Below are 144,179 nucleotides of genomic sequence, written 5' to 3'. Positions count from 1 at the left end.
GGATGAGTAAAATGTATTTATTTCTGTTTATTCATTTCTTTGGTGAACTTCAAATTTATGTTAAATAAAACATACAAATTATGGTTGCATTAACCATATGAATGATTCATTGAAGACTAATTCATGGAAGTGAATCACAAGTAAACGATTGTGGTCTGTCATTGAATCCGAGCAGTGAAATGTGATTGGTTGGAAGTTTCTGTTTCAGATGACTAATGTAGATCTACTGCCTCATGTTTTGAATTCTTGCATGTCCAATGTGTATTTAGCACCAAATCATGGGGCTATTCTTGGGCCCCTCTGAAAGCCAGCAGAAAGCGCTAGCAGCGGCCCGCTGCTGAGACTGGCAGTTTTTTTGTATTTTCATGGAAAATTCCACATCTCCCTACGAGCTGCGTTTCATAAGCAGAAATACGTTTCAGGGCAGATCCTCAGAAAAATTAATTAATGGACCTTTGCAGTGAGCGAAAGGCCAGCACAAGGCAATTATAGTGTCTTTGTGAAGTGTCAGGATTTTGGAATTATAAAATCACACTGGATTGGTAGCAGTAATTATGCTGGAAAGAAGAGCTCACCTTTACTGATATTTAACAATTTACAGCTTAATTTGTAGACCTCAGCTTTCCTTCCTACCCTAAAGCCTTTAATGATTTTGTAGGGGTTTAGTATGCCTCAATCGATTCTGTCTTTGGATCATTTGTGTTCAAACTATGAATCTAATGGCATACTTGCTGTTGCAGCCATTTACATACTAGCATCCAATCTGTCTCTCGAGTGAGTTATTCATTACAAGACTTGCCTCTCTCTTTAAATTAATATGACTACATTAATAGTCCACGAGAGAGTCCACAGAAAATCGGCCAAAAACCACAATAAAGCTAAGTTTTTAACAGAAAAACTATGGAAACGAGGGTCTTCCGTAATGAAAAAAGCCACCTGTCTTATGTTGTGTGTTTGAGCCCAGTAATGGACAGATGATTTAGACAGAGCCTGTTTTGGGTGGGGATGTTCAGACAACAGTCTGTTTGTGTTTGATGTGAGCTTCATTACATGAACTGTGTGGTGGGCTTATCTCCTGTTTTCATAGATTACGACCAAAGGAGGTTTTACAGACTTTAGTCTTCACAGAAAATCTTGTTAAATACAGCAGTCGTTACTCCAAAGTTGAACTGGTGAAAAAGGAGTTAAATACATACTAAACTGTAGTGTTATTGTAGTTCTGTGAGACAAAACTTTTTATTTAATTTTTTAAGATGTCATAGATTCATTCATTGTATGTATTATATGTTTGTATTCTGGCTTAGAATGTGTTTTATAACCTTACTTCTTTTTTTTTTTTCTTTTTTTTTTTACCATACAATAGAGCTGTGCATTTTTTTGTTTGTTCGTTCTGTCTCAGAATCTGTTATTTGTCAAATCTTGTCATTTTTACAGTCCTATACTGAAATGATTTATTACGTTGGTTAGTTAGTATTCTGGCTCAGAATCTGTCAGTTGATAAATCTTGTAATTTATTCAGTCTATATAGAGCTGTGCAGTTATATATTTGTTTTGTTTTTGTTTGTTGATAATGTGGTTTGTTTATTTTGGAAATTTTAAATTCTGTCTCGAAATCTATAATTTAAGTTGTCAAAGAGCTATGTATTTATTTATTTGTTTGTTTGCCAATATTGAATTGGCTTTGTTGGCAATCAAGGTAGATCAACACAAGACTTTTATACAAGGTCAGTTACAGAGGCACAGTTGTTTCTGACCTCAAAGTGTTTTCTATTGATTGATTGATCCTCCACTTCCAAAAAGAAACCCTGATGTACCTGAAGTAACCTTAAATTAGACTTCACAGGATTACAAACTGATTTTCAGGAGAAAAAGAGCTGTTTCACTATACTGTATATCCCACTCAGAAAAGAAAAGGAAAACACAAGTCTATTTTTCCTGTCTTGTTTATTGTGTTGAACATTAAGTGCTTACCATAATGTACTGTTCCATAAGTAAAGAATAAGATATAACAATTAGTATATTAGTGCCAAGTCTCATACACAACAATGTGATTTGTGATGTTGATGTGTTTCTGTGGCACCTCAGGGAAGTGCAGAAAAACATGCAATTAGCATCGGTCTCAGCACAGGAGGGGCTGTGCTACATGGAAATGCAGAGAGTGGCATATCTTGAACAGGGACTGAAATCTGTCATAGGAAGATGTTTGTCAGCATAGGAGTCTCTCTGGAGACCTCAGACCCAGGTGTGACACCTAACAGGGACATTTCAATGTGAACAATTCCATCACCGTGCTTTTAACATTATTGCTTATTAAGCCTGCAAAGGATGCTAAAAAATAAGCATTTAAAGTTAAAATGATATTGGAATTTGATGTTTAGTTTCTAAACACGTGTTCTTTCTCTCATTGTTCATTGCAAAAAACCATGTTTCTTGTATTTTTTGAAAATGTCTTTACCTGGATTTCTTACAATATACGTGAGTGTTTTCTAGAGTTTCCCTGCTGACTGTAAACCAACGAGGCTGGGAAAAATCCCCAGTGAATGACCTGTTTTTACATCAACGCTGACCTCGGCTCAGTTAAGCTCTGAACTCTGTTTGAAAGGTTAATGTAGAAATTCGGAGTGAATTAACTTAAAATTACTTGCAATAATCTTAAGATCCTATGCTGGTTTTGTTGTGGTTGTAAATTAATTTCAACAGGGAGCTTTGGAGTGCTTAAAGGGACAGGGCCAAAAAATAACAGAAAACCCAAGATGAAAATGAATGAGTAGAAGAGTGTGCTGCGTAATGCTTCTGGCAAAGCCAGTCCATGTCTTAAATGAAGAGAAAAAGAAATTAGGCTTAACTGAAAACATATGGTATTGCGCTGGGGAAGAGGTCTGCTTAAGAGGATCGTGGCAGGGTAATAAAGAGAGACAGGAAAAGGGCACGCGTGGCGGTTTGGGTGCAGGATGGGGATTTTTTTTCTTTCAAGACAGTGATACAGGCTGAGCTCCTTTAAAGGGCCAGCAGTGCAAAGCGAACCGTCTTAATCACGGTGCTCATCATTGAACATTCAACCACACACATGCGACTGGGCCTTAAAGTGGCATAAGCCTCAAAACCCACACAATGCCATATTTCCTATTAAAATTTTATGGCTCTAATTATTACCATTAAACTAGGCACCCTTGTTGCACCCTATGTAATTTTGTAATTATAATTAGGATTTCTTGATCTTGTCTTGTTCCTTGTTCTCCCTGATATGACTGCTGAATTGAAATGCGTGTCTAAGTTTAATAATGACGCCCCTCTGGATAAAGATTCATATGGCACCAATTATTCTCTTTTTCTCAACAGATACATTTTATGTGGCTTCTCCGTGATGTTGTCAGCTTTTCTTTGCTGAGTATAGAATTTATTCATCTTAATTTTTCACGATGCTTAGACTAATTGAAAACAGTAACCCCCATTTATATTTATATTATCCAGCCTTTTGGTTTAAAATGCTTTCAAGACCAATACTGTTATATGTATTAATTAATATGTATTTTTAATTGTATATTAATTATGTATGACATATATATTAGCAAATAAAATAATTGTGTTAATAATAATACATTAATATGAAAATAATTGAAATTTCAATTCAAATGAACATTTAAAATTATTATACTTTTAGTAGATTTTATATTTAATATTTAATAGTAATTTTATATGCTAATACAGGCATTTTATTTGTTGGTCATTGTTGGTTTGAGTTCTATTAAATGCATTTATATTTACACAAGCAAGGGCATAATTATATGGTAATGTAAAACATCATTGAGTGTTTTTGAAGCACATTTTGTGGTTGATTTGTAAGGATAATTTTGCTGCACCGTGTGATCTTGTAGAAACTGTTATGATACAACTTGTTGGACTTTTTTGTGTTGTTGTTTTTTTGTTTTTTTTGTGAGTCATGCTATGTTTTTAGGTGGAGTGTGTCATTTCTGTGGCACTAGTAGCAAAATTGCGGAAAAAAAACGTACTGTTTTCAGACAGGTTTACTGAACACTCTTCCCTGTTTGCAATTGGTTGAGCCTAATTGGATGAGGTTAATCATTCTAAGCTGAATTAGTTAATTGTACCGCTTTATCAGACAGTCTAAACCTGGAAAACTGAACATTTAGTGGAAGCCGCTCTCCTTACAGTTTTTAATGTATTCATTGATGCAGTTGTAGAGACTGTAGTGTCACCTCCTTTTTAGTGTGAATCTCCTCTACATTAAATGTGAGCCCTTATAAGACCCAGAGGGGCTCAGCAGTCTATTTTTCAATGATGTTGTCAGACATGTTACTGGTTCCCCAGGAGAGCGGCAGAGTAATCAGCCTTTTCATCTCCGGAGGAGAAGAGCCAGGTTCAGTGTGATGCTGTCACTTCCACCGACCCAGCCAAGACTCACTTGTGTGTGCACTCCTTAGGAAAACCGCTGGCTCTAGAAACTAACATTTAAATAACACCAAGTCTTGGTGTGATGTTTGTTTTCTGGGATGCTCCATTTTGACATGTGGAACGATTAAAAAGCAGCATATTGCAGATCTGCAGCACATTAACGGATTTGTTTGTTTTTGTATTCTGAATCATGAGGGTTTTAGACTGAATATTCCACATTTTATGTTGATAAATGAGTATAGCTTCATAGTGATTGCCTTTTGTCAGAAGAAAAACACAATTGGAGATTGAAAACTACATTTTTTCAGTTTTGCAGGCTTTTAAGGGAAAACACCTGAAACGTATCACATTTGTTTCTTTTTATTGTTATTAGAAGCAGTTTGGAAGTAAATTGCATAACGGGAACATGGCACCTGAGTTTATAAATGCAAGTGGCTTCAGGCTTAATACCTAGCCAAATGCCAGTTTAGCTGAAGATCAGAACCAAGACTTGCTTTATTAAAGAGCAAATTGCTTTTATGGCTTTAATTCACTTTTTCTTTTCAAAAGGTAGATTCACAATCCCTTTTCTTTGTGTAGGTGTTGGAACAATTGTTCTGTTCGGCGCACCTCCCTAAAATAGCAGACGTACCGGGCTTGTAAGAAAATTAGCGAATTTAATTTCCTTGAGTAATGGAAATGTCATGCACCATTTAATAAAAGTCCATGAAAAAGGCAACATTCTATGCAGCACAGATAGCTGAGCCCCATGGATTTGAAAGTTACACTATTGCTTCATTTGATGTTTTCTCACAGTTTTGTTGTTTTTTCTCGATTTGATTTTGAATTAATCTGAACAGCGTCGATGTAAATATGAAAATGAAAGTTGTTTGGTGTCCCTCCGAAACTCACAGTGCAGCAACTTGAGCCCACAGATAACTGCCTCCTTTTAAAGCGTGAATTATTTTACCTTTATGAGTTTGTCTCATCTTCAAGGTCAGAAATGTAATTTTTGCTCTTTCAAAGGGTTATAACCTTAAAAGGGAGCCTACAACCTAGGTGATTAATGAGAGACTCCTGCATTTGATGTTTCAACGCTGACATTTTAAACTTTAAATATTTTATATGCACACCTTGAAAAAAAAAAAATGAAGATACGCATTCATGTGGAATAAACGGTATTGCGGAGAAGAAAGGCCTAGCCGGGTATCATTTTAATAGAACAGTTAGAGTGCAATGGTTTTTCTTGGTGATTTTTATTTGAGGTTTTTATGTGTGCGCAAGCTGATTTAAAGGCACACTAAATCATCGGGGATGGGGAGTAGTGGATTATGCATTTAATCAAGTAGCAGGCCTTGGAACAGTGGCTGGCCGAGCCACCAGGGCATCAGCTTTAGGCCCCAGAATGCGTTGCCTGCCCTTTGAGTCTGGTTTAGAAAAAATAATAAAAAATCCAAAGCCATTTTCACCTTCGTCTCAGGTGAAATAAACTCTGGCCGAGATGTGAGAGAGGGAGGGAGAGTATCCTCCAAAGCACCGGATTACTTGTGCTTCAAATTTACTGTAGGATTTTCCACTTTTTCATGATGCGCACCAGTCTATTAGTTAGCAAAGAATGGAATTGGGCCGATCTACTTGTTATTAAAATTTCTCGCCCTACCGCATTTGTTTTGAAAAAAGCTTTTAGGCGTCTGGAAGGATGAGCAAGCCTGTGCCCATCATCGCATCTAATACGCTTTTTATATGTGGCATAATAAAAGCCCAGAGAATGAAAACCTGCTACCTGGTATAAGAATACCGCAGTTAGCCATAAAAGCATAGCAATCTGCCTTTCACACAACCGCTGCCTTAATCTCACATAGGCAGTCCCAACCATCATTTAAATGTCCCAATGAAGACCATTTCACGGGACTGTATCGCAGGGTCAGAGCCAGATTTGCAGCTCTGTGACATGTCCAAAAGTTGCATCCAGACGTGCTCGCATTCGACGACAATCTTCCGAAAGTTGAGAAGACCGCGTGCAGGGCACGGGGGGTGACGGTGCGCAATAGCACCTTGTTTGTTGCGGGCCGGTTAACGGGTATTTCCTGTTCATAAAACATTCCCATTATTGCTGGTCCATTGAAAATTAATATGTGCTTAATGCTTGATGACTTGCATTTTCCTGCAGGACAACAAAGCTTTTAGCTCACTGGTTAATTTATACATGACAGTGCTTAGCCTGACACTGCTGTAAAAATGCATGAGGCCTTCATTACAGCCAGTCTGTGGCCGCAAATTAGCGGGAAGTGAGATAGAAGCTACGGAAAGTTCTGGAATGTTCTGCGGTGAAGTATTGTGCTTCTAAGCATTTCTGTTTGTTTAGATTGATTAGCTATGGAAATCCGTTTCTGCCTCACAATACAGCATAAAAGAAAGTTTAAGTTAAAGTAAGATTTTTAAAATGTTTTTGAAAGAAGTCTCTTATGCTCACCAAGGCTGCATTTATTCATTCAAAAACACAGTAAAACTAGTAATATTGTGAAATATTGTTAAAATTTAACCCTCTGGGGACTGAGGGGGTTTTGGGGCCCTGAAGAACTTATAAACAACCTTGAGAAAATAAAACAACAACTGTTTTCTAATTCCTGATTTGGTGTTCAGCAAACATTCCCTATTATTATCAATGTTGAAATAGAGTGATGTATAGAAAGTTTAAAAGAACAGCATTTACTTTAAATATACTTTTTTTAACATTATATAAAAGTCTTTCTCTGTTATCTCTGAATATTTAGTTATATCATTCATTTGTGAGCCTTAAAAGTTGAGTAACTTTTTCTTACTCTATATAGAGGTCTTAGAAAGGCAGAGAAACATTTAATAGGATTTACAAACAAACATTGCATATCAGGGTTGGGGTTGTCTTCTCCTATTTGCTCCTGGGGGGGATTAAAGCCATCAATCACATTGACTGACGGCTCTCAAATCACATGTTTGCAGCAAAGAGACTGATTTTTGTCAGCCCTTGTCAGGGAGAGAATGGCGTTATCGGAAGCACCTTGTTTGTAGATGCGCAAAACTGCTAAACCCGCAATTCATGTGAGATCTGTTTACAATCTGCTCTGGCCGCTAACTGCTAACCAGTGTGCAGCGAAGCATTATGGGCCGCTTCAAGGAGAGGAGCGAATGATTACATCCTCAAATAACTGCCTTGTGTGTTCCAACCTCTTTAGAGGAGAAAGAACATAGTGAGCTGAAAGATGTTATCTTTATAGCGCACACACACCGTCATGCAAAAGCCATTTTAGCAAGAAGCCTTGTTTTAGGGTTAATCTTGCTGTATTTAGTTAACATCACTGAGGTATTCATTCTGATTCATATACTCAGTCTTGTGTCGTTAAGTAATTTGTCAGTGGCAGTTCGATGTCTTAAGCTTGACAGCTCTGCCGCTGCTGCTCCATTGATAAAGTGTCTTTTTCAAGACCATTATTTCCAATCTTCCAATTACATGCTAGTTAGTTTTATAGACTGAGGCTGGCTTAAAAAACAAGGCTAAAACAGCTGCAAATTGATCATTCTGAACTAATTTGTTACTTTTTCCTCTCAACGTAGAATCCTTGAGGGTGTTTGCATTGAATGCTCACATATTATCAGTTGGATTACCATATTAACCCTTTCCTTGACTATTGAGGTGCGCTGTTTCCTTTGCAGTTTTTGTTTTGTGGAATAATAGGGTTCTGTTGCTTTAAAAGTGGACTGCCTGTTTTATTTAGCTGGCTTTGTGGGAAGGCCACATCTTTTATCTTAAGTCAATCACTGTGGATGGTATATTGCTTCATACATTAAAGCTATAGGATGATGCAAACAACAGATTATATTGCACTGTCCATTAAATGTTTTTAATATTGAAGCTGCATTAGAGATTGTATTTTTACAGTAATAAATACATCACTTATTGAAGCCTTTTCCCAGTAGGCCAAACTGCATTAGTACACCGACCATTAGGATACAGGAAACACGCATGCATCTGATGTATATCGTGTTTGATATAAGAAACAAGCATTTTGTGTTCTATTCAGGCCGAAACAGAGCGGAGACAGGGAGAGGATTGTTTATCCGGAAGCTCTTGCCGCTCAATGCTGGCCGCTCTGATCTATACGACCCCTTTGTAAATAAATCTTGACAAAGTGCAAGCACGAATTTTATCTGAAATGTGGTATTTAGGAGATTCAGAGTGAATGATGATATGTGACAATCAGTCACAGCAATTAGTGTAACTGTTAAGAGCCCTTTTTGTTTTCTCTCACCCATACAGAATGTCACAAATAAATCCTCGCTTGCATTTGCATATTAATTGGATCGGAGACGTCAAGCATCTTTCATTAAGCAAAATGATCTGCATATTTGGAGACATAAAATAGTTTATTTCGACGTGGGAAAAGAAGTCATTGAAAATTGACCGCACATATGATGTAAACTTTGTTGATGGAGCCTGACAGCTTAACCCCTTAGGTGCCAGTCGTAACTGTGGTGATGGCCTATTGTTATTGAGACAAAGCTGTAATTGCAGTGTGCAGAATTAGGCATTGTAGGAGCCTAAATGAGACATCGCTCGGACAAGTTTCATATTGTGTGCATGTTTAAATATGACTTTTTGATGCTGTTGTTTAAACAGGGTTCAGTCGATGTTTTTAGTGTGAGGGGAGTGTGAATAATAATAGATCAAGCCAATCAGGCGCGGGTTTTTTTAGGTTATCGCAATGTAAGTCGTTCGGTCGATTAAACAAGTTAATGCACAAATTCAGTGCTGAAAGAAAAAAAGGCATTATTTCGAGTGATTAACTTATGGTCTTCGGCTCACAATGGAACGCAAATTATCTGTTTCTTTGTATCGCAGTTTGTTTAACCCTAGCGCCAATATTCTCTCCTTTTAAATGCGTCAGATGAAAAGCAAATATAATGGAGGACTAATTTGAGATGGCAAGCGAAATGGACCTGGAGGGAAAAGACTGTTGAGTGTGTCAGACATCGCAATGCTTTTGTTTTCCGCTGCTGCCTTCCTTTCTAAAGGGAAAATCGACACTGGTTTTGGTTCGATATGATTAAGGAAGAGAGAGGACGGTAATGGAAGGGCTGTGTATCGCGGGGTCTACATGGTTAGGGGCTAGACTTGTGAATAATTTGATTAGGTTGCAGGGGAATATATCTGAAGGATTATGTAAATAGCCTTGCCCCCATGCTGAATTCTTTTGAACTCCTCAGAAGTCGCATCTGCCGGGGTCGGCTGGCAGACAGGACGGCCGTCTTCGCGTTGGCTGATTCCTCTGTGTTTCAGCGAAGTGTTTAAAGGTCATATTGAGAACAAACATCGTGGGCCCTGATACAGCTTAAAGGGCCTCGGTCTTAAACGACTCGAATTTATCTTTTGTCGATTAAAAATGAATGATGATTACGAATGCGTAAACATTCTCCCTCTTTAATGCATTTATTGTCCTAGAATAATTAGTCTTTGTCATCATCTTAGCGCATTTCCAGCTTTAGTACGCTCTTTAGTGCAACGCATGTATATTTGGAAGCATTTTCCACTCTTGTTTCACCTCTTTGATTATGAGATTTTTCCCTTGGCCTTATTTGGTGCATTTCTGGGTGGGGATGTGTTTGTATGGAGCTCTATGGCAACCAAAGTCAAGGTGACCAAGACCATGTTGAACACATTAGATTAGCAGAACACAGAAGCAGAGACAATGCAGCTTGCACAAAATGCAATTTATCTGGTGCCTGATTGTGGGCCTTTCAGAAAGCAGCCCCGCTCTCCTGCCTGCCGGTGGATTTATTGCAGAGTAAGTCGTACGGTTCCTCTCCCCGTCTGCTGTTGTGCCTGTGGCTGTGTGCTGCTTGGTTTGCTGAATGACTAGCTGGAAGAACATTTTGGCCAGTTAAGGATTAAAGAGAATATGTGTTGATGATTCCAGGACAGGAATATCTGTGAACAGAGAAATTTAGTTCCTACACGTCAGGAGCGCCTGGGATGTATCTTCATCCACTTTTTTTTTTTTTTTTGTCCTTATTAAGAAACTTCCTTGAACTGAAATGCACATTTTTTGCTCTTGTGTTAGGCTGTTTATATTGTTGCTAGAGCAGTTACTATGCAGAGCAACTGGCCATGTTTATCTTGAGAGGTGAAAAAAATGCTGTGTCAAGACTGGTTTGTGACTTAATTTATATGAACAGTGATGCTCTTTTGAATAAGGAATGGAGTAGTTTAACAAGATAAAAAATGTTGAATACATGTTATAAATTTTGCAGGTGTTTTAAAGCGGTGAAAAATAACCACAAACACAGAAAGCGTTTTTATGAGAACTGTATCCTTCTTAAGATTTTATGTATTTGATTCCTGAGAGGCAGATGCATTTGATTTGTCTGGTTTATGATGATCAGAAAACATTTTTCATATGACGGTGAATTTTACAGAAACATGTCTAAACTCACATTTAATAGTTGAATTTACTGCCATTATTTATTTTGTAAATTGTTTTAATGAGAATCGTAATATAGTATATAATAGTAAATATATATGTATACTGTACAATATTTGCATACACATATTTTATGTGTGTGTGTGTGTGTGTGTGTATACATACACAAAATGTGTATGTAAATATTATCTATTATGTAATAATAGTGTAATTACCGTTTTTTGTTGTGAAAGTGGATTTTCTTTCTTTCTTTCTTTCTTTCTTTCTTTCTTTCTTTCTTTCTTTCTTTCTTTCTTTCTTTCTTTCTTTCTTTCCTTTTCTTTTCTTTCTTTCTTTCTTTCTTTCTTTCTTTCTTTCTTTCTTCTGGTTCAGTTAATTTGTCTGGTTTATGATGATCAGTAAGCATTTTTCATATGAAGGCGATTCTTACAGAAATGTCCAGATTACAGAAAATTAAGCCCATTTTTACACGTGTGCACACACACACACGTGCACACACACACACACACACACACACACACACACACACATTGATTTTTCAACAAAATTTACTTTCTTATTTCTTTCTTCTGATTCAGAGGTAAGATGTTACCTGGAGGATTTGTGAGGTTTGCTCATCTAGTTGTTTGTTACAGGCAGCAGCATCAGGCCCCACATGATCAATTTCCAAAACAGATAAATGCCACTAATTTTGGCAGCTGGTTTGAAGTGCGGCTCCTCCCAGGCAGCACGTTAAATATCAGTGATAATTTATGCTCCCCTCTGTGCTGTGGCCGGGGCTGCACTTTGTGTTAGAGCACATAGCTGTTAAGAAGGGAAGTGTTAAAGAATGCTTCATAGAAACTGTGCTGGGGCTTGCCAATGTTAAAAGTAATCGCTTTGGCAGACGCTATATTTGAAACCTTCAAACGCGTCTAACTTTACATAAAGTAGAAAACCTGAGAACTGTTAAGCTCAGTGTTCTCTGTGTTGCCAAGCACACCGTCTGTCCCTGTCTTTCAATTGGTGCGATCAGGGGTGTAATGCACGAGTGTCCTGTACGTGAGTATGTCCCACTCACTGCCGCATGAATTCTGGGACTATTTTACGCTCTCTCTGTATTCGGGTCTAGCGTTAAGGTCTGTCTGTACCGGCCGTGGCCTTGCACCGGCTGTGGAATGCACGGCACTAGTCATTGCTCTGTCAGGAAGAGGGGAGCATACTGAAAAGAGTTTAAAAAACGCATTCTGCTTATGGATATCTCAGTTGTTGAGCTTGAGCAAAGCAGTAGCAGGCTGAGGTCTCTGCTGAAGCGGTCGCAGTGGCTGTGAGTGATTTAAAGGGGACAGCTGGATAACAGCATTTTTATTCTATTTTTATTCTATTTTTATTCTATTTTTAACCTGCCTTTTCTATTAGGAGAGCTCTTTGTGCAGTTGCTGTTTGGCTTATTAGTGTGTGCTGGGTGTGAAGTTCAAATAGGAGGGGGAAATATGAGCGGACTGTTTTGTTAAAAACTGGAAAAAAATGGAAAAAGCAGGAAATTGCGACCAGGAGACAAGGCTACATTTATCTGCTTCCTTTTCAAAATCTCAAGGAAAAATGGAAAGGAAAACAGAATTTCTCAATAAGGGTCAGGGAGCGTTTCTTATGATTGGAAAAGAATGGAACTAACCTCTGGAGGAAAGAAAGAACTGAGAGAGAGGTTAGTAATGGGTGCTGTAGGTTTAATTTAGGCCTCAGTATTCAGTGTTCTCAATGAACTGTAAAAACTGTTCAACTTTAAAATCTAAGTTTAATTTCTAGTTCAAACTGAGTTTTTTTGGAGTATTCCAACCAGCTTTCATAGCAACCAATGGTGTGGAGTTGGTGGTGGGGCTATCTGTTTGGTTGACCAATGACAGTCAGAGAAAGGGAAAATAACTATTCTTTTTTTGTTGTTCATTTTTGTTTTTACATTTTGTCACACTACGGGCACATATTACATACGTTAATTTTAAAATGTAAATACAAATCATGTATATAGCATGACTGTTTTCAACATTGATAATAATATGAAATTATGTGAGCACTAAATCATGTGACACTGAAGATTAGAGTAATGACTGCTGAAAATTCTGCTTTGCCATTACAGGAATAAACAAAATATATATATATATATATATATATATATATATATATATATATATATATATATATATATATATATATATAAACAGTTATTTAAACTGTAATAATACTTTAAATATTACTGTTATTTAGTGCATTTTTGATCAAATAAATGCACCTGTGGTGAGCATCTTTCAAAACTTTATGGTAGTTTATATATGTTGGCCTAGCTGAAAGATCCCTCCATAGTCAGCACCACATGTGAGTATTTAATAACAAGTAATCCTCATCAGAAGTCACCTGGATAGTTGTTCATGCTTTGCCATCGTATGTGTGTGTCTGAGGCAAGATATAGAGGTATTATTACCCCTGAGAGGTGAAAGGTCAAGCATTAAGCAAACTGCCTGCTTAGAGCTGTGCACTAGAGATCTCACTCCTCTGGCCCTGAAAATACTCCAGTGACTTGTCTAAATAATCAGGCAGTCCTCTAGCATAGATAACAGCACTGATAAATAAACACCAGAGGCTGAAGCTAAACACAGACAGCGCTATAAGAGCGTGCGGCCATGCAGTTCTTCAAAGCGTGGGGATTTGTAGCGTGTCAAGTACTCGGACCCATCTAAGGGGTTAATTTGTTTCTCTGCTTAGTGCTGCGTGGGACTACCTTTGGTCCAGAGTGCTTTTCTCCTATTATGTTTTTTGACCTTCTAAAAAGGAACAGTCGGTTTCGACCTCATTCATGAAAAAAGGGGGGAAAACAATGGACTGGGTGGGTTAAGGAAGTCACATCATATCAAAATGAGATTAGAAACTAAAGAAAGGACATTAAAATTCCACCCTTGATAAATAAAACCACTGTAAACCTCTTGACATTTAAATAAATTCAGGGGGGGGGGCATTTGTTGTTTGCACGATTTTTCAAGTGGCAAAAAAAAAACTTCTATAAGAAGTATTAAAACATCCTTAAAATGATAGTTACTTGAAAAGCAAAATTACACAAGATCTTTAATATGCATGTGTTTATGCCTAAATCTAACAAAATTTAGTGAGGTTTATGCTTAAAAAAATAATAATATAATATAATAAATACTTACTGATTATGAAAATTATTTGTATATTATTTGTAAAATATTTGCTACCCAAATTGTTTTGTCCCATATTGTTTATTAGACTCTGTGCATACTGGTTTCAATATCAACATTTTAACGCTATGTACTACTTTGTTGTTGCAGGAAAATATACCGGGATCTGTAGGGGGCAGAGAGAAAGAAAGACAGAGACGAAGAGAGCACATTATCACACATAGTCAAAAGATCTCCAAATGCTTCGGGTCCCATATTAGGTAATGAATCTCCAGCAGAAAGCAAGTTAATGAGAAATATATTGACACACTGGTGTTACTGTGGACTTGTAGCCAGAACAGAGTAACATCTGCTTAGGGCTGTTACACTGTGTGCTAGAAGTCTGGATATGAGATGGACTGAAAACAGAAGTTTGAGAGAGAAATGTTTTAGCTTCACCCATATGAAATAAAACCCACAAATTAGATTTTTAATATCTCAGTGGTTTCTATTAGACAGATATTTGTATCCTGCAGTAATCTCCTGTCATATCTCCTCCAAAATCTTAACAATGTCACAAACTGTGCTCAGATATCAAAGTCTGCGATCAAAAGCCAGAGCTATGAACTCAAGTATTTCTCATCAGATACCTTTGAGAGGATTATCTTAACTAATATTACTGTATTCCAATTGTCTCATTTGTTTCCATTTTAGGAGAATTTATATCTCTATAGCTAAGAAAGAGCAATCTTTGTGCGCTACACTTTTCCTTTGGAAAGAAGAAGCAGGTTGTAATTTACTGTATTGCATTTTTGGTGGCCAAAAAGACAAACAAACTTAGAGCCCAAAATCATTTGTCCAGTGTGTTTGCCAAGGTGTTTGGTATTTTGTTGGCCCTCAGACAAGAACTCTCATGGTCATACTTGTGGAGAGATAGCTGTCTGTTTTGTAATGCACCTTACTTGAATTTTGTTCTATTTTTGTCAAGATTTTCTCTTCTAAATGGAGGAAAGGGAGGCAGGGGGGCGTCATGTGCGTCACGGCCTCTGTTTTAGGAAAAGTGACACTCTGCCTATAAAGACACTTCAGTGCGCTGAGATAAGGAATTTAGGGGCTTTATCTGAAATGCCACGGTTTAATTTAAAGGGGTGAGGCACTTAGGATCTGGCACCGGCCTTTCAGTCTAGTGATAAATTTGCAAGAAAGTGGAAAAGATTGGAGCCCGGAGAGCAGATTAGTGGGATACAAATATAGAAGTGACATTGTAGTGGGTATTAGTCAGGTGCTTGTCTGAGCGAGTGGCCGGCCTCTGATAGGCTGGAGTGTATGGCTGCTGAACGATTGATTGGTGCGCCAGATTGATTGGGCCAGTGAAGCATTGGTCGTTTGTGTTTCCCTTAACTACTGCCTGCCGCCTCTCCGTTTCCTCCTTCTCCCTTTTTTCTTCCCTGATTCCCTGTCCTTCTCTCGCTCCGCAGCAGTTGGTGTGTGTTCATCTTGGCTGTTCTCCATAGCCTGTTTGATGTGGTTTCCAGAAGTCCTGATCTGTAGTCCCTGGCCACTCTTTTTGTCATCGCTAGACCTGCTGTCTCTTTAGCCTCCATTGACTCCTTTTAACCTCCTCCTGTCTCCCTCGCATTTAAACAGCTGTTTGCCTCCCCACCCTCTCGCTGGAGATAATAACGCTCCTGTTTTCCAAAGAAGTCGCCTCTCAGTGTTCCATTCTGGCGGATTGTGTTGATTTCAGTCGTTGTGCATGTGAGGAACACTTCAGTGGAGAAACCATGCAGACTCAGCCTCAGACGGTGCACGGTCCGTCTTATGCATATTGCACACACAAGACAAGACTATATCTGAAAATCGCTAGTTCAAATCTGATTGGCTGACTTTATGCGACTTCCAGGTGTGTTTACAAAGTACCAGATTGACAGTGAGCACTTCTTAGGGAGAGCTAATCTCTGGATTTGCTGATGTTTGCCAGATTAGTGGCATCAGAACTTTATAAAATGATCAGACTTTTCTTTTGAGGCACTAAATAGTACGTTAACTAGGTGTGTGAGACACTACTGCTATTATTTAATCTTTATTTGTTCAAAAACACAGTAAAATATTGTGAAATATTACTTCAATTTTAATAACTGTTTTCTATTTAAATATACTTTAAAATGTAATTTATCTATCTATACTGTATATATATATATATATATATATATATATATATATATATATATATATATTAGGGCTGTCAGTCGATAAAATATTTTAATCTAATTAATTACACAATGTGTTGATTAATTAACCTAATTAATCACAAATTACATTTGGCTGTGAAAATACCCCCAAAAGATTATTTAATGCTATTTTTATGTTAAATTAGAAAGTATCAAGTAGACATTACAAACTGTAGCTTTAGAAAGAAATATTATATTTGATTCAACATAAAATGTATTAAAACGTTTATTAAACATAAACGTTTAGGCTAACATAAATATGGAACATAAAATAAGATAATTTGAGAAACGTCTTTTTTTTTTTTCATTGTCATTGGAAGTCATTGGTAACCAAAACAGCTTTGTTACCAACAGTCTTCAAAATTTTGATCCACAAAAGAAAGTAGCCCAAGTCATTCATGTTTGAGTAAATGATGGCAACATTTTTTTGGGTGAACTATTCCTTTAAAGTTTTTATTTATTTATTTTTTATGAAATAATACTAAAACTAAAAAATGCCAGCAGTTGGCGGTTATTGTCTTTATGAGTTATTCATACATTCGAACGGCTGATTCATTCAGGAATGAAGTAAACGGCTCTCTCTCTTTATGAATGGGGCTTTAAATAATTGATTCACATGATTCGTTCAAAATGCGGATTCATTCAGAATCTAAACACCGCTGTGTTGCTCGGAGACGCACAACAGTTCTGCTGTGGCTTTATAGGTAATATTTTTGTTGGCAAAACTGAGCAACAACAGACAATATTGTGTTTAAAATATAACAATATTAACTTCTTATTTACTGTACTGTTGTATAAAATCACATTTGTGATATTGCTCTCGCTGCTCGTGTGATATCGCTTATCATGTGATATAAATATGAGACAAAAACTTATACAGGAGCATTTTTGCCCCAATATCTTATAGATAGCCCTGCATCATATTTGTCAATAGCCACTGTATGAAATGTAAGATGATATATATATATATATATATATATATATATATATATATATATATATGTATATATAAATTCTATTTATTTATAAATATTTATTGTCAATGATCCCGCCCCCATGTAAAACCACTTTCTATGTCATGGTTGGAATAAGATTTAGTGAGGACCACTATAAATCTGGCTATGAGAGACAAAAGTCCCATTGATGTGAGCTAAGTGGCGGCCATCTTGAAAATGCCCCTGTGCAGCTATTTTCTATATAGGCATCATACAAATGGTCTTCTCTCCCTTAAACTGTCTCTCTAAGTTTCGTTAAGCATTTGAGACTTTTTGTTGATGTTTTAGTGCTTAACCTTACCACGGTCAACTAAACTGATGGCTTTTTTGCTACCAGATTGATTTTTGTTGTCAGTAGATATGGCTGAGCGCTGAAAATATGCGTAAGCTCAGCCAAATCTCTTACCAACGCCAACCGCTGCTGATTCTCAAAGTGCCACCAAGGGTTGTGTTACTTGTGGGCATTTTATCAAGCCTCTTCAGACATGCAACTCAGCACTACATTCCACTCTGAAGAGCATGCCATATTTTCCATCCAGAGAGAGAGAAAGAGAGGGTACAGAGCAAAACAAATGGCCTTAGACAGGCAGTGTTGATTCAAAGGGACGTTCGGAGAAGAGTCACTGCCCCTACATGGGCACCTTTCCTGCATATACCAGCACGTATAAGGTAAACCGATAGCCGATTGAAATATCTCCCACTTACATAAAAGAGACAAAAGTGCAGTCGGGACAGACATGGATTTTCTCACAAAGCTGACGAGGTCCCGATTTGGAAATAAATAGTCTATGCCAGGCACATTCGCGGGTGTTGAGTAGAGCGTGGGTCACCCTTCCTAACGCCTGTGTGTTTGTGAAGCAGAAGTCATTGTAAACAACAGGGGGTCCTGGTTCTTTATGGCTGTTCACACATATACTGTTTGGAGTTCTAAATACGCTTCTGTTCACATGCAGTTCAGTTTTGAAAAAGAGTGACAACTGCATTCTAGATCTCACACACTCCCTGAAATAGGAGCTTGGGATTGGAATTGTAAAGAATTGAACAATTCTGTTTTCTTAACGGTTCCAATAATGATTTTTTAAATATTTCAAGGAATAAATATAAAATAAATAAATAAATAAAAATAGAGTCTCTAATGATGAGATAATTTCAGTAATGAATAGGTGTGTTTACACTGACTTTAATGACATGTGACAGTATTTTTCCACTAATCCACTAATTGGCCATAACTATATAACATTTCTAAAAACATATTTAATTCTTTAATTCTTTCCAGCAGCAATTCATCAGGCTGAATTTGAGGAATTGCGTCATGCTTGGGGCAAGTTTGTTAAATAAGGTTGCGTCAGTTGTGATGATCTTTATATAAGATATCTTTAATATTTACTTTAGTTATAGTTTAGTTTACTTAGAAAAGGAGCTTGACTTTGTTATTCTTTCTGCTGTATGTACAATTTTTGGGTCACACCTGTTAGTAAACACAGTTGTCGATCCCAAACGCTTACCATGTGAACAAAGATAATACCAAAGATACACCGGGATATGAACATGTGGTTTATAGGTGTACATCTAAGCTGATTTGTGGTTCTTAGCTGGTTTGAACTGGTTTAGCTGATGTCACAACCTGGTCAAGATGGTACTGTATGTCCTTAAAACTACTCCAAAACCAGCAAACTAGATCCACTTAATAAAACTGGGATATCTGCAGACCAGCTTTGTTTGGTTTCAGATGGTTTTTCTTCAGCAGGAGTGATCTGAACTGGTTGAAGCAGTGATGGGGAATGGGAAGTGATATGTAGGGTCCCATTCTTGCCCAGAGGGGAGGACCCAAGAGTAGGCTCTCGCTTTCAGGGCCAAGCTAACATGTACAGGGAGCAGACACTGCTGTCACATTTCCCTCACCTCTTCCTGTCAGCCAGTGGCTACATGCGGTCAGGCTGCAGTGTATCGGATGCTGTTGGTGTCGCACACAAACAGACATGGACACACAAATCTGTATCTATGCGCTGAAGTGCAGAATGCATATGTATCCTTTCTTTCTCTTACATTCACTTTCAGACAAACACTCTCAGACAACAGCACTGGGAGTATATGTATATAGTATTATAGTATATGTATATTCTCAGCCCAGGAACTCTTTTTAATTTTTGTTTTAAATAAAGACTAACAGTTGAATAAGTTTACATGAGTGTGAAGATTTTAAGGTAGTATTTCAGCACCCACATTTTTGGCCCCGATAGCACTGGCAGCAACATTATTGGATAGAGACACCTCTGGATCCAGTCAGTCCTCATAAGTCATATGGACCCATTCCAATAGGTCTTACTCACTGCCAGCTCACATTAACTAATGCAGCTTTTGAAAATATTTGCTTCGTTTATCACAAAGTGTGGCAAGATGAGATTAAATTCACCCTAAAAGGTCCAATTTAGATTCCTTGTCTTTCCTGCTGTGTGTGTGTGCAGAGATGCAAACAACTAAACAGCTTGAAAAAGTATCTTAGAATTAGACTTTATTTTTAACTCTGGCAAGCAGGGTGGCATTTAACCCTGATCACTTTATAGGGCAACTCTGCTTATTGGATGCTAGGATTTTAGCAAATTTATTTAAACGCATAAGGCCTTATAAACAAATAACAGCAGCTGATGAATCTGATTAACTAGATTCATGTGATATAATCATGGAGCCATTGTTGTTATGCATGTAGAGAGAATTTATTTACATCCTTAAAACACATTAAGTAGCATAATTTATACATAAAAAAAATTGGTGAGCTACTATAGTATTTTTAATTGATATTAGAATGCTTTCTTTTTTTTTTCTTTTTTTTGAAATAGACATGTAAAGAAAATCAAGGACTTGAGGTGCTATTGGCTCTTGTCACAGCGAGCTGAACGCCGTCACAGTTTAGCTCCCCTTGAACTGGGCTAATACTTGTCTATTCCGATTAGGATTAGAATGTGTCGCACTGACTCAGGCAGAGCCAGGAAAGGTTTATAATCTAATAAATCTAGATAAAAAACACCGAGATTGGTTTACAGAGGAGAAGGATTTAGTGCTGACCATCTCGGAGTGACACAGGGATTAGCCAGGCTTTCTGTGCTGCTCTCTACAGGCAGAGGGCGGCCACAGGAAACACGAGGAGGCACAGCGAGATGACCAGGGCTTTATATTGCAGAATAGACAGTGAGTTTAACTGGTAGTGACAAGGTCAGGGTAAGGCTTGTACAAAAAGGCTTTGTTCCATAGGCAGATTAGAAGGCTCTTCTCCAGTTTTTATACTTTTGGATCTTGTAGGACATGTTGTGTGTTAATCCGGGCAGGATAGCGCTGCCAGCGTGAGGTGGAGAGAGGCCTTTGGGAAACAATTTGACTGAATAAATTTGTGAATTGTCAAATATTTAACATGCGTAGAGGCAGATTTTGTCGAAGTCTTCGGGATGAACTTTTTTTGATATTCTTGTTGAGTGATCCATGTATTTCCTTCCTCTGACTGTTTTATGTGAACGCTTCCATATTTGTGTCTGTTGGCTGTGTGTAGCCGTGGAAACAGGCCAGGCCTGGGCACGTTACAGGACTCCTATTTAACTTGGGTTTGACTATATTGTTTGTTTTGATCATTTATTAAATGAAATGGTACTTCAACTCAAATAATATGGTGTCCTGTTTCATATAATACGGTACTGTAAGTAATAGTACTCTTCATTTATATTTGTAAAGGTAAATGCTGCTTCATTTATTGTAATTGCGACTATATATATATATATATATATATATATATATATATATATATATAATTAAATGGGATACATTATTTAATATTTAATATAATAAAAAATACATACAAAGTACATGCAAAGTAATGAGGTCATGTGTCTTAGCTTTTAGCATTGTCTTTTAGACTTTTAGACTATTTTTCATAATTGTGATAAATGAGAGTGTGATAAATTAGACATTTTTGACTTTTTATCATGGAATGTTATCTTACATGTTTTCTTTACTCTGAAGCAAAAGTGGGCTTCCATGCATTGACCATATATAAAAATGAATTTGAGACATTGCAATATGGTTAATAAACATTGCAGTGAAAGTCCCACTTTATACAGTAGTTAAAAGAGCCAATTTTCTTTTAGATTGAAGCATTAGCTATTAACATTGTACGATTTGAGCTAAAGAAGCACAGTTAATGATGTTATTGTTAACTTTATATGATGCTATTATACTCTGAGAGATTTACCTTTTCCATAATGAAGTAAATAGGTTCTGTACTCACAGTACATGACTAGAAAACCCAGGGACACTGACAAGTTGTCCACCAAGTGAGACTTTGATACTTCTCCCTTTATCTCTGCGACCTTTCTATTATCTGACATTCATTTATGAGTTACAAATTCATGTGTGAATAGGATATTTCTGCAGCATTATTGGTAAATGAACACATTTTTTTATATATATATATAGTTGCATCTAATAGTTGTCAGTATGAAGTCAGAGTACTGCTGAATCAGCCAATGAAACAGACAAAAATATATATATATATATAAAAAAGTTGCTCAGTCCATCTTTAAACCAGCTTTTCTGGTGCTGGTGTTTGTCATGACCTGACATTCTCATATTTGTGTTTATTAACAATTCAAAGAGTCGCTCACTATCTTAAGCAGAAGACTTTCAAAGGCAAAAGAGCACAGCCCCACCAAAACGCTTTCCTCTTTCCTTGGGAGACAGTTAGCAATATCATCTGGCAATTAAGAAGAAAACGAGAGAGAAATGGAAAAGCCAATTACCTCTCAGAGTTAGCTAAAGGCCATTTAAACAGTGTGCCCATGACATAATAATGTTTATTGTAAATATTATAGTCAGAGCCGGAGTGAGCCTGGCGTGAGAGGGAGGGAAAAATGGCACCAGTCTGAGACAGAGAATAATTTATTAAGATCTGAGATGTGCCAATTATGTGGAAAGGACCAAAAAGAAAAAAAAAAAATCAAACTCTCCAGGAACCGCATACATGATTGCAATCTTGATTAAATCCCCCTGGATCTAATGAGTTGATTTTCTGCTGTTAATATTGCATTGGCTGATGATGGATTCGTTAAGATAATGGAACGGAGCTAAAATATAAATGACTCCCTGTCAAGGAGCAGATTTTTGTCATTTTGCGGCTGACACCTCCACTGTGGGGATTTGCTAAGGCTCTTTTTTGAGCCCAGATTGGCCAGATCTGGAATACTAATTTTCTCCTGCCAAGACTCATGATGCCAAAGCACACCCCCTCCCACACGCTTCGTAAATATCCCCTTTTTCATCTGAATAAAGGCAGCTGGGATGAAACATTACATGTGCATGTCTGTTTCATACCAGCTAATAAAGACCATTTACAACCCGAGATGTTTTCAACGTAAACATTTTCATTCTTTCCCCCACCTTTTGTTGTTTTTCAAACCGTAATGATCCACAAAAGAAATGTGTTAGAGGATGAAAGCCAGCTGATGAACTGGTTGTATTGACTTCTGGAGATGAATAAATGTTGTGGCCCGACTCGGGTGCGTATCTGGCCCGCTGGATCCGCCTCACTTCATATTAAATGGCCTGTCACTTAGGCCAACAAGATCCATGAAATGTGCTCTGTGTAGCATATTGATCTCTCGCTTTACTCGAGTCACACGAGCAGGTTATATAGATGTGTAGATGAAAGTTAATGCAAAAAGCATTTCTCCAGCCAAAACTGGGAATTAGTGGAGATTATGTGCTGGCATTGATAGCGGTGAAGCAGCGATCATGAATCAGATTGAAGGTGGGTAGTTATGGTAACATGGCTAATCAAATGTACCAGGGAGGTTCTCGGTGGAAATGAAAAAAGTTCCGTAACGGGGTTATGTATGAACTCTCAAGGCGTAAGCATAACAAATTGTTCTCGGTGAGATTAAAGATCGTTTTAAAGTCAACATGAAATGCGGTTTGCTACCCATTTTCCCACTTACGCATTTTTGAATGTAACAGGGTATTTTATCCTTTGGGAATTAATTTCAGTGCTCCATATTAGAATGGAAGTGTTTGGAGGAAGTGGTTTAGTTCGTCAGCCCCTGCTGGTATGTGCGTGAACTACACCATTCTGACTGGCCTGTGATTTCCGATTAAATTTATTAATAAATTCGTGCTGTGATAGAAATGATAAATCGCGATTAATCGCATTGAAAATAAACGTTTTTGTTTACATAATATATATGTGTGCACTTTGTATATTTATTATGTATATATAAATACACACACATACAGTATATATTTTGAAAATATGTACATGTATTTACATGTATATCGTCGTGACCCATACTCGAAATTGGTGCTGCGTTTAACCCATCCAAGTGCACACACACAGCAGTGAGTAGTGAACAAATGCACACACACACACACACACACACACCGTGAACACACACCCGGAGCAGTGGGCAGCCATGCTGCGGCGCACGGGGAGCAGTTGGGCACTGCTCAAGGGCACCTCAGTCGTGGTATTGAGGGTGGAGAGAGCGCTGGACATTCACTCCCCCCACCTACAATCCCTGCCGGCCGGGGACTCGAACCCGCAACCTTTCGATTACGAGTCCAATTCTCTAACCATTAGGCCACGACTTCCCCATATATATATTCCCCATATATTATATTCATATAATTTATATTATATATAAATTAGTGCTGTCAAAATTAGCGCGTTAACGCAGGCAATTAATTTTTTCAGTTTAACACGTTAAAATTATTTAACGCCGTTAACGCAGTGGCCACCCCACTCATAACTGCTGTTTCTGTCTGTTTTTTCTTGACAAGAAGTGCATTTATTCAGATGACCGATAGGACGATGTCGAATGATTTGCAGATCCTGAGCACCACTGACAAACATCTAATCTTGTGAAATGTGTGGTAAGTAGTGCCGCTCTTTAGTAGATTAGGCTGCGTGTGATCACGAATCTCAAAAGTGAAAGTAAAAAGCAAATGTGCATTCTTAAGTGATTTCGATGTCCCGCATATTAATAACGGCTCCCTGAAAACACTGAAATATATTTTTCTTGTATATCTTGTATATATCGTATTTATACCCTTTACGGTTGCTGTAAAAACGGTTACTAAAATTTTATTTTATTTTAGTTCAGTTTTTATTAGTCATTTTTATTGGTTTTGGTTGTTTTTAATTATGTTAATATACAGTAAATATAAAGTTTTTACTCAAAGTTTTTTTTTTTATTTGAACTTCAATTTGAAAAAAGTTCCTCAGAAACAAGCTGAAATAAAATGTTTGTTTTTTATATATTTTATTTCAGTTCAGTTACAAAAATCTTTTTTTATGGTTTTAGCTTTACTTTTAGTTAACAACAATAACTCAGATTAAAACCATATATTCTCTCATTATAGTACATTTTTCATTAGGGTTCCTTTTTTTCTTTAAAATTGTGTAATAAATAGTGAACAGTAAAGTTCCAAGAGCCAGTATGTAGAAGTAGATAGGGTCAGTTTTGATTTCATGTCGGCCACGAGATGAGCTCACTTCCAAAACGTCTTTGCTTTTTCTCCCGATCGTCTTAATCGCAATTGTGGTCGGTTTTCATGCTCTCGCTGACCTCGGCTCCCCCTCCCGACCCCCTTCTCTTTTTTGTCATATTACCGGGGAAACAGTGTGATAGAAGCTCACCCCCGGGCCTTTCTTCCATGTGTCACTTTTTTTGTCTCGTTACATGGTTTTGCTAAAAAGTTCTTTAATCAATCAAGTACGAGGCAGAAAATAGGCTTTGTCACGGCCGGGCCCGGGGTCGTGTGATGCTCGCTTTGCGCAGTGACAGCTCCTCAAAAGGGCCAGAAAGGAATATTTTGAGAGGAAAATAGTGGTTTCCATGGAGCCGGCACTTGTTGCACATCGCTCACCATTCTTTGCTCCCACGTGAGCGCCAGATTTCAAAGAGATGGACGACAAAAATTAGGGCAGGAGGGCAGGGTGGGGTGCAGAGGTAGCTGCCCCTCGGCCCAGTGTCCTTCTCTCCAGCAGGCAGCGGAGAATAGTGCCGAGAAGTGACAGCAAAAAGGGGGGCCTTCTCGCCTCTGTCAGCTCCGCATAAGCAGCGCTATTAAGTAAATGTTCGATTTTTCATTGTGCCACAGCCGTTGAATAGCGACTCAGAGGGGAGTACGTAAAGAATGAAAAGGTCTGAGCCAGGGAGGAAAGGCTGCTCGCTTTAATGGCTCCCAAAGTATGTCATCTGAATCATGTAATTAGTGATTAGCTTTTATTTGGGCCGAGTCTGCGTCCACAAGAAAGGGTTCCCGAGTTTCTAATTTTATAAGTTACAAACACAGCCAGGAAATGGAAACAATGGTTCGGCCATAAATCCTAACTAAGAGGACAGAGGATTGTTATCTCAAGCTGTTTTGTATGCTACTTTGAATGTGTATGTTCCTGTTTTTAATTATTAAACCTACAGGTCCTCTGTGGATTCTCTGGGAGCAGCTAACTTCGCTTTCAGGATAGGAAGCTGTCATGTAAGAGTTTTGTCATGCACACGGACTCTGGGGGCTTAAAGAAAATCAAGTTCTGTGGAAGAAATCTTTAATGGATGTTTTCTTCAAGGTGTGAGAAGCACATTAACAGAACTTGCTCTCCTGGTTCGTGTGCATAGAAGTATATTTCATGCCTGATTTGATCTGAGCGCGATCTTATGGTGAGACCGATTTCACCTTTCAATGCTTTTCTGTTTGTGAAATGACTTAATAAGGTCAAGTTTTTATATGTGTGTGCGTGTGTGTGTCAGGGTTACTTTAAACAATTTGCAATAATTTCCATAGCATCATCACCAGTCACAATAACAAACAAGGTTACTGCTTCCCTTCAACGCTTTTTGTCATGTACATGACCGTTTTGGTGTTTCCTGCACTGAGAGAAGTGCGGCGCTCATCACTTTCTGTTGGTTTAACAGGTGTCGTGGCTTCCGTGCGGGTTTGTTAAAAAGCACACCGCGCTCTTGATTGAGTTACTTAACTAATAAGACTAACCCACGGTGGGAAACTGTGACGGCGAGCGAAAGGTAGCATCTAAATGTCATGTTTTCATGTCAGCTGTCCGCTGCATAATTTTCCTGCCGAACGAAGCCCAGTCGTATGTGTCAATAATTGGCGAGCTAGTTTGTCTTTGAGATCCTCTGCAATCTGCTGTCAGTCTTCAGTAAAGGTTAAGGGGGTGCTGGGATATCTTCCTTGATGGCGTTTTATCATGCAAAGCATGCCCTGTTTCCTGATGAATATATTAAAATTATTACTGTGCAAACAGACTTTCTAATTACTGACCTGCTTGCCATTGTACTCTGCGTTCTTTCTTCGTGTTTTTTTCCCCTCTCTCTCCCTCGTTCGCTCTCGCTCTTTCTTCATGCCTTGTTTATTTATCTGCACCAGTGAATACAGAATAGTCAGAGCAATGTCATTTCCATCCACATGAAAATGATTTTGAAAATGCCAATCTTGCCTATTATACAGTGTAATTACAAGTCTGTTTTTTTATCGTATCTTTAACCAATGGGGAGACCCTTGTGAGGGTAAATATCTCATCTATGCTCTTTTCCAAAACCTTGCGAGCTGCCTACGGAGGCAGCATTGTGAGGCGTTGCAAAGGTGACTTAATTATGCTGCCTTGTTTTAAGGCAGTATTATTTGCAGAGAAGGCAATCCTAGAATGCATTGTGACAAGCTCAATGCAAAAATGGCGGACAAATGTTTATAAATGAACTATTTAGATATTTAATTAAATGCTAAAACAGCCCCCCCCCCCCCAAAAAAAATCAATATAATTAAAATGGATTGTTTTATCCCAGTTGTGTTTTTATGCTTTATTAGCTTAGCAACATGCTGCTAAGCGTCAAACTCAATATGAGTGTTATTTGTTTGCTTTGTAGAGTTGTGTTCTAAATTAGTCCCTTACAATGTTCCATGATGGTTAAGATGCTCCCTTAGCTGTCTATAGTCAGTAGGCTGTGAAGCAACTCAGTAGATGTGTGTAGAGGCAAACAAGGTAAATTTGATATATATAACTTTGTTTTTCTCACATTAAAGTTACATGATATCTGAGGTCTGTTCCAAAACCTAGTGAGATGCATCGCTGTCTACTGCCTTGTTAGGGAGCATCTTAGTAATAATAGAATCCCTTAAAATATCTCATTTAGAACAGCCAACATTACCAGCAACTCAACAGAGAGGCAAGAGAGACTCAACTGAAGTTTGAAGTTGGCGTTTTGCTAAGCTAACAGTGCAATACCATAGATATGTACAGATGCCCTATTCAACCGCTCCAGATTCGTTGGCGCGTCTCCAATCTTGCAATGGTCAACTTGACGTCATTCACAATAATAATCAATGAATATTCAAAGATATACAAGCGTAAAACTGGCTTTTGTAGATCCACACAGTCAACGCCCTCAAAGTTTCGCAGACCGTTCCAAAAATTGCGGATGGCTTACGTATCACAGCCCATAGAAACAGTCGCTTATGAGGCATCTATGTATATATTGCCTCACTGCCTACTACATAGGCAGCTGCTTTCTAAGGGAGCATCTTAATTGTCATGGAACCTGATAAGTAAAATTATTTGACATGACCAACATTATCAGCAACTCTACACACTGCACAAATGGCACTTCACAAGAGAAACTCAAGTTGGATGTTAGCATGTTGCTAAGCTAACAGTGTTAAAATAAGCTTTTTTTTACAGATGCGAGTGCTTTTATAAAGGAACTTACCCAGAATGATATAAGACACAGAATTAGGCAGAATGAAGAGATCAAGCATGCATTATATCACGCGTTACATAACTGCGCCCGGATGGGGTATAGGTGTGTCTCTTATATTTGCAAGAATGAGGAATACCACACTTTCTCATGTGTAAAAGAGAAAAAACTTGGCAAATGCTCTCAGGAGAACATCACAAATCTCAAACATGCACTTGATTAGCCTCTCTATTATGTTTGTGTTCTCATCGCATTGGTGAAGAATGTGAAATATGGGGAGGTTGGAAAACAGTCACATTCCTCCCAGTTTCAGGCCAGCTTTTGTTCCGTTTCCTTCTCAGCAGGTTTCTCGAGATCCAAAGGCATAAAATGCAACGTTTTCTTTGCGGTCTTTATAACGTACACCCTGTCATGGCGTGCGTATGACGTGAGCTGGCATGTGTGCTGCGCCAAACGTGTTATTAAAGTCACCTATTTACCGGCACATTCCGCCCGCGCCACTTCATGCAAAAGGGCAAGCCTGTTGTTTACTCTGTGCCGGAGATGTTGCACAGGGGTTTGATCTGGGGAGTTGATAGGAGCGGCAATTTAAAGAGAGGACACTGCAGCTCCCAACAAAAACAATTAAAGGAAAATGAAAGGCAGTCCCTACGGGTTAAAAATAGAAAATTAGCAACATGGATGCTGCAATGCACGGCTCCCCCTCATCCCAAACTTACGGGGCCTGCATTGTTATGTACGATCAGATCTGCCAGTTCCTCCTCTAAGCTCCTTGTCACATTTTGACTTAATGAAGTGCAACTTAGAAGGGAATTGGGTTCATCATGCTAGTCGCACGATGCTCCCTTGTTGTAGCAAACAGGGGCGGCGTGGGACCAGAGCGCTACAGCGCAAGTCGTTATCATTCCGGTCAGTCTGTTTAACACAAAATTAAACAAAGAACTAATTAGTGCCTCATGAATTAATAACTGCACTGTTGCCGAGTAGAAGTTAGGTTGCTGAGGGGAGATATAAAATAAGTAGGAAGATCAGGTTAGAATTATTATTACTTTTTCGGTTGCTCGTGCTCTCAAGGTTAGGAAACTTTGCCGGTTGCGACAGTCTCTCATTTGGGTGTTTGTTTTCCAAATGAAACGTGTGTGTGTGTGTGTGTGTGTATTAACTTTTCTTCATATGACTGGTTAAATTTAAAGACCCCACTTCATCGCTTGTCGAGGGCAGTTTTCTTGCTTTTGACATATGAATTAGAGAGTGTAGGCGGGGTAGCTCATCCTACTTTTTTGTTAGCCAACTGGATTTAGTTACATCACTTAGTAATAAACCACAGATTAGTTGGTCACAAGGGGAGGGGCTTTCTTATTAGAGAGCATCTAATTGGACAAAAATCTGTGCAGTGCAGGATGAGTCATCAATATTTTTTTTTTCTGTTAGAGAAAGACTGTTTAATGTGTAACAGTATGTCATTTTGTAGGTGTACACAAGCATGTACTGTATATGTACTAAAACATGTGGACTAAAAGCCACAAAACAGCTTTATCTCTGTATTGAAAATCTCAATATAATAAATTGATGATGATTCAAATGAAAAAAGATTACAGGTTATAAGACTAGGCTAGTTAAAAATTATTTTTCAGTGTTAAAATGCTTTATTCTACCTTAAAAAGGTCTCCTGAAAAAAAAGTAAACCCCCTATCAACACATAGCTTTCATTGTTTGAGCATCCCTAACAGCTGACATAGCAACTCTGACATAGCAATCACGTGTGTTTAAGTCGGAGCTATCAGTACTGTATGTTTGACCAATAGCAGGCAGGGTAAGTGCTTTGGAAACCTGTTTGAAACATTAATTAATTAAAGCAATTTTTGCAGTTCCAGTTGGTGTCGCTAGTAGCACGAATATGAGACAGTTTTCCTTTAAACAAACATTAAAGTGATACAGTTATGTTACAGAGTGACTAAGAATTACTCTGCTGTGTGCTCATCTCATAGCGTTAAACAATGCTTATCTCGCTCTCTCATCCACGCTCAGTTAGGCTCTGCTGTTCAAACCACATATATCACCAGACATCTCATCATGAATGTTTGCTTACAGAGAAATCAGAAGAAAGTGGTCACAGTTGACTTGGCTTTACTGCCCACTGTAATATGAGTGTTGTGCTGGCCTTGGTTAATGCACGCTGGCCAAGGTCATAGTGGCTAATAAAATCCTCCCTCAATCAGATTTTAGGATTACTGATTCTAAGTAAATTATCATCGGCAAGCCACGATAGAATATTTGCGAAAAACTGGCGAACTGATGGCACACCTGCTCTCCTGGGCTCGGATGAGTAATGTCAGGGGGGTTTGTGGTGGGTTTCTGTCACCTGTCAGTCCCCACCAACTGCGAAACCATACAGTAGTATTCTCTGTGTATGCAATGGGTCACAACGGGGGTCATTTGAGAGCCTTTTGTTCAGTCAGCACTGAGTTTCTGCACAGAATGCTAAGGGGGAAGACATATCGTCACATTTAGACACTCAACCAGTATACACTCAGTGTGGATATGGGGGTATTAATGGAGTGATTTATGTAATGCCTGATAAATAGAGGTTTGGATTTTACTTACTCTTAAGTGTTTTTTTCCCTCTTTGTCTTACAGATGAAGTAAGCCTGTGAGTGGAGTGACTTGTTCTGTCAGAGGAAGAGAAAGGTAGGAGAAGCATGCACATTGACTGATGGTTCATGTTCAGTTCATGTTCAGAATATATATACGTTTTATTCATATTTTTATAGAAATAGCAATGTGCAATGATTACATTTGTACAGTTATGTATGCTAATCTTTTTGTGCCTTCTGTGTTACATAAAAGCAGAAATGTTGAAAAATAACAAAAAAACACAATAAAAGTATTTGACGACCATAAGGTTATGCACTACTGTTCGCAAGTTTGGGGTTGGATTTTAAAAAAAAAGTGTTTGTAAGAAATGTCGATCACACTTTATTTTAAGGTCTAATTCTCACCATTATTAAACCATTAACTACGACTTTGTATTTGACTGTGATGTATTTGATGGCAAAGCTGAATTTTCAGCAGCCATTACCCCAGTTCTCATTATAAGAAACATTTCTTATTTTATCAATGTAGAAAACAGTTGTGCTGCTTCAAACAAACAAACAAAAAATACAAATAAATAAATAAAATTAAAATTAAATAAGATGAATGAATGAATGAATGAATGAATAAATAAATAGTTTAGTAGAACATTGTTTTATTTGAACAGATAAATAAATATAAATATTTATTATCACCTTTGATCAATTTAGGGCATCCTGGCTGAATAGAAGAATTAATTTCTAAATAAATAATGTACTCTTTTAAACAGTATATAAACTCACCATTTAAATGATCCAGTTGCAGAGGTTTTATGAGAAAAATAAATAAAATGTGAATCATACTGACAATTTTTATGGAACTTTCATCATATTTATATTGTGCTTTGCATGCTTTCTGAAACATGAAAGTTTGTCATTCATATCCACAGGCAGTACATTCTTCAGCACTTCTCCTTTCACAAAATAAAGACATACAGTGAGTGATTACATGTTGGCAAAATTAATTTCCCTTTTAAGTTCCCTTTTTAAGTAAATTTTTAGGTTTCAAGGCAATGCTGTAATATATTGCTAACTTTCACTGTTGCTCCGAGGTTGCAGTGTTTGTTAAAAGTGCATGCAGCTTAGCACACGGTTTTCCATTATCATCATGTTTAGCACTTGACAGCTGCCATCTCGATAAGCATAAGATGCCACAAATGATTAATACAGCTCATGGAAGTTTACGGACAAAGTTAAGTGCGTAAAGATTTGCTCTCTGGGATGAATGACACTCTTTTCCATGGCTTTGCCCGTGGCTCCTGAGTCAGCAGCGATCTCAGCGGAAAGGAGTGATGTTGTGCGTTGTCTCGTGTCAGTCTCGGGGTCATCCTCATGTCCAGGGGGTGCTGGCCTGACCATGATACGCAGCTCAGAGAAACCAACACCCCTTTGTCCTGCCAGTGTCTTTCAGCGCAGGGCGAAATACACACTTGCAGCATCAATCACGGGTAAACTATGTCTAAACAATGTCTCGGCAGCCACCGGCAGTCATGCATGGCTGGGCAGGGAATGGAGAGAGAACAACACAGATCATGCTCTTTGTGTCAGGCGATATGTGGATGAGATGTTCTCCGATTTGAACATCTTTGTTCTTTAGAGCCTTTTAAATCTTTTTTTTTTCTTGTAAGATAACAGCGTTTGGTTTTACTATCAGGTAGAGGTGAGCGCTAAGAGTCATGAGAAAGGTATACGTCACAATTTTTATTATTAAATTTTTTCATTAAACATTTAATTCTTTAATAAATGTATTTTTTTTTATTATTATTTTAAATATGTTAGTTGTTTCGCTCCTGTAGTTATAACCAACAAAGCAATCGTTGAATTTCATGAAATATTTTTAAACAGCACAATTTCTACCGATTGACACATTACTGCTATTGCATTGCTTATACCATCATAACCAGGCCTGCTTTCAAGTCAAAGCAATGTTTTTCTGCGTCTCGGTCTAATAAGCCAGATGCTTTAGGAGTCCCTCTTCGCATTCAGACATAGGACAGTGTGCCAAGCTAGGCAGCCCCAGCATCATGACCCAATTCTCTCCTCATTGCAACCTGAATGGCTGGAGTATAGTTAGCTTAATTGGGTTTTGATATATTTAATTCGGCTAATCAGCCAAACTGGCTCCAACATGGGGCCTTGCATGCCTTTTCCCTTCCCGAAAAGCTCCCAGAGACCAGGCGGGTGCAGCGCAGAAGCCTCCCAGAATGGATTCCCTCTCAAACAGTGGGAAGAAAATTAAACTGCCAAATTTGTTTTTGTTGGTTCAGGCCTTCTGGGGGGAGTTGGAAGGCTTTTAATTGCGCTTGCTGTGAAGAATTGGATGAGCTGTTTTTAAGACAACAAAAAGCAGGCTCCCTCTCGCTAGACCGCCGAACTGGGCTGTTTTCAGAGTTCGCTTGGGTCAAATGTAGTGCAAAGACAGATTGCGGAGACTATTCTCTCTTATTTAAGTAATTACAGACATTGATATATTAAACCCTCTTTTATAGGGCTGAAGAGAGCATGTATCTGCTGAGTTAACAAGTTACATTGTCAGCTTACTTTCCTCGTTTTCCTTTGGTATATCAGTCCAAACTGTGATAACAAAAAAGCCATCACCTCTTTTGTATGCCATCGCCTATTTACTTTTTCTCTTTTTCCCTTCGATTTTTTTGGCCTTTGAATTTTTATCCAGTGTGTCAAAACAAGAAGAGGCTACATGGAAACGGCAGCCCTGTGTAAATATTTATGATGTAACATCTCCATGTGAATAGACTTTCTTTCTGGCCCATCCATCAAACCCGCCATCTTCTCAAATCGCCCCCTCAACCCCCCAACGCCCGGCCGCCACTCAGGCCGCAGGAAGCCAAGACAGGAGCATCGCGTTCCCCTCGCGCTCAAAGTAATTGTTTTTCTTTTGAACCGGGGCCTCCAGGCCGTCACATCTTTTGAGACCGTGGTCTCTTGCCTTTCATAAGCCCTGAAACTTCAAAGCCTATAGGGCTTTTTGTCTCAGTGGTACGTCCACTCGCCCTTAAAATGGTGCGACAGGGAAATGTGATGTAGGTCAAATTACAGCAGTTGCGCTTATAAAAAGTGAAATTTCTTAGCATGTCGACAGAAGGCCTTGGTTACCTCTCATCCTAGATGGCATGAGAGGTAAAGTTAACACATGCCAAATGCAAAATGGAATTTGATGATTAAATATCACAAGTAACTGGCAACTTTTTTAATACATGGCTTTAATTTGAAAAATAAGACTGACCCTCACTGATGTGAAGTTTTTTTCTTTCCTGATACGAAAAGTCAATAAAAACATTCTAAATAGTTATTATTATTATGTATAATATTATACATACATGAATATTGAACATGAATATTTTTTTTATTATATTAAATCAATAAATTTATAACCACCATTTTTCTCGCATTGTCCACCACTTTTTGCAATGAATTTTGGGTTTCTCTGCAAAGGAAACATGCAAAACTGCCTTATAGATTTAGATGAATATGTGGTATTATGAGCCAGCAAAATTAAAGGGATAGTCCCCAAAAAAACATTTACTCACCCTTATGTTGTCCCAAACCTGTATGTCTTCTGTATTGTAAATTAGCAAATGATGACAGTATTTTCATTTTCGGGTGAACTGTCTTTTTAAATTACCTACCTTTCGAAACAGATTTCATGCCTAGAGCGCATTTGCGATGCTTTACAATTTTGCCTATGGCAGCTCACTAGATTTTGGAATGGAGCAATCTCCTTTGGAAAACTTTGTGGAAATTTGTCTCTTTACAAATCCTTATGTCAATTATGGTATTGCAAAAAAGCGTAACGAATGATGAACAGAACAGACGTTTGCGAAGATGTAATTATCACCGTCTCTCCCTGACAGACTGTGCTGAGGACTGAAAAGGTAATATGGATTATCACAATAGTTGTACAGCTCAATACTGCTATCTAACTTTATCCATTTATCTGCAATGATGGGAATCCTTTGTGTTGTGCAGCGGTGTAGCATCTATCTAAATAATAAAGGCCATTGTCTCCCTCTTGAAGAGAAGGGATTGTCTTTTTAATTTCAGCGCCGTTTTATTATTGTTAATATTCAAGCTGTGACTGCTCTGTGCAGATGAAATTGAAATATTAAACCCAAAACATAAGTTGAAAGCCAGAGTAAGCTTAAGGAAGTGGAATATATAGCCAGTTTTTGTAATTACTTTTAACCAACTGGCCTCAAGGTGATTTCTAGTGGGCGTATGAAGTGAGTTTGCCCTCAAGTTCACACAGATGAATGTATTTTTACCAGTATATCTATTCTTTTATCATTTAAACCTAACAAGCTTCTTTTTGTGACAGGCTTAGCTTTATTAGTGGGCTTGTTCTATGTTTTTAAAATAATGTGAATATTGTGTTGAGAGCTCCTCTTTAATCTTTATCTGTCTTGTGTGTGTCTGCATTTGTGTGACACAAGGACAGTGGGCGCTTTGAAGAGCTCATATAGAATAGACAACACTCATTTTCACCTCTTTCTCACATATTTGGAGTACCTCTTCTCTCCTGGCAGATCTATTCAAGCTTTCAATACCGTTTTCTCCTTCTCCGTCCCTGCTCCTTTCTCAGCGAGCAGGAGGGTTTTACTTTACCCCTTTGTCATCCTAATTGATTGCATTAACCTTTTGAGTATTGAATTTCCCCTGCATCACACAGAGCACAATGTGGAATATTATCATAATCTCTCCTAGTAATGGACACAGGGCAATCAACGATGCTTTAGGAAAAGTACATCTTTGAAAGATGGAACGATGTATTATTTCCAATCAAACGGATACCCTGGACTGGTAGGCTTTGAGAAACTTTGACGCTCTTGTGAAGGGTTATGTCTTTTTATGTGCCCGACAGTTGACACTTTGAACCGTGCAGTCTTTAAAACGCAAGACTGCTCGACTCAACAAAACCATTTTTCCTTAAGATCCCTCTTATCTTGATGATAATGATATATGTCAGCCCGTATGAGGAAAATTGGATTTTACATTATAGTAGAGTATAGTTGGACATTATATTCCAATTACATCATCAAGATGGCTTTTTATTAAATGAAGTGTGTTAAATAAAGGATTTTATATAAATGCTTACACATACCCTTTTGGCTCACTCAATTACAATTACATATATTTCTATCTATCTATCTATCTATCTATCTATCTATCTATCTATCTATCTATCTATCTATCTATCTATCTATCTATCTATCTATCTGTCTATCTGTCTATCTGTCTGTCTGTCTGTCTGTCTGTCTGTCTGTCTATATATATACTGTATATATATATATATATATATATATATATACAGTATATATATATATATATATATATATGCATGCTTTTGGCATGTAATCATTGGTGAGTTATTATGATTAAGAGCTTCCTGTGTTGAAAAAGAGACAGTGGATGTCTATTGATATGATAATTTGTGTTTGGATTGGTGTGGGTGTACGGTCCATCCACCCGCTCACCTGAAAAGACCCCTGTTGTGTTTTTCTCTTACTGCTAGTTTGAAGTCTTAGGGGTCAGGAGATGCTGGCTTTAAAGGCAAGATTAGCCCTCGGTTTATTTTGCGTTTGCTGGGCCACATCGTTTAATCCCTTTACCATCTTTACATTGGCCTGTGAGCGTTTAGAGGGATGTTGAAGTTCATTTTCCTGTAGATTGTCTCAACAAGGCACATATATCGTAACAGTAACATCACACCCAAAGGAATATTTGTAAGGGGTTTTTTCAGTCAGAAATTTTTTTTTTGTCATCATTTACTTGTCCTTATGTAATCTTAAACCTGTACTTTTTTCACTGTTCACAACACTCTTTTTCATTTAATGAAAGTGGATTGTGACCAAGTTCTGTCAAGCTCCAAAAATGTCAAGAAAAGCTCAATAAATGTATCATAAAAGTGGTCCAAATGACTCATGTATTATTTTCCAAGTCCTCTAATGTAATACTGTAGCTTTATGTAAGAAACAGACTGAGATGTAATTTGCTTTTTACTAAAATTTCTCTTCTGCCAAAGCTCTCAATTGTCATTTTTGTCATTTCAATATACAGATATTCAATTTTGGCATATTGTGATCAGTTATGAAAGACATGTTTAGCATTATTGACTTTAAACCTAATGTGCCATGACATGACATATTTGAATATATAAGTGGATTATTAAAAATTCAAATAAAGAGATTCTTAAATGTTTGTATTTTTTCACACAAAGTTTCAGAAGAATGTTTTATGGTGCTTTTATGTCATTTTTGACCTTGACAAATGCTGGTCATCATTGACATTATATATGAAATGAAAATATAAATCATGATAAAGAGCAGCGTGAACATTCTGCTAAACTTCTCTTTTTGTGGTGTAAAACATCATACACGTTTGAAACGACATGATGGTGAGTAAATGATGACATGTAATATCTGCTTCCAGAAAAAAATTATATTTAAATATGATATGATAAATATGATATGATAAAGCTTCTGTATAAAGACTGTAAAGATCCCTGAACAAAACAGTCCGCACGGGCGCATATGACGAGGAACGGTATCTGTTCACTGTAAGCCAGGCTAATGCTTTTGATTAAAATGGATAAAAGTCAATGCTTTGTCATGCCCCCTCATTAGAAGAATAGTGACATAAAAACATCCTTTCAACAAAAACACAGCTTCTATTCGTGATAGGGCATGGTTTGTTGAATTTCAGCATCCCAACAAAAGGCCACGTCTGTGTGTGGAGCTGCTGTACTCATAGCCACCTGGCTTCTCTCTCTCTCTCTTTTGTATTTCAGGATTTATTCAACAAAACCCGAAAATTGGAGCGCTGCAAAAAGCTAAACTGACTTTTCAGGTTTTAATGGGAGAGTAAACAGCGGTACAAAGCATAAAATTAATTGATTGTTTAGCAACAAGGAGTCTGTGTTATCACGTTTCCCTGGTAACATGAAATTATTGTCTGGTTGCTTAGATGAATTGAAGCAAAACAGCCTTTAATTCATACCAACTCTATTATATATTTTTTCAGGCAGGAGAGAAAAAAATCAATTGAAAGGGACCCTTATGAGCAGCCAGAGCAGACTTATGATCAATAATTATTGTAAACAGGGATACAGTGTCTTGATTTGATGGCTTGGGGATTGACGTTCAAACACACCAAATGCTCATATTTATAGAAAAAATGCTCAGATGATGAACAGCAGTGCCAATATCTCAATTTTAGGCGGTGCTTAGGCCGCGGGGGCCATTTCACGTTAGTTACATGCAACATAAACTCCAAAACAAAATGGAGGTTTTGGGTGAACGATTGGTCAAGGTCAATTAATAAGACAAAAACATCCCGCTTTGACTCATCTCACTCCTGGGTCCACCGTCGCTGATGTCCGTTTAATGAACATCATACAGTAGTTTCACACAAATGTTCAATATATTGCCATTTCACCGAGCAAGGTCAACCAGTCGATGAGTGTTATTTTTATACCCTGACAGTGAAAAATCCAGTCTGGGTGTCAATCGCTCATTCAATAGATCTGCTTCCTTTTCTGTAAGTAAGCAAACCGTAACATACTGCTCATACTATTCATTGTGTTCCCTGTGGGTTGGTCTGTCAGATCGCACACAAACCATCACAATTTTGCTGGTTTTTGAAAGAGGAACAAAAAAAAAGAAACATTGAGAAGTTTTGAAGGGTCTGGGAGTGAGTACATTAGAGGAACCTATTCATTACTCCAGCCTGTGCCGGCTGACAGGCCGCTTCTACATTAATATCAATTATGGTCTGATAAATTGCGCAAAACGGTCGGCACCGCATCGGTTTTCGTATATTTTAACCACGCTGTCAAACCTACTAGTGTTGTATGTTCCTAGCCCATACTCAGATTTGCAGTTTGAGCTGAGAGCTGCCATTTTCAACATTTATTTGAGCAACTGACACACAGTGTCATATTTCCTGGCTTTGCCCAAACCAGCTGTCAGCTATCGCAGGCTTAAACTCTTCACTTGTGTCTCAGGTTCTCTTGGGTCAAGACTAACAGTATGTTAGGCGAGTATACGTATACACACATTTCTCACACTTGGTAAATTCAGGCGTATTTCACATGCAGGCGGTTGTTTGATTAGCTCCACCCAAACATTTATGACCTTATAACTTTGTTTAAACAAGACGGTCTGTTCATCTCTCTTCCTGTCTTTTTTAACCCCCCCCCATTGCTCTTTTTCTCTGTTATCCTCTCTCTGGGTAGTATTCAAAGACAGATATAGCAACAATCCTTATTGATCTAATCTGTTTACTGCATGCTATTTTCGACAGTTCCATCGAAAACTCCCTCCCTCCGCAAGCCCCACCGCCACCCGCCGCTCTACCCCCGTTTGCCTGACCTACATGGCGGTCACAAGGCCTGCTTCCCTGGCCCGGCATTTTATGGAAAATCAGCGGGTGAGATAAAGCTGTGAGGTTTTAAGTGTTATCCTCTCTATCCTCTCAAGATGGCTGGTGTTGAAAGAGGCACCACTGTCACAAGTCAGGCCAATTTTGGGCCGTCCGTGACAGCTTTACTTCCACCATTGCCCTCCATTATAGTTTGATTGGATTTGCTTGGTTTCTGTTAAGGATTTTTGCCTTCATGTCACTGTATGTCATGTTAAAGAGATAGTCCACACCAAAATGACAGTTCTGTCATTATTTGCTCCAAACTAGTGTGAGGTTTTTTTCCTCTGCAACACAAAAGGAGATGTTTGTAGTAAAGCCCTAATTGCCTTTTTTCCCCCATACAATTACAATGAACTGCATGGGAGCATTCAGGATTTATTTATTAAAAATCATGAAAATGTCATAAATATAGTCCATATGACTAATACACTAAATCCAAAATCTGTTTTTATTGATAATCCACCTTTACAAAAACTTGATATGCACATTGAGTCAACGAATCAGTCTAACGTGAATGAATCATTCAAACCAAACTGAGTGAAGTGATTCATTTTAAGGATTTATATCAAAAGAGAGATTCTTTCAGACATTGTTACTTTTCTCATGAACATGCCAAGGAGAACTAGAGTAAAGTTTGAGGTTGGTACGATATTCTTGGTAAGAAGTCTCTTAGGCTCACCAAGTCTGCATTTATTTAATCAAAAATAGTTTACAGCAGTTAAAATTTATATAACTGATCCTTCCTAAATCATTCTAATATGTTGATTTAGCATTGAACACAGTTGTGCTGCTTAATATTTTTATTGAAAACATGTTTTTAAGAATTCGTTGATGAATACAAATTCCAAAGGAACAGCATTTATTTGAAAAAGAAATCTTTTGTAACAACACGCAAGCACACACACACACAAATATACATGTGTACATATGTATATAGTTTGACAAATTGCATATTCCTCATTCACCCATTAATTTTATTAAAAAGAGCAGCCAGGGTTTTCTTTTTTTGTTTTTTGAGTGAACTGTACCTTTAAAACTGTCCAGTACTGCATGACGGTAGTGCTTTCCATCTAGTGTAGGTGGGCCAGTACTGGATGATCCCAGTGTAAAGCCAGTGGCTAAAATCCAGGCTAGAGCAGAGCAGCCAGTGCCGAGGGCTTGCTTTCGTGCGGTGACCGAGTCCCCTTCACACTGTCGTCTGCCTGTAAATTTTCTGCTGCTCTTGCTGTTCAGCCAATTACACCAAAAGAGCGTTAGTGATTTTTTTCCCCCCACCTCTTGTCAGGATTTATATATTTATTTATTTTACAGATGAATGCAAAGCATCTCTGAAGGTTAAAAAAATGCTGAATTTCACTGTGCCTATAATATAAACTTTTTTCAACTCCTTAGCTCACAGTAGGACTGATCAATAGATGTCAGCTATGCTTGCTAGTTTCAACAAGCATTTGTGTTACATAAATCATCTCTACCATGCTTTTATTTTCAAATTTAGATTTGTCCAACTTGTTGTGTTTCTTTAAAGCAGCAAATAAGTAATTTTATTACAAGCTAACCTGTGGTGTACAAATTAAATAAAACTGTCAAATAAAACACTAACATGCTGACAAAGTGTACAAAAGAAGATGAATAAGTTTAGCAGAACATTTGTGCCTGTTCATACAGCTTCTTTCAAACTTTGGAGGCTAGAGATTAATGCATGTTTGTGGTCAGAATAAAAGGCTTGGATTGCTTGTTTTTGACTTAAAAAATATGAACATTATATGAACATGATGATCAGCTTAGTTCTTCTCTTTCTGTCTCAGTCACACAGTTGCTCACAAGGGGCCTCTCATCTAGTGTTTAACTTCTTAAAAAGCCTTTTCTTTATGTGAACTGCTATGTTGTCACTGTTACTTAAATAGAGCTTTAAAGGCTCATTTCCTCCTGAACACTTCTATTTGTAGATTGTTCTTACTAATGCTTCAATGAAGTCAATAATGAACAGCCTTTTTAGTGGACTGCACTTTAACCTCCGATAGATAGATAGATAGATAGATAGATAGATAGATAGATAGATAGATAGATAGATAGATAGATAGATAGATAGATAGATAGATAGATAGATAGATAGATAGATAGATAGATAGATAGATAGATAGATAGATAGATAGATGCAGAAGTTCTTTTTTTAATTTACAGAATTGTAAATACATATTTTAGTAACTGCAAATTAAAAAATATTTCAAAATCTTTTTATTTATTATTTACTATATATATGTGTGTGTGTGTGTGTAGTCCATTTATTTATGTATTTTATTTATTTATTCAATTTTCTTGCCCTTTATACATTATATGTTTTGAAGGATCCATTTGAAATATATGTTTCCTTAAGCTGTGCCGTTAACAACATATATTTAGTATATATTAGAATTATATTTGGACCAGATTATTTTTTTACTATGTTCCTGGTCTTATTGTGAAAAATTCATTAGTGCATTTTTTGTAATCCTTAATAAAAAAAATTATCCACCTCTCAAACGACTTAACTTATTCTCTAAAGTTTTCAAAAGTATACAGAGGAACGGAAAGAGTTTAATTTGGAAAGGTAAACAAGAAAATTACCCAGTGGGTTTTGTGGTTGGCGTCCTTAAAGATTTATGCTACATTTTAAAAAATTTTTTTTCCTTATCTCCATATTAGAAAAAGCAAGAGTTGTAAACTTAGCTCGGTGTTGCATTTTTAATAATTGCATAGGAAGTAGCCAGGCAAACAACGGAGAAGAATAGAGAATAAACAGCGAGAAAACTGCAGCGTAGAGAAACACGCTAGCTGCTTTGGTAACTAGCCGCGGGCGGCGCTCGGGGTGTTAGCACAGGTTTGCAGTAAGACGTTCCGAGGCTAACGCGGGTCTGGACTGGGTGCTGAGAGCTCCACACCATCTGCATTTTGCTGTTAACGTGCCTTCACATCCGTGGGAGGATTAGTGGAAAATCCCCAGGTTTTTTCAACCAGTTGACAAATATCAGATTTGTCTTTAAAAATTAGCTCCATCCATATCTCCCACCATATGACACACAAAAAAGATTAGCTTTAATACCCAGCCAGCTTGAGTGTGGAAAAAAGCAGATTAAAGTTTCAGTTTAGTAATATTTACAGAGCCTCTTCTATCGGATCCCGGCTCGGCATCGGGCAGAGTCTTCCAGAAGCCGCACTCCCCCACACCCACACTCGCTCTCTCAGACGCGAGATGTTTGTCTAGCAACAATTAATGCCAATATTTATCCAATTCATCATCGCCCAATCCAGTGCCTGAAGGTTGTCTTTTTAGGATATGGCTTTTAAACAAACACAGGGAGCAGTTAAAGAGCGTTAAGTGAATAAAGGCAGCAGGTGTCCTTTCAGATGGAGCTTTGTAGTCCTTCTAGGCTGCTGTGCTGTTGTTTTAGCCGCCCATTGGCATAGAGTAGGGGGTGGCTGGGAAACGGGCCTAGTAGGTGACCCGAGACCCCTCTACTGTCCCATTGTGAGCACTTTTGTGGAAAGGTAGCAGCAGCGTTTGATGTCACTTTAAAAGAGTCAGTCCTACGCATCAAACCCGTTCTTCCGTAAGTCCAACGCAAATGTACTGTTTATGAATTTGTGTCATGATATACAGAGCTTTCGGTGGGTAAACATAATTTAAGCGGCACATTTCACATCACCTAGAAAAACAGCCTTTATCATGTGTTCTAGCAAAAAGAATTATCGCAGGGAAACAAATTGATGCCCAATGAGGCAAGTTGTGAGGATATTGGTTGCACACGCACGATTGAACCCCCGCAGCTGTCATCGTTAGCAGGTACGGCGGATTTGAGCGTATTCCGCAAGCATTTGCTCAGTCAATATGTTTCCCTTTGCCATTTAATTATCATACTCGTGATCAAAGCATCTAGGGGGAGAGCAGGGCTCGGATCCACCTGCACACAGGATGCTGGCTCGCTGCTCTCTTCCTGGACCACCTCCATACCCAGAGGTTGACTCCTCAATGCAGGAGCCCATAAATGAAATTAAGGTGTCAATTAGTCAATTATGGCCTAATAACTTGGAGGGCAGACGTTTAGAAGCAGAGCGTACATCAGCTAAGTTCATTTCCTCTGGTCCAGGAGTCCTTCGTCCTGGCCGCACGTCACTCTTCCACCCAGAGCCGCTGAATAAGGCCTCGGTGCTCGGTTAATTTTATTTTCCGTCGCGTATCTTTTTTGGATCGGCAATTTCCTCTGCTGGTTTTATTTTGAGTCGTGTTCATTTATTTACATTTACGTTCCTGCCCCCTCCGATGCAGGATGTACTTTTTTCTTCCCCAATTTGGCTTTAGAGACTTTTATAATTTAGTAATTAAAATCTTTGATAGGCTTTTGAAATTGCATCTAATTGAATTTAATGGGGAGATGAATTTCAATTTTATTTGATTACCGGGACCCCTGGCATAGGTATTTATGGAAAAAACTCTACAAAAATATGCTGTGTGGGCTAAGATGGCATAATAAAATTAGAGGTAATCAGATTTCTCTGTCGTGAATTTCGCTCTAATTTCACTATAATTTTCCATTAGATAGCTAGTTTACAAATATTTGCTCATCTATGATGGGAGAAGCTATCTGTCTAAAATGATTATGGTCAGGCCCTTCAGAAATGTGGCCCTTTCTCTCATTCCCTTTTAAAACCAGATTGCGAGAGACCGAAATTAGGAAGATTACATTATGACTGTCTGCATCCGGGAGAGATACTGAAATGTAATGAAGGCAGGCAGGGGATGAAAGCTGCGTCAAGACAAATGTTTAGACTTTTAAGTAATGTTTTTTAAGTGAACTGGACATTTCAGCCTACCACTAGATAGATGTGCACCTTTCTTTGCTCCACTAACATCTTTAACCTCTTTTTTTTTCTAGGCACATTTTCATTTGTTTGCAAAATGATGATAGGCTAATTTAATAAAGATATTTTCATTATAAAGATCACCGCCACAAGTCGGCCTATTAGTTTATGATAAGTAACTTCTGACCGCTCCTTTTGGAGATACGCTTAAATTTTGGTATGCAATACGCTTGCCCCGGGAAAAATAAATATATAATGCTATCCAAATAGACGTGAGGGGGAATAATATCCAACATCACAGGCTTTGCTAGAACAATACAAGGGCAAATGCTTTCTCAGGCCTTCTTTTCAAGCCACTGCACTAGACTCCAGATTTGTCATATTCAATTTCCTGTCAATTTCACAATTGAGATTTGAGAGGGAAAAAAACTCCATTTTAAACCTCTGTGGGAAAGCTTATTTTTCAGGCCAGAGAGATGATGATGATGGTGGTGGTGATGCTCCCTTTTCTGTCTTTTTTTTTATTTCTTTTTCTTTTTTGTGACGCCCTCCACTTCACAGTTGTCCACTCAGTTTGTGTGCCGTCCCACTGGCTGAGACAGCGAGAGGGTTCAAACACAATCTAACTCCCAGCAAAGGTCAGTTTTCTCACTCCGCATGGCCCCGGGCCCAAGGCACAAAAGCCCCTGAATTCACATCTTTCAACTGGGCGCTGGCTTTTGTCCCAGCGGAGCGAGGCGCTTGGAGTGGCGGCCATCAGACCAGCCCCTCCTGGAGTGCGCGGTCAGGGGCAGCTAAACGTCTGGCCCCTGCATCCCTTTGACGGATGCAGCCCTGCCATGTCACAGTCCCCCCTCCCCGCTCACCCCCTTGCCCTGAGCATACCATCATAATGGGCCACATCAAACGCCATTCAGCTCCTCTCCTAGAAACAGAAATGGCAGCGAAAAGAAAAATGATCTGCGACTGCTGGCCGTTCGCTACCGTACAATGCGTTCCGCCGGATCGGTGCGCGCTCATTGCACGTCTTGTTACGGTGTCAGTCAGTGCTTTGAATGCGCTCGACACGTGTTGCTTTACTAATTCCAAAACGTCCCACGCATAAAGGTGGCATTATATTGTTTTGTTGCAAAACTTTTATGAAGTTGGCAGAGATCGATAGGTGTGGCGCAGCTGCTGATATTTTGCGTGTTTAGGGTTTTCTCCGGAACGTCTCGAAGATATCTGATGACTGACTGCACTGGCTCTTCCCTTCTGGATTATTGAGTTTAAGGTGGGAACATTTGCCATTGTTGCTTTATGAGTCATCCACATAATCACTAAATCAACCAAAACCTGTTTTATGCTCACAAATGAGATGTAACAGTTAGCAAACAGGAACTTGAGATTGACTCATTTCTCACAGTTATGAGACAGTACCCAGAATATGCATTTCCCCTTTTTATTGGCCTTATTTCTCAGTGCTTTCAAGAATATAAGCTCTTTTTGTTTTGGCCAAAACTTGGCACTTCCTGCCTGGTGTTTACTCGTATCATTTGCGGTTCAAGTTGCAAATGAAAATATTTCCAAAGTCGACTGTGTTTAGATAGAAAATATGCTGAAAATATGCTGTCCGGGTGCGCTTTTGCATGCCGCAGCGGAAGAAACTGCCAGGCAAATAAGGGCTTTGTCTTATAAAGTATTCATTGTCACCTGGTAACGGCTGCCGTTTATCATTTCACCTGAAATTACAATGAAAACTGATACCTTATCAGAGGGACAAGAACATAGGGAGCAGGCAAAGATGAATGAAGAAGAGAAGGAGGGAAAAAGGGAGGGAGAAGAAGGGAACGGGGGATGGGACATGTAGGTTTTCTTTTTCTTTTTTTCTCGTAATATACAACCAACTGTTCCGAGGATAAGGTTACTTCACCATGTGAGCACTGTTCAATACTGATGTCTGTTTTTTTATTATGAGGAAACTTTAAAATATGCAATAAAATGTAACTGATATAACCTTTTTTCCCCTTTTATATAACCACCCTAGTTTTGAATTTGCTGATATGTTATTTTTTTCTCTTTTTTCTTTTTTTTTGCAATATTCCCGCAAACTTCCTATTTTCAGTAAATAACACTCATAAAATGAACTGCGATAGTCAAATGCACAGTAGGCCAGAGAGGGTCTTTCCCACAATGTGAGATAAACCAAAACCAGAACACTTTGTTCATTTTAAAACGGGCGTGCTGTTATCATCAGAATCGCATGCAAAAATGTCCGACTGATATATCTAATGAGCTTGATATTTTCTCTGAGCCTTTGAGTTTTCCCTCCCTCCTCATTTTCATGAAATCGTGGAAGGCTCCTCCCCGAGAGACTTGAAAGGCTAGAAGAGCCCAAAGATGGGAAGGCCAGCCCACTAAGGGGAGGAAAAAAGTGTGCTCAGGTTCCTCCACTGCTGTAATTTCCTATCTGCCTATTCAGACATCGCCAACTGCTTGGTGTGTGTGCGTGTGTACAGGAGCAGAACCATAGACCAAGAGAGGGAGCGAGAGAGAGAAAGGCAGGAGGAGCAGTCGAGGAAGGGGCCGGCTCTGTATTCTCTCACCTACTCCCCGTCAAACCACGGGAGGGAGGGGCCAAGCCAAGCTGCCAATCAACCTCACTTGTGGCAGCCGGCATTATCTCTGCTACAAACTATTGACAGATTACATGTCAAGGAGTTTAGTACATGATTGAGAGCAAAAAAGGCATTTATTGTCAACTTCTTTTAGTTTTCCTTTTCTCACAGACCAGCTTACATCTGATGATTTTCAAACAGAGTTCAGTAATATTATGAAAGTTACATGCTTGACAGGATTTAACTTCGACTACCCTGAATATGGTAAGTGACCCTCCTCTTTAACCTTTCTGTGTGAGTGAGTGTGTGTCCATAAGTGAGTGTTTAAATATAAAATATGTCTTGAACAGGGAAGTTGTTTTAAGTGCCGCATATCGTCGCTGTGAGTTCACTGTACCTTTATTTATAACTGTGCGACAAGCCCTGAGAAGATGGCAGTGTTTAATACGATCACTCTGTCCCTGAGTCGCATGTTTTCTTTTCTTACTTTACTCGTGCCTCTCAGGAGGGGAACAATTTAAGTAGACTACTTTCATTTTAAACCTGGAAGTAGTCAAGTTTATTTATTGTTTAGACACAGTGTATCACTCTTACCTACAGGCATTCAGTGATGTTTGAAACTCATATACTGTATCTGTGTTTATTAAAGCAGTCTTGTTTTCCTTGGGATTTTTTATTTTTTTGATGCTGATAAAACTTTATGGAAGCACCGATGTGGCATAAACATACATAGGCATGTAGAAATATTAGTGAAGTGACTGGTGTGGCCTAGGGATTTGTTGCCAAGGGGACTGAGTAAACAAAATGCTGTAGTAAGGTTGTTTTGACACATGTAAGGGCACACAGAACAAATGATATCCTTCTCCGTTTTCCTTGTTCCTCCGTTTAGGGATATAATGAAATTGATATCAGTCATACTGTCCCATCCTATTTCCTAATTTCATCACCAAATAATCCGGCTTTTGGAGCTTTAGATATTATTATTATAAAATCAGAAATGGAAATATGTTCCTGAAATAAACACTGTTGTTTTAGCACAGTTAGTTTGTAATGTGTGGTTTGAGTTTGTTGGATTTCTATTTCAGTTTAGTCTTAAATAGAGTTCCTGGAAAATTAAACTTATGTTTTTTTTTATATAGTTTTAATTTAGGCCAGAATTGTAGTGTTTATTCACACACTTGTTTGTTTGGCTTTCAGTGTGTTTCACTCGATGCTGTTTAGGTAGAGTTTTAGACGTTACTTTGACACTTATTTGATTATATATCGTGGTGTGTAACTGCTATATGTTTATTTATTTAAAAAAATAGATATTTTATATTAAATTAAAAAACATATTATTGCATGTTTCAAAATAATTCTGTTTTAGTTTTGTAATAGGACTGGTTGTTTAAGTAGTCAATAACCACAATTTTTTTTTTTAGCTTGGGAAATAAATACACACGTACATTCATCAGTGAATTTTTCCAGTGGCAAAAGTAGGTTTTGTCATAACTGAAAAATTCAATCAATAATTTTAGCTAGTTTTTTGATGCGATATCTTCATGTCTTGTTGCCCTCAGGCAAGAATTTTTTTTTCTTGACACTAATGAACATTTTTTGTTCTAAATGATAAATGGTGAAAGATGAAATTAAACTAGTGAAAATGAATGCCATTGTGGCTTCTTTTAAAGAGCATCTCTTGAACTTTCAGAATGGGCTTCAGATTAGTTACGTCATATTTATCAGAAACATTTTTTTAACAGGATCACAATTTGCTTTTTGTCTTATTCTTATTCTAAATGAGACACACTCGAGAATTTTTTCTAATCATTGTCATTTTGCTGCATGCCCTCTGTTCAGATGACTGGAGTTATTTTATTACTCCAGTAGTTTTTTTTTTCTTCTGTGCGAGTGAAAGCAGTTTTAGCCTCTGTCCACTCTGAGCACCTTTACCACTCATCTGCAAAATAGGATCAAATGAGGAGGAAAAAACAACCCAAGGTCTGCAGCCCTCAATAACCTTTATCACAATTTAGCAACAACCGAATCAATTTGATGTCTTAAGCAATAAAAAAGGCTGTTGCTGTCCTAATTCTGCAGCTCTTCGGATGACAGTAAATTTACATTTTTTAATTAAACTAGCTGGAATTTTTATGAGGGGGCTGGGCTATGCTAATGGGAATGTTGTGTGCTGCAGATTAACAGAGTTTTGAAGTACATTTGGAAGGGGGGACATTAAAGGGGGAGAGGATGCTATGCATCACATTTAACCCCTTTTATGCTTATTTTTCCTGAGGGACCCCTGGCACACCCGACCGCTGAGAGCGGCAAGAGCGCTCTTTAGTGAAGGGGTGATCAGTGTTGCCATGTCAACTCATGCATATTCTTTAAATTCTAATCTATAATTGATGACACGCACAGATGACACAGAAGAAAGGTGAGCTCCTTTTAGAAGGACATCTGAAATGCATTTGTACATTGCACATTTGAGTCATTTGAAACAAAATGTTTTTTGTTTTTTTCAATTTGTAGTTTTTGTACATATTAAAATAAGACAAAAAAAATCATTTACTAAATTATTTATATGTAGCTGTATTTATTTAAATGTTGTATTCATATAGCTCATACATTTTTTTTACACAAAATTTTTTATTTTTTTCTCAATTTAATTATCAAAGTTAATATATATTAATAGTGTAGTTTATTATTTACAATAATCAGTACATTTTACTGTAGATTTAACTGCTATAGTAAATGTACTTGTATTTACTTGTTTAATTATATGTATTTCTTTGAATGGGAAAGGCTAGCAAAGACAGAGAGAAGGCGACTGAATCTAGCTTGAGTTTCCTGATCAGTCACTGGCTCCCCACCATCAAAATGAACTTTGTCATCCTAATACCCCAGCAGTCTCCGACCTCACAGTCGGGCAAATGAGAACGGAGGCTAATACAGGAACGGATCAATCTCTAGGCATGTCTCTCCTCTCCTCTCCTCTCCTCTCCTCTCCTCTCCTCTCCTCTCCTCTCCTCTCCTCTCCTCTCCTCCTGTGCATTCATGCAGACACCAGACCCTAATTAAAACTTCAAAACCTTTCTGTCACTTATACACAGTAATGGTCTAATTGATACTGTGCTTGAAAAGGTTTTGGAATAATAAATTGATCTCAAATATGCATATGTTTTATGTGCTTAAAATATGCAGTTTTTTGTAATTGTATAATTTAGCTGTATAGTATATACAAATTATTATGTAATATATTAAATAGTATATTAAAAAAAATATTTAAATAGGATAATGCTAGATAAGGTTTTCCGTATTAATGTAAACAAGTACATCACAGTGTTACGTCTTTGTGAATAAGCTGGAATATTGTGTGAGTAATGATACAATTTCCAAGAATTTAATTTCCCAGGCTGTAAGCAAATCCAGTTATGAACGGAAGGTTCAGGTGAGTTGTGGTGTCATTTTCAGTAAAACAAAAGTCATCTGTACAAAGAGAAAAAAGAAAATAAATTACTATCAAGGCACCGGTGCTTCACAGGGCTTGTGGTTTAAGTTTTGCATCTAGCAAAGAAAAGCTTCTCATAGTGCTCCTATCTCACAATATCTACCTCACCTTTTGCAACAAATGTGCCACACGATTGAGAATTTCATGATCCATTTTCTCCCCCTCGGTGCAGACACAACATGGAGTTTTCTTGTTTTGGCACATATGGTTAGAAAAGTTGTGGAAAGATCTTCCTCGGCACGCAGGGCCTCGCAGAATGGCTTCATTTCACGTTTATGATCTTCCACATGAAATTCTAATTTCATGCAAAGTGGGGGAGACAAATAATCTGCGGCATCTGATACGGCATATAAGAGGGGAAAAGAAGAATATGAAGAAGCAATTAGCACAGTGTGGAAGACTTTAGTCTGTTTGTCTGAAAGCTAGAGCTCCAATGGCCTCGAATGAAATTTGCATGCTCCGCTTATCGGCGCTCCCTTATTATGCTGTCTGAAAGGAAGATTAAGCCGGTACAAAATGTGGCGACTAATCCTTTTAAATGTGGCAGGGGTCTTTAAGGTGTGAACAACCCTGTAGGCAGGTTTCAGGCAGGATTGTTAGAGAGGCTACCGCGACCCGCTCTTGACGGCTGAGTGCAGCTACACTCTGACGAGTTCCGTTAGTCTGGCAGGAGCGGAGAACGGCAGCTGGATTGCAGTTAAGGGACCGATTGGCCCGAGCTGATGGATGGTTTGTCTGTGTGCTAGCAGTCTTTAGCAGTCTCCTTATCTCGGACCCAAACACACAGGTCACATGGGGTGGGGCTGGCGATAAGATTAGAGCGTTGCTTTTCTGATGGTCTTATGTCAAATCTCTATGGCGTGTGCATGTTGCATTCATCTCTCAAAGTTTATCGTGTGGAATTAGCAAGTTCCCTCTCATCTACTCAGTCATGAAAATATGCATTTATTTGCTATTTTTTTTTTCTTGAAAGACAATCCTCACTTTTTTTTACTCTCCCAATGATAAGCAAGGGAAATGAACGTCTTCCCTGTTGCCTTTTTTCCTCAGAGATTGTTTGCATTAGAGAACCACAGAGCTGATATCCTGTCCTCTCTAGTAATTAACTGCAAACAGGGGTGCTTGCGTTCGAAGCGTCCCCTGCCGTGAATCCTCTGGTTGTGTGTGCTTTTGCCTGTGACATTCTATTCACTTGGGTCAGTAGCAGGCAGCAGCAGCAATAATTACAGTCTGTACATGATAAATCTGAAGCCCAGCTGTTGCGTTCTGTCACAGCCTACACTAAACCGAGCAGAGAGAGAGAACAAAAGAGAGCAAAAGGGGGCTCGGGAGTTTGCTGTTTGACTGATTTTTTTATTTTTTTTAAACTCTGTAACTTGATAGGATTACATGGTTCTTGGACCCACACCTGTCAAGAGGCTGTTAACAGAGCAGTTGGCGGTCTCATGGTTGGAGCTTAGAGCTTTTTTAGACTCTTCTGTGTCCACTTTTGGGGATTTCTGCCTTTACAAGAAGAGTTTTGGAACTCAAGGCTGTTCTGTCCCGGCCCCAGACTTTTGTTAAGACCGAAAGGGGGAGGCTAAGACATCTCTTTAGTCTGTGTCCTAGTTCATACCCTTGGTCTGTATGAGAAACCGATTGCCTGCTTTAAAACATTGGAACTGTCTGGATGACAGGTGTGGATTTGGCGTCATTAAATTGCTTCAGCTTGAATTCTAACAAGACATAGAGCTAATGAAAAATATGTTTGCTTAAAATTTTATTTTAGTTATTATTTAATTATTAATTTTCATTTTTCTTTCTTTCTTTTTTTTTTTATTTTGATGAAAAAGAAAAAAATGTTTCAATTCAATTTTAATATAATTACTGGACTTCATACCCTGATGAAAAATCACCTTGACACCAGTTGATTAAAAATAATTCTAAAAATGTCTAAAAAAGTTAAGTTAGCGCAAAGAAAATCTCTAGCATCATTTCTTTGAGGATTCCGTTTGGTTATCTAATGCAATTACTTTCACACATTTTAAGTGTCAGAAAGGTTCCAAACACTTTTGCGGCCACTGTATATTTTTGGAACAACCAACTTACGAAATGAGTCAAACTCTGTGCAAGCTATGTGGCAAACAAGCCACCTGACACCAGGCTTGTGTGCTATTATTTGTGCAATTTTATGTCTATCTATTCATACACACTGAGTAATGAATAAAAGGGCATGTTGGGTTGTTGAAAGCAGCCTTCATTGAATAGTGTTCCAGCATGATTTAGATATTTTCCAGCACTGCGCAGACCACGACAAATGCCATGTTATGGCTTGCACAACCAGCAGAAATAGAATGAAAATACTTGTTCAAGTCTGTCCAGAGTTTTATGCAACTTTTTTTTTCCCTTTATACCTTACATTATGCAATCTGTGGTGTAGATCCCTGGTATGTGTGGATTGTGTGAAAGCATAAGGCAGGTAGAGGAGAGATAGAGAATGCTAATGGATTGTTTATTTTGTCTGTATGCTGCTATACTTGAATACCATATTTGGATTTTGTTAGTCTCACTTACTGAACCCATACCCTTCCAGAGGGGTTCCAACACCTGTCCTGCCTATTGTGCTGGAATTTTCTATATTTGGCTTGTAGTCAGACTCATTGGTTGTTACAAAGGGGCAACATTTGTCAAAGTCGAGAGAGAGAGACATTATCTTCTGTAGTGATTTGGAAGGCTTAAAAAAAAAAAAGGACCAGAAATAATTTCCAAAAAATTGTCTTTGTAATAAAGAAATCTGCAAAAAATTATTTTATATTTATATATATTTTATCTAAATACATAGATTTTTTTTTAAATCTATACAACATGTCTCTATAACTGTATTTTTGCAACTAACAGTAATCTTATCTTAGAATGGAGGGAAAAATTTTTTATAATCGTAATTCAGATGGATTTGATTGTCTTGATAAGTAATCAGAGTATCACGATAAATAAGGGAACATTATGACTTTAAAACAGCCGAGCACTGATTGTTCTGAAAGTGTCATGTCCATTGGACGCCCATCTGAGCTTCTCTACAGAGTGAAATAACCCGCCCGGCCCTTAATTGTTTGGAAATATTGGAGGCCCCTTTTCACCTGCGTGTGCGCTCCCCTCTCCCCTGATTCATTTCAGAGACCGTCCTCGGCTGCTGGAAAATGGCGTTAATTTTTTTATTACCTGTTGGACTCTCCAGCCTTATTACTGTAGCCCCTTAATGTTCTCCGTAACCGTGGAAACCAGATGAATAAATGTCCGCAAAAGAAAATGAGATGATTAAACAGGTCATCCTTGCAAAACAAATTCGCTTGGTCGAGCGCAATTTGTGTACCAAGCGTCTGTCTTTGCTAACAGTTTGCTAACAAGGGGATCGTTTGCAAGGGTAACGGGAAGAGAGAAAAACTAGGGAATAATGATAAACTAGCTCTGAACATGAAATAATCTGTTTAGAAAAAAGATAAAATATTATACTTGGGAAAAATAAAGCAACTTAATGTAATGCGTCGGCTTAAAAGCCTGTGTGTGTGTGTGTGTGTGTGTGTGTGTGTGTGTGAGAATCTCTATGAGTTAGTCTGTCTTTAGACATCTTTTTGCCCGTAGAAGGAATGTGTTTAATGTTCATAAACATGCACATTTGGCTCAAGCACACACATTACAAATCCTGCAGTATTTGAATGGTTATCTCCTTTTTAAGGTATAGACTATACATTCTGGGAGGTATGTGGATAGTACGTGAAGACGGGGGACAAGATTCATGTCCTAACGGACTGTCTCATATGGAACACCTCCTGGCTCCGTCTTCGGACCCTTTAAGTTTGAATGTTTTTTCCTCCACCCTTCCTCTCTTCCTTTTCTCCCATAGTGGACTTGTTTTGACCCCTTTTATGCATATTTAACATGCAATATTTCATCTCACTATGATGGTTTAGTTGCTCTCATCCCTGTAAATAAGAGACTAGCCTTTGCCGATTTAGATATGTAAAGATAGGGCAGAATCCCAGGCCTGTATTAAAGCTGTGTCTGTGTTCACAGCGAGACCGCTAATGACAAACGGTGGCCATGCCGTGGTGATGTTGTTTATGGAAGTATGCCACTCAAGGGTGTTGGCTGTTTACACTGAAGCGCCACTTTCCCTCATTCTTAAAAAATAACCCCTCCCCCAATCGTCTATTGCATTTAATTCCCCCCTCCCGAGTCAAGGGGGTGTGGGTTGGTACTGGATTTGAGGTCTCTCGGGGCAAGAGCGTGGCACATTTTGAGAGAGTGCTGCTGCCCCAGCAATGGGGTGTGTGTGGCAGAAACTGAAAACACTCGTGCATTATTGATGTTTTAATTTGTGCAAATGCCCGAGTCTTTGTTAAGTGATTATAGAGCTGTAGAGATAAGAGACAGGTACTTTGGGCAGAAACAAGAGCTGGTGCCCACTTTGTTGGCCTAGTTTAGGTGCATTGCTCGGCAAGGTTCAACACACAAAAAAAAAAATAAACCTGTTGATCTTTTGTACTTTTTTCTCAACTAAACCTCTCCCATTTATGGTACAGTTTTATAGGTCTTTTACATCCCTTATCAAAAATTATTTGATGCAAATATAATAGAACTGACCTGAAAAGCCCCATAAGCAAATATTGTGTGTGTCACGCCAGCAGCTGACCTTGGGAAAGAATGCAAAGTTATAATACCTCACGGTAGAACAACAAACCCATAAAATAATGCTACACAAAGTGAGCTGGTTTAGGTAAATAGGAGTGAAGGTTTTCGCTTTTTTCAAACCTTGATTAACAGGAACATGCGATCATAAAGTTTTCCATGACGTGTCTCATTGCTGTTGTAACTGGCAGACGGTTTGTGCTGGCTCTATCATTGCTGTGCACAAATAGAGTGAATCAACAGGAAAAGTGAAATATTGTAATTATGCTGTCATGCAAAGCACATGCACAAGTGCAAAGTCGCTTTTTCAAATGAGAATTATCACATCGTTAATAATGCTGGAGGGCGTTCATGTTTTTTTTTTTGCTGTTTGTGTTTTCAGAAAAGGTGTGTGCGCCTGTGAAAGAACAGAGCGATAGAAAGGCCATAGTTATTGTACACTGTCATTAAATGCATTTAAATATTTAAATTGCCCTTTTAAAAGAAGGTATAATATCTTATATATTTCAAGCATTGCAAATATTTTAAGAGTCTGAGTCTACTGTTCTGCACAAATTTACTTTACTGTAAACTTCTATTGTTTTAAATTAATTTAACTATAATTACTAAAGCTTGTAATATTAATACTCTAGCTTAGTATGCACTATATGTATATTAAAATGATTAATTATAATTAATTTCATAATTTTACATTGCATTATTTACATGTATGCATGTGTTTGTTTGGGTGTGTGGGGGTTTTGTCAGTTTTATCTAACTTCTGTTTTCACTGACATCATATACAGTACAGCACATTTAAAGCATGTTCCCCACATACAGCCTGTCATCCTGTGGAAATGAATCAATGTGTGCAGTTTGCTCTCAACGGCCACAGCATGAATGAGGCCGAGAGAAACAAGCGTATGGCTGAAAGCTCTCGCAGCTTTAACAGGGAGCCTGTCTTTCATCCTGACCCACACACTCTGACACTCTTATAGACGCAGCGCTGGTGGCTACTTCCACTCACTGTGCTGGAAAGACACTCGCCACGTCCCATTTGCACTGAAATCCGCATTAAACCTGTCTCATGAGGCCACTGGCGTAGTATGGGAAATGAAAAGGTATGATGTCTCAGGTGGGACGAGAGAGGGGAAGATGTTAATTCTGAAATTTAGGGTTTAAGTTCGGTCTGTAATCTGACCCTACTTGAAAACAGAACGAAATGTCCTTTGAACTTAATAGGTAATTGAACCAATAGGGCAAAAATGAGTGTGCCGTAATAGACTTTGTGATATTTGAAAGCAGTATTTTGCAGAAGTAAAAGAAATCTCCCCTCCCCGGGGTGAAAGCTGAGCCCGCATAGGAAAGTGAGCCTCTATTTTAACGTGTTTCTCTGTGACAGATGACATTTAGCCCATCTATTGGATCACATGTCTCACATTATCTCTTATTTCAATAAACCCAGGCTTAATTAATAATTGATGCAAATGATATAATACCACTGATGAAGAAGAGATACATCAAGAATTATCCACGAATTTGAATTTATTTCATGATTTTGGCTAAGAATAATAGACTGGGTTCATACTAAATTAGCACTATAGAAAAATGCTGTTTTCATGTAGAATATTTTGCATTTTCATATAAGTTTTGGCCGCATTCTCTGTACATGTTTGGTGGAAACTTGATTCACTTCTGTAAGCAGGCTCTGTATATTCTCGGCCTGAAATGTATACTGTATGTGGTGTGCATGTTGAGGCAGTAAAGGTTTTATTTGGTTCCTGTACACCTAGAATGTTCTGCACTTTCTCACTGGCTCACAAAGAGCAGCTATGTGCTGTAATTAACATTTCGGCAGACTTATATCACTTTGCCTCTATTTTGTAATCAGCAAAGGTTTTCTCAGGTGAAAATACTGACATATCCCAATAATTAGAGACTGAAGTACACTTTTTATGATGTGCATATTTCCCAACCAGGAACTGGGCGAGAGAGGGCTAAAGAGAGAGAAAAGATAGAGAGAAAACAGCTCACATGTTTTGGCAAGTTGTTTTACATATCAACATTTTTTCTGCCTCCTGTGCATTTGGAAATTTGTTCTCTGTCAGTAGTGAGCCGCCATACAGAAGATGCATTAAAAGTGCCATAACTCGCATAACCCGGCAGGGCTAAAATCAATTGGAATGGATAGTTAAGCTGGTGCTAAAAATCAATGAGCAATTCATGTCCTTGATCATACTGTGTCATTTCTCTCAATGTTAGAGCTCAAAGCCTAGCAGAGCATGACCAGCCCTCCCTTTGCACATTACAATACATATATATATACATATTTCTTTATTTGTGTTCTACATTTCTGCATATTTCTGCATTTTGCAAGCCAAGTGCATGGTTGTGCTGGCCTCTGCCACGCTTAAGAAGAATATCCCGAGTAAGAGAAATCTTATCTGGACAATCTGGGCTGAACTGGATGAGTTGCTATCTCAATCAAAACTTAAAAATAGCTGAGGGTCAAATTTCAATGATCATAGTCGTCTTGGCCTCTCAAAATGTTGCAATCAATTTGCATGGCATACTGAGCAATGGGAAGGCTACCCGTCCGCAGGTCCGGTAATGGAGGGCTGGGGGCAGGGACATGGCCAGACAGATTAGGAAGATGAAAAGTCAGTGTTTCAAAATAGTAATTTTGTCCTTATTAATGCCATTAGTGTAACAGTCAGCATGCATCAAATCAAAGGAGGAAAGGAGTAGCTCAGTCCCTTGTCTCGGCACTGTGACGGGACTGTGTCGAGAGTGATTTGAGCATTTTGTGTTGATGAGAGAGGGTTTATTCTCTCTAGTCTTCAATAAACAATGGCGTACAGCTTTCGGATCCTTTTTTTTTTTTTTTTGGTAACACTTTATTTTAGGGTCGCTTAACTAGTTGCTTATTAGCATGCATATTACTACACTGTAAAAAAAAAAAAAAAGTTTAGCCAACTTAAAATTTTAAGGCAACCAGCTTCAGCAGATTTTTGAGTTCTCTCTATTTATTTTTGTAGGAGATTCTCAACTTTTTGTTGTATAAACTTAAAACAACAAGTTGAGAAAACTCAAAAATCAGCTTTTTTTTTTTTTTACAGTGTAGAATATAAGACATTTATTAGTAGTAATTAAGCACATATTAATGCCTTATTCTACATGGCCTTATTCTACATCCCTAATCCTACCCAATACCTAAACTTAACAACTACCTTACTAACTATTAATAAGCAGCAAATTAGGAATGTATTGAAGGAAAAGTCGTAGTTAATAGTGAATAAGTGTTCCCTATTCTTAAGTATTACCTTTTTTTTTTGTCCAGTAAAGATTCTAACACGAACTTCATGGGTTCGATTCCCAGATTGGAAAGACTGACATATTATTTATAAGACTGAGTATTTTCATGTAAAACAGTAATCTTTATTTTATTTTTAATTTGTAAAAATGTATGTACATATATATATATATATATATATGTATACACATGCACCATAAAAATATTCTAAAACTAAGCTATTTTTTTTTTTAGATTTCGGGTTGACTGAACGTGAAATAATCTGAGATTACAGCACAAAATGATATCATTCACATCATCAGTTGTGTAATTGTCATGCAAGAACAAGTGCAAAATGAAGGGACATGAATGGACACAGTCATCCACGACGGGTATGTGCTGCTGTTAATAACGCAGGCCTGTTATTGAACACAGTTGTGATAAAAGATGACTACAAATGACATTTCTGAGTCCAAGACCCGATGGAATCGATGTCTGTTAACAGGCTTGTGTCCACACGCTCATTTGAGAGAGAAACCTTAAAGTCACCTCCTCCCGTTCGGCATTTGGCATGCAGCTACAGATATTTTTCACCCCCTCCTTTTCTGTTGGTATAATTTGTTACATGTTTGTGTAGCCTTTCAGAGAGCAGTTGTTTGGCACAACAGGTGTGGCTCTTATGCCTTTTTTCTGACTAATGTAGCAAAGGGTACTCAGTCATAGGGTGAATGCTTAGAATTTAAAGCAAGGGCCTTCAAACCAGTTGTCTTCTGGGATAGAAAAAGCTGGTGAGTTGAGTACACATGGGCTCCCAGAGGTGAGATGTACTGGAGCAGCTGGGCCTTTTTTTGTTTTTTCTTTTGAAGGGGAGGATATTTTTTCCCCTTGTTTCCAATAAAGCATAAATGAATGTTTGTGGCAACTGAGGCGGTGCAGTGCACATGCCAGAACGGAGTGGTGCAGTTGCGTCTTCTAGAAGGACCAGAGAACTTGCCACGCTCTCATGAAACAAATTACTGTGATATTCCTAATTCTTAGTGGTATAAGCATATCCAATATAAATAGGCATTTTACTTCTGTAATGTGATACATATTTAAATGTAAACAGGACATTCTGTGAGTTAAAAAACTTTTTGCTATGTCATATGCATTGCTAAGAACTTCATTTGGACAGCTTTAAAGGCGATTTTCTCAATATTTAGATTTTTTTGCACCCTCAGATTCCAGATTTTCAAATAGTTGTATCTCGGCCAAATATTGTCCTATTCTAACAAACCATACATCAATGGAAAGCTTTCGGATGATGTATAAATCTCAATTTAGAAAAATTGACACTTAAGACTGGTTTTGTGGTCCAGGGTCACATATATCTCTAGTGGCCTTTGTGATGTCATCATGCAAGGAAGTCGTTTGCAAGTAACATTTTGATTAGATTTTTTTTAGCACACATAGTTAATTTACAATAACTGTAATTAAAGTATATTCTAATTTCATTTTGTATTTATATTATTGAAGTCTTTGACTCTTTAAGTGTAATTCCAGTAGGTTAAGTACAAATTCCTGTGTTTCTTTTTGGAAAGCACATCTTAGTAGTTTCATATTTGCTTTACTGCTGTCCCTCTATTGCTTTCTGTTTTTCTCTCACTCACTCACCCCTTCTTTCTCTCTCTCTCTCTCAATCCATCTGCATCATGTCGATCTGTCAGGCTGCCAGTGTCTGTTCCAATTAGATTCCACTTAATACACGTAACCTCGATTAACACGCAATCAAGCTCAGATAAATCACATCCTTTAAGTCTCCCCCTCCGCCTCAGTACCATTGCTGTGCATCACCCTATTTTCTCTGCAAGCACATACACTGTTTCAGATTCTATAAAGCCAATTTGATACTAGCATCTTGGAAACCTTTTTTCGAGTAAGCTTCTCTTAGCGTCGAATATTTATCTTTCAGGGTAATCCATTTTCAGTTTCTGATTGACGTGAGGCGTATACCAAAAGAAAATGTTTGGAGAATTATGTATGCGCGAGTAGATAATTCAAACCGTTTATGAGGCAAAATAAAAAAAGAATTTAAATCAAACAAAAGAAATGCATTAAACAAAACAACCTAAGGCTACAGAAAGGCCTGCGCAGCACTCTGGAGTCTCGCTTTATGTCTCGCTTTATTAATCACGCTAAAAGTGCTAACATTGACATGTTTAACAGATTAGAGTTTTAATAACAGGCCAGGTTAAAGTGCTGGCGCATCGGAGAAGATATCCTGTCTGACGTGAGCGGCACGAGTGCCTTGAGCTTCCCCTCCCTTGACCGCACGTCTCTTGCCGATGATAAACAGGGGCCGGGTGGAGGCCTGCCCCCGTGGGGGCGAGCCGGAGGATTAGGACCTCACCTCCACATCACATACTGCCGAAGAGCCGCTCATTATTAACTTACACTACAGGGAGCCGCTGCCCTCGACCCAGCAGACTCACAACTCAGGCCGTAGCCCCTGAATGTAGTGAGATTATCGACGTATACATATAAATACCTGACTAGTTTCGTAGAGGTGCCACACTGAAGCAGCGATTCGTTTCTCTAGCTTTAGGTGGACAATGGCTGCTGGCCTGCGCTGGGTAAATAGAGCCAGGATTAAAATAAATTAAGCTATGAGAAAGGCTCAGGTTGATCCTTTTCTTATCTCTAGTGCTGAGTTGTCAGCTCCAAGCCTTTTATGGGACTTTGGTAAAGCCCATGTGCACAAGAATAGGGACAAGTGCCAAAGATTCAGTATTCCTGCATTAGCATTCAGAAAAACAAGCTGCTTGTAAAAGGTAAATACGTCAAAAGTACGTTCAGTAAGCAATAAAGCAGCCCATTTCTTCATAGAAAAAGCCCTGTCCCATTAAAAAAAAAAGAGAGACTTTTCCCTCAAAGTTCAGATCATCTTTTTCCCCCTCCTCGTTCCCAGAGAGAAATAGGGAATAACGCTGATGAGTTTTAGCAGCTTCAGCCAGGCGATGGGCGAATATAATAAGTGTTTTCGCAGACGTCACCCGTGATTATCTCATCGAGGCATTTTGGGTGAATGTGGTGGATTTAGAGGCTCCTCTATTGTGCTGACATCATCACACTTTAACAAGCTACATTAAATCACGGCTAAAATCATCCGAAACTCTTCTGAACAATGAGTGTCTAGGAAATTTAAAGGAAAAGCCTCGGGTTTAAACTTGTTTTTTTCTTTTTCTTTCTTTTCTCGAGTGTTTGTGTTGTTTAGTATAGCATGTCATACATTGTAAAATGAGGGAATTGGGGCAAATTTCCTTTCTCATTAAATAATTGGATAAAGGGAAAACACTGTTTTTCTATGTATGTGCAGTCAGATGAACAATGAAGGGACAGTTCTCCAGTTCACTGTTTATGTTTCTGTCTTTATGCTGTTTTGTGCGTGTAATGAATGTGCCTTTGTGCTGTTATTTTGCAGCGTGTGGTGTCACTGCATGATTTGAATGTAATCATATTTTATAATCTTTCTTTGGAATAACAATTATTTCTCAACACGCTACGTTCCACAATCTTACAATTATACAATAGAAATTTGTTCAGCTGCCATGTCTGTTTTGTTTTTAGCAACCATTTTTTAGGTATGTGATTTTTATTTGAAAAAAGTATTTATTTTTATTTATAACTTTATTTAATATTTATATAATATTTATGCATTTTGGTCTTTTTATTCAGTGACTTATATTGCATTGAGCATTGAAGGTACACATTTACATTTGATCCATTCTTAAAAATAATTATATATATATATATATATATATATATATATATATATATATTAGGGGTGGCACGGTACACAGATGTCACGGTTCGGTACGTACCTCGGTTCGGGGGTCACGGTTCGATACAATTTCGGTACAACAGGGGAAAAAAAAGACATCTACTTTGCTCAGTTTCTTTTATTTTTATGTGAAAATGCTAAATATTATTACATGTTATATATATATAAAATCTGTTTTGTTTTCATTGTGAGTGTACACAAATAAAAGCAGACCTTTAACTACAAGCAACAGCACAAATAAAAATACAATAGAGTAAAGATACAAATAAAATAATCAGTGATTTTCAGGGGGTTTTTTAGGTACAGAAATTGAAGTACGATTAAAGTAATCAAAGGTAAAACAGCATTGCATATTTGACTGTATAAATTAAAGATTACTCTTTATTAAAGTTACAAAAGCGATTCAATCAAGAGCAGTGAGTGATTTCTTTGTTGTTGCTGTTTATTTAATATTAACTGTCACTTTAAGAGAAAGCACTGATACTGTACGCCCAGCCGGCTATGTCTGCTATAGGATACTTACCAAGACGGGCATTTTGACAGAATTTTGTGTGAATTTATCCATTAAAACACAATACTTCAGAGAGAGCTTCATATTTGCGCGCGTTCTGAGGCGCAGGTTTGTGCGCTTCTGATGAGCGCACGCACAAATCTTCTCACTGCGCGCGCGAGCTCGCGTCCTCTGGCTCTTAAATATTTGAGCTGGCAAAGCTTACATGACTTTAGTCTAAACACCGATATCAACGTGTGCTGTTCAGGTCTCACCTGTGCGCGCGCTATCAGCACCCGGGTGATGACGGAATAAATGCTCATATTCCAGCATACGGCACTCGCATTGAACAAGAGTGAATGATTTGTCCACTTATTTTTTTTTTCTCTTTCTCATCGCTGTTGTTATAATGTACTGGGAAGCCAGAATGCGCATCCATTAACAGAAACATACATTAGCCGAACCCTATTTGTTTTACGTGTTATTTATAACAAACCACATGCGTTGTCAGAATTCAGTTGAACCGCGGTCCTAGCGCGTGCCGAACCGTGTGTGGAGAACCGTGCGGTTCGGGTTTTTTTCCGCGAACCGTGCCACCCCTAATATATATATATATGAATGAAGGACTGGCGCTCTGAAGGATGCAGAACTGCTGCTCAACACCAGCCAGCCAACAGAAACCCAGCGCCCCCCTCCTTCAGGGTCTTCCTCCATCACTGTCTCCTGATGTTGTAAATGAAAAGTAAAAAAAAAAAAAATCCTTTTTATGCTTATTTATGAGCAAAACGGGATCTTTAATGAGGAAAAATTAAGATTTTTATCCATCTGGAATTGATAATTAATTATGATTACAATTTTTTTTAAACAAAATTTTCAATTGAATTTCTGATTTCAGTAAATGTGAATTTGGAAATTCGTCTTATAATATTTATTCCGAAATTGGTCGATTTTCCATCTTTTTGGGGCAAAATAAAAAGGGCATGATAGAGGGGTACAGGTTGACTTTAAATATCCCAGGCCTGGGTTTTATGTCCCAGTCTGGACATCCAAACAGGAAACAGTTGCAGCTCCTTGGCCTGATTTCTTAAGTGTCACGAAACTTCTGAAATGAAACTCTGCAAATAAATCTTTTCCAAAGTCACTTTCTCTCTGCATCATCACCAGTGAGGACAGTGCGAGAGGCAAGCAGCTGAAAGATAATATGTTTAGCGTGTAGACAACAGATCAAAGCTCATCCCAGTTAGTGAGTGTTTGCGGCTTTGTATGCGTGTGGTCAAGGAAAGTGAGGGCAAACAAAACAACGTGCCATGCGAGAGTCAGCACTTTGTGTGTCTGTGTGTGTGTGTGGCTATTAGGGTTGAGTGGTGATGCTTGGGGACGTCCATAGCACCAGCGAGGGCCTGCTTTGATTTTGTCATTATTACAGGGCCCTAGTTATTTGAGCAGGGCTGGGGGTGGATTCCATGGCCAGCCCACTAACTGTGTCTGCATGTCCTTAATTCCTGTTGATGTGCAGGCCTTGGGCACTGAGTGTGATGGAGAGGACGCGTCACCAGTGGAAATTATTGTTTGGCCTCTGAATATCACGTCGAAACTATAGTTGATGGCTGCTTGTGTGGCCCCATCCTACAAGGCAAGAGACCCAGGTTGGGTGCATTAGTGCACTGCACTACCATGATTTGCCACCCGTCTATTCAAAAAATCATTATAACAATGTTTCCTTACATTTAACTACATTTTTCAGTAAAAACTGTGAATTCATAATTCCAAGTGGTAGAAAAATGCAATAAACTCCTAACCTCAGAAAATGAATAAAAAGTTTGTTTATTTATTTACAGTGTGACTTGCTGCGGTAATTGTTTGATACAAGGACTGTTTGTTTCGGTTTGAGGCAGGTTTTTTGTTCCTGTTTAAAGAGTATGTTTTGGTTAAAGATTTTTGTGCATATTCAGTTTTTTTCATTAGGGAACAAGAAGTGAAAAGTCGCAAAATGACTGATTTACTGAACTTTTTTGTACAAGCCTGTTATAACTTTAATGTCAAGTTTAAAGAAGACTCTAATGCTCACCAAGGCTGCAATTATTTGATCAATAATACAGTAAAAAACAGTAAAAACAAAAAGTAATATTGTGAAATTTAAAAAAAATAAAACTTTTCTTTTTTTTGGTAATATATTTTAAAATTTGTTTATTATTAGTGTTGAAACTTTATATTTTGTGGAAATTGTGATACATTTTTTTCACAATTCTTCGATAAATATAGTATTCAAAATACCATTTATTTGATTTTGAAAATATTGAACCGTAATGAAAATAAGATTCGTTACTTTTTAAGAATAATTCACAATAATTCACAATGGACAGTTTACTAGTTGAAAGGTGAGGCTGGCTAACTTTGTTTATTAATTAATTAATTAATTTTTAATTTTGATATAATAAAAATTTTCCAACTTGAGTGTATTTATAAGTTATAAGTAATAGTTCTAATTTCAAAAATGCTTTTCAAGACCCATCCATTCTTATTCCATTGCACTTATTTAAAATTATTTATTATTTAAATGCCCCCTTATAAAGATCAGGTGAACCTGAAATCAATCTAATTATATAGGACTTCTGATTAGTCGACTAGTCGTACAGGCAACCCACCATCTGGTCAGTTTTGAAAGTTAGTTTTGGACATCTCTACCACTCCTTTAACACTGAACATGTTTATGATTAGAGAAAGACAGTGATAGAGACAGAGAGAGAGAGACAGGGCAGGGAGAGAGAGATAGAGTGAAGCGAAAGAAAAAAAACAATCTCATCAGGCGAGAGGCCGTTTGCTTAGCAAGAGCTGACAGTCTTTGTGTATGTAAATGAAGAATTTAGACTAATGGAGTTGAACCATTTCTAATTTTGTGATGGCAAGAGGATTTTGATTGAAAGTAATTAAGCAAGCTAGCTGTAAAATTAATTAAAGCAAAAGGAGGGGGGATTTTTATTGGATTGGATAGCGATATAGCTGCTGTCAGGCAGGGGGACAAATGGGGGTGACCTGGATTCTCTGCCCTCCCTCCTCCCACTTGAGACTTTTATGTCACTTTAATCTCCTTAGAGCGGCTGGTGTGCATTTGTTCGAAATAATCAAGGAAATATGGTCAGAAATTGTCAGCTTTCAGATCTAATTTACCTGACAGCCTCGCGAGTGTGTCCGTGTCGGTGCGTATGTCTGCGTGTGAGGTTTTTTTTTTCCTGTCTCCCTCTTGTCCCTCTCTTCAGCTTTGTGGAAAATGCTTTTGACAGTTTTGAGACATCTTGACTCCTTGTTGAAAAAAAAATGACAAGGAACTTGGTCAGGTTGAGATGAACCCTTCAATTAGCCAACGCGTCAGGGCTGAGACTAACTTAGTGTGTATTAGTACATGAAGTGTGCACTTTTAGGATATTGACTGTGCTTCAGTTCATTTAAGCCCTCCTATGAATGTTCAGACTGTCCATTGGAGCAACATTTTATTTTTACCAAAATGTAACCAAATATTCAATACTGGAAAGGTAAAAATTGAGACATTTAGCAATGAAAATACTCATAATGATCAGTTAATATGAATATTGGATGCGCTGCACTGTAAAACTATTTTTTTTTCTTCAGTTTACAGGACCTTTTGAATCACAAATACAAAGAAGTGTGAAAGGACACTTTATAATTCAATAGTTGATAGAACTTAAAAATCTGCATCAAGTTATGATGAATTTAAGTTTTCTCAACTAATTTTATACAGTGTACTGTATATGATGCACATTTTATCTGTATAATATATATAATAGCAGTACAAGGTAAGATCAATTCTCTCAAGCAGGGTGGCATCTGCAGGCTTTGTCCCATCTTAACCCAAAAAATATCTCATGTGGAGTAACAGCCCTGACCAAGATCGAGGAAAAGAGGGGTGGAGGTGAAAAGCTAGAGTAGGGTCCCAGTGAGGCTGAGGTACGGACCGGTGCCTCTAACGGGATTAAACCCCTCTGAAAACACTCCCTCATCCTTGTCCCCCAAGAGCCCCCTTCCGGCCCCCTTTATCAATTAATATAATAAAAGGAGGAACAAAGAGCTTCCCTCCTCTCCGTAATTAAACTTGTCCATCTCTGGAGGACCGTCACTGCGAGGACCCTCCGTAAAAACAGGCCAGGATCATCAAATCCCAGCGTGAGTCGCAGAGACGGGAGCTGAAGTGTGGCCTCCCTAGCGCTCCCTATGTATGCCATTATCGTTGAGTGGAGGGTGATATTAACCCTAGCGGTTGCCCACCGAACCCCTCCATTATGACATCATGTTTTCTCCAGCACCTTCCGTCATGAGCTCTCAGCTCCTTATCTCTCCTGTCACCATATGTGTGAGGCTGTTAACAAACCTGTACTCAGAATGGAGAAAATCAGGCGCTTTGGAGAAGAGAGAGAGAGAGAGAGAGAGAGAGAGCGAGAGAGAGAGAGAGAGCCCGGGTAGACAAACGCTTTCACAGCCAGCAGAGCTTTTGATAGAAATTAGTTTCACACAATATGCAAATTCCTGCAATTGAAAAAGGGGCTCTTTAAGTGACAGGTTGATATGTGATTAAACGACAATTAGAGCGCTGGAAATAAGTGACGACGGCGGGTCAAGTGCTGAGCTGCTGAGCTGAAAGGTAGCAGACTATTGAGGTAACTGTCATGGGGGAGGCCAGGAACAGGACCCAAAACAAATTAGCTGCTGAAAGAAAACTGTTGGCACAGCTTGTCAATAAATGTCTAAGAGAGGAAAAATTAGATTCAGGGCACAGAAAGCATGTAAGACCCACCATGCTAGAGTGTTCTGACTGGTTGCTACATCCCAATAATCTCTAAGATTCTGATCTTAAGCCTCCTTTTCAATGCAAGTCTATAATTATTTTTGACTCTTCTTTTTCTCAAAAAGCTAGACAGTTTAAGGTATCTTTAATGTTGGTAGGCTATGTGGAAAGTTGCCTTAGTGGGTATCACTAACAAAAAGTAAATGGTGAGGATATAAATGTACCCGTAATATCGTTGTGATGGTGTAGTTTATATGTGTGCACATTTGTTTGTCCTTTTGAGCGTATCCAATAAGTAGATGCCAACACAATCCTTCTGCAATTAATAGTGTACATTTGGCTTTTTTCTCTCTCACTGATTTGGGCCTAATTGGCTATGTCCCTCCCAGCTAGACCTTTCCTCCCCTACGGTGGGACTTAAAACTGTGCGACAGAAGGATTGCCTTTCTCTCCAAGAAGGACATGAAAGGCCCATGGCCTGTCCTGGCAGCAGATGGCTGCAGCCTCTAATCCCCTTTGATGCTGCGGTGGGCAGTTGCTCCTGAACATCTCCTGCAAAGCCATGAAAACTTGAGCTACTTTTCCTCTAACTGACCCCAATTGTCAAGGAGCCGGCAGCTGTCAGACTTGGTTAGCTGTGCCTTAACTGAGACTGAAGGGCACAGGTTGCTCTCTCTCTCTCTCTCTCTCTCTCTCTCACTGGCTTCCTGTTTTCTGTCTGTCATTTTCTGTGCATTCCAAGGGTACAGTATGACTGCAGATGCTTATGGGCTGTACATTCACAGCAATGTTGTTGTCCCAGATGGTTCATGTTCCACTAAGAGGCTTAAATTTCATCACAGCTCACCTTAATTATCAGCATTACAAGCAGTGCAGTTTGTATTTTTCTCCCTAATGTCAAACTTTTATTTTATTTTCAATTATCAATTTTGATGTTATTTTGATTTTAAAAGAAAAATAAATGCCATTCTCCTAAAATGAATTATCACAAGCTTTATCATCTAAGGGTTTGAATGGGAGTATTTAGGTTCACAGAGCCGTCCATTTGACAGAGATATGTAAGACATAACTCTTGGTCTTGTGAAGAAAGTGCCTCTGTCGGAGATGGTCCCATGATGGCAGTGAGTTCACTAATGGAATTTTTAAAGTTTAAGAGTCTTTTCTCTCAACCATTTCCTCATTCGCAGGGAACAGCCATAAATGAGCACATACACTTCAAGGCTTGACCATCAACACCACATTAGTTTATATAGCGGTGTATGAAGAAATTATGGGTTTCCATCCGCTCGGATAGCTGGAAAGTGAGGGGAAAAAGGAGTGTTTTTTTTCGCTCTCCACAGTTGTTGCGCTAAACAATAGACTTCTACTAAACGGCTTTGATTTAATTCAAATCACTCACCCAAATGTTTGAATGTGTTGGCACTATTATCACCTCCGGTTCTTATTAATTCGGCACTGTAAATAGATTCAGGACTGAACTTTTGCGTAACCCTTGTCTTCTCGTCTTCCTTGCAGCCAGCTCTCTGATATTAATTAGAGGCAGACAAAATACACTGAAATGCTCAGTTGTTACATTGGTGTGATTTCTGGTAGATTTCTCAGTTGTGCATGTTAGCATGCCATCGGAAAATGTCAGTCTGAAGCAGCTCACCATCTGGGTGCATTTACATTTTTTTTTTCCCATGATGGGATTGTTTCAGGAACATTTGTCATAATCATTGCTCGCATTAGCTTTCGCTGGTGTTTACATCAGATCTTGCGCATGGTGCGAATTCACTCGCACCTGATCTTGAACAGATAGGCTTGATGCTGAGTCGTGTGCAGGACTATTTCAAGACTGAAATGCGATTGTTTTAATACCTTAATCCACCTGTCCTTGGCATTCAGGATTTTGAAGAACTCTCCTGGTAATTTCAGTAGCCTCCATTTGAACCAGGCCATTTCATTCTGACCTCTTCGGCTGATTCCTCTTTCTCCTCCAGCCTCTTGACGTAACAGTTTTAATGTGTCAAAATGACAATTTATCACCCGACTGACCTATTGAAACAGTGTCGCTGCGAGTGGACCAATCAGAATCAGCCGGATTCATAACCCCAAAACAAATATTTCCTCTTAATTAAGAGTGTCCCTCTTGTATCTTCCCACACACAAAATCATTATACAGCAGTGATTTGACTACTTGGCAGGAAATATATCACTCTTGACTGCATGTTAATCTGTTAGGGCCTGGTTGTCAAACGAGAATGGGGGGCACCAGCAGTGACGGTTTCTCTGTGCATTGATAGCCCCCTAAGGGACAGTTAACCCTCAAATTTTCCCTGTCTGGCCCAGCTCTCCGGGTGGGCATTGGCACTGAGAGTGGGTGGGGGGTGTGATTGTAATGCTTGTTGATGGTGTATGAGATTTTTTTTTTCTGTGACGGACCCTCACAGAACCTGGCACATTAGGATGTAGAGGAAGTTCAAGCAGAAAAGAGTGCATTAGAGACACCTCCCTTCTGTCCTCTCTGTTTTTTCTAATGTACTTTTACGAGGAATTGAAAATAGGGGTCAATAATTATGCATTTTAATTATTAACCTGGGTCCTTCTTAATTGTGCTTTTTAAAGTCTCTGTGCATGGACATGATGCTTTATTGCTCTGTTAGTCTGGGCAAGCTTTGACCAGACCTCTATCCTTCCATAAGCCCGTCTCTATTTCACTGGGCTCTAATGCCATGTTTTTTGGGGGGTTTTTTTGTCTTTGTTTCCCCCCCCCCCCCTTACTCTGTGAAACCCCAACATACAGCAAGGACATTTTAGAAATATCAGGGGATATTGTGAACTTTTTTTTAGACATTCTTTAATAAAAAAAAAAGATATATATATATATATATATATATATATATATATATATATATAAATTAATTTTTTTTTTTTTTATAGTGTAGGTCTGTTTAATTATTTAAAATTAATGTTCCATTGTCTGGAAATTGCTTTTTATAAATCTCATCTTTGTAAAATGTTTTATTTTTATTATTTGTTTATTTTTATAAAATGATTTATTTAAATGTATTTTTTCATATTTTTATAATTTTATAGATAATATATTTTTAGATTTTATTATTAAATCCAGTAATCAGAAACTAATAAATTGATAGATTGTTTTTATGAGTGCGGTCTTTATAAAATCATTTTTATTATTTCTCTTGTTTTTAAATAATTTTTTACATTTGTTGTAAATTAAAATCCACAGTTCTAAAGGTGTGGAAAATATGTACATTACTGTGACCCTGGTTTGTGTGCTTATTTGTGTAAGTGCGTCACATTTAGGCAACAGATCATTTTAATTAGAAGATGCATTGATTGACATGATGGCTCTGGGCACAGAGAGAGGGATATCCAACAAATACTGTGGTCATGGTGACCTCATTAAAAACAAACATAAAGCCTAATTTGAAAAGAAAAATGGAAGCAGTCACATTTCAACAGCTAAAAACCATTATCATTGTCCTACATTTCCCCTCAAAATGTTTAAAAATAAATCTAAATATTAGGAATGGTTTACATATAATAATAAAATATAATCTATTGATTAATATTTTAATATAATAGACATTTATTATTATTAACAACAACAACTGTCAATATTCACATGTTAAAAAGAAAAACCTAATGTGGATGTGTGGCCAGATATCTCTCTGTATTGATATATGCTGTTGTGAGCATCAAGTCAAGCAGAAATAGCTTTTCAGTAGGAAGTTGTAGTTTATGATCAGTGTAGTGTAAACAAATTGCTGCTGGTGGCTGGACTCAGACATAGCCTATTATTCTCTGTGGGAATGTTTGGTTTGAAACACAAGCGTGTTATTGTTGCCACATTGATAAGAGAGAAGAGGCGAGCTGCTGGGGTGGCAAATATTGAAATCACTCTCAAAACTGCCGTCCTTTCTTCTAACCCACAGCCGACAGGGAAGAGCAATCCTATCAGTACCTGTCATTTCCTTAACATCAAGTGGTTTTAACACAGTGTTTACAGCTTATTAATGTAACATTTAAAAACACGTTCAATGAAGCCTCTGTGGTGTTCATTTGTCTGGAACTAGAGCTGTCAAGTGACTTATACACCTACGATTGTACAGTAGGCCTATACCGAACTGCACTTTTGTGCCGTCACAGCTCAGATCCACTGCTGTTGTGTGGGAGCTAAAGAGAATGGTGTAATTACTGTCTCTGAATTCATATAGTGATACATAAAATAGTATTTATCCAGTCTCCTGGGCTAGAGAAATGTGTTTGCCCAATAGACAGTGGGAGTCGTGACTTTAGCACCTTCTTTGTCTCCTGCTTCACTACTTGTAACATAATATGCTTTTTCTACCTAAAGTACCTAAAGATGTTTTGTATTTTTTTGGAAATTTATTATGACAATCATCATGAAAATACCATGTTTTTCATATGGCCTTGAAATGTTTTCATTTTACACTACTTTAGCATGGTACCGCAACAGTACTTTTTGTGTAAGGCTAGTAATCTGATTCGGAAAGAAAGCATTCAGCGTAACAGAAACGTTAACGTAAATGTCCTTCGTTTTTTTCCCCCACAGCTTCCCCCCTCCACCCGTCCTCTCCTCAAACACACCCACGCGCAAATAAACATAAAAAGCTAATTTGTTAGCTACCTCATTTCAGAGGCCCGGGCGTGGGATATTGTGTACGAAAAGTAATGCTTTGTCAAATGTTGACACGTGTTGCAAACATGGAGCCCTTAGCAGAGCATTTATAAAGAGCGCAGGCGGCCAGGACTGAGGAGGAGAAGAGAAGCTTTGAAATGAGATTAGCCTGCTGCTCACCTTCTGCACTCCTCAAGCTAATAGTAGATGTGTCTCCAAAACATACACGCATACATAACCTGCTGATGTACAGACAGCTGTACTAGAGCAAATTGTGCTGTTTTCTGTTAATTAATTAGTGCAGTTTTTGTTCTTCCTACTGAAATATGAATTTTGGGAAGGACAAATTAAAGGGCCTTACTTTTTTGTATATACATAGCTAAAAGTCTGCTGTTACCTAATTGTCATGTATCATTATTCGCTACTTGCTATTGCCAGCCAAATGCGGTTGGTATTAGGGGGCGGGCCACTGTCGTTATAGAGAGATTTGATTGGACAGAAATTTGTAGTGCGAGGTGAGACATCAATACTTTTGGTCTGGTTTAATTTAAGAGTAACTGTAAACATTAAATGTAAATATTAATGCTTATGAACTACAGTTAAAAAGTTTGGCATCTTTCTTTTAAAGAAATTAAGAAATGTTATTTGAGCACCAAATCAGCATTATAATTATTAGAATGATTTCTGAAGTATCATGTAACACCGAAGACTGGAAGAGTGGCTGCTGAAAATTCAGCTTTGCCATCACAGGAATAAAATATATTTTAAAATGAAATGAAATAGAGTTAATTTATTTTAGATTGTGATAATATTTCACAAATGTATTTATTATTGAGCATGAAGCTTTGAGTACAAAGACTTCTTTCAAAGACAATAAAAAAATCTGATCAACCCCAAACTTTTGAATGGCAGTATCAATATATTACATATAAATATATATTTAGTAATTGTTAATAGAAATTATTGAGTGATTGGTCAACTTTCAGGAGTACACTAGGATTTAAATGTTAGCCTGGTATATCTCTAAAAACGTGGACTAAAAGCCATAAAACTATTTGATTTTCATGTTGTCTTTAAAATGTTTGAACAGCGTCAACGGAAATGAAACAAAGGAAATTAAGTCGCCCCAAAACTCTTGTTAAAAATAATAGCGCACCTGTTATACGTGCAATGTGTGACGTAGGTAATGTAACCGTATTTGTGACAAAACTGACGTTACGAAACGGCTTAGAATGTCAGTGTTAGACCTGGGACTGTTTGTAGAGTGGCTGATGGATAGTGTTGGTCCAGTGCCACACACCTGCCTGTGCCTCCTTACACACACACATGCAAACACACTGGCGTTTGCCTCCCCGGTGACACCCGTCTGCCACGTGTATGTGTGTACCGCTGAGGTGTGGACTCCTGTCAGGACCTCTTATTATTTCCCAACAATCTCTCTCACCTTGGACATGCCCCCATCTATCTATCCATCCAACCATTCCTCCTTCGCTCTTCCCTCGAGGGTGGGGTGTCAATGGCAGACCGTCCTGGGCAAAAATAAATAATGAACATAAAATTGGGAAACAAAGCGCTGGCGCCCCTTAATACGCAAACACCTCCAATATGCTGATGTTTTTCTTTTGCACATTGTGCTTTCTAAATTGCCTTTGACTGCGTGCATCAGTAATGAAACTTTATGTCCTTGCAGAAAGGACAGCTAGTCCGATTCGTTTAGGCCTGGGACCATCTTCTCATGCTGGCTTTTGCACGACGTTTTTTTAATACCCCGGCTTATGAATAAATGAAGCCCGGGTGCTGGGGTTTTTTTTCTCCATATTTGTGTAAATTGCTTTAAAAGCATTTTATCATGTCATAAAAAAGTGCAATTGATCTGGAGTGCTCGGCCCCCACTGGACAGCTGTGTATTTTGTTAATGGCCACTTTGCTCCAAGCGGCTTATTAAAAAATTTATATATAAATGCTAAAATTGCATAAATTATTTAAACACAAAGTAAGCATTTTTTTGTTTTAGTCTGGGGGGCATTGAAGAGTAGATTGAGTTTACTATAGCATCACCCGATATTGAGTCATATGCCTGCACGGATGCATATATATCACACGCGCAAACACACGCTCGCATGCAGAGGCGCAAAAAAACTATATATTTTTTGATGACTTAGTTTCAGCAACCATGGAATGTCACCCATATCCTGGTTGATTGTACTTTCGAATTTTATGATGTTTTTCATTGATTTGTTTCCCCGGCGCAGCTGCCGACCTCTATTGAGGGACGAACGTAATCAGCACTGACGCAAATTAGATGGTTATTCGTTTCGAAAATTGACAGAAAAACAATAAAAAAGATGAAATGCTCCCAAATCAATAGATATAATGAAATTCAAATAATCCGAGAGATGAGGTCTCCATGGCAACTGATAATGTGGAAAAGAAAACAATTTAATAAAGGACAGGCACGCTTTGAAAACAGATTGGGGGGGGGGGGGGTAGCTATATAGCGGCGAGAGGGGAGCAGATGAGAGGAGGGCAGGAGGAGGGGGGCAGCAGCGACAAGAGGGGAAAGAGAGAGAGAGAGAGAGAGAGAGAGAGAAAACGACAGAGAGCGGATGTTTGTGGCGGCTGAACAGGCAGGTCCGTTGCTTGTTTCCCCCCCGTGTGAAGGATCTGTGTCTATCCCAAGGACGGCAGAATAATTAGAAAAGCTTTCATGCCAGAAAGTGCAGATTCAGGTTTTAATACACAAAATTATTTCAGGGGCAGTGAATCGGAAAGCCATTTGTTGGTGACCTTCCTGAGGGGCTCCCTGGTACAGGGCAAGATGGAGGCAGTGTGGCAGGGCAAGCTGAGTTATGGCATATTTGTGTTTTTATAGTGGCTGAGGGAATGGAGATGGGGAGGAGGGCAGGGGGCTGTCAGAGAGGGGGGGCGGTGTGCCATGGGGCTGCGATGGGGGCAGTGTGTGTGTGTATGTTGCTGTAGGGTCGGGGTTGCTGATGCTAGAAAGAGAGAGAGAGAGAAAAGGAGAGACTTGCAGATCTGGCTGTATTTACAGATCAGTTGTCAGAAAAGCCATTTAGAGGGAACATGTGCGTCCCAGCGCAATGACAGCAGAAGTGCCTGTTAAAAAGAAAAAGACAAGAAAAACAGACACTGACGGAGAGAGCAAATGCCATGATCTGATGTCGCTGACTAAATAACTTGCTTTTGTATGAAATACAGTCAGAAGAGACTTACACCGGTTTGCTTTTGGAAATAAAGCTATGGGCCCCGAGAGGCTGTGTGTTACAGTAATTTTACCATAAAATTGCCTCTTACCTTCTTACACATGCTAAAATGATTCATGCCTTTTTTCATTCATAAACTTCACAACTACATGCTTATTGTTATTTTACAGGGATTTCGAACATGGCTCATCCAGTCAGAACTAACCGTTTGGTAAAATACATTTCAAGTTAGCATATTTTCTGTCATCGTTTTCTTAATTAGGCTACAAACCAAAACATATCATGATAGCTCTGCAAAAAGTGACAGAAACTTGTTAAACCTGTCTCAGTCAGTGTTTTGTTTGAAGTATTTATTTCACTGTTTGTTTAATTTCGCTCAAACACTGTCAGTTTGCTTTTGTGCTAATGCTATTAGCGGTTGGTCCAGGATAATGTGTCCGGCAGCTACATGAGCATTTTTATTCTGCTCACAGCTGTAAGCAAATTAAGCCAAATTGGGACTTTTATATCCTGTTATAGAGAAGCATAGTTTGATGTAAAACTGGAGCATTATTCAATAAGTTGTGAAACATTGTCTAAGCATTACAGTCATTTGACTATTGGTTAGCATTATACTATTCTAGTAGCCTGCATGTGCAGCCTACAACGTAATGTCAGTGGAAAAGGAAAGTCATTTCATAGGAAGTGATTAAAGATTACAAAGACACTTGTTTTAAAATAATGACATGAAAAGTAATATGCGAAAGCAAATATGGTCAATTCTGATTTCATGTCAACTTTAACAACACTGGACAAGTTTCCATATTCAGCAGGTCAATGCTTCTGTGTTGATCAATCAATCTTTGCATGAATGAATTGAGAAGCAACACACAGCACCTCTCGTTTGTATGGAGGAGGGTATGAGTATCCTTAACACACACACATGGCTCATCCTCCCATTTGAGTCCAGTAGCAGGTCCCTGCTCTCATTCCACATTATTTCCCCTGTTCCGTCGACACCTCGTATTTAAAGAATGATTGTTTTTTAGCTCACCCTTGAAACCTTCCACTTATCATAATGTGCAGTTTGAGGCTGTCCGGCCTGTGATATTAATTTGAGGCCTAGTCTCAAATTCTTCTGCCTGAGTGACTCGTCTCAGAGAGAGAGAGAGGGCTGTCATTAGACGTGACAGAGGGTCCGGGCAGGCAACAAGCCCAGCATTAATACTGCAATGTGAAAAGTGCCCCACAAGTAGGAGCAAAACTTGAAATTCCTTGCTGAAGAATAGCCCAAAGCCGTCAAATCTGGCAGACTTGTGTCAATTACTCCAAAACAAGATTTTTTTTGCTCCTTTCTGTCGTCTTTCTTTTTTTATATTTTTTATTTTTAGATTTGAACAGAAATATACATATAAATATATATTTATTATTTTATATCTATTAGTGTCGCAAAAAATGAAATTGCAATAAAATTGCAAAGAATTGCCAAAATAATGATTGTTTTCCAACAGGTTTCCTTTCCCCTAGACTGCTATTGGTTTAGTTGAACAGATAACACCACCCCAAACTTATGCCATTGGTTGAGCTAATCAGGCTGGGTTGTAGTCTCAAAAAGTAAAATTTTGATTTAGTTAAAAAAGTGAAAGATTTCCGCTTGTCTGTGGTATTCAGTTTCAGTGGACTGAGAGGAGTATGTGGCACATTATTACTGTCAGCTGCAGGCCCTCACTCTATCGCTCTCTCTCTCTCTCTCTCTGCGGGACTCACTTTAACGGCCTGAGCTCACTGTGACTTCCAGTGACTGACCAGTCTAACTTTCTCTGCTCCGTCTCGCTCAGCCTCGTACCGCGGGAGATCAGCTTAAGTGGCCCTTTTTTTCTCGCTCTCTATCTTTCTTTCTTTCCATCTCACTCTCCTGGGCCTGTTTTTCCACAGTGGCTGTGGGGAGCAGAGGGTGTTGAAGGACCCCTACTGGTAAAGTGGGTAAACACGCGCAGCCCTGACATCTGTGCTGCGAGAGAGAGCGAGAGAGAGAGGGAGAGAGAGAGGGAGAGGAGAAGGGTAGAGTGAGAGAGGGCGAGTGCAGCCCAGCCGTAAAGGCGCACAGGGAGAGAAGAGAAAAATGCCTTGCTTTGTGGAGAGAATTCCTCCAAAGCAGCAGGGAGAGGTGAGACAGAGAGAGGAGGGCTGTCTCCTGCCAGGTAAGACCTGCGCCAGGCGCCACACACACACACACACACACACACACACAGAGAGAGAGAGTGAGAGTAAGAGATGCTGGTGGCTTGAGCATGCTGTGGATAGGGTGGGCGTGAGGGTGTAGAATGACAAAGGCACTCATTACTTTCACTGTGTGTTTTGGTAAAGTAATACCTCACTATGATGTGATGACTGAATGGAAATATGAAGTTGAGGAGTGATTTTTATTTTTAGGTGTACAAGTGACATTGTGTGTGCTTATTTAGTTTTCACGAAAACTAAAACAATTTAATGAATTATTACAATTATTTAAATTGTTAAATTGTCAAAAATAATGATTTAATTTATTAATTGATTTATTTAGATTTTATAAAAAAATAAAATTATGCAATTCATTTTGTAGTTTTCCAGCTTTTAGAACTTTACAAAAGCAAATATTTCTTTATTGATTAACTGATTTAAATTTTATGTCGAATTAAAATTATTTTATTTTTTTCTGTAGTTTTTTGTTTTAGCTTTTATAACTTCACAAAGCATTTTTGTATTTTTTTAAACTGCTTGCTTTGATTCTTAAAATTTTACGGAAAATTAAAAAGAACATTTATGCTTTTTTCTGTACTTTTCCTAAGTTTCACAAAACATTTTTTAACATGAATTGAATTTTAATTTATTAATTAACTTATGTTGAATTGAATCCTTAAAAATTATACAATTCTATTTGTAAAATAAAATATTAGATTATTTATTATAGTAACAACAGCTTTTAGACTTCACACTTACACTCCACAGGTGTGAAATATCTCTCAAAGTTCTTAAAATAGAATAATTTATTATTCTTAAGTAAGTGAGTCAAACGTTTAGTCTCCTGTAATTTTGTTTATATTGGATGTGGATTAGTCACTGTGTACTTTTTCTCTCAAATTGCTGTTCTTAATTGCTAGCAAGTCCTCAGCTAGTGATTGCTCAGAATTTCTCAGTTAGATGACAAGTGGTATTATTTGCCCAGCTAAGCGAGTGACTGCCGGTATCGAGCGTGCTCTCACGCGCTTGTTTAGATACAGCTGTTCTGTCAACTGGAGGATTTTCCACAGGGCTTCTGTTTGGAAGATGCGCTCTGTTCCAGCGTTCAATTAGATCTTCCCCTTTTTGTTAAATAAATACAGTGTCTTTAAATCTAAACACACATTTGCATGGAGCTCAGTGCGCTGCCAAGGATGCGATGTGCTGTTTCGGGCCTAGTGCAGGCCTGAAAAGTGAGGCCGAGAAAGAGAGAGAAAGAGAGAGAGAGAGGAAGGAAGTTTGTCTCTTTTCCACCCTCTTGTTGATTTGTTTCTATTGCTGATGGAATTGAGCCCTCAGTGAAAGGTGAGGTCACAATTGAATTTGGCTTGCGTTTCCGTGGTGATCTGGCAATGGTTCCATTGTCCCAGTGGATTGGTTTGTTTGCTTGTGCGATAGCGAATCTGCGTGTGTGTGTGTGTTTCCGTGCATAAACACGGGCACGGGAGATTTTACTGAGCAGATATTTCCCCTCTGTTTTCACTCTGAGCTGGGAGAGATTGATGACTGAATTGTTGAGTACATGTTAACAGTAACTGCTGATTTATTGAGATACTTAGAGTAAGTGAGGGTGCACCAACTAAGAGGGGAAGAAAAAGATATAGGCCTTTTAAGTTAATGTAGAAATAGAGCCTTTTTAAGTAATAATTGTGATTACTGGGCAGGGGGCAGGCAGGGATGTGCGGGCGTTCAGCCAGAGGAGAACGTATTTCACAGTCTGAGGAAAGGAATAACGTGGAATTTTTATCTAATTTATAAGGACTTGAATGGGAAGTTCTTGGTTCTTTTTTAAAGCTTGACATGGTACAAGTCTTTAAGTGTACCTCTTGTCTCTTGGGAATATTTAGCAACATTCAGCCAGAAGTATTCATATTCCCTTCAGTGTGATATTCTTCCATACCGCCATCTCAGCACATGGGTAAAACTTTTGCTTTGAGGGAAAAAAAGGGCCTTGTGTGTTTTTTAACTACCTTTTAGGCTGAGTGAAATGTTTCCCCAGTTTGCACAGGGATGACTTTATTTCTTAGCAGGGATTTAAACCTACTCAATCCCCCCATAAATACAACCTTCCCCAACAGCATGTCGGCCGTAACTCATTCTCTAACTCTCTCTTTAACTAAACTCATTTTGCAGAGAGAGCTTTGTTTGTCTTTGTTTCAGCTCGATCAGATCCGTCACGTCAACAGCTGCCTCTTTCAGATCTATCGCTCGCCCTCATCAGAGCCATTTTTTCCAGCCATAGTTCTTATAGTTCTGACGATCGGAAAATAGATGGAATTGTGATATTGTGCATTGCTGGTTGCACTTGTTGATTTCCAGACATTTTTTAAGCACTAGGAAGCTGCTTTGTTGGTTGGACTGTTATCAGCTTGGATAACCAAGAACATTTTCCTGGGCCTTGATAAATTGTGCCTTTTTACACCAACAAGGATGTGGAGCCAGTGTCCAATCTCTCTATATATATAGTTGAATTTATATAGTTTACATACACCTTGCAGAATGTGCAAAATATTAATTATTTTACCAAAATAAGAGGGATCATACAAAATGCATGTTATTGTTTATTTAGTACTGACCTTAATAAGATATTTCACATAAAAGATGTTTACATATGGTCTTGTGAGGACAACTGAGGGTCTCATATGCAACTATTACAGAAGGTTCATACGCTCACTGATGCTGCAGAAGGAAAAACAATGCATTAACTTTTGAACAGAATGAAGATGTGTACATTTTTCTTATTTTGCCTAAATAAATATCTTTTTTATTTTGATTTTATTTAGTGCTGCCTTTCAGATACATACATGTTTCCCAGAAGACAAAATAAGGTAAATTTACCCTGATTATAGCGAAGTTTACCTGAAGTTTTCACCTCCCGGCTCTTAATGCATATTGAAATTATCATGCATGTAATAGTTGCATATGAGTCCCTCAGTTGTCAGTGAAAAGATGAATCTCAAAATCATACAGTCATTGTTGGAAAGGGTTCAAATACACAAAGATGCTGGAAAACCAAAGAATTTGTGGGACCTGAAGGATTTTTCTGAAGAACAGCAGACAGTTGAACTGTTCAGGACAAACAAGGGACTCATGAACAACTATCACTAAACAAAAAAAACACAGCTTTGGATCGTTCAGGTAACAACACAGTATTAAGAATCAAGTGTATGTTCATTTTTATAAATTCAACTATCACACTACATATAATATAATTTTATGTAGTTATTTAAATTAGTTAAAATTATATTATTTTATAGTCATATAAATATAAATAATATAATTTTATGTAGTTATTTAAATGTATTTAAATAGTCACCTTTATTTATATAGCGCTTTTAACAATACAGATTGTGTCAAAGTACTTAACAGTATCAAATTGGAGGATAGAGTGTCAGTAATGTATAAAAATAAGATTAAACACTCAATTTTCAGTTAAGGCATTTCATTAAATAGTATGTATATACAGTATAATTTTTGCATCTTCAAAATAGCTAAAAAACATTTATTTATTTATTTATTGAGTGTATGGTATAGACTGATTATATGGTATAGACTTACTGGGTGCCTCAGAAAACTTCTAGGGGGGTGCAAAAATTCTTAAGATATTTAGATCATCAATAAAGATCATCATTAAAATGCTAAAAAATAAAATAAAATACCAGAAGTATTAGGGGTGCATATCAGCTCAGACAGAAGGGCCTTCAAATATTGTCTTGGACAAAAAAGGGGGACTCTGGAGTAAAGAAAAAAAACTACATATTGTACTGATGGAAGATTGGACTTGCATCCTAAAATTTTGTCCTAGAAAATTTCTAGGCACAGCAAAGCTGTCTACCTCTATGGTATTAAACAAGGCCTGAAGGTTCAAACATCTCAGTGACTTTAGTGTAGCATAGAGCAAAACACCCGAAAGCTTGTGAAATCAGTGGGAATTATATTAGAGAGGGTGTTGTGTAAAGTCGGGCGGGATAAATATGTGACTGTGGAGAACGACTCGAGCTCAGTTGTGGGGTGGAGGAGACAGAATCTCTCTCAGGGCCCTTGATCGGCTGTGATCCGCCTGCTGCTACCTTCTGTTCTCCACTGTTAGTCCCAGCGGCTGCTCTGAACTGACACACACAACTCATCGACGGGCTTGAAGCCCTCTGACGTCCCACCCTCCCCTCCGTTCCATCTTCTTCTGGCGCTTTGCATTTTGTTGTATTTGTGTAAAAGCCCAACCCTGAGCGGGATTACAGTCGGGTGGCGGTAGTTCCCTCTCTCTCCTTCTCTGTTCTCGCCGTCCTTCCAGTCCTCCGTTTGATCTCTCTATCATCTCCCCTCTCGTCTTCTGTCTGTTCAACACCTGAGAGCCGATGCTTTAAGAGGACGACGTCTGGAAAAATGTACAGCGGCAGGCCATCGACTCTGATAAAGGCGGTAAACAAGATGAAAAACAAAAGCCCACAGCAACGGTTTGAATAAAATACCTACCTGTTACAGCGTCCATTAAGCGTTATTCCTCACAGTGGTAAGACAGCTGAAGCCCTCCATATGCCCAGTGTTAATATTAGTTTGGTTGAAGAGAGTCCATAAGCTGATCAGTGGGAAGAGGCGCTCTGTATGCCTCAGGCAGTGCCAGGCCTTGCGTTTGGCTCCCGCTCAGAGGATTGATGTCTGGGAGTCAGTGGGGGCTCCACTGTACCTTTATTACTCATCAGCTGGGTACCAAACTAATTTGATAAAGCGCCACTTAATACACCAAACACACACACATACTGTGACTGTGCCTGGCACGCCATCAAGTGTGTCAGGCTGCCCAGCAAAAAAGCCAGGACGTCATGTAAACATGGCATATTATTATTTTTTTGATTATTTTTCAGTAAGAAATTACATGAGCTGGACTCGAACTTGCACTACAACTCATCATGTCAGAGCATGCTTTTTTTGTACATTACCATATATGTATAGATTTAATACCAATGTGTGTAATTTTACTGTAAATTACTGTAAAATTGATCAACAATCATTTATTATTAAATAAATAAAAATTATTTTTATTAAAAGATATGAATTACCTCATACTTTTTTATAATAATTATCTTACCATAATGAAATCTATTTGATATTTAATAATTATAGTGTTTTAAATATACTATTTTTTTAAGTCACCTTATAATTTACAATGAAAACTGTACAGTGACATTTCCAGAACTCCCTGTTATACATCACATTTAATTATCATTTATAATTTTATATATTTTATAATTTTATAATAATAATATACTATAATATTTTATTGTATTCTCATCTTATAAGGCCTAAGACTGTAATGTTTTGTGTGCATTTCAAGCAGAAATCCAGAAGTCCCTGCTATACAGTACATCACATTTAATAATCTTTTATGTTTCTGTATATTTCATATTTAGCCATCTAATGATGTTATAAGAATACAATATTTTAATATCTTATATTTTATTAAATTACATATTAAATTATGATGTCCTTCATCTCATAAAGCATGAAACATCATTTTTGTGATTTTTGTTTATTTATAAGTGCATAGCTCCGACAGAGAAAATGTGCATTTCTGTAACAAAATGATTGACACATAGATATGGGAGAAAGATAAACATTCTAGAAACTGTAGCAGAATGAGGCAGAGGAAGAGAAAAGAAGAGAGAGGAAGAGGTTGGTTTGGTAATTACTAACTGTGTGCCCAGGCAGTGGAGGACAGTGTGTGAGTGTGTGTAGGCCCTGGTGCTCTGATAATGAAGGGTTACTGTTGCAGATCTGACAGCGTTAATCTCCACATCGTCCTCGCCTGGTATTTACCCTGCTGGGGAAAGAGCGGCAAGCCCACCTGACAACACAGTTTACCCACAGCCAGACACCTCAGGCTCACACACACACTGCACCGGGATCAGTTTCAGCAGCCATCCTTATCTCAAAGACACCAAAAAAATTACAGGAAACATGGAGGGGGGGAAACTTTTTCTTCACCTTTTTGTCAGTCTTTCCCTTTCATCTTCTCTTCCTCCCATTTGAAGTTTGTGAAGTACTGTTTAAGCATTACAGAGGTGCAGACAGAGGAATATGAATATGCATCGCACCATATGGTTGCACTTGCTCTGGGACTAGGTGTGTCCAGAAGGTAGAACCACGTTAATGCATTATTCTCCCCTCAAATGATCAGGCTCGTAGTGCTGCAGCGAACCGCGGCCAAGTGTGCATGGGCCGTACTGGCTTTAAATGATGTGGTCATGCAACTGGCCCTCCTGGATGAGTGAAAGAGGAGAAAGACAGAGAGAGAGTGAGCCGTGCTTTTTTTCTTTTTTTGAGTTCAAATGCAAAAACCCTGACAGAGCTGTGATTAAAAGTGATATTTATGACACGTTAGGATGCGCACAGGAAGTAACCTTCTCCAAAGCCTTCATTATTAGATGCATGACAGACCTGAATATTTATAAAATATGCTTTAATAATTGATAACAGCAATCTGCCACGGTAATTCATCAGATTTGCACTTCAACAGAGTATCCGTTTTCATTTTAAAATAATAATAAGTCGAATGCTAATGCAGGTGAAATGCAAAATTGCAACCCGTGTGTGGCTGAAGCTCTAAATGCATTTGTGCCATTTTTAGTGCATTGGAAAAACAACGGCATGTTAATGATATTGCCCTCGCTGCTCGTTTAGAAACTGTTATCAATGTCTATGATCATTTGTGCGCTGCTCGTTTTGTTGAGCACTGAGCTGTTGTGCTGTTTACTTGTGTAGCTTCCGTTTGAGGGCACATCACATCTAAAAAATCAGGAAACCAGCCTGTTTTAGTGTAGAATACACAAGAAGCTGATGTGGTTTTATCAAAAGCATATTCTTTGTTTGAGTCAGTATGCAATACTTCCTCTTGTTCTTTGACCAAAATAGCGCACACACACGCTCACCTTTTGTAAAGCTTCTACTCATGATGATTTCAAAAAGAGCAGCCACAGCCTTTTTGTTCCCTCACAAGTGTATCGGTTTGCTTTTGAACACAGGTATTAAATGTTCTCACTTTCAAACTTTCAAAGCATTTGCCATCTTTGAAAACGACTCTTGTATTTGCAGGTTTTTAAAAGCATCGCCATGAAAAAAATAAAATAAATATATATATATATATATATATATATATATATATATATATATATATACACTACAGCTGAAACCAGTTAAAAGTTTCCATGTTAAATGCATTAAATATCCAGTACTCATGGAGTAGCCATAAATGATGTTGACAGTCTAATGCTTCAAATAAATACATTCAATAATTAACAAAATATATAAATAAAATATTACGTTTGCAAATAATTTTATATGTAGCTACAATTTGTTTTTGTCTATAAAACTTTGAAAACTGATTTAAAAAATATTTTTAAAAATTGTAGTGTGAAATATTTTACTGACGCTGTGCATATTCATTACATGTTGTAGATCTGAATGTCTTATCATAGTTACAGTAAGTGCTTTGTTCATATTGCGCATATTGAGCTTCATGACACTCACAGGATGATTCAGATGTTTCAATCTTGTCAACTGACCGCATTTCACTGTAACAAAGCCTAGATTAAAAAAGTTCAGGTTTGTTTTTAAGAGGTATTGTTGCAGAAGGGAACAAGAGAACTAAAAGAGTCTGAACCTGAGAACTTCAGAGGAAACCTGCAAATTGTTCCTCTATGCATAAAATGTTAAAAAAAAACATGTCAGTGTCTGTGAAGCAGAGCAAATGTTTTAATGGTGACCAGGGATCGAAGCTGTCAGCAAGGCTTCCTGTCTGGAAATGTAGTTTTTTTTTAACTTAATGTCACCTCCTTTTCTCGTTTCTAAAGATGTCCACCAGGGACTACAACGTGCAACAAAATGCGAGCAGAATTTCAGAAATTTGCTCCAAAAACATTAAATGTGTCAAAATTCCAGTATCTTAAAAAATGAATATTGAAGGATAGCTTGGAATTAAATTAAAAAATCTACAAGCAGGTTTTTTTTTTTAATGAACTTCTAAAAGATTATTTGTTTTCTCAAAATAGAAAACTGTGCATTTTAAATAAATGAAGAAACAAATGCAATGTAATATTTATTATTATATTGCAATAGCATTATTATTTATTTACTATATATATATATATATACAGTATATACACACACACACCTTTTTTAACATTATTTATATTAAATCATTGAAAATGTACAGTCTTTTTCTGGCCTTCTTATTTGATGGCATCCTGCACAACAGATTTTAGCCCAATCAAATGCCTTCTCTTCTGCAACTGATTGGCATGTAGCAAATCATGGCTCATGACTGTGACATTTAAACCAATTATATATTTAAAAAAGATGTCCTGCCAAAACTTTCTGTTTCAACACAGAACCATAAACGACATTTGATGAGCACTTTAAATGTCCTGCCTTCTTTTACTAACTTACCCGGAGGCTTTACTGCACGGCTAATTAATTCATTCTTTTTTTTTTTTTCAGCAAAGTGTCTTAAAACCTGTCAAAATGTCTTAAGAGTCTTGTTAAAGAAGTGCCACAACTCATTTCTCTTTAATGAAATTCATAAGCTGGTGAGAGGGGGCATGTCTAAACATCTAAACAGGTTGCTTTTTGGGTTTCACACTGAGGTTATCTGAAAGGGCCCTCCTTGATTGACGTTATCCAGCTTGACAGCGCTTCATATCAAGGTTAACCTGACGTTCGAAGGCCCGAGAGGGAAAGAGGCAGAGGAAAACAGAAGAAAAAGTCAGACGTCGTCCGGGTCCTGCTCCTCTCCGCCACTCTTTCCCTCTCTCTCACACGGCAGGTGGAGGTTTCTGCACTCTTAATTGATAACTAATCGAGCGGCGTGTGCTGTGTTTCCCCTGGAGGACGGCCCTAATGGTGGCTTGGCTTACTCAGCAGCGCAGCTCCGGAACCACTAAATTAAATATATCCCCACAGATAATGACTCTGAGTGACAGACTCCGGTCTGGGCGGCTCCAGTGGCCACCAACCTCTCGTTGTGCCCTTGCGCTGGAGGAACTAGAGTAGCCCACCCCCTTCTGCGTCCGCTCGCCTCCCCAATGCCCCACGCTAACCAGGGCTCCTCGTGACAAAAATACATCTCAAGCAGTTAATCTGTGCAGATATCAGCTCAAGTGCCCTTCAGTGGCACTGGGAGCCTCTCCTCATAACCTTGATTCCTGTCAAACTCCCGCTTTGCACACAGGCTACCCCTCAAACACGGCAGCTCGGTCAATTAACCCCGTGTGCCAGGGTCCGCTTCAATCAAACATCCACCCAACAGGTGATTAGACCATCATGTACTATTTTTAAATGTAAAAATCTTATTTTACAGTAGGCCCTCTACAACCATTGCTGTTTTTAAAGAGGTTGTTCAACCAAAAATTCAAATTCTGTCATTTTTTTAAATTAATATTTTTATTCAGCTAAGATCATTAAATTGATAGAAATAAACTCTGTTCTTTTGAACTTTCTATTCATCAAAGAATCCTTAAAAAAATTGATCACTGTTTCCACAAAAATATTAAGCTGCACAATTGTTTTCAACATTGATAATAATAAATAATGTTTCTTGAGCAGCAAATTAGCATATTAGAATAATTTCTGAAGGCTGCTGAAAATTCAGCTTTGCCATCTCAAGAATAAATTAAAATAGAAAATGGTTATTTTGTACTGTAAATATTTTTTACAATACACTTTAAAAAAACATATTATTACTGATTTCACTGTATTTTGACCACATAAATACAGCCTTGGTGAGCAGAAGAGATTTCTTCCAAAAATATACAAAAAGCATTTTTAAAACCACAGACTTTTTTTGGTCCATTCAATAGGGGTCCAGTGACTTTAAAAGTAAAGAAGGAAGAAAGAAAGTCGTGCAGGTTTGAAACATTATGTTGAGTAAATTATGACAGGATTTTCATTTGTGAATGAATTAGACCCATTCTTCAGAAAACACTATGCCAGCTGTGAGACTGATTTCCTTCACGAGCGTCATCAGGGCACGTGAAGAGCCATTTGGATTACCTCAGATTTTACTTTTCCCTATCCCAGCCCTTCTGTCCTCAGGGGACGTCTTAAATGCTTTGTCTTATAATTAGGCTTCAGGGATATATTTGTTCTCAGAATTGAAGTTTGCTGCCTAACTGCGCTGCTTAAACAAAATATTTCCTTTTCCGTCTGTGCATCAAAATATGCATCTGCCATTTTCTGTCCATTGTCCTCAGCGGCAAGTATGTGCGTGCCTTTTTTTCTCCATGGCTTGTTTGTTTTTGTTACCTGCAACGGGATGTAACTGAATTATTGTATGTGGCAGAAGGTTTCAGAAAAAAAAGAGAGAGGGAGAAGTCAAAGTAGGTCCTTCAAGGTCAGTCCAAAGACAGCATGCAACATGCAAGGTCACATTCCAGACTAAAAGCAATAAGTGCTTTATTGATGGGAAAAAATCACACACTGCAAGCAAGCAGATGTGCAACGGACTGATTAATAATAAAACAGATTTGAGTGAGTGTGTGTGTGTACTTGTGTGCATGCCCTCTGCATTCATATTTTGCTTCTCCAAAAAAAAAAACTTTAAAGTCAGAAAAAAAGAGAAAAACTCATGAGCATAATTGTTTTGTCCGGATTTGTATCTCCCACTAAAAAATTGATCCCTGCATGGGAATCTGAAAAATCCATTAGAGTCCATCAGACAAAAAAAAGGACAGAATGATAGAGTGTGTATGAGTAGGAGCAGTTTATAAAACCCCATCATAGTTTTGCCATTAATGCACATGTCAGCAGACATTTTATTTTCGGCACAACTTCTTAATGCAGCAACTTGCTTTTAAATATAAGATACTGCCGAAGTGTCACATTACAAAACTAAGACCAAAAGCAAAACTATTAAAATAAGTATCATAGAGATGCGGAATGCATGGTTTCTCCTAACCTGGTGCAGTTCTCAGAAGCTTTTCATTTGTTTAGTCATATTTGCCCTCATTTATAGTACACTACAAACCAGGTAAACCTGCCCTGTGAGCACCGATCCTCCCCTCTCATACTGAGACACCAAACAAACCTGTTTCAAACCTCAAATAACCATCTTTTACCTTCTAATTCTCTTTCTTTCACCTCCTTTTTCTTTATGCTTCACCTCAGCCTCTCCTTCCATCTTTTTCCGCTTTAAGCGGCAGTTGGGAATGGCATTGTTTTTAATCATCAGAACCCAGAAATTATTATTATCGCCTCTGACGCGGCAATTAAAACTTCAGGTCAGAGGCACAACGAGCGGTGATCAGCAGCGAAGCTGAGAAGTTTTAATTAGACGATCAGAACCATTAATGCACAAAAAAAGGTGTGCGCTGGGAAATTAACGTGAACGTCTTAATCAGGGTTACCGACTCCGAAGAGGAGTCAAGTGAACAGAGAGCAAAAAACAAATCATTTCCGCACCACTGGGACAAAACTCAATTAAATATGCATGCAGAAAATGGAAATTCGGAGCATCAGCACAGACCGTTGGAAAAAATACGGCAAATTCCATAGACGGGGTCGCAGACTTGCTTATTGTTATTCTTGTGTAATAAAATCGAAAGAGAGGCCAGATGCTGGGGAACGAGAGTGTGTGGAGAACAGGTCCGATGCTGACTTTTCCGCTCCCCTTCCCTCGGAGCGGTGGGGGACACAAACTCCTTCCTGCAAGCTGTAAATTAGCAAAATAAAAACAGAGGGGATTATTTCAGCATATGTGTGTGTCCGAGCTTTAGTGGGTGAGGAAATACCTGGGAACCTGGCTCAATCTTGTTGGAGTTGCAGCACATAATGAGAAACTGCACTGTAAATATGCAAAATAAAGCACCAAGGAAGGGGCAGGAACAGCTAACTGTTCTCATTTCTTGGTTTATTTGACATTTACCTCATTAAGTTGCGTTTGCAGAAGCCCCTGACAGTCAGAGGTCCTAGATCCTCTACCTGAAAAAAAAGGGAAAAAAAAGGTAATTCATACACATTCCAGGTCAGTAAATCTGTCAAAAGGATTATAATATCAGAATAAAGCTTTTAAAAGTCAGGACAGAAAGTAACTGCTCTGACAGGAGGATCTTTAAATAATGAAAAATAATCCAACGCTGTCCAGGCCTGTTGCATTAATGAATGCTCAGTATTATAAGGGTTTTGTCCTTGCATTAGTCAACGTATTTTGAAAGTCTGCTTGAAATCAGACAGGGCAGATCAGAGTGTTAGATCATCGCTAAGTCCAGGGATTCGGGTTTAGCCAAGTAAACAGAGTTTGTTTCTAAAACAATCGCTGCAGTGGATGCCAGGTGAGAAGGAGTATGTCATATCCCAGCTTTAGCGTGCATACGCTTCCTGTCAGAACGAGAGCGAGAGAGAGAGAGAGAGAGACGGAGAGAGGGAAGAACAGGACACGCCAATCTAAGCAGTCATTAACAGCCACTTCCTCACTCTGGTAGGCTGATTGCAGTCAGCACACGTTCGTACAAATAATGCACTTCCAACGGCATTATTAGGATTTGAAACACCACTTGATTGGGCATGATATCATTCCGGCACATAAACAGAAGCTCCGCATTAAACGAGACACGCAGGGCCCGGAGATCCACATTCAAGGCGGCTTTTCTGTCATTCCCGGCGTCCTCCGCCTCATGCTTCTGAAAAGAAACAGGGCTTGTGGGGCCTTTGATGTGCGAGCAGATAAAAAGAAGAAGCTCTCTCACTCTTATTGTTGAATCTGTTTAGAATAGTTTCTTGACTTTTTCGCAAAGGTTTTCTCCTTATACAGTAAAAGCATTATGGCAATTCCAGCTCTGCACTATTTCCAGTGAAAAATATTGTCAGCATTAAAATAAACAGGACCTCTTAAAGAAAACAAGCTTTTGCTGTGATCATCCCCACCGTTCGTTTATTATTCAGCGCTGACAGGCATCTTCGAGGGCCTGAAATAATAGCGTTTGGCCAAAACACGTTTGGACGCATCAAATCTGTGAGGTTTGCTGTTTGTTACACCTATTTTTCTTAACATGAGTGCTGGTCCCCAGAGTGGTGGGAGTGATCCCAGAGGAGAGGCTGTTCTTTTATCTGTGTCCCTACTGATTTTATCGCACTGCATGCTATCATGAACACAAACGACTTGGAGTAAACAGCGGTGTTACCATAGCGATCTCCATTGTTGGTCAGAGCCGAGGCATATCTATTGCCAGGCATGTATTTAATGCAGCAGCTACTAACTGGTTTACCGTGATCATTTTTGAGCTCCGGAGAGTCTCATTAGTGCCCTGATCCTCTCTCATTTAAAACCTCAGATCTCATCTCTAGACAAAGATGTCTTTCAAGTGCACAGCCTTATTGTTTTTGTAAAAGTGCTAAAGTTTCTATTTTCATGTTATATTTATTATAATATTTATGCTATATTATATATTATATTCATTAATGTAATATTTAACATTGAATATAAATGTACAAATATGATTCAGTTATTATTCAATAATTGTTTTTATAGAATTTTCTATTCATATTTTTCATGTGTGTGTATAATTATTATTTTTTTATAAATTATTTTTATAATATTTTTATTTAAAATGTTACAGCTGTTTGCATGCCTTTGAATTGAATTGTTTGCATTATTTACAGTTCTTATTAAAAATGACTGGTCACTGACAAATAGTTAGCATTTACTCACAAAAGCACATTTTTATTTGCATTTGCCACATGGCGAGTGCTAATTTTAGATGCTGGGTGTTGACCATGGGCTTTTTGATTGTTAAAAAGAAGAAAAAAAAGAAACGCACATAAATTGTGGGTAATGGAATGAGATCGCTTCTCAGGGGTCATTTCCTACAAGGAAAAGCGAGATTGCAATGCAAAGGAAATCACTAGTTAAAGCGTGAAATACTGAGCAGGGTAAACAGTGAATGACCTTTACTGTTACGCCCAAATGACCTCAATCTTCCTTTGGTGGTGTTCTGAAAAAAATCTTCAGAATTTATGTTTCCACTTCCTAATAGTTTTTGCAGCTGATATTTTTTTGGGGGGTTCAAAATTGTCGTCCTCAACTGGATGACCTCTTCAACCTGGGCCTTGCAATTGTCTAAAGTAAAAATGAGCACATCTGAGGCGTTTAGATGCATGCGGTGCAGCGCAGAGCGTGCATAATTCCTCAGCTCATTGTTTCAGAGAGGAAGTGTTGAGTGTAAATACAGTAACTGAGAAAGCATGTGCTGGGGGCCACAGGGTACACATCTAGCATGTAACGGGCTTACCTTGAGTCCCTTCAAAAACTCATTATGCCAAAAAAAAAAAGAGAAATTTAGATTTCAATTTTACACACTTTCTCATCAAAAACGATGTGATATTTTTTTGTTAAAGCATCCATTCGAGCCAAACTAGTTTTTGTATTGACAGCTTCATGTGATGTTTAGAAATAGCTCATCTCAACGCAGCGTCTAACTACCAGCTAAAGCGTTCCACAGACCATTATATGTCCCGCAGGTTTCCCATTTTTTATTTACTGCATGATAAACATCTAACGTTACGAGCGGGCTCGATTTTAAGCCTGGAAAACCTATTAAAAGTGAACTTTGCTAAATCTTTGCATCAGATTTGTGGCGAAAGGGTGACTTAGCAGTGAGAGAATTTTGCCCTTAAAAAGGCATCTCTGGATATGAACGGACCCAGAACAGCTGCAGGGGGGAGCTGACACGGATAGATATTATAGATAGCACATTGGGGTGAAATAGCAAATGACCAGGCCCATGCGGAATCTTCACATGCAGATCTCCGTAGAATTATTGGAACATTGAACCGTGGAAATTCATGCTGCTGTAAACTGGAAATGCTCTCGCTGTGCGGCAGGTAAAATGGAATGAGTCTTTGTGAATCGGAACCGTGTGCGTATGATCAGTTCCATTACACTCTCAACTGTCTATATTCAAGGGGGATGCACAGGAAGAGTGTACTGTATATCTGACTCTCAAACCACTGTTTTGATCTCTTAAATGTCTACAGAAATTAGATTTGCTGTTTATGTGGTAAAAAAAACTGTTGTTGTGGTGGTCTTCTGCACTGTATGAGCAGGTTTAGGGGCTGACGGTGAATTTGAGTGACAGTTGTAGAGACTAAAGCAGGTTGAGCAAAGGGAGGTGATGTGAGGGGTGAGGGGATGGCAGCTACTTTTTTCTCTCTGTGTTTGTCCCTTTTATGCTTTCTCTTTCTTTCTGCTTCCAGATGTACTTTCTTATAGTCTTCCTTGCTCTCGCTCCTGCGCTGTCAAAGTTAAGGCTCACATTGGCAAGACGCTGGGCCTCTTTAGGTGAAGTGTCAGGCTGTTTCTATTCTGCTGTCATGTTCAGGATTAAATCTCACCGTGGTGGTGGCTTGACACACTGTTGGGGGTCTGATTGCGATCTAGTTTTTCTTCTCAGTTTGTAGGAAGAGGTATTTCGCTCTTTCCCTTTCTCGCCTTCTCTTATAAAGTAGGTGTGAATGACATCTGCAACTTACAGACACGCATGTGAGGTTTTCTTTATAATTCTCTATTGTTCTAGAAAAGGAGTGCCAGTGTGTATCTAAGAATAACAGCAAACAAAAACTTAGTTAAAATGCGCTTAGTTAAACAGGTTTGTGTTTTTTTGTGAGAGGCATTGTGGTTAGGTTGAAGCAGTGAAGAATGGCACAACTGTTATCAATAAACAACTTCCATAAATCTTATTTTTAATCACTAAAATGTTCTTTCTTCTTTGTCTTTTTTCGTCAACAGCTGAGAGGAGTTTATGCACTGAAAAGACCTCAGGAAAATCCACAATGGCCGCCAAAAGGAAAGGTGGCCTAAAACTGAATGCGATCTGTGCCAAGCTTAGCAAGCAGGTGGTGTATGACGGCAGTTCCCAGAATGCCGAGGGAGACTCAGATTTAGTGGACAACAGCGAGCGGGGCAGCTTGCACTATGATGAGGGCGACAGGCCTGAAAGCGACTTCCCAGAGGGCCTGACCCTGGGCCAGAGCCTTGAGGAGGACCAGAAACGGCGCCAGGCCATTGAGAAGTGGGTGAATGGCGAGTATGCTGACGATCCACAGTCTTTAGACAGGGGCGAGCACAGGGTACTCAAACCCAGCAATGGAGACGATTGTCCCCCTGAAGGCGTCTATATGGTACAGCCCAAAGGCTGCAGCGATGAAGAAGACAACACAGAAGAAGCCGACACCATGCCCGGCTCCCATGAGGGCAGTTATCATGAGGACAGGGACTCGGAGGGCAGCCCACACAAGGACGACAGCTACCAGCCCACCACTGAAGCCCCCCCTCGCCAAGCCCCCTTCTCCTCACCAGGTATCACCTCTTTCTTTTAGGACGATGTCATTAGTTGCATAGGTATTTGCGTGTTACATTTGCACACACATCTTTGTATGTTTGTGTACAAAATCAGCATTTTGACAGCATCTCAAGCTGTAGACATACAAATATAACTTGAGGGTCCCCTGATGCATAAGTTCTCATACTGGGATGAAGAGACTGTCTCAGATATTCTTTATAAATGAAAAAAAAAAGATCTTTCTAAATGAAATCTAGATAGAGATAGATAGATAAATAAAATGGTGTTAAATTGATTAATGGGATGACATTTAAAATATTACATTTCAAACATAATTTTTTAAAATAAAACTAAATACAAAATAAAACCCACTTTTTAATTTCAAGAATTTATTATTCTATGAATCTCAAAACATTTACATTTTAGATGCTGTCAGTATGTTGATTTTGTGCATTTCAGCATCTAAAAAACATGCAGAACTACACTTGACGTACAGTACAAATACCTGCGAATACTGTTAAGATCACATTGTTCAGTATTTTTCTCTGTGTGGCCAAAACAAAGTGTGCATAAGCAAGATAACATCTCTCCTCAAAGGCTTGCCGGCTCAGTTTTCACAGGTCTTACTTTACCTGTGTGCTTTGCAAGCATAATTACAGTGACACTTTGGCAGGGCCACAGCTACACAGAAGTGCAGTTCTAGGAAAGAGAAATCTAAAACATGAAAGAGTAACTGTTGCCATTCGCAAACATATTGTATAGAAACAATCTGCATTGGGGAAAACAGGAACTAAAAGAAGAAATTAATTTTTAGAAGAGGCTTATAGAGACTGCCGCGTATGTGTGTAGCAGCCGAGGGGCCAAGAGTGCTGGCAGGCCGGCTAAGCTTCATATTACACCCAGGATTACACTCTGACTCTTTGATTTTCTATAAGCTCACAAAACGTAGCTACCACCCAGACCCAATTACATAGTAGACCAGCTCTGCCAAGACTCCAGGTCTCTATCAGTTTAAGAGATTAAATCCTAGAGATTCAGAAAAATAAAGTCTTGAGTATAACGAGTGGCCTTTAAATCTGTATGGAAAGAAACGAAGACTGCATTTACTTCTGTTTGCAAGACAGTCATCTAGATAACATGAGGCCCGTGCTGCCATCCATCACAAAGTGAATACAAGCAAGCAAAATCTGCAAAAACTGACACAATCTCCACCTTAAAACCTCTGTGAACTTTCACCTCTGACAATCTCAGGAAGACTGCAGTACTCGACAAAGGTACAACAAGCCAGAAACTATGCAAGATAACAACAGGAGATAAGAGATATCACTTTGTTTAAAAGACCGAAATCAGGTTAACCTGGTGCTTTTTTGTTAAATGCTTTCGTCTTTCAGTTTTTCTTCTGCTTCTTGCTTTTTTTTCTACATTCTTACGGTAGAAGCACCTATATGCTTGTGGCCTCTATCACAGAAGTAGGGCCAAGAGTTTCTCAGAAAATCAAGTATTTTCCGGCAAACATGGTGCTTTGTGGTTTTAATCAGTCATTTTGTGTTTACTTCATGGTCATAAAGAAAGCTGTCTGTAAATATGTGTTTGTATTGTACACCTTTGCTTTCATTGAGCCCCGGCTGCTACTGCATCTCAAAATGAAGAAAAAGCGTTTGAAGACTGCAGTGAGCAGACATTAGTCACCACTCTTGTCTTGAGTTGTTTTTCCCTCCTCTCTCTCTTTGTTGATTGTAACTAGGGCATCTATACTGCCATGTTACTGAGCGGCTCACAATTAAAATATTTTTTCTTCCCTCATGCTGCTGTCTTTCAAGGCTGATGCGGAGCGCACATAATTATGCATATAAACATAGTGGCTTAATTATCTCTCACAACATCAGTGACAATGTAATTAACAAACATCGCAAGATCAATGAGAGAAACTGCGACCTTCAAAACATTTAACTCCTCACATCAGGGGACTGAGCAGAATCCCTATCAGCATAAAATCACAGAATGCCTTTCCTATAACAGTCAAATGCATGCCATGCTTCCCAACCAGGCTAGGCAATAGATCATGTAAAAAATATCAGTGCATAAAATATTAGATATATTAAATAATGTTTTTTTTTCACTCATCATTTTTTGAAGTATATAATTTAATTTTAATAAATAAATACATTTATTTATCATTTTAGTATATAATATTTTTCACTTCAGAATAATTTGTAATAGAATTTAATTTTACTTCTAATAATTCTAACCAAAGATTTTTGTTAAAATTCACAATTTAGCCACATTAGCTGGCTAAATAAATTAAGCTACGTTTAGTTTTGTTAATCAACAGAAGCTAATATCATCCACTGTTAAAATATTTTTATGTTTAATGAGTGGTTTCTCGATATCACAGAATTTTTTTTTTTTTTAAGAGAAATACATAGGTATATTTTAAAGTCTATATCTTTCAAAAAATAAACTGTTGAGTTGAGTCTAAACTGAATAAGTTTATTTAAAAATCAGCATCAGAAATGTCCGTTTGAGAGCAGTGACAGTGTTGTCAGTGGACCCTTGATAAGTCCATATATATATATATATATATATATATATATATATATATATAGATCCTTACATGTATGTCTTTATCATCACCACCTCTGGAGTGCATGAAAACAAATGGCCGTGTTTGGTCAACAGAAAGGAGATATAATGCCCATTTGTTATCACACCACGGAGGGAAAAATGCACCTTAATTGCCTCAAACGTAGACAAGGGCTTTGTCACAGGCTGGAATTTGCCAGTATGAAGTGGTGAGATTAGGAGCACTTCTTTTTGTACTCTCCAGTGACATGAGGAAGAGAGAGAGAGTGCTGAGAGTTCAGCCAGGCAAATCGTACCTTTCCCCCAAAGCCATGGCTTTCCAACCACATGCACATGACATCATTTGGAGCGTGTGAGATAAGGATGAGGGGGAAAACTCATTTACATGCTGTTTTAAAAGGTTATCTCCTCTTAGGTCCTGGCATAATGTGTGCAGTTTAAGTCCAATCATTCTCCTGACACTGATAGTCTATTAAACGCATACAGAGCCGCCCACTGGCATGCTAGACTTCTCGTCCTGTCTACTGTTACCACCTGCTACTATTGTTGCCACAGCTATTAATTTTCCTGTGTGTAGTACAACCGACATCTCTTCTAATACCAAAAGATTGATCTCAAAATGACGGTTCACTCAAAAATGAAAAGTATTAAATAGAAAGTCCACCCCAAAATTGGTATTTTGTCGTCATCCGGTCACTTTCATGTTGTTCAAAACCTGTCTGGTTTTTCTTTGTCCGTGGAACATAAAATAAATCGTCTGAATAACTTTGTTTGCATTCCTTGAAAGAAGAAAAACTGAACAGGATTGGAACAACATGAGTTGATAATTGTGGGTGAACTATCCCTTTAACAGTATAGTGGCTGCATATCATACAGATGACTTTTGACTCTAATAATAATGCTAATGATAGACCGATAACATTTAGAGACAGAGAGGGGATTTCTGTCAGAAAATGAAGGGAGTTTCCCAACTGTTTGACAAAAAGGTACAGATGGAATATATCCAATTACCCAAAGCAGGAGTGTCTTTGATTGCTGCCCTTGGAAAATGTTTACGGACAGAGATTAAAGAGCCGGTACTGACTTTAAAGCTGTGTAAAATCACATGATCCAACAAAACCCCTCTAAGCAGTCATGACCTATACAAAAATACAGTCACCGAATGCCAAATCTATGACTGAAGCCTTGCTCTGCCAAACTGAAGTTTTGGAGGTACGTACAGCAGCACTAAAATATCCTTCAGTAAGAAATAATAACTCATTATTTTTACAGTTAGTGTTTTATTTGTGGCTGATTCAGCAGTGATTAAATTGAGGCTAATTAACAATAAATGAGTGTACTTTGTCAAAATGTAGTACATTGTGAATACAGTGCACTTTGGTGTCTAATGACTTTTTAAAGCATTAGAGGTACACAGATCTCATCTGGCTATAGCTTTCAGTGCATTTTCTGATCATTTTATATGTATATTAAAATATATACATAAATACACTTATCTACAATAAAATACATAATTTTATTCATATTAATATTTTTTTTTATTAAAAAAAATCTTAATCTAATTCATTTTGTTGTATTCTGTGTTTCGTACTGCATATGGCTGTTTGTGTGATCAATAAAACTTTAAAAAGCTATACATATATACACTATATTGCCAAAAGTATTGGGTCACCCCCTTCTAATGAACAGGTTTGACTACTTTAGTAATTTCCACGAGTACAAATCTTAATGTTTAAGCATATAATGATATTCTAGGGTATTGTGTGCTTCTAATTTTATTGCAACAGTTTGGACAGAACCCTTTTCTATTCTAACATGACAGTGCCTCTGTGTATAAGGCAAGGTTCAAAAAGAAATGATTGATTAAGTCAGTGTGGAAGAACTTGACTGGTCTGCATAAAGCAAAGTCCTAATCTCAGCTGAACTCCTCTGGTGTGACATTAAATGCAGACTTTGAGCCGAAAACTCTTCACCAAACACCAATGATTTGTACATACACTATATGGGCAAAAGTATTGTGACACCCCCTTCTTTAGAACAGAAGAAGGCACTTCCAAAACTGTGGCAACAAAGATGGAAGCATAATTCACATATTTAAAAACTGTATTTCCATCTCTGTTGCAACAGTTTTGAAAGTGTCTAAAATTACTGTACCCATATAATGGTGTTTGGTGATGAATTTTCGGGTCAAGGTCTGCATTTAAAGTCACACCGGAGGTGTTCAGCTGAGATTAGGAGTTTGCTTTATGCAGACCAGTCAAGTTCTTCCACACTGACTGAATCAATCATTTTTGAACCTTGCCTTATACACAGAGGCACTGTCATGTTAGAATAGAAAAGGGCCCTGTTCAAACTGTTGCAATAAAATTAGAAGCACACAATTCCCTAGAATATCATTATATGCTTAAACATTAAGATTTGTACTCATGGAAATTACTAAAGTAGTCAAACCTGTTCATTAGAAGGGAGTGACCCAATACTTTTGGCAATATAGTGTACCTTTCACACCTTGAGTCATTTTCAGTTCCTTTTTTGTACCCTATTTGGTGAGCATGACAGTAATACTCCAAGGCAGCAATGAATTGAGAAAACGAGTAGATGTGGAGACCTGTAAGGACTGTCATGAAGCTCTATAATCTTTAAGCTTGAGATGAATTGATGTGCTCAAACACAGTAGAAGCTGCTAAAATGTTGCATGGCAAAGCGTAGGGAGTTTCCTCTCAAATACCTGATACATCTCTCTTAAATTTTTCATGCCCTTTCGATCTCCCAGATCACTTTTCATACTGATGTTGCACGGCTAGCACTAGCCCCAATGCAGCAATGGAAATTTGGGGATTATTTTACATGCTGAGAAGGAGATGTGAAAAGCACGGGCGAGAGACCGATTTAGCAATAACATAGAAATATGAGACCAAAGCTGAAATATTTTAGTATTAATTACCATGGCCGTGGCTAATGTTACCTCTAACCATCTCATTTGCCCAGCAATGAAAAAGGCAATCAAATAAATGGAAAAAAAGGTCTGGTGAAGGGCAGGGGTCTTGGCAGGGTGGAGAGGGAGTTTATCTGACACCTCTGTGAAGTTGTCATTTGGAGACGTGTTCTTGTACAAGGGTAGCTCTCCTGACAGACAAACTGAGACAAGATGAGATTTTTTGCATTCATCTGCTGTGGTAAACACTAAATCAGAGCCAAGAACTAAGTGCATCGGTGCCAGAGGGGTTTGTGTCCCTTTCTCGCGCACACACTTGCACAAACAGACTCTGAAAGAGCAGTAATTTGGCCTTTATAAGGGCTGGTTAAGCAGCAGGGGAAGCTTTCAACCCAAATTGTCTCCTTTCGACCGGCTATCTGACCTCCCTCCAGACCTATATGAAAGTTAATGTTACAGAATTAATTTCACTATACTGCAATTAAACTACACCTTTACCTCATTCTGTCCATCTTATTAGGCTTTGCTATTTTATTTAATTTTATTTGTGTTAGATAAAAGGAAATCTAAGTTTGTTTTTTTTGTATTTCGTATAGGAGAGGCGTCTACACTACGTGATTACGCCACCAACACCATGAATGAGTTCTTACACATGTTCGGCTTTGAAGACCAGCAGGGTCGGGATGAGCTGGCCAAGAAGATCAGCTTTGAAAAACTGAAAGCAGCTACCTCAGATCCCTCCTCCCTGAGCAGCGAGGAGGCCACCCGTCGAGCTCGCTTCTCCAAGTACGAGGAGTACATCCGCAAGCTGAAGGCCGGGGAGACCCTGCCCTGGCCCATGCACACCAAGCCCGAAGAGCTCAATTCCAAAATGGAGAAAAGCGCTGCCCTCATCCGGCCGGCCCTCGCAGGGTCAGAGGGTCAGATATTTCCACCCGGAATGGACCACAAACAAAGCTCACTCAACCCACCCCCAACCAACCCGTCACACACCCAGAACCTGGCCTGCCGCGCCTCCAAGTATGATTACTTCATCCAGAAACTGAAGATGGGCGAGAGTCTCAGACAGCAGAATGGCAATTCCTACAAGCGGCCCTCCAAGTACGACTTGGAGAACGTCAAGTACCTGCACCTCTTTAAACCCGGAGAGGGCAACCCTGACATGGGCGGCGCCATTGCATTTAAGACCGGCAAGGTCGGCAGGCCATCAAAGTACGATGTACGAAACATCCAGAAGCTCATCCCTGGGAAGGTTGATCCTCCAATGATGCCGAGCGTTCTCCCAGCTACGACAGGAACCCCAGGAACACCAGTTATCAATACAGCTGCTCCCGCGGGGGTCGTGGGCCCTCCCGGGTTGCCCGTAGACCAGGCGGGCCACCTCGGCTTTAACACTGACTACATGAAGTCCAGCTTCTCCAAGACTGACTCCATCACTACTGGAACCGTCTCCTCAGTCAAGTAAGGCAATCTCTGAAAATTGCACTTAACTGTTTAGACATTAAATTGACAGGAAATTACTGATTGATTTTACCAATAACCAGTGTTTCAGACTTGTGGCAGTGTCAGAAGACCTCCGTTGGCTTTAAAGTCAGATTGCAAGTTTGTAGGGCCTTGGTTGGCACACTTTCTATGAGTTTTCTTGACCTTATCAATGGTTCAGAACCTTAAGGCTGTTCTCCAGCAGTCCCTGGTCTGTCCAGCAATGTGGCCATGTGCAAGCACAAACACATACAGTGATTTGTTGTCAAAACCACCCCTTAAGAGGCAGATTAACCCCAGGTCATCCCCTGCTGGAGCTGCTCACTTTTTTAGTCCTGAGTTAGTGCTGCTGAACTGCTGCCACCTTGTATACAAAATGCTTCACGCAGAGTATAATGTGTTACATTATGAATTCCATTTAAGTGCTTATTCAATGAAAGTAGGATGCTAAGTCAAGCGCTGCCACCAAACCCAGACTTTCAAGTAACTGGTAAATCGATGAGAATTGTTTCTGAAACAGGATGTCCTAAAAGCCGTAGTCATCCTTCATACAAGAGCCAATCAAACAAAATAAAATGCACGCAGCCATTTTCTGGCTTTCTGACACTCGGCACACACACCCGTCTTTGCATTTGTGCTCTCTCCAAAAACACACATAAATAATTTATGCATTCAAAAACATTTTTTTCCCTCTGTGCTTTCATTGTTGGGAGGCCATGAATCAAAGCGCTCATATATACCTCCCTGATTCATTCCCAAACCAAATCGCTACTCCATCGAAGAAAATGTATATTGATAGCCCAAACTTTGAAATGGCTCATAAGTAAATACTGCGTCAGTTTGTTTTTATTACTGATGGAATGCATACCATTAATCCTTTTCTCTTTTTTTTCCGTGCTATGATAGGAATGGCCTTCCTCCCGAGAAACCTGCCACAGAGGATGTCAACGTGTACCAGAAATATATCGCCAGGTATGCAAATCCCCACCCTTACAAAACTTCACGACAACATTCTTTAATCGAGGACATATTTTACGCTTTAATAAAGTAGAATGTAGATTTGCGAAAATACACTTTCTGTGCGGACGATAAATTACGCGTAAGCACGCCAGGTTTATGGACTAAGGAAAATTAATTGAATTAAAGGCTGGAAAGTGAGTAATTTTTTTTCCCCCGTGTCAGTTTCCCTGCCAGCACTGAAGCCGAACTCCGTAAAATCTTGAGCAAACAGCATGAAATGTTTGTGAAAACATCGGACACATTAGACTGCCCTGCGTGTGCCCGTGTGTCATCGGGCATGACTGCACAGATAGTTGAGACTTTCATTTCTAATATCTGCACTTCAAATGAAGATACTGAATCAACTAAATGACAGGCACTCGCGACTGCAGACAAAGCACGGAGATAGATGCAGTGCACTCCAATATCGGCTTCTGTTTCCTTTTGTCGCGCCAGTAGAAAGGTGATTATCATTTGTTTATTTATTCTAGCCTTAAAGAGAGAAAAAGGCGCGTTTCAAAAGGCAAAGTGGCTTTGGCGTTAATGATTACTCTCCCAAGCCGTAACATGAAGGCCACAAATCAAAGCCCTGGCACTAACAGACACACACACATCCTTGTGCACACACAAAACCCCTCCTTGGAGTGATTACATTTTGCAAGAAGATTTAATTAAGGAATTTTTAATGAGGCTTCTGCTGGCACTGCCAAGAACTGTTTTGATATTTGCACTGCATAATGCATAAAATTTGTCTAAACATCTCGGCAGTTGATGCGCGGGGAGGCAGTAGATAAGCCCAGATACAGTTTCAATTTCCGTGTTGGGAAAAAAATAAAGGAAAGAGAGGAGGGGAAAAAAGAAAAATGAGGACTCATAAAAAGGGCAAATGCAGCATGGTGTATTGGGGGGTTGTTGAAAGATCGGGGGGTGGGAGTGCGGGGGAATCATCCACGCTAATGAGAGAACAGTCGTGCTAAAAAGCAGCTTTGTAAACTTGTCTACACCCACCTTCCCCCCAACAAAAGGGGGAAAAGTTCTTTATCTCCTCGCGCTGCCACGGTTTGATGTTTAAAGAGCTTCCCTGGTAGTGTTTAGTCACTGTTTTCCCTCCTAAATGCTTTTATGTACCCACCATTGCGCCAAACTTTGATCGGCGTGTCTCTATTGTAACGGGAGCTGTGCGGCAATCTCTGTATCGTGGCGATATTAATATTTAATCCGCCGCTGAATAGCAGCGTGGCCCATTAGCCCCCTGACGCGGCAAGTGGGAATTGTCCAGAGGCAAAGTGATACAGCCGGGGTGGGCTGCCATCCCAGGGGGCTTCTGTGTACACAGGACCAGGAATGTTTGAGTGCAACGCAGAGGGGCTGCTAATAGTGGATGAGTTTAACATGTGCATCTGTGCTGGTGCGACTGTGTGATATACCATTCCGTAGCCTGTGCTCTAATCTCTTTTGTAAAAGAGTTGGTTCACCCAAAAATAAAAATTATGCTCCCATTTATTCACCTTCATGTCATTCCAAACTTTCTGTAGAACAGAAAAGGAGACATTTTAAACATTATACTGGCCATTTTTATCCTATGCAGTCTCTGTAAATGGGACTGAGGCTTTTAAGCTGAAAATATATTATAAAAATGGACCATACGACTATATTTTTTGAGTTTTAAATCCAAACAATTGCTTTGCATGAGAAACACACAAACATTTCAGTGTCATTCTTCATTTCTGTTTTCAGCGAGCTGTTGACTGCTGTGACTGGATCAGTGAGTCATTGAGTTGAACTCAAAAACCAGATCAGTTCAGTTTGTGAACAAATCATTAATTTTGAATAAAAACAATTCAACTCAAAACAAACAAATAAATAAAGGATTTGTTCACAAACTTGATAATATTAGGCTACTTCTCTCATGAACTGTCATGAATGCAGCTTACATTTTAATATACCTCTAATAAAACATTCAAATGGCTTCAGAAGACTTGGAATCCCACTTCTGACAGCCCTATCCTTTTTAAGGGGAAGTCGTCTAATGGTTAGAGAGTGGGACTCGTAATCCAAAGGTTGCGGGTTCGAGTCTCGGGCCGGCAGGGATTGTAGGTGGGGGGAGTGAATGTCCAGCGCTCTCTCCACCCTCAATACCATGACTGAGGTGCCCTTGAGCAAGGCACCGAACCCCCAACTGCTCCCCGGGCGCCGCAGCATAAATCGCTGCCCACTGCTCCGGGTGTGTGTTCACGGTGTGTGTGTGTGTTCACTGCTGTGTGTGTGCATGTTGGATGGGTTAAATGCAGAGCACGAATTCCGAGTATGGGTCACCATACTTGGCAGTATGTCACTTCACTTCACTTCATGAAAGGAAAAATATAAATGGGAGTTTGTAAAGGACATGTAGGTGAGTAAACAATAGTTTTTGAGTGAACTGATCCTTTAAGAAGCAAAAGAAACCACCCCAAGCGCCTGCCACCTCCCCAGTCCTTCAGAACACCACCCATGTTTAGCAGGTAGTGGATTCCCCATTCAGTTAGCTTAATGAACTCAGCAAAGTGATTTGTAAAAGCAGTCTAGGGATAATCCAGGCAGTAGGGGGAAAAAAAATTACTTAGCTTTTTCTCTACTTCAGCAGATGGTGCTCTTGGCAGCGGCGGTGCGAATGTTTATTTGTGTGTTTTGAGCTGTAATTGGAGGTTTTTAACAGTCATCATCGTCAGGGTTATAATCAGCCTGTAAACACTCAGGAAATATGCCTCTTTAAAGCGCCGCCAATCCGCTGAAGACCAGGCGAGTCAGTCAGCAAGAGTGAAGAGGAGGAAGCCGTGCAGAGACACACTCAAACCTTTCTATTAGGCCTAACCTTTCCCTGATTAAAGCATAGGCTGTTAACCTGGAGAGCCGAACGCTGATTTGGCAGGGCTTAAAGCACGAGCAAATGAGTGAATTATGTCGGGGGTTACAGTTTAATAAGAGTCTACCTACTGCCTTTGAAGGCAATGGAACTAATTTGGTGGAGATTGCTGTGGCTGGAGAGTGAAATGCATTCGTATGGTCGAGGACGCGTAGGCCTGTTTTCTCTATGTGTTTATAGTTCCTGGTAATGACTCTGAGATCCGTGAAGATGACTCTGTCAGTGTTAGGGCATCTATCAAACGGAGATAAAAGGCTAAATTGCCCTTTCAAGATCAGCCCCCACATTATTAGAGGTTTCGTACATTGAATAGAAATAGCGAAATGCTACTCTGTTTCAGTATACACTGATTTTTTTCTCTTTGAAATTGATCGCTTTGTCTCACTTGCTGTTTTTCAAATTCATGTTTATCTTTGTGCTCAATGTGATAATAATGTTTGCATTCAGAATGCTCAGCATAAGCACTATCAATGACACAAATATTATATTTCTGTCTGATTATAGGTTCTCTGGAAGCCAACACTGTGGCCATGTGCACTGTGCTTACCAGTACAGAGAACATTATCACTGCATGGACCCTGAATGTAACTATCAGGTGAGTAAAATCATCTGGAACTTTCTTAGTTCACGCACTTTTTGATGATAAATAAGATTGTGAGCTGGTCATTTTTGCAATTCAACTCTGCATAGTTCAACACACCTAAACATTCATCCCTCACTGCTTAAAATCCAAGCACCTGGCTTCTGTAAGGACAACCTCATAATGCAGAGAGTGCCACAACACCAGTTTAAAGCTCACCTTCACTCTTTCCCCATCACTTCCTGACAGGAGAGAAAGATAACTGTTAGAGGAAATGATTGAAGTGTGCCAGGGTACACACAAGGAAACAGCCAAACAAAACTTTACGGACAATGCTTTTATCTTGCCATCGTACTGGATTAACAGGTTTAGATAGATGAGGTCTATTTCTCAAAACTCAATCAGACAGACATTGGCCTTCTTTTTTCATGGTTAATGGTAAATACTTTCAAAAAATGCCTCTTTTTTTTTCCTAAGGACATCTGCTAATACTCTTGGGCCACTCATAATTCCCTTTCACATTATTAATCTGATCCATGTCCCCAGACTTGTCATGTTCAGCACAGCAAAATCAGCATTAAGCAGATCAGAACACAGACAGCAGCGGCTCATGCACATATGGTGGAAAAGAGCAGGCAAAGATTCGAAGACAAAATCCTCCCGCAACGAGAGCCGCTGAGTCTTTTCTTTATCAAGTCCTCTCTAGTCATAATCTCCCACTTCATTTTTAATCATCTGATTACATTTTTCATTGTAAACATCCAGGAATCCTGCTGAAGACAACGGGGCAGCTGTTGCATCTAAAAGAGACTTATTCAGCCCAGCAGGCTGCCTCTTGTTCAAGAACAATTCCTCAAACTTTAAGAAGAGTCAGCTGAAAAGTCCCTTTGAAGCTGTCCGTTTTTGTGACTTGCGTTGGTTAAGAATTCATTGACGCTATTGTACATGCATGTAATTTTCAGATTAAGGTTGATATTCTGGATAAGCCTTTGTTCTTATAATTTAACTTTTTTTTTATAATCCACTTTTTACAAACTTAGGTCATAAAGTTTGTTTTAGTGGTTGTAAAATGTTAGTAACCCAAACCTGCCTTTTAATAATTCTGATTCTTGATACAGGTGCAAGTTTTCCTGTAGCTAAAACAATAGAGCTTGGTAATGGGTTCGATCCCCAGGGAACTCATGAACTGATAATGTTGCTTTAAAGGGCCTGTTTACACCTGGTCGTTTCATGCATTTTCGCTGATCGGATATCTATTGGATTTGTTAAAACGTTTCCATTCACACTTGGCCACATACTGTTTACACCTGGTCACTTCATGCGTTTTTTTTTTTTCTGATCAGATAGCTATCCGATCCTGAAGAGACCAGGTGTAAATGCCCTCCGAAACGCATTCGAGATGGATATAAATCCGATTGCTCAAACCACTTCAGGAGGTGGTCTGGGCCGCATTCCAGACGAAACTGGACAAGTGTAAATGCATCTGGTTGTTGAAACCACATATGCTAATTTTACTCCTCCCAAAATATTAATATAATAAACATGTGAGAGCGTTTTATAGGCTATATGGCATGTTATAGTCATATATGACAGCGCTAATGCAACAAGCGTCACCGCGGATGAGCAGCTGAGTATCTCTTCAGCAAGCCGAGGCGCAAACTGCAGCAAATGAAACTGAAAATAAGTCGCAGACGCTCAACAACACACAATCATCATCATTAAAAGTAGTAAGACTAACCTATCTTTAGTGCTGATGCCGCGCTCTCTCCTGTTGACGTCTCTCATATTGAAATGAGCAGATAATGAATAAAACACAGCGCATATCTATTTCTTTCATTGACTTGAACTTAAATTTGCATATAGCGCGGGAATTGAAGAACGGATTTATATCCATTTTGCGAAGACACATTTATGTGGCCAAGTGTAAATGGAAACGTTTTAACAAATCAGATAGATATCCGATCAGAGAAAACGCATGAAGTGACCAGGTGTAAACAGGCCCTAAGTGTCTGCCAAATGCATAAACAATGTAAAACAAATAATACAAAATAATAGATCTTATTCGTATTTATATAAACAAATAACGTTGGCTTAATCTATGATTGTGGCAATCTGGTTACTGCATTTACATGCCACTTACACAATTAGAATATGACTGGAATGTTTCTGTGCATGTAAAGGCATCAGTGAAACTTGGCAGTTTAGCAATGACAGACAGGAGACTGTGCGCACCCATAGCAGAAAGGTGAGGCTCAGATGAACTTGTTTTTGGAATTGATAAGTCATTAAAATGTTACATGACACAGTGCTGGAATATTATCCTGCGGTTGCCAGCCTTTGCTCCACTCCATACGGACCCGGCCTCTCCTTTCATGGCCATCCTGCAATGCGATGGGAATCCTAAAATAAATGTCCGCACAACCATGAGGCCACTCCGCTAAGCACAGAAGCCCAACTGATACAATTTCCTGCTGTTTTCCACAGTTCCGCTCAGTGTGGCCGGATCTAGATCAGTATCTCTTTTTATTTGTTTGTCGACATCCCAAATACCTGTCATCAACGTTTGTTGGACATTGGCTCATATATCATATAAATACAGTTCTCTTCTTTTGAAACAGGATTGGAAATGTAACACTATATATAGCCAAGGTTTAAGTATTTATCTTTGTGTATTTATATATCTTTATTTATTTTATATTTGCCTGTAAGACAAGCTTCATAGATGGGCAATGAGGTTTTGTGGATGTTTCTGTCATATTTTTTTTCTCCTGTTGCTCATTTATGTAGAAAATATGGATTTACGTTGGAAGAGGCTCATTGATTTCAGCTACTCTTGTTTCAGTTCCTGTAATATTAGCTCAAGCCCAATTACTGCAGATTTGGTTGCCCTGATCTCTCAAGAGTGAAGTTTTTTCACCCCACATCACTTAGTTTTTTTCTCCCAGATTGCTCCATGGTGTAGGAGATTTTAATTTCGAGGAGGGGTATTTTAGCATATTTCCTCATTATTATTGTCTAACCCTGCACAAAACTGTGCTTTAATACTTTAATTAAAAATGGAATCATATCTCAGACGGGAATTAAAAGAGAAACATTTTTTGGTTGCCTTGTTTGTTTGTTTGTTGTCTTTTCCCCGTGCACGTTCCAAAACCATCTGCATGGAACATGATTTTTCAGAAGCAGAGAATATCGCAACTGTGATCTCGCATGTCAAGTGATCCATCTTAATTAGAAATGGTGAAATCAAACGTAATAAACAGTCTAGCTCAGGAACCTTTTTAAGTAGCAGATTCAAACATCAGGTGAGCCTGGAAAATACTATAATGTCAAATCTGAGTCATAATGCTATGCTTTAGTGATAAGAGAGTCTATAGTGCAAACTCCAAATGAAATACGCCCTTCAAAGTATTCACTTTCAAGTTCTCTACCCTGCAATGCGAGTAGGGAACACTAAATACACCTTCTACCTGCTGCTACGACCGCTGGTGTTTTGCACCGTTCACCCACCTGGCTGCAATTTTCCGCAATGCTCTGCAGCTGTTGCATGATAAATAAAATAACTAATTGCTGGTTTCCTTCAGAACCTATAAACCACCTCCCCCGCCTTACTACCTCTGTGTATCTGTTGTTTACAGAGATTCACCAGTAAGCAGGATGTGATAAGGCATTATAACATGCATAAGAAGCGGGACAACTCCCTGCAGCATGGGTTCATGCGCTTCAGCCCTTTGGATGACTGCAGTGTATACTACCACGGCTGCCATCTCAACGGCAAGAGTACCCACTACCACTGCATGCAGGTAAACCACAGCAAAACCCCTAGTTTGCAAAATAAATTTAAAAAAAAATAATGCACATTCACCCTTATACAGACACATGCAAATATAACTTCCCCTACTTGTACAGGATTTGAGATAAAATATTAAATTCAATTTTCATGAATATTATGAAATAGAAGCTGTGGAAGAAAACCTAAAATCTACTTTCCATGCACAATATTAGTGGCAGGCGAAAGGCTTTTGTATGATGCAATAATCTTTAAGGACACTGAAGTTCTTTAATTTTTTCTTGGCCATTCAAGAGCATTTTTTTATTCATAAGACAGGAGTTGTCATAATAAATTAAAGAAAAATTAAAAGGACGAAAAGGGTGTACACCTCCTCTACCATCGTCCCCTTTCTTTCTCACTCCTTAATTGGCATGGATAAAATTCTACGAGTTGTTTATATGAACTCAACATTTTTCATCTTTTAGTACCAAGTGGCGAGTTAAAGATTATTTCCCAACAGATCTGTTTAATTCTTTACATCTGCTTATTTTCAAGGTGTCACTTTCGAGTCTAGTGCTTTTTCACCCACAGGCAACAGTGGCCCGGGACTTAAGATATATTCTCTCTTTTTTTAAAGCCTCCCTAACGGCATAATTGTTATTAGACATTTCAGTTCTTGTTTTAACAGTGGTGAGAACAGGCAGATGTTGGCACCCGTTCTCCTGATTTACAGAGAAAAAACAGAGTGGCATTTTTTTCATTGTTTGACTGAATATGGCCAAGTTGCCCTGTTTGCACGGGTGAAAAGTGTCAGAGATGATATACAATTGCTGGTTTTAATTCAAACATTAGTTCATGTTCGTCTGCTGCCCAGAGAGCTCCTGAGTGCTGCTGTTGAGTAACAGAGCCTTTCAAACCGAACTAAGTGACAGTCTCCCTGAACAACCCCCCTGACACTTTTCCTAAAGCAGAGACCTCTAATATAGACTTAAAACCTTAAATGGAAGAAGGTTTCAACCACAAGCCACCTCGCCATGCTGCTTCTGCATGCCACATATTGCAAATCGCAAAAAAAAATAAAAATAAAAATAGTCCTGTCTTTTATCTCTTTGAAGCTGTTTTCATGAAACGCACACCTGTTTTTCGGGTAAAGGGTTTGCTTTTCATATTTTATGTGCGTTGTCTCAAGAGTACATTTTTAACAAAGCTCAGATCTTAAGAAAATGTTTCCTGTTCATTTTTTTAGGTCACCTGTTTCTTTGCTCCCCACATTGAGTTCATCACCAAACTGAGCTATTTTTGTGTCACATCTCGAGTTGTTGTTTTCATGTCCCTGCAGACTACAAGAGCTCAAGCACCAAGCCACTGTTTCATACCGAGCATAATTCATCCAGTGCAACAAACTGAAACTCACACATGGTGTTTATTTCCAAACCGTGCATACGCTTTGTGTCATGAAAGCACTTTTTTTCATTTCCTTTCTGTCAGGTGGGCTGCAACAAGGTGTACACAAGCACTTCTGATGTCATGACTCATGAGAACTTCCATAAGAAAAATGCACAGCTGATCAATGATGGCTTCCAGAGGTTCCGGGCCACTGAGGATTGTGGGACGGTTGGGTGCCAGTTCTATGGGCAGAAGACCACCCACTTCCACTGCAGGTACGGTGACTGCTCAAATTCAAATTGAATATGGGTTAATTGCCATTTAAGAGTTTAATCCTTCACCTTTCCACCTCTCAGACGCCCAGGCTGTACCTTCACCTTCAAGAACAAGTGTGACATCGAGAAGCACAAGAGCTATCACATCAAAGATGACGCTTATGCCAAGGACGGCTTTAAGAAGTTTTACAAATACGAGGAGTGCAAGTACGAAGGCTGCGTCTACAGCAAGGCCACCAACCATTTCCACTGCATACGCCAAGGCTGCGGCTTCACCTTTACCTCCACCAGCCAGATGACCTCACATAAGCGCAAGCACGAGCGCCGCCACATTCGCTCCTCGGGCGTGCTGGGCCTCAGTTCCTCTTTCCTGTTGCCCAAAGAGGAGCTGGAAGAGTCCAGCAATGATGACCTCATGGACTACTCAGCCATTAGCAGCAAGAACTCCAGCTTAAGTGCTTCTCCAACAACCCAGCAGTCCTCCACCGTACTGCATATGCTGCCCACTCCCACCACCACCATGTCCTCCAGCCACAGCGTCAAGCCCACCGCCGCTCTGCCTCCAGCCAGCCGTATTTCCACCCTGCTGTCCCAGGCTCTACCCAGCAACGTGCCCATGGCCCTAGCACTTTCCAACAGCGCACTGGCAGGTGCTTCCTTCTTCCCCCTCATTCCCAGAATGCCCATGTCGCTCACGCCCTCTGCCGCCGGTCTGATCTCTGCTGTCACCTCCGGAGGTCACTCCATGCCCAGCGATTCTCTACCCCTGAACTCCACCCCGACTGGGGACCCAGCCGCTGCGACCGTAGCATCCACACCAACTTCTTTTGCTGCATCATCCATTATGGAGAAGATGTCGGCCAGCAAGGGTCTGATATCGCCCATGATGGCCCGACTGGCAGCCGCTGCCCTGAAGTCCTCCAGTAACCCGAATGCAGGTTTGTTTATGTCATACTGTATTATTCATTTGTAGAATGAAAATTGTTTAGATCAGCGACTGGCGGGTCGTAAATAGCAATTTTAACATATTAGTCATTAGTAATACATATTATACTAATTAGATTTGATAATGATTAAAATATTAATATTAGTTTCAATTCTGGTCAAAATCGATAAACCGATAATTATTTTCATATTATGGCTGATAACCCGATAAATGGCTGATTTTATGATTATAGCTGATATTATAACTAATAAGTGGCAGACATAAATATTGTATTTTATTTTTAAATAAATTACTAAACGCTAAAATCAATCATATTAAATGCTACATAGATTGTAAACAGTAATTTTAATATTCATATGATACAATTTCAGTGTAATGTTAACATTAAAATCATTAAATTTAATAATAATTAAAATATTATTATTAATTAAATTTCTGGTCAGTACCGATAAGCCGATATTTATTTTCATATTATGGCTGATAGATCTCCAGTATTAAAATTATGCTGTTTTGTCTAAATAAATTAAAATTAAAGCACTAAAAACTAAAATAATTTTAAATTCTACTAAGTGAATTTAGGCTTTACAACATTGTCAAGTACATTGTGACAAAATGGATAGTCATTTTGAAACTAATACTGATAAATACATTTTAAAAATCCCTGATATCGGCCGATAAACGATATGGTAATAAATATATTGTGCATCTCTAATATTAATCAGTTTGATTTAGGGGCATTTTTTACTTTTAGTCATGTAAAAATCTTTAAGAAAAACCAGTTAAGAGCCACTGGTCTAGATATTCCCATTGTTAATATCTATAACAGGAGTGAAAAAAGATACTTTTTCGAAAAGATACTTTGTCAAAGGGTAAGTTTTCTTCACAGCGTTTTATCATGAGAACATCAGTTCTCTAGGTCACTCTGCCCATGTGTTTCTCTTTCTCCGTACCTACACGTCAGTGAAAGGGCATTTTCAGGTCATCTGTTCATGCTATCCACAGACACTGCTCAAATCTCTGATTTCAGGATTAGGGCAAAATATTAAAGGGCTAGTTTGCTGCTCTAGTCTTGTTATTGCAGCGATCATTGTCATGATACCCACAATCCATTAGCAGATAAGTGCTGAACTAGTGAGTGGGCTCTGTAAAGCTGCCTCTAATAGCATTCTCAGGAGGATCCCAGGGCCTGTGTTCTACATGCTTCCTCATCACCGGCCTCTTATCTGAGCGTGCACTCGTTCCAACCAAATGGAGCCTGAATAATATTAAGTTGAGAAATTGGAGGTACAAAGCAGCTTTTTATATGCACTCTGATATAGAGGAAGAAATATCAGAAACTATTGAAGCAGAAATGACTCAGCGCTCCAGAGAGGGGGATGTGTGTATGTGCTGGTGTGTAAATAAAAGCACTACTTGTTTCAGTATGAAAACACTGATGTGGAGTCTGTGAAGTCTTATACTCTTTAGGCATTTTAGGCAAGTGAGTAAAAGGGTTTCCTTACAAAACATTTACTGTGGGGCGTCATGGTACTGTACTTCAATATATACTACGGTACTGAATAATTACCATGAATAATGTTTACTGTACATGGTACTGCAAGTACTACAAATATATAAAAAAGGGTAGGTTAATTCTCCCTATTTGTGAAAGATCTTTAAAATTCTTTTGGCTGCTATAAGGCCGTCACAGCCTTTGGAGGAACAGATCTTCTCAAAAAAGTCCTACAACCTTACAAGAAGGCAAATAAAACGAGCATGTTCTCTCATGTGTGAGCACCTTGCATTTAGTTTTGGTAACTTCGAGAAAAGTAGAGAAAGAAAATCCCCTACTACACAGAATTGAGAGTGCAGATCAAAATGTGGCATTGCTAATTTTACACGTTTGCTCAGAAAAGACGTGTGAACAGGACATTTGGGTAAAATTTGAAGAGGATGTGGTCAGAGCTCAGCGTTAGAAAAGAGAGAAAGATGTTTACTGCGGCTATTTTCAAACAGCTTTGTTGTTTTTTTCAAACTCTTTTTTTTAGTCAAGGGCCAGTTTGCAAAGAAAACACATCTCAGTCTGACTGTGTAAAAAGAATAGCTTGCTAATTTGTTCAGGTGGCGTTATTTCCTAGTTGAATACTCTTTTTTTTTTTTTTTTTTTTTTTTAAATCCACGCTCACCCCCAGAGTGTTTCGGAGGATCTTGAAATCTGAGGGGTTCGCTAATTAGACACCCAGTACAAATGATCTTTCATGAGTTCAGTAACTTCTTTGAGGTAATTACACAGTACAACATTATTCTTGGATAATTTCCAGAAAAACACAGCGTCGTGAGCATGTGCGTTTTTTCCCTCCTCGCTCTCATCACCGATTTTTGTCATAGAAACTGCAAAGCTGAAGGTTTAATGACTCTCTCCTCACATGGTCGTTATTTAAACGTCCCTTGTTAACGTCAGGCAGTTTATACCCAGAAAAAAAACTAAAAAATGAGAGAGTAGAAAGTGAGAGGTTTGTAGAAGGCCGATGTAGGACAGAGTCATTTACAGACAGGCAGGGAGGTTAATATCAGTACAAACGTACATTTCACACATAAAGACCACAGATTTGTATGGATTGGAGGTGGACGAACTAGACTAGTTTTAGGCAAAAAGACAGGCGGTAATTAGTCAGCTGAGCGTCACACAGCAGAAGACTGAAAATAGGGCTGGAATGAGCTACCAACTTTATTAGGATGTGATGCGCCTAAAGCCGACACATCACAATGAGTCATTAGTTCACCTCCATAGCCAACACAGAGAGTCAAATCACACGCGTCAGGAAGGTTAGAGTGACACTATCTGATAAACTCGTGTTGTGACCCAAAGGAGTGGCTCTCTTCTCTTTTCGCATGGTTAAATGTCATGCCCTCTGAACTGAAGGCCAAGGGCAGGGTGGATGCTAGCTGTCACTTTTCCTCAGCAGGCCAGGTTTCTTAAACAACATCCACTCCGACCTCGCAATCACTGCTGATGCACTCAGCGCTCCATCTTTGTGCCTTGAACTCCTAGCCGTTTTTTAATAAAATACCACTTAGTGGCTACCAAAAGCCCAGCTTTCTCTGTATAGCCTGAGGACAAATTAATATTTCAATCATTTGGGGATTGGAGGAAAAGCCAGGTCGCATTCCCGTCAGCGTCCCTCCCGCCTCCTTCCTCCTTTCCACGTCGTCTGCATACCTATTTTGAAAATCCGATCGAGAGGTCACGTTATTTGAACCGATCTGATTGGCTGTCACCTCTAATCTGACGGACAAGCAGATGTTCCTTTCGGGCATGCTCAGTGGCGTCCGTCGGTGGCCAACAAGGACACGCGGCGACGGCAGGGAGGGGTGGGCAGTCTGAATCTGCCACTTTCCCTCAGCATTAGCATGCCTCTTAATGACCAGTTAAGAGGCAGGGCCGCAAATGAGTTGTGACAAGCGCTGCTGAAAACGGAGTCTTTTTCCCTCATTCCTGCTGCCTCTCAATCAACATTTAAATGCCTTGACGGCCTGACATAATTCCGCAATAATTATCACTCCTGGTCTTCTCCTTGGCCGGGACAGAAGTCAGATTGGATCTCATCATGGCGGAATAATGCTGACCAACAATAACTTTGTTTTTCTCCTTCTCTCTCTTCAGGGATGGGGCAGCCGGCTCAGGCAGGCCGGTTTAATCCGGTCGAGGTGAAGCAGGAGCCGGTGGACGGCGCCTCCCAGGAGTCCGTCCAGGAGCACAGCCTGGACCTAAGCAAGAAAGACCACAGGTATCCCATCATACTCCCCCTCTTGGCTCACACCCTGCCGTGATTTATCTCTCAAATAATGCCGTATTGTGTTAATTAGTGTGAGTGCTCTTGTTAAAACCCCCTTCACAAGGTGGGTCTGTGGAGTGATCAAGGAGGGACGAGATTTACACGCTCCCTCCTTCTCCCAGTGCCGAGGCCTCCTTTGAGGAAATCCATCATACGAATGCAAAAATTCTCCCATAATGCCCTCTTTTCATAATGCACATCAAGTATGAGGCATGACATGTTTGCACATTCATTTAGATGAAAGTGTGTTTGCATAAACCCTAATTTCCAGGCTCCTTCGCTTTTTTTCTTCATTGTATATTCACAATCTCGGATAAATTATAATATTTACTGATCTCATGCAAATCCTGCCTAAACACTGTTCGTTTTGCGTGTTCTAGCGCTGAATCAAACGGACACCCTGCACCGGGAAATACATCTCTTTTATCCTCACTTATGAATAAGGTAAGATTCATCCATCAAACGCTTTTCATCCCAAGACAAATTAGCAGGATGCAGAGGGGGCTGTTTGTTTTTTAATGTTTCACCGCTAATAGGATGAGTTTGTATCATTTAAATTTTCCAGCCATTTTTCATACAGTGTAATTTCAGCCCGCCACTCGCAAATTAATATAATGAAGCAGGAGCCGGTTGCCACGGCAGATATATAGAGATGTTTGTTTTTTGATGAGCTGTTTTGAACTCTCCGTGCTTTTTTTTCTCAGGCTTTCTTCTTTTTCTCCTCCATCTGCTCTATCTTTATTTATGGACTTTGTAAATTATTTGATTAAAAAGTCAGCGCTGAGAAAAAAGAGCAACTGTCACCCTCATTTTTTAAAAAGACGAATATCTGGTGCTGAACAGATATTTAAATGTTGTGTGTTTTTGTGGGGATTAAAATGGACATTGTTTTAATCATAAATATTCTATGACTACTATAAATGGTGTGCATGTACCATTACCTTGATGATTTAAATAGAAAACTCGCTCTAGTTCTCCTGACGGCTTAGCTCAGCTCTCTCTCTTCCTGTCTCTCTCTGCTTCATATACAGTACTGAACGGAAACGCATTTAAAGCCTCAAACATATAGCGCATGAAAACTCTTGTGTGTTTGGTATGTCCTCGAGAAGAACTAGTCTTTTTGCAAACTGTGTGATGAAACTTGCCTAAGCATGTGTTTGTGTGTGTAGATGAATCCTGGTTTCTTCAGTGCTTTGGATCTGAAGTCAGAGCTGGAGGGAGCTCAGGCGGCAGACGGCTCAGACGCAGCTCAGTATCTCTGTAGGGTAATGAAGAGGTCAGACCCAGAGAAACACAATGAGCAGTGGAGGACCTACCTGCGCAGGTGCCTGAAATCATCTCGTCTCCCTATAGAGGCATTACCAGCTTTAGTTTTACTTTTCAAAGTCTTGTCTACACTTTTTTTAAAGCATGGAACTGAGACTTGTTTAATTTACTTTCAGTAATGCGAGTCTTTCTTTTTTAATGCTTTTTTTTATTATATATTAAATATATATATATATATATATATATATATATATATATATATACATACATACATCTATACACACACACACACACACATGTGTGTGTGTTTGTATATATATGTATGTATGTATACATATATATTAGATCGCTGAAAAAAAAATCCCCCTATACATCCGCTTTCTATTAACTTTTTATGAAGTTTTTTGACTACATGGAATATTTCAACATAAATCAGTTTAGAATAATAAATAAAATTTTCAAGAGAAAACGTGGAAAGAAATGGTGAACAGTTGCACACCTAAAATATATACTTATATAAAATATATTCCCTTATACATACCTATAAATTGTAACCTTAAATCATGGACATGTTATTTATGTCATCTACTATCACCAGTATACCCAAATAGATCTTCCATTACAGAAAACACAGCCATGTCTTGGCTGCACATCCTCTGTGTTTTGTTGAAGATGGTGTCTGGTTTTTGTCACCATCCATCTTTACGATGTACCCTTTTGCTTGTCAGTGCCATCCACAGTGTTTGTTCCCAGGTTGTTATGTGGAAAGAGAAGATTTATCCAGAGCATGTGATGTTATGTACAGTATTTAGTTACAAAGCCCTAGCAAAATGTCCCAGCCAGAGGCCTGCTGCTTTCGGCTCAGGCGTAGTTCATGTAAAAAAAACAACAACAAAAAAAAAACACCTAATTCAAAGTCAGATCCTGATGAGCTAAACTGAGAATACAAGAGTAACTGACCTGGATTTACGAGCAGTTTTACCCTTTACGTACTTTTAAAGTTTCTCTTTCTTACATGTTTGTACAGGTTTGACACTGACGATTTCTGTGAAGCCCAGTGTGATTTCTTGCACAAGATACATTTTCATTGCCTGGTGGAAGACTGTGGGGCGCTTTTCAGCACGGTGGACGGAGCCATCAAACACGCCAAGTGAGGAGCGCTCTAGTTCTGGAGCATTACAATCAAACATAATGAATATAAATCAAAGTTTTTAAATGTTAAGGTTCACACCAACACACAAGCGCACATACGCACACGTACACAAAATTTACATGATTATGATCTAGTAATGTTAATTTGCTACTATGTTTGGCAGCTCTATTAAAGCGCATCTAATGGTGAATCACCTCTCTGTCATTAGCTTCCACTTCAGAGCCAACCTGAAGGTTAAATCAGAGCCCCATTTCCACGAGAGCAAGGAATCCAATGATAGCGCCCCTAATCAAATGGCTGCCCCCATTTCCATGGCCAAGACACCTCCCATGGAGGTGCCCAGCCTGGCTGTGTCAGGGGGCTACAGCTCTTCCCCTTCTTTCCAAGCCTGGAAGCAGCTGGCCGGATCGATCCCCCAACTTCCCGCCTCCATGCCCAGTATGCCAGCCACTTCCCCTCTGGCCACCACCTCGCTGGAAAACGCCAAGCCTCAGGTCAAGCCTGGCTTCCTGCAATTTCAGGAGAAGTGAGTAGACGTTGTCATTCTTGTAAATTCATGATACCATGGTGGTATGATTTGAATGGTCTGTGCTGCCTGTATTTCCATGTCTTCTGTGCAGTTTTAAATATCTGACAGACATTTCGTCACGCTTATCTCCCACAGTGATCCTTGTCTGGCCACAGACTGCAAATACTCGAATAAGTTCCACTTCCACTGTCTGTTTGGAAATTGCAAATATGTGTGCAAGACATCCGGGAAGGCTGAATCACATTGCCTGGACCACATTAACCCCAACAACAACCTGGTGAATGTGCGAGACCAGTTCTCCTACTATTCTCTGCAGTGTCTTTGTCCTAACCAGGTGAGCTTGATTTTGAGAGGTAATATTGTATCAAACATTCATCATTATTGTATCTTTATTAGTGGTACATGCTGTACACTTCTGTACACAGGTTTGAGGTTGGTAAGAGTTTTAAAGCATTTTGAAAAATATCTACTAAGGGCACATAACATTTTAAGGCAACCAGCTTCAGCAGATTTTTGAGTTTTCTTAAATTGTTGTTTTAAGAATCTCCTACAAAAATAACTTGAGAGAACTCAAAAATCTGCTGAAGCTGGTTGCCTTAAAATTTTAAGTTGGCTCAACTTTTTTTTTTTTGCAGAGTAAAAATACAGTAAAAACAGTAATATTGTGAAATATTTTTACAATTTAAAATAAACGTTTTCTATTTTTATATGTTAGAAATTGTAATTTAATCATGAAAAAGCTGAATTTTCAGCATCATTACTTCAGTTTTCATTGTCACATGATCTTTCAGAAATCATTCTAATATGCTGATTTGGTGCTCAAGAAAGATTTATTATTGTCGTCAATGTTGGAAACATTTGTGCTGCTTAATTTTTTTGTGGAAACTGCGATACAATTTCAGGATTCTTCGATGAACAGAAAAACAGCATTTATTTAAAATAGAAATATTTTATGTACATTAAAAATGTCTCATTTGATAAAAATGATCATTTTAATGCATCCTTGCTGAATAAAAGTATACATTTTCCAATGTTTAAAAAAAAAAAAAAAAAAAATCTTTCTGGCATGAACCTACCCATTTTTTTTACCCAAAATGTACAATTTTCTTATTTAAAGAAGATTAAAAATTTAAATTATAAAATCATCTAAATTATTTCAAATTGTAAAACTAGAAATGCCTTGCATTTAGTTTTGAAGGATGGACATATAATCACATAGCTACCACACAGAACTATAAACTCATAGCAATATGCTGAAACCACTGTACAAATAAATAAATAATAATAAGTAAAAACAAAAAGAAAACCCACATAGCAACACCCTGGCAACCACCAACACCACCCTTAGCTCCATGGCAATAACCCTTGCACAGACAAGCACCTTCTTTTCAGAAAACCTATAAATTACATTTAAAACACTGAAGACAAAAGCCTAGGTACATATTTATTTCACCACAACAAACAAACAAACTAAAAAAAACGAAAACCACCTTGGAGACCCCAAAGCTGTATAAAATAAACAAGTTTTGCTTTTCATCAAAAATTCCATCATTAATAGAAAAAAGCCCTCCCCTTCCTGCAACTTACATTTGGAGCAAAACCTGTTTAAATGAATTCATTTATGCGTCCCATCCCTACTTCTCGGAGCCCCCCCCTCCTCTCCAGAGTAGAGTGGGTTCTGTTTATGTGCTCCTGGGGGAACTGCCTCTCTGGAAACAGATGGTGGTGCAGAAACAGGTTACATTGCGGAGGACACACACACGCAGACTAATGAATTGATAAAAGAGCTGTTTTAGAAATAGATGAATCGCCAAATGAACTAATTGGTGTGTTGTTATTGGGGTCAGCGGCTACAACGTGAACCTAAACTTCAGATTTCCGCTGGTCAGTGAGGCTGGTCCTGTCACATGCTCTGGAAAGAAAGAGGGTTTAAAGAGCACACGTAACCTACTACTTCCCTATGGTACCCTGAGTAACGAATAACTAACTGACAAATAATCAGACCCCATTTTTGTTTAAAAGATGGTTGGTTTAGTAATGATTGTAAATTAATGTAATATGTAATAATTGGCTTGTGAATTAACTGTAGAAAACTGAACCATGGAGACTTGTGCGAAATGTTCTCAGCCTGAGTTTAGTTTATTTGCTGTTCTCTCCAGCACTGTGAGTTTCGCATGAGGGGCCATTATCATTGTCTGAGACCCGGCTGTTTCTTCGTCACCAACATCACCACCAAACTTCCCTGGCACGTCAAGAAGCACGAGAAAGCTGAAAGACGTGCCGCTAACGGCTTCAAATACTTCACCAAGAGAGAGGAATGTGGCAGACTGGGTAAGAACCTGCTTTTCATGTATTAAAAGAAGCGTCTAGATCACAGAGAGATTCTGTCATGTTGCTTTAATTCTGATTTGCTTGATTGTGTGGTTTGCGAAGTAATTTAGTGAATTCAGCATCATGAAATCGTACAAACCTTATATGTCCCAGCCTCCCACACTCTTCATTGTTTCAGTCACTGTTCGCATTAGTTACTCGTGTTTCCAAACACTCTGTTCATCCGAGCTCCCACGTTATTCTCCAGCAGTGACTGCAAGCTCAACGTTTGTAATGCAGCTGGAAGAATCAGAGATGGTGTGAAATCAGAGATGATGTAACTGTTATTTCATATTGATGCTATCACCTGCTATGAAAACACTTTTTCCACTGGCTCTGGCTACAGGAAAAGTGCCGTTCCTCTAGTTGAGTCACTAATTGTCATGCTGTTTGCAACACAACATACAGAGCGTTAAACGGCGGCGCTTCACACTTATTCACTGATTTTTGAGTATGTTTCTCAGAAGCTGTTATCTCACTAGTATCTGTGCATCAATTGAACGGTTTACATTGACAACAGAGTCAGCACGCCGGCAGCCGTTTACATTTTGCAGAACAAACACGTTTGGCGGGATTAAAGATGGTCTTGTCTCATTGTAAAACTGGGGACGTTTTATTTATATTACGGAAAACAGGCCGAGAAAAATGGTGTCTGCCTTTTTGTCATACATTAATACTTCAGTATTTATAGTAGGCAATCAAACAGAGGTTGTTTTCTTGGGTATATTTAACCTGTCAGGAATGAGCAATTACATATGTTTGTTAATTACTGTGCCTGTCGAGCTCAGTCTGTTTGTGTTGCTCTTTTTCAAGCCTCGATCATCATCACAAGCAGGCAGATTAAAAGTTTGCATTTTATTTTCTTTCTACTCCCCTCCCCTTAAAGGGAGAGTTCACCCAAAAATTGTGCACCCTCCTTTTGAGCCAAACCCATCTGCTATGGAACATGAAGAAATGGAGATTGTGCATGGGGATGGTGCTGTTGAGCCATAAAAGAACAAAAATCATAATAAAACGAGGTCAGTATATGTTTTTATGGTCTGTAGGACCAACTGAAGCTACATAAAAGCTTCAGCTGTATAAAAAATAAACGATGACCGAATGTTCACTTTTGGGTGAACTGTCCCTTTAAGTTAGGACAAAAAGAACATTTATTGAAGAGTGGAAAGTATCACAAGTGTCCACAGAGTATAAGGTCTCTCCTGTTGCATTGTTAGTGGCATAAACCAGGGACATTTGACAAAAGCAAGCCGTGAAGTCATAAAGAATTGATGGTTCAGCTGGACTGGGAAAGTGGTATCCATGGCAGCAACATTAAACAGAACACCGGCGATGAGGTTACCAGGATCTGGTGGCACAAGAGTCCTGATATTTCAGCATGTGCTTATGTTTACTCAACTCTGCCTTTTTAAAGTATATCACCCTTGTGTACAAAAGCAATCTGACAACAGGCAGTTTGTTGCGCGGTGCCACGGGTGCCATGGTAACGGACAAGCTCGCACCTGCCCTGAATGCTACTCTTTCAATTATTTCAGCACGCATTATTCACAATAAAATTATTACGAGCACCCTACAATATTTGATTAGTGTGCAGAGGCAGTCTTTAAATTTGAAAACATATAGCAATTAAAATCTGTAGGGCCCTTTGTGTAGAAAAAAAATAATAATACAAAAAAGCAAAAGGACAGGCGTGAGGGGGAGGAAATACACCAGCAACAGATAGGTCGTGAAAAATGAATTTAATATGGAAATAATTGTGTGTTTACTTTGGTTTGCAGGGTTGTGCATTATTGCTTCTCCAAATGCAGAATGTATTTATGTAAATTCCAAATTGAATAAAAGATGTCATTGTAATAAAAGAGCACCACAGGTCTAATCTTCAAAAGGTTCGACTTTCCCAGTGTGACACTGGACTCATCTGCTCTGTCTCTCCGCATTATGCAGGCGCGGGACGGAAGCACAATGTCCTCATTACCTCGTTGAGGATCCATGATGTATGTTGTCCCTGAAACCCAGGCGTGATGAAGACGGTCTTTGCTCAAGTTAATTTTGTCGCTCGTCTCTTGCAGGGTGCAAATACAACCAAGTTAACAGCCACTTCCATTGTATCCGTGAGGGCTGTCAGTTCTCCTTCCTGCTCAAGCACCAGATGACCTCCCATGCCCGCAAACACATGAGGAGGATGCTGGGTAAAAACTTCGACAGAGTTCCTTCCCAGGTACCAAGAAATTGATGGTGTCTTTTGAAGATCACTGCCATAAGTGATCATAAATTATATATATTTTCAAGCCTGCCACTTGAATCCAAATGATTTTATTCATCGGGCATTTATTGGATTGTTTGGTATGCTGTACTTTAGATGGTCTCTCATGGCAACCTACCTGAAGAGATGCAGCACATGGCCAGTCTAGCTTCGTCTGGTGTGGTAGGCAGCAACCCTAATCTGAGCCCCAACTTCTCCAGCACGATGGAGGAAAATGATGACTACATGGACTACACCTGTGGAGGAAGCCCACTGGGTCTCTCCTCGGAGTCCTCCAACCAAGACCGCAGTTGCACCAGCACCCCTGTGGGCAATGATATTTCGCCAGCAGGTGAGTCGACCTCAGTAATGACTATGGTTATCAATATACGAGATGGACTGAATGAAAATACAGCAAATATTTAAAGATTTGGTCAGTCATACAAAATTTCCTTGTATTCCTTATGTTAGCCTTTTTAACCTCCCTAAGAAGAGAAATGTAAAAACCTGCACCCACTCTCATTGTATTACTTGTAGCTCACTCATAAAGCTACCAAATGTTTTTCACTGTAATTATATTTATGAAATTATAAAGCACTAAATTTGTTATATAGTCCTCCACACACCGCTCAGATGAATGCCATCCCTGTGGCGACTACATAAGTGAGGCATCCCAGACTTTTCTCATCTCTACTGTCATTGAAATTAGTTATCGACCATTTTCCTCTAGGCTTAAAGTGATAGTTTTTTTTTTTTTTTATATGACATAAAATGTGCAGGTGTTACTATAATGGGTGTCCTGGGAACTCTATGACAGCCCTAGACTCTATAAACAGCCAAAAATAATCTGGGTGCAGTCTGTGTTTTTTTAGCCAATCAGTTAACTTGAAGGCCTGTCGGTCATTGTCTGTGGGATTTTGAGAGAGCTCGTTTGATTGAAGGGATGGGCGACAGGTCTAATTCACTGGCGTATGATAGAGAATTGGCTAACAATGCTACAGCACCTTTAAATCTGGGCCTTTGCTCTTTGAATCTGAGCTTTCCTTCATTGAATTGATTTTTATAGTTTCACTGTTTGATTTCAAATGTTATCTTCCATTCTCATCACTGTTGCTTTTGGCTGTTGTCTGACTTTTGTTACCATTTGGCTTTCATTATTTCATTACTTGATCTCTCCTTTTTTACCTCCCCACCCTTGTGTCTTGTACCTTCCTGTCTCTGTTACCATCCTTCTTTGGCACCGTGTCTCTGTAGGACCAGGCTGTCAGGTCCCTGCCACCACTACCTCTGCTGACTCTCCTCCTTCTTCTCAATCTGCACCTCCTCCTCCTCCACCTCCTCTTCCACCTCTCCATCAGCCTGCACTCCAGAGTCAGCCTCCATCTCTCTCCTCGGCTCTTCTCCGGCCACCACTCCCCTCGCTCCCATATCTCCTCTCCCCATCCTATCTGTCATACTCTCTGCTCAGCGCCTCTCTTGGAGCCACTAGGAGTGTTGTCATGCCAACCAACACACCAGCTTTCAGCCCCATCATTCCTACTTCGTCTTCGGTTAAAAATGACGTCCCTATAGTGCAGGACGCTGCAGGTACCTATCCCGTCTCCACCCGAACACTGCAGCTCTAGTCACAGTAGATTGGACTAGGGCTTTTTAGCTGGTTACAACTCTTTAGCATTTTACACATGCAGTGCAGTTCATACAAGCCACCGAGGTGGTGGTTTTAGTCTTGTGTAGTACATTGCACACCTGCCATTAGGTCCACTGTCTGAAATGCTGTCCATTAGTAGCCTGCTGTAAAGGGCTGGTTTAATCATGCCAGGCTTTAATAGAGTCATGTGATTCCTGCTGGCCAGGACAGGGAGCACATCATTAGCACTGACCTCAGGCTTATGGGAGGGAATCCTGCTCTCCCATAAAGCCAGATGTACGGAAGCACCTTTGAACTCTCCCAATACCTAGACGTGACAATCATGTTAAAATGTCACCAGTACATTATACAAATGGGACTGTCTGTTTGATTATGGCATGGAATTACATTATATTGTATATTGCTGTAGGAGGAACCTTTGTGGGTAGCTTTGATAGGGCGCATGTGGCTACTCCTGCTTGCAGATTTGCTTTGCCGCTTGTCGTACTGAGTGAAGTTTAACCCGTATATGCCTTTTTTGCAAACAGGTAACACCATCTCTATTCCGATGGCAACTGGTGCCAAGAAACGCTTCTGGATCATCGAGGACATGTCACCCTACGGCAAGCGTCGCAAGACTGCTTCATCTCGCAAGATGCTGGATGAAGGCATGATGCTGGAAGGGTTCCGCCGCTACGACCTCTATGAGGACTGCAAGGATACGGCCTGTCAATTCTCCCTGAAGGTAACCCACTATCACTGCACGCGGGAGAACTGCGGCTACAAGTTCTGCGGCCGCACCCACATGTACAAGCACGCCCAGCACCACGACCGCGTGGACAACCTGGTCCTGGATGATTTCAAGCGCTTCAAGTCTTCGTTGTGCTGCAACTTCCCCGATTGCCAGTTCTCCGGCAACAGCACCCACTTCCACTGCCTGCGCTGCGGCTTCCGCTGCACAGACAGCACCAAGGTGACGGCGCACCGCAAACACCACGGCAAGCAGGATGTGATCAGCGCTGCCGGATTCTGCCAGTTCAGCTCCAGCGTGGACTGCGAGGTGGCTGACTGCAAGTACAAGCTCAAGTGTTCGCATTTCCACTGCACTTACCCAGAGTGCAAGCACACGGTGGTGGGCATGTCACAGATGGATTCCCACAAGCGCAAGCATGAGAAGCAAGAGAGGGGAGAGCTGCCTTCTGTCTCCCCCAACCAGGATGGCAACCACCACCATGCAGGCCTAGCCGTGCCTCCGATGCACATAAATATGCCCCCAGCCTCGCCCGGCACACCGGGGCTGACCCATAACAACATGGCCATGTACCTCCGTTCGGCAGGGGACGCCGGTGAGTACGAGCATCCGGGCTCAGTAGTCAACCTCGACAGCTCTCTGAACCTGGGGACAGACACCAACAGCTCCTTGTTCTTCCTGAAAAACGCTGCTGGGTTGGGCCTCAGTGACTCCATGGACCTGAGCAGAAAGATGCACCGGGAGCCGCTGTTCCTGGCCACCAGTTCTGGCCCTGTTGCTTCAATGGGCCTGAGCAACCCTCAGGACGACACTACCGGCACATCCGGAGACCCCGAAGATGACCTGTCGGCTGAGGAAGAGCCGATAGCCGAGGAGGATGATGACGACGATGACGACGAAGAGGAGGAAGCGGAGGAGGACATGAATACAGACTCATATGAAGATTCCATGCCAGAGCCAGAAGTAGACAAAGACAATGGAGAGAGTTTTGATGCTTCCATGAACCACGCTGAGACTTCCCAACTGGATAAAGAGGAGCCGGAGGCTGAGCCCTAATCTATGCTGTAGAAGGAGAACTATGAATTCCCTGAACAAACGCAAGTTTGAGTGGCCTCATTTATCATGCTTAGAGACGCAGCAGATGACAAGAAAACAACCAACTACAAGAAAAGTGAAGGCCCAAAATGATTTATTATGATGTTTACAAGATGACCAACATTATTAATTTAATTATGCATTAAAAAATGAACAGACAAATAGACAGACGAGGCCCTCTTTTACACATGGGTGGCTATGTAAACCTTTTCCTACACATCAGTCTTTTGTGTGTGTGCATGTTTGACTTTAATTTATTCGATTTCATTTGTTACTTTCTGTGTGTGGAAAAAAAAATAAGGAAAAAACAATCTCTCTATATATGACTATCTATATAAAGTAGATGTGTGGATGTTAATGTACATTTTAATTGCAGTCACTGGATTGCAGGACCCTCGTACCAACCCAAAACAGACGAAAAGCGTACATTGCAGGAATCTTTTATAAAGAATGTTGCTCAAATAATTGATTCAGAAACACCTTGTGTCATTATTATTATTATTATTATTGAAGTGCAGGGGCCTGCATCAGTGCTTTGACTTGTATGCTTCTCCGTTGATTTTTTTATTATTATTATTTTTATTTACAGTTATCACAGTTCTCACTTAAATCTGCTGTCATGGTCAGTGGTGTCATAGGCTCCATTCCATGTGGACATTCGCCTGCATCTTCAGGACAAACAAACAGTGACTGCAAAGCTTCAGGCCATAAAGCATTGATCTCAGTGAATGCTAGCTCTCACTTGATTTCTGTTCCTTCTCCTTTTCTCAGTGAGGACCCATTTGGCATCGCATATTCATAGTGCACTTTTGTATAGATGAGAACAGATACTCAAGCCTCTATTTAAAACGTTTTGTTATCTTTTACATTGATTGCATTACTATGGCTTTTTGTTTGTTTGTTTGTTTTTGCATTATTCTCTAATTGCACAGGCATGACCAGATGATGTGGGGGTGTCTCACTGTAAATGGGTCTGTTTCAATGGCGAGAGTCGTCGCCCCCTGTGTTTCGGAGAGTTTGTAATGTGATGATGGTGCTACTGCCCAGTATGAATAGGAGGAGATTACAGCTATGTCTTTTTGATCCACAAATAGATGTCCTAAAGAGTCCATCAAACACAGCAGGAGACAAGCGTCTCTGAATGTAGGGAAAAGATGTTTGTAGGTGTTATTTTTCTTTCCTTTTCCCTTCGCAGTTTCTGTAGCATGGAGAAAAAAAAAAAACAAGTTGCAACAAAGTCTGAGGATGGAGACTGGCTTTTTCAAGCTTCTTTTTTCCGAAGCATCATATATCTATTTCTAAAAGAAGAGGAACCGTGGAGAGAGACTTTTTTCTAGAGGGCTGAATGGAGGACAGACATCACAAAGGCACCACGATAAATGCTAATGCTGGTGATGGAAAGTGTGTGATTTTATGAATTGTACAGACAGAAAACAATGTTTCAAGCTTTTGTTTTCTCTTTACAACAGCTGTGGTTTCGCTCCAATAATAAGAAGTTATTTAATATTTATGTGACCTTGCAATGAGAAAATTCTAGGGTGTTTTTGCACTTTTTAGGTTCATTTTTACCTTTTGAAATTATGGCATATATCTTTTAACAGGGAATTTGCTTTACAATGTTGTTTAGTTCACTTTGCTTTGATGCACAAATAGTCTTCAGTGTGACGAAGAACTGTTGTTCTGTGTTTTATTTAAGAAAAAAAAAAAAAAAAAAAAACTTTCTTCGCTTCCAAGATTGGATGATTTCAATATGAAACAGGCATGCTAGAACCTGGCTTGTCTAACGAGTAACACTAATGATGACTGTAATTTAAATTAATTCTATACAGAGGAAATTATTGCAGTGCTTTGCTCCAAATTAAAAAAAAAAAAAAAAAAAAAAAAAAAAAAAGAGAAGAGAAGAGAAAAAAATGATTTTTGTTTGCTTGGCCTCCATTGAATATAAACAAGGAAAAAGTGAGGCGAGGAAATGATGATTTCCTAAACATGGCTTTGATCGTAATATAGGCAACTAAATGTGTAGATGGTTATCTTCGACAATATTGTTTCAGGAGGAAAAAAAGGTTGTATAGTATTTTCTTCTGTAAAAACTATATATGAACAAAAATGCTCTTTGATTAAAAGCTTCCTTTAAAAAGAAAAAAAGGAGAAATAAAGAATAAAAAGTTAAAAACTGAACTAACACCAGTATAGTTTGCTTGTATGTGTGTGTGTGCGACAGTATGTAAGCGTGTGTGTGAGGTTTTATTGTTATTACCATGGTTTCCCCATAGTGGTAGAGGAATTAGTGGTAATTAAATCTATACGAGTCACATTATTGTAGCACTGAACATTGGAGTGTATTTCTACCTTTTACGCAGCAAAGTCATCATTTTCAAAGCTGTATATCACGTGCGATCACAATAACGATGATATCTGCATAATTTAATACCATCCACAACTCTTTGTTTGCTATTGTTTTGGTGTTTGTTTTATTTAATTGAACTTATGTATTTTGCATATGGCATGCCCCTCTCACAGGCCGTTTGTTCTCTGGTCTCAAGTGCAAAGGCGCAGGACTCACACTGAAGCAGCTGTTTGTCTGGGAGATACTGTGCACTTGAATACATTTTATGTGTGTAAAATAGCAGGATTTGTAAAGAGTCGAAATAAAGAAATTCTAATTATTATAACAATGTAAATGTTCCACACAGTGTTTCTCGATCTCATGGCTTGCACGGTTAGTTGTAGGTAGCACTGCTGTGCTGTAGTGAAAAGGTTTAACGAGACTGAGGTTAATAAGCCCCCTCCCGCTGAGACTAACGCCGTTAAAGGGCACAAGGCCCCAGGTCTGTGGTATGACACAGAGAACGCCAGCAGCGCTGCTCTGACTGAGGAAGACAGCGTTTTAACATCCTTATTACTTTTCTCCATAGACCGAGCATTTTGTATAACAAATTCAATACGTGTGTACAAACAATAGATCATAAAATTCTGACTCTGACATAGTCATGGAGCCATATTTAGGGTACAAATGCTCTCTGGTGCATTTCGGGAAAGTTTCTAGCTCTCTAAAAGGGAGTTTGTTTTTCATTCTTTTCTCTCATTGTGCAGGCTGCTCGTCGCTTTGACCAGCATATACCGTACGGTCCCACTCGCTACAGCTGTTCCCTTTCCTCACCCTCCTCTTCCTTCTGATGTGTCTTTAAATAAAAATGTGTAAAGCCACCACCATCTGTCTGCCAGCTGGCATCCTGCATATAATCTTGAAAAAAAAAAGACAACTATGGAAATTATATTACACAAAAACCAGACGGAAACAACCTCCAAACTAACGCAGGCTGCTGTTGAAACAACAGATCACCTTATTGTCTTACAAAAAAAATTAAATAATAATAATTCTTGATTTTGTTGTATAAATTATAAATTGCATTCAATTATGTAAATTATGTTGCAAACATGATTTGGACACTTAGCCCACAATTAAAAATGCAAGATATATATATATATATATATATATATATATATATATATATATATATACTTTAATATAAGAATGTCAAATCAAGAATAAATTTAAAAGTGAACACAAGCATGCTTTTCATACAAAACACCAAAACCACAATTTTAAATGATAAATGTAATAATCATATATAAAAATGTGTGTATATAGGTTATGCTGCATTTCTGCTAGAGTAGTTTTCAAAGCGTTTATCAATTGTATGTGTGTGTATTTCAAATTATAAATATAGAATTTTATATAATTAGATGTATTGTAAAATGTGTTAAATTATAACACCACAGTATTACGTTTGGATATTGCAAAAGCATTCATTGTGAAAAATAATAATAATCTAGCAGTATTTGTTTGCACTTGATTTACTGTTTGTTCTGTAATGCAATGAAATCCATACATTTTTATGCTTTTATGTCCAAGAATGTTGTGAGACCACCATATGTGGAATTAAATTAATAGATTTTATATATTGAGCTTACTTACCTGACAGATTTCACTTGAAACAGAGACACACAGCTGCATGAACATGTCTCATCTCTATAGACTTTTTTTTTCTCTTTCATTCCCATCATAATGAGCCATGTGTGTGTAGTAATACTGGGGCTGGATCTGACTCGCACTGAGGGTTGATGTTCCAGAAACAGGTTGTGTGAGACACAGCAGCGCATTAGGAACAATGGAGCCCAGAAACATGCGACAGGTGTTCTGTACATATGTCACAGCAGCAGTGGTCCCACATCATCTAGACAACCTATTAGGATGCACAAGAATCAACCATAATATTTCAAGCAATCGAGAAAAGCCGTGTATATTTAGTTTCTTATTGCATTGTTTAATTGCATACAAATTGTAACAACTGTGTATTTCTGATAATTCAACGGTTGTTTAGTTACAAATCGCATTTCATATGCTTGTCATAAACATCGAAAGCATCATTCCATTTGTGGACATAATTGCAGCATTGTTTTGTTTTTAGTTTGGGTCTGTAAATCTCATCCATTTCCTCGTAACCTTTGGCATTCACATTCATTTTGCCATTTCCATTCATGCATGGCTTTATTTAAAGAGGCCTTTGGTCAGAGTTTAAAAAAAGGATTCATAAGGAAGCTGCCGTGCCACTGGTAGCAGCTGCTGCTTGTGTGAAAAATTAAGTTCAGGGACCCCAAAGGAAAAAGAGAATTAGACACACATTCAGCCAATTTAACTTTAACAAGACCTTATTGGCGGTAATGTCACAGGCCCGCAATGTACAAATGCTATTCTCTGTATTCATGTCTACTGAAATGAGGAGAAATGCTCAATTATGTTCTGGATCAGGGGAGATTTCAGCATAAATATGACTTTAAATGTGTGTAGTCAGACACAGCCAGCTCGTTCAGTAGACAGTATTTCTGATTTTGGCAAATCAGTGTAACAGAAAAGAAAATCCAAAGCTAAGAATGATTTAATATGCTCTTATCTGAACATTAACTAAAGACACACCTGTCGAAATCACACAAGTTTTTACTTGAAGCTGCGCAGCTGCACGTAAACAATTGACGAATCTCAGTCTGGGACGCATTTACATAAACTCACTGTGCCAAATTTCGAGTCTCAATTCTTCTAATAGCAATTTTGTGCAAGTGATAACAGGTCCTTTCTCTGTAAATGTAAACTTTAAATGTTTACACTTTACCAAGCGTGATTTAAAACAGTCATTTTATCATTTTAAACCCAAATATCACCACAGACATCACACAAAATAAAAAATATAAAAAAATAAAAAATGCCAAAACACAACAAAAAAAGACACAAAATGCTCGTGTTATAGGTATTTAAATGCATGTTTTTTTTTATAATAATAATTTTAAACAATTATAAAATGTATAAAAGCCCAATAAGAATCTGAAAAAAAACAAAAAAAAAAACAAATATATATATATATATATATATATATATATATATATATATATATATATATATATATATATATATATATATATATATATATATATATAAGTTTTAGTAACATTTTACAACAAGGTTCCAGTAAGCCAAAAATAATGTATACATTAACAATGAGCAATACATTTGTTACAATATTTTTTTTATTAATCTTTATAAACTTTAGTTAATAAAAATAGGGAACACTTTATTTGACAGTGTCACTGTTACATATATTACATGTACTTACTACAGTATATATTTTGCATAATTACATGCAACTTACCCTAAACCAAACCCTCATTCTAACCCTAACCATATAGTAAGTACATGTAATACTTAATATTACTCAGTATTTAATTGTATAATTACGTTGTAACAAGGGCACAGTAAAATAAAGTACAACCTAAAAATATAACTTCATAGTTGGTTCATGTTTGCTCAGGTCCAATAAAATAATATTATCATTTTCTTTGTTAGTTTATGGTAGGGTAGGCCTAATTGTAAAACAAAAAGTGTTGCCAAAATTTCTTTATTTTCAATAACAACACTTTTGTCTGCAAACAATTTGTTTGTAATTTTATCTATACATGTATTACTTGTATATACAATGTCAGGTCGAAACAACTTAATATCCATAAGCTGAAACGGGTAGGTCGTGACATCAAGACGGCCTTTCCACTTCAAAGCCTTTCTCGGCGCGCTGCCTCAAAATAGGCTATATCAAATTAACCAAACAATTTAATAATGCAGGGAATGTGTAATATTTTGTGAAGGTTGGACGCTCTAATTTCGCGTATATTTGTAGTTCGCAGATTCTATGCGGGCCTGATTTACAGCGCGTTCTCTAATCATCATAGAACTGAAAATATGTGGAAATGATGAAATAAAACTTTTTGCCGACTTTGCCACTCGGGCTGGGAGCTGTTAGATTACACGCAGTTTGCTTAAAGGCTGAGCAGCCATCTCTGGAGCACTGTTTCAGCTCTTTACGACTCCTTCCAGAAAGAGAGTACTGGGAGCAACAAGGCATTACTCTCGCACGCGCGCACGCCAGCGAGGGCCATTCACTTACCAACTAAGGAGATCCTTAAGTGCTAAGCTGTAAATTTGGTTAATTTAGCACGATTCCACAGAGAATTGGTTGGTTTTCTTGCAGGGGAAAGCCCAGCAGGCTTGCTGAGAATGAGCGGAGATGGTTGATGTGGTCCTTAGCGCCTTGATGACGGCAGGAACACGCGGCTGACAGCGCGCGCCGGAGCCATAAAACAGAGCTGCCACGCAGGGGCACAATGCGCGACAATATGAATATTGCTCAAACTTAATCCAATTAGCTTGTACTGAAGAAAGATGAAAATGTTCAATACTTAGAGAAAATGGTGTGTACAGATGGAGACGTGGCCCAGTGAAATCACACGTCCAGGCAATCAAGGCTGGAAAACATCACGCAATGCAAGCGATAAATCGCGCTGTTTCACATTGTCGCAGTGTGTGTGCACTGCTTCTTGTGATTGGGAGCACCTGCATACAGTGCGACGTTCATATATTAAGGATGCAAACCAGACCATTTTCAAATTGAACCTTATTGAATGAAAGAAGGGAGGGAGGGATAAATAAAAGCCAGCTACCAATTTCGTCCATTTAACTGACTCTTAAATCAGACTTGATTGAGAGGGAACAAAGAGAATTAGAAAAGCTGCTCTTTTGATGAACCACACAGGATATGATGACATTCAGCAGTTCTGCTCTGACACTAAAGCCACAGGCGAAGCGTGTTTGCACGATGACCATAAGGAAATGACAGAATCTCCCAGTGCATCCATGTGAACCGGCTCAAGGTAAATAAGAGCTTTTAAAATGCCTTGTTTGGTGCAGCAGCTGTGGCCTTTATGAAAAGAAAAGTGAAAACAGGTGGGACGAGGCTTCTGCTAATCTTTCACATTATGGTGATGGTTGATAACACACTGGTCTTCTCACTCCACACACTTAAAATACTGTCATGTAATACCCAATACATCAGCAATGTGATATTTGCAGAAGGGAAGAGGTGAAGATTGGAAAGATTGTGCTGATACTAATAATAAAGTGCTTGAAGTGGGAAAAAAGTTAATATATAGCGTATATATTATAATTTAAAGTTACATTAATATATGTGTGTGTGCTGTGTATATTTATTATGTATATATAAATACACACACATACAGTATATATTTGGAAAATATTTACATGTATTAATTTATATTCATAGAATTTATATAATATATTTAATATATAAACATAACATTTTTCTGATATATATATATATATATATATACACACATATACATGCATGTGTGTGTGTTTATATATACATAAATATACACAGCACACAAATATATTATGTAAACAAATGTTTTTTTATTTTGGATGCGATTAATCACGATTAATCTTTTGACAGCTCTATTTAAAATATATCATTATTTACATAGAATAAAATTAGATAAACACATTTACTTTAAAATGAACATACTAAGGGGGAAAAATACATATTCAGGCAAATATCATAGCACAATTTCTAAATTTCAAAACATACCAAAAGACAATTTCACAATTTCTAACAGCGCTAATATATCACCCCCTACTTACCTGTGCAGGAAAAAAAGTCTGTTTATGACATGAAAAAAAATATTATGTTTTAGAACATTATTTAAACATGTCATAAAAATAATGTATTTTATTTATTTTATTAAAATAATAAGTTAATATATAAAGTATATTAGTTGTACAAAATAAATGTTAAAAATGTATCTTTTTTTTTCAAAATAATTAAATGAGGTAAACGCATTTACTTAATTTGCCATTAAAAAGAATATACTAAAAGGAAAAAATATATAACATTTTAGAGGCGAAGAAAGAAGTCTGTGTTCATGACATTTTTTGGACTTTTAATGAAATTTAAGAATTTGTGGCAGGTAGTTAAAAGTAATGTTTGCATTTACGTTTGACACACCCTCTTGTAAAACTATCTCCTGAACGACACTTAAGCTCCAGTGAAGCGTGAGTTTAAACATGTCAGTCAGAGGCCTTTATATCTGAATGGATGGTTTTGGCCAATTTAAAATATGCACCAAATCTAATTCTGATAGTCAAAACACTGGCTTGTAAGACTAACAGTCTTTGACACGTTTCCAGCGACAAGTCATTTGTCTTCGCACACTAAACATGAAACTGCTGAGCTACGCCACACTATCACAGCCAATCAGAAGATATTTGATGTCTAATGTACAGTTAAGTGATTGCAGGTTTTTGGACTAAAGAGATTTTGTGGTGGGCGGAGCTACTAAGAATGACGTAGATGGCGCTGCATGTGGTTAGAACACTGCGTAACACATATTGCTTTTGGTGCATCTTAGTCCAAACAAAATCCACATTGAGGGCCGTGAAATCTATACGAAACAGCATTTGTGACCTAATATTGGGTCTCTTAATGGCTTTATTGTTTCTAACAACATTTCAGCAGGGTTTCAAAGCACACAGCATTTTATGCAAGCAGCACATTTCTAAACAGTCTTTAATAAACACGTTAATGACGGAGCAACCCTCCAGCTGTACAACAGACTTAGTTATTTCTCCAGGCATCAGACATCTTACTTATTCCACAGTCATTAAGAGCTGTGCTCCAGGATATAGCAGAGCTGGTGTAATTACACAGGTACCGTGATGAGGAAGTTAGCAGTGGTATTCATCGTCTTAATTAAGGCATAAACTCTCCGCTCTAAGCTAAAATCAGCTCTGTTGGTTTAGTCTCCGAGTTAGAGCAGCGCACGGGAGCACGTCAGTGTCATCCAGCACATCCTCCCAGGGTTGTAGTCTGCATTTGCATGTGGAAAGTAAACCACCAAGAAAGACTGCGATAAGGACGGACGAGCGAATCCTATCTGAACCGAAGGGAGAGTCAGTGCCAGGTCGAGCTTCGCTTTCGCTTCCTCCTCCGAGCCGCCGGCGTCTTTCAGGTGCCGCACATGCGATTTGTCTAATTTGCAAGCCTCGGCGAGGGCCACACCTGTTGCCCTGTCACCGCCTGCAGTCCCGAATCCTCACCAAGCGACAAGCACCCCTAGATAATCCATTCTACCCACTATAACACGGATGCTCTCCCTGGTCTGTGTAGGACAAGGGCATTTTTCTCCGGTGGCACACTCATATCCGCCATGCTGCTGATGGCTCATTACAGGCCAATTCATAAATATTGTCTCCAGTATTACCACTTCCAGGGGCTCTCAGCTCCCTGGAGATTTATTCTTCTCTTTTACAGCATTCTATTGTTTTCCTCCCTCTTTCTGTTTTTTTCACACCCCACCCTCTGTTCTTCCATACCTCCTCTGCAAGACATGACACCGTTTTGACCACCAGAGCCACAGCGCTTGCCGCATGAGAACGACGGCGGCGAGTATTTGTTCCATTTAAAGTTGAAACAGGGCCAGAGGAACATCAAGTGACAGCAGCCACACAGCAGGGCGAAATGCAATCCTGCCCGATTGAACAATCATATAAGTGATGACAAAGTGCTTTATGACTATGCGGGCTTTGTTGCACTTGGGTTTAGCCCACTAAGGTCTTATGCAGGCCTTCTCACGTGACCTTGGCCCATTTTCACCTCAACTCCAGCTCCCAGAAGTGCGGTCTGTCAAGCCTCTTATAACTTTTAGAGCAGGACCCCACCTTCAGCTGGATTTTTTTATTTTTTTTCCCTACAAGACAAATTATACTACTATACTAATATACTATACTAATATACTATACAGTGCCCTCCACTAATATTGGCACCCTTGGTAAATATGAGCAAAGGCCGTGACTGGCAACTGAATTTGCTGGAGTTTTTTTTTGAATGAGTGAAGAGAATTTTCCTTGAAACCCTCCCGAACAACATGTGGTGATGTAGGGGATGTTTGATATATACATTTTTTAGGTTTCTGACCCCAAGACTCAACTAATCTCTACAATTTTCCAGCTGTGATCCTTGGAGAGTCTTTGGCCACTCAAACTCTCCTCCTCACCGTGCATTAGGACGATATAGACACTTCCTCTTCCAGGCAGATTTTTAACATCTTTAGTTAATTGGAACCTCTTAATTATTGCCCTGATGGTGGAAATCGGGATTTCAATGCTTTAACTCTTTTCTTACAGCCACTTTCTATTTTGTGATGCCCAACAATCTTGTTCTGCACATCAGAACTATATTCTTAGGATTTACTCCTTGTGATGGATGATTAAGGGAATTTGGCCTTTGTGTTCCTCATATTTATAATCCTGTGGAACTGGAAGTCATGGCTGGACAATATCATGCTGGTGTGCTAAAAAATGTAAATATGAATGGGAACATACTTCAGAGATATTTTACTCATAAGAATTTCTAGGGGTGCCAATAATTGTGGCCAACATTCATTGGAGAAAAACATTTATTTTATTATGAGATTTTCTCCCCACTTTCAATTATGTTCAATGTTTTACTTCAAATATAGGTTCGAATTTTGTTAATTTTTTGAGTGAAAGATCAAAAGGATAAACAATGCAGATTAATTTTCACAGCCGCCTTTGCTCATATTTATCAAGGGTGTCAATATTAGTGGAGGGTACTAATATATACAGTAATGGCCAAAAATATCGACACCCTTGGTAAATATGATCAAAGGCGGCTATGAAAATGAATCTGCATTGTTAATCCTTTTTATCTTTTATTTTAAAAATTCACAAAAATCTAACCTTTCATTGGATAATACGAATTTAAAATGGGGGCAAATATCATTATGAAATGTTTTTTCCTCAAATACACGTTGGACACAATTATTGGCACACCTATTAATAATTCATATTCACAATTTTGAGCACTCCAGGGTGATTATGAACATGAAATTATCCAGCCATGGCTTCCTGTTTCACCGAAATATAAATAGGAGAGAGAGAAAAAAAACAAATTCCCTTAATCATCCATCACAGTGAGAAAAACCATAGAATATATTTCTGATGTGCAGCAAAAGATAATTGAGCTTCATAAATTAGTGAAATGGCTTTAAGAAGAGAAATTCCCATTTCCACCAACAGGGCAATAATTATTGAATTGCCAATCAACATAAAATGTTACAAAACTTCCTGGAAGTGGATGTGTGTCTATATCGTCCTAATACACGGTGAGAAGGAGAGTTTGAGTGGCTAAAGAATCTCCAAGGACCACAGCTGGAGAATTGCAGAAAATAGTTGAGTCTCCGGGTCAGAAAAAAAAAAAAAAAAAAAAAAATGGTCAAACAGCCCCTACATCACCACATGCTGTTTGAGAGGGTTTCAAGAAAAATTATCCTAGCTCATCCAAAAACAAACTCCTGCATATTCAGTTATCAGACACGACTGGAACTTCTAATGGGACTGGCTTCTATGGTCAGATGAAACTAAAAAATGAGCTTTTTAGCAGCAAACACTCAAGATGGGTTTGGTGAACACAGGGATAAAAAGTACCCCATGTGTACAATGAAATATACTGCTGTTTTTTTATGTTGTGGTCCTATATTTCTGCTGGAGGTCCTGGACATCTTGTTTAGACACATGGCATCATGGATTCTATCAAATACCAACAGATAAAAAAATCAATAAGTGACTGACTCTGTTAGAAATCTTATAATGGGCCATGTTTGGATCTTCCAACCGGACAATAATCCAAACACAAACCTCAAAAACAACACAAAAATGGGTCACTGAGCACAAAACCAAGCTTCTGCTATGGCCATTCCAGTCTTCTGACCTGAACCCTGTAGAAAATGAGTGAGGTGAACTGAAGAGAAGAAGCACCAACATGGAGCTGTGAATCTAAAGGGTCTGGAGTGATTCTGGATGAAGGAATGGTCTCTGATCTCATGCCAGGTGTTTTCTAACCTCATCAGGCATTATAGGAGAAAATTTAGAGCTGTTAAACTGGCAAATGGAGGTTTCAAAAAGTATGGAATAAAAGGGTGCCGCTAATTGTGGCCAAAGTGTATTAGAGAAAAACATTTATTTCATAAAGATATTTTCCCCCATTTTAAATTCTTAATATCAAATGAAAGGTTAGATTTTTGTGATTTTTTAAAATAAAAGATCAAAAGGATTAACAATGCAGATTAATTTTCACAGCCTTCTTTGATCGTATTTACCAAGGATGCCGATATTTTTTGCCATGACTGTATAAATAAATACAGCTTCACTGAGGAACGGTGATTGTTTCAGTCACTAACATTACCTTCTCTTGACAGGCGCAAGAGTGAATTCTGTATGTTTCTAGTTTGTTTAGATTTGCAGTTCTCACTAATCATATCCAATTTTGTATAAATCACATGATCAATATATTTTTACATCACATATATCAGGTGACAAAGAACCATGTGATCATTTTCTTTAAAGATGACTCTTGCACTTGGCATTGTAATTAGGTAAGGTCATGTTATGACTTAAACATTTGCTGTTCTTCAGTAAAATCTTTTTTTTTTTGTCATCTTTTTTCATCTTTATATATTGTTCGGCCTTTTTTTTTTTCAACTTTTCATTCTTTGGAATATTTTGGCACACACTTTTTGGGCTTTTTCATGCATTGTGAGTTTTTGGTTATTTTCCTTATTGTTGACTCTAAAGAAGCCATTATGATTTTTTTTAAAGCCAAATTACTCTTGTTGCTTAAGGTGTAGACAAGAGGGCTTCCAAATATGTGTGCCCAAGGGTCTCGTAGGACCATGACAGAAACCAGACTCTGTGTTCTGCAGGCCGAAGCGCAACATCGCACGCAGCCGACTCCATCAGCACAGAGCGCGAGCGTCCCATGGTGCGTGCTACCATCTGTCCATCAGTGCATTCCCTTTGAGTGTAGGATACCCAGTGGTGTTCCAGAGGTCTGGACCCACATTAGCACAACATCAAACAGGCTCCCCTCCTACACATGCAGCACTGCATGCGCTCCTGCTTATCTTATCTGAGACGGAAGGAGGAAGTCACCCCTCCGGTCCATCCCTGTAGAATTAGGCTTGACCTTTCTCATGCAAAGCTGAGAGAACTTGGAGAGGTTTTCTGCCCCGGCGACTGGGATTGTGTCCAGGGATACTGCTTTAATGGGGCACCTGCTGTGCTATTGTTAAAAATAAAGATAGGTATGACTGGCATCGCCTGATATCTTTAATATGGAATGTGTTCTAATTCCATTTTTATGACAGCACTGTTGTGATGAAAGTTATGTTTAAGGGTGTTAAAAAGTGTTTCTTTAGTTTTATTAGTAGCACATATAGCACAAAGTACTTTCAAACGCAGGGTTTCCCAACCCCCTAGAGCTCCATGGTGAAATTACAAAAAAAATTAGATTAAATTGCTCTATGTGTGTGTGTATGTATATATATATATATATATATATATATATATATATATATACACTCACCTAAAGGATTATTAGGAACACCTGTTCAATTTCTCATTAATGCAATTATCTAATCAACCAATCACATGGCAGTTGCTTCAATGCATTTAGGGGTGTGGTCCTGGTCAAGACAATCTCCTGAACTCCAAACTGAATGTCAGAATGGGAAAGAAAGGTGATTTAAGCAATTTTGAGCGTGGCATGGTTGTTGGTGCCAGACGGGCCGGTCTGAGTATTTCACAATCTGCTCAGTTACTGGGATTTTCACGCACAACCATTTCTAGGGTTTACAAAGAATGGTGTGAAAAGGGAAAAACATCCAGTATGTGGCAGTCCTGTGGGCGAAAATGCCTTGTTGATGCTAGAGGTCAGAGGAGAATGGACCGACTGATTCAAGCTGATAGAAGAGCAACTTTGACTGAAATAACCACTCGTTACAACCGAGGTATGCATCAAAGCATTTGTGAAGCCACAACACGCACAACCTTGAGGCGGATGGGCTACAACAGCAGAAGACCCCACCGGGTACCACTCATCTCCACTACAAATAGGAAAAAGAGGCTACAATTTGCACGAGCTCACCAAAATTGGACGGTTGAAGACTGGAAAAATGTTGCCTGGTCTGATGAGTCTCGATTTCTGTTGAGACATTCAGATGGTAGAGTCAGAATTTGGCGCAAACAGAATGAGAACATGGATCCATCATGCCTTGTTACCACTGTGCAGGCTGCTGGTGGTGGTGTAATGGTGTGAGGGATGTTTTCTTGGCACACTTTAGGCCCCTTAGTGCCAATTGGGCATCGTTTAAATGCCACGGCCTACCTGAGCATTGTTTCTGACCATGTCCATCCCTTTATGACCACCATGTACCCATCCTCTGATGGCTACTTCCAGCAGGATAATGCACCATGTCACAAAGCTCGAATCATTTCAAATTGGTTTCTTGAACATGACAATGAGTTCACTGTACTAAAATGGCCCCCACAGTCACCAGATCTCAACCCAATAGAGCATCTTTGGGATGTGGTGGAACGGGAGCTTCGTGCCCTGGATGTGCATCCCACAAATCTCCATCAACTGCAAGATGCTATCCTATCAATATGGGCCAACATTTCTAAAGAATGCCTTCAGCACCTTGTTGAATCAATGCCACGTAGAATTAAGGCAGTTCTGAAGGCGAAAGGGGGTCAAACACAGTATTAGTATGATGTTCCTAATAATCCTTTAGGTGAGTGTATATATATATATATATATATATATATATATATATATATATATATATATATATATATATATATATATATACACACATATATATATTATAATATATACATATATATATATATATATTAGGAGTGGCACGGTACATGCATTCATACCGAACAGTCACGGTACGGACATCTCGGTTCGGTGCATGAGGCCTTACGACGAATACAGGCAATTCACCCCCAATCCAGAAGGGGTGATCCCGCAGTAATGCAACGCTGTTTGATAACCGCCTGCAGAAGAACAGTGAATGCCATGTAGCGCCATATGCATCCTTTCTAGCCTTAACCATGAGTTGCGCACTTGAAAACAAAGCCCACTAGACAGTGACCATGTGCGCGTCTCTCACATAGACCGACAAAGGAGTATAGTTTAAAGGCTTGCGCACTCAACTGTTTACAAAATGGGGCTTTGTGCTCGTGTATCCTACCTCTCTCATTTGTCACAAATCCAAATATTCCATAATATTTCCATATTTGCGATGTAACGTATCTGAATGCTAAACTATTATTTATGTAAATTATAGGCTTTGTACTTCAGTCGCGTTCCAACGGTGACACAGAGGCGGTGTGCTGACGTTTGGCTCACTGTATTTTATTTTGATAAAGTACCAACTGCGCTGTCAAGTTAGCAATGCTGGAACTGATGTTTTTTTTGTGTGTGTGTATGTGTGTGAGCGCACGCTCCGGCGAGATCACTTCAACTGTTTCCTTGTACCAGCAGAATCAACTTTAAACACTTATTTTCTTATTAATAATCTCTGTATAAAGGTCTGCTTTTATTTGTGTAGAGACAATGAAAACAAAACAGATTTTATATATATAACGTAATAATATTTAGTATTTTCACATCTAGGTGGAAAAATATTGTAATTTGCACTATTGTCTGTTCAAAATAAATGAAAAGAAACTGAGCATAGTAGATTTATTTTTTTTCCCCTGTTGTAACGAAATCGTATCGAACCGTGACCCCCCGAACCGAGGTACGTACCGAACTGTGACATCGGCGTACCGTGCCACCCCTAATATATTTATACTGTGCCACCCAGTATATATTTCAGTATGTATTATAAGTCTCGCCTTCTAGAACAGTGCTTTACATTTCCGGTTTCTAGTCACATTTACATATTTTCCGAGCCGATAATATAACGAGAAAATTATGTTAAAAATCATATCACGCCATTGTTTCATCACTTTACAGTGTCACAATGACCGTCTTTTTGCAGTAAAGGACCAGTCATAGTTTAATAAGTGGGAAGATTACACGAAGCGATGCAAGTTTAGCTCCAATGAAAACAGATGAGCGCACATACAGCTCCCGATCGGGGCGAAGTTCACAGGATTTTGTCCACAGAATGATTAGAGCAAATGTTACATTAACATTTTATTATTTCACACTCAGTATTTTAACTTAAGCGCTGCAAGCCATGCGCACAGCACCGGACATGATAGGTTTTCTGGTGAGCAAAACAAGTACTTTAAAGGAATTCCTTAGCTTATTGCCGTTACTGTGGCAGCCAACAACAGCACAGCTTAACCCTCCGCACATTTTTATATTTAGTTATATTGAAAAAAGTTTAAATTCAGTCGATGTTTTTTACCGTCTTAACGGATTTCTATGGAGACCGGAAACACGAGAGCACCCAAACGGAAGTTAGAATCTGTCATGGCGCCGCTCATCGGTTACTCAGGAAAAAGGTCTATAGATAGATACCATAGATAGATAGATATGTGTATATTAGATTTGTGTGGCAGCAGGGTAAATAAATCAATAAATCTACTGTTCTCCTCTGCTTTCTCCATGGTGTTAGAACTGGTATACTGATGTGGGTGGAAAGTCTTAAGTGTCAATTATTTCGAAAATTGAGATGTATACATATACACTGAATAAATAAGCTTTCCATTGATGTAAGGTTTGTTAGGATAGGACAATATTTGGCCGAGATACAGCTATTTGAAAATCTGTAATCTGAGGGTGCAAAAAAATCTAAATATTGAGAAAATCACCTTTAAAGTTGTCCAAATGAAGTTCTTAGCAATGCATATTACTAATCAAAAATGAAGTTTTGGTATGTTTACGGTAAGAAATTGACAAAATATCTTCATGGAACATGATCTTTACTTAATATCCTAATGATTTTTGGCATAAAAGAAAAATCGATAATTTTGACCTACACAATGTATTTTTGGCTATTGCTACAAATATACCGCAGCGACTTAAGACTGGTTTTGTGGTCCAGGGGCACATATTATAATAAGATCCCCTTTCTATGTCACAAGGGGTGTGAAATCTAACGTGCTTGTTTTTGTTCCACAAGCTTGCAGAGAAAGGCTTACCAAAAAAAATGTTTTTTTCATGTTTCCTGGGTTGGTAGATGCACCGGGGACCCGTTTATAGCACTTAAACATTTGAAAAAGTCAGATTTTCATGATATGTCACCTTTAAAACTTATATAATTATAATTTATATAACTCGAATTAATTTTCATTAATTTTTTAATTATAAAAATAATTTATTAATAAATAGTACTTATGTAAACTGAAATGCATAAATTAGTTTAAAATTACAATAAATTTCATAGAAGTGGTTGCTTGATCTCTGCAGGTTTTTCCCCCAAATAGCTCTGTAAGCTACGGATGGCAAAAGACAATCCAGATTGGGACTTGAGGTGATGTGGCATCACCTATTGCAATTCCTCCATGAGCACCCCGGGCTGCGAGCGCAGGCTGTGTTCAGTGCACCTCCTGGGGCAGGAAGGGCTAACAACCCTTGCATTGATCCAAGGAGACACTCAGCCCTCTAACCTGCTGAGTGCTCAGTTCAGGAGAACAATGGAGTTCAGCACACATCAATACAGCAGCAGTCTATTGAGCGCACTCCGTTTAGTAAAGCCGACTGACGAGGTTGAAGCTCCCGATCTCTGCAAAAGCACGACAGACACCTT

General features: G+C 38.9%; 1 protein-coding gene across 1 annotated transcript; it reads left to right on the top strand.

Annotated features, from left to right (window-relative positions):
* Positions 1 to 46,687: 46,687 nt before the first annotated feature.
* LOC306860226 (zinc finger protein castor homolog 1-like) lies at positions 46,688 to 128,818 on the top strand (the record flags this gene model as incomplete). Its single annotated transcript, XM_079401815.1, has 20 exons — positions 46,688 to 46,736; positions 56,586 to 56,648; positions 92,889 to 93,458; positions 99,556 to 100,420; positions 101,348 to 101,413; positions 104,847 to 104,937; positions 108,558 to 108,722; positions 110,180 to 110,352; positions 110,434 to 111,290; positions 114,942 to 115,065; positions 115,494 to 115,557; positions 116,283 to 116,437; positions 117,407 to 117,529; positions 117,741 to 118,058; positions 118,197 to 118,395; positions 120,221 to 120,392; positions 122,501 to 122,649; positions 122,791 to 123,025; positions 123,928 to 124,260; positions 124,849 to 128,818. 20 exons carry the CDS (start codon positions 46,688 to 46,690, stop codon positions 126,105 to 126,107), a joined length of 6,030 nt encoding a protein of 2,009 aa, XP_079257941.1. The 3' UTR covers positions 126,108 to 128,818.
* Positions 128,819 to 144,179: the final 15,361 nt, after the last annotated feature.

The sequence above is a fragment of the Barbus barbus genome (genome assembly GCF_936440315.1).
Source record: "Barbus barbus genome assembly, chromosome: 41".
In the NCBI taxonomy this organism is placed as follows: domain Eukaryota; kingdom Metazoa; phylum Chordata; class Actinopteri; order Cypriniformes; family Cyprinidae; genus Barbus; species Barbus barbus.
Note: the sequence above shows the minus strand (reverse complement) of the source record. Positions and strands in the feature narration are given on the sequence as shown.